A 110,977-nucleotide genomic window follows, 5' to 3' on the forward strand; every position below is an offset into this window, starting at 1 on the left:
TGGAGATAAGTTCAGTGGGGCAGGAGCAGGCGGAGACAATGGGTCGACCAGGGCAGTCAGGTTTGTGGATTTTGGGAAGGAGGTAGAAGCGGGCGGTGCGGTGTTGGGGAACGATGAGGTTGGAGGCTGTGGGTGGAAGGTCACCTGAGGTGATGAGATTGTGGATGGTTTGGGAGATGATGGTTTGGTGGTCGGGGCTGGGGTCATGACCAAGGGGACGGTAGGAGGAAGTGTCGGAGATCTTCTATCCACCTCCCCCTCTCTCCCTATTTATTTCAGAACCCCCTTCCCCTCCCCCATTTCTGAAGAAGGGTCTAGGCCCGAAACGTCAGCCTTCCTGCTCCCCTGATGCTGCTTGGCCTGCTGTGTTCATCCAGCTCTGCACCTTGTTATCTCAGATTCTCCAGCATCTGCAGTAAATGCCATCTCTGAAACAATTGTTCCATCATGTCGCAGACAAAAGATCTGTGGAGAAATAAAGATTCTGCAAAGCTTTTAAACATCTGTGCTTAACTCTATAAGAGTAATTGCACAATACTTCATGTCTTAGAAACCCTCATGATTTTCTCTCAGTGCAAATGAGCTGGAAATTATTGTAAATCAAAATAGCCAGTACTAGATCATTGGCACTGCATTTAAATGTTTCTGTCTGTTTTCGACTGGCATTTTCTATACCAGCCAGGAACAATAGTGAGGAGGAAGATAAGAATCTGACATAAAGAAACACCACCCTATTTCCAAGCCTGCCACCTCAATGATGCCCAAAAATATTTAAAAGAGGAAAATCCAAATTATTCCTTCTAAAGTATAATTTTAAAATTATTTACAATTTCTTTCTACAATATAATTAATTGCTAGCTTCAAGTGTACATTTCTTATTTTCCATTTTTTGTTTCCCCCTATATTTCAAATCCCTTTCCGCCATGTGAAATGAGTTTCATTGCAAGTCGAGCCATTGATTTGAGAATATTAATGTGACAGTAAGTGCCAGAGTCCTACCACATGGTGGTGCAATGCCTCAGTACACCGAAAAATGTGGACCAAGTGGACCGAGTCAAAAACCATAAATCAGCATTACTGTAACTGTGCTTTTACCATAAAATCAGGATTTTGATTCACTAATGCTTCCAGATTCTTTTACCTAAACAAACAATGCTAGCTGTTTCTGAGACTATGAAGTTAAAATGAGAATAATAGATCGAAAACAATAGATCGAAAACATGTTTCAATTTTGTCACTGTTGATTTTACAACGAATGACAAAAACACAATTAATAATGCAAGATGAATGAAATCAATAAAAATAGTATCATACATTTATATTTCTGTGAAACTGCAAGATTATTTAGATAATTTAGCTAAATGTGGCAATGTCAATGTAACTGATGATGGATTAGAGACCTGAAAGTTTAACTTTTTACTTATTACAAATGCCACCAAATCTGTGGATATTACCAGCATCTTATGTCTTTATCTCAGATATCTAGCATTCACAGTATTTTACTTTTGTATTTGTCCTTTTATGGTCCCAGGCCAGGATTGATTAAAAATTGAAAAGACTGAGAAAAGCATGTATTTCTTTTTATTCATTAATGGGTTAAGGGCATTACTGGCTAGGAAGCATTTATTGCCCAGAGGGCAGTTCAGAGTCAACCACATTGCTGTGGGTCTGGAGTCACATATAGGCCAGACGAGGTAAGGATGGCAGTGTCCTAAGTGAACCAGATGGGTTTTTTCCTGACAATCAATTCATCGTCATCACTAGATTCTTAATTCCAGATATTTTCCCATTGAATTCAAATTCCACCATCTGCTGTGGCAGGATTTGAACCTGGGTACCCCAGAATGTTATCTGGATTATCTGTGTGTCTGTGTGTGTGTGTGTGTGTGTCTATGTATATGTATGTTCCTAGTTAGCATAAGGAAGAGGCCTAGTATCATTTTGGGATGACCAAAAACGAGGCCTGTATTTAACTGAAGCTAAAATAGCATTGGATATGGAGGCTGTTATAATGAAATGGTAGTGTCCCTACCTCTGAGCCAGGAGGCCTGAGGCCAAGTCCCACCTGCTCCAGAGGAATGTAATAACATCTCCGAGCAAGTTGCTTAGGAAATATCTATAGCATTGGATGTGGAGGTTCTTGTGGTGCAGTGATAATGTCCCTAACTGGAGGTCTGGGTTCAAGCTCTATAAGTGTGTCATAATGTGTCTGAACAGATTGTTTAGAAAACCTTGTAGTATTGGATGTATCCAAGATGCCCCTTGTTCCAGAGCCTCACAAAAAGATCTTTTGCTCCATTTTGTACCTGCAAAATGAGCAAGATGAAGTCCAATTTCATGATTCCTAGTCACAGTAATTTATTTTGAATAAGAAATTTAGATATATGCTGATCATATAATCTGATATTTGTGCTAAAATAATGTTAAAGCAAGAATCAACTAAGCACTTGGTGTTGACTTAGAATAAGCTGTTTATTGTTTCAAGTATGATCATCAATGCAGTTTTTTTTAAATAAGAATGAACTAAGTTAAAATCATAATATAAAATATCATCACTTAATTGATAACTTCACATTAAAGTGTTGAAAAGAAAATTGATAGGAAAATTAAAATTGCTGCTTCAGATTTTCTATCTGAGACTGCTTGGCTAAGCTTTCAATGGCCCACTAATGTAAAGGACATCAGAGAGGACTTTGAGATATAGCTAGGGATATAATATTTTATGACTTTTATAGATCAGGAAGCCTGTAAAATAAGTAGAGCTGATTGCTAGTGAATTGGAGGTAGGAGATAGTGGAAGACCAGAATTCGGCCACATTCCCAACTTGGTGCTAATTAACTTCTAGGAGAAAACAGCCAAGCTTGACCTTACTGCCCTGCAACCAATTGAAGTCCTTTAGTGGTCAATTAATGATCAGCTATGGAACACATCCCTCCAGGGCTTCAGATACTTCATCATCAGTTGGGAAGAGAAAAAAAAGCAGGCATACCCAACTAGTGAACAATTGTGGGAAGACTTGGCTTGGGGCTGCTTTGCATAAATCTGTATGTGATTAAGGGTGTGGAAATACAGCAGGGAGGGTGTCTCTAAGAGCCACAATCTTGCACTAGGACCAAACTTTCAGCCTGCCCTCTCTCCCTTCCCTGTGACCACCAACCCCAAAATCCATCCCATCAAGCACACCTGATTGGCCAGCAACTCCAGGTGAATGGAACTTACTAGTTCAGGGTGCTAAATCCAGTAGAAAGCTTGCTGGCAGCCAATCTGCTGCCTGATTTCTATACAATTAACTGAGCTTTGTCATAGAGTCATACAGCATGGAAGCAGACCCTTCAATTCAACTTGTCCATGCCGAACAGGTTTCCTAAACTGAACTGGTCCCATTTGCCTGAACTTGGTCCATATCCCTCTAAACCATTCCTATACATGTACCTGTCTCAATGTCTTTTAAATGCTGTAATTGTGCTCACCTCTAACACTTCCTCTGGCAGTTTGTTCCATATACACACCACACTCTGTATGAAAATGTTGTCCCTCCGATCCCTTTTAACTCTTTCCCCTCTCATCCTAAACCCATGCCTTCTAGTTTTGGACTTCCCCTACCGCTTGGAAAAGTCCCTGGCAGTTCACCTTATCTATGCCTCTAGTAATTTTATAAACCTCTATTAGATCACCCCTCAGCCTTCTGTGCTCCAGGGGAAAAAGTCCCAGCCTCTTCTTATTAACCCAAATCCTCCCGTTTCGGTAACATCCTTATAAATCTTCTCTGTACCCTTTCCAGTTTAATAACATCCTATAAAGATGTTATTAAACTGGAAAGGGTACAGAGAAGAAGGGCAACCCAAATTGCACTCCAAAAGTGGCCTCACCAGTGACTTGTACAGCCACAACATGATGTCCTATAGTCAACTCCTATAGTCAATGCTCTGACCAATGAAGGCAAGTATGCCAAATGCCTTCTTCACCATCTGTCTACTTGTGACACCACTTTTAAGGAACTATGTACCTATACTCCTTGGTCTCTCAGCTCAGTATTACTTCCCAGTGACTTATTGTTAGCTGTGTAAGTCCTGCCCTGGTTTGTCTTACCAAAATGCAACACCTCACATTTATTTAATTTAAACTCCATCTGTCACTCCTCAGCCCATTGCCTCAGCCAATCATGATCTCTTTGAATCTAAGATGACCTTCCTTATTGTCCACTAAGCCCACATGTTGGAACCTATTGAAACAGGAGAGGGGAAATCACAGAGAGATCTGGTTGGGCAACATGGAGACTAAATCCAAATTCAATCTTCTCCATCTCTGACATTGCTCATAACTACAAGAGGGAATAGGACATTGGATCAATGGCCATTATTGCCAATTTAGCAATTGAGTTCTTGTCTTTGAGGTTTAACAGCATTCATTTTGTGTACCAGTCTATGAAAATAATGGGTTTGTTTTTATGGATTAAGGCTGCTGGCACAGGGCACGTTTGAGAGCATATTTTCATAAAATCTACCATTATTGTCTCAGGTGAGCAATACCTTTTAACTTTTACAGTAATGTAATGTCAACCATTTATGATCATGTACAACATTGGGCATACACCTTTAAGCATCCAAGACAAGCATTGTAACCCAAAGCAGATGGCCAGCACATTGCCTGCTCAAAGCCTGGGTATTAAATATGCAATGGTTCATTAAGGCCCTAAATCTCAAGGAAATTTGAAAAGCTCCAAAGTATATATTATTTTGTGGCTCCAGCTCAAGCAGTTTTATTGCCCTTTCAGTGGATTTTAGTTTCAAATGTTTGCAAGTTGTTGAATACTAGCCCCCTACACTCATTAGTCTGCCAACACATCCTTAAAAATGCACTGGCAGAAAAATTGAACTGCTGCAATGAGCTGAGCTCACATTACATAAAAGATTAGTTCTTTCTTGGCAAGAAAAGGTTGCACAATATATACAAATTGTACCTTCTTGGGGTAAAAAGCAAATCGAATTTAAAATCTAAATGAATCAAGTATCAGGCTGTCAACAATTAATTTCAGAAATCACAAATCCTATTTTGGATGTTCAAAATGGCAAGATAAATTGCTTGCAATCAGTTCCTCTTTGGAATTAGAAACAAATTAAAATGTTGGCTGAGTTGGCCTTTTGCCTGATTTTAAGTTTTTGGAGTGTTCAAACATGCTTTATTATCCTTTGGGCTCCAGTTTCTATTTTATGTGGGTGTAGAAGCTGGCTAGATTTCTGTTAACATTTTTTTTTCTACTTAGCTGGGAATGATTTTCACCTATAAATTAATGTAAATTAAGTGGACAGAAACAAGTGTATGCTGAGTCTGCCAGAGCATGTAACATGGTTCTTACTCCGTCTGGTATCTGTTAGGAAAATTGAGCTGCCCTCAGGACCCCAACAGTCAAATGTTTACAGCACAGTGAGCAATGCAGAACAAAATGGGAATTGTTACTCCCTCAGAAACAGATTTAGATGTGAAAGGTGTTATGTGAGCATCTGCACATTTTAAACTGAAGGCCATCTGGTTGAATAGCATTTCAGGGGTCTCATTGGGTGTTCTAAAGGCACATGCACACCATAATAATGATGTGCTGTCCTGTCATGTACTGTGGTACCAACCTTTGATGACCCATGTTTGGGATAGAGTACTGCCACCAATCTTCTTTTCTTAAAAGAAAAGTACTTTTAAGCAACCTGTTCAGATCAATCTCCATGCAGGCGTGAAACTTGAACCCAGATCTTCTGATCATTGTAGAACAAGATCCTCTCTTAACTATAATCAACCTGTTTAACATGTTATGACAAACCTCCGGGATGGGCGGTATGTGAAACCAAACCTTCTGGCCCAAAGGTAAGGACACTAAGACTGCATCAGAAAACCTAATGATTTTTTTTATTACTTCAATCAAAACAGTTGACCAAATTAAAACAAATTAAACCAAATTAGAAGTGACAACCCTTAAGGGGCACTAACAAAAATCAAATCACAAAGGAAATTTATAGAATTATAAACCAAAGTATCATTTTGAGGCGTGATGATTTACCTCAGCCCCAAGGTGCCTACCGGTTGTGGAAGGCAGGAAGCACAGCAGCAGACATCACAGGCTCCCTCTCAAGGACACCTGGTGTGGATATAGCCACAGAAAAAGGTACAGCAATTTTAATCAATCTTTTCAGGCACACTTTCGTGGCAGGTAGAATTTGAACTCATGCCTCTGGTCTAGAGGTAGGTACATTACCACTGTACCTCAAGACTCTTCTTTTCTAGGCTAAGTCTAAAGGTCTATTTAATTAGCAGTGGTACGAGACACTATTGTGTCTTCACAAAAAGGGGCACTAACCCCAACAACAAGATTTAGTTTATTACATAGTAGCAATACAAACACAAGATATATGAACTAAGATGTTCTGCAAACACACACACATGCGCACACTGGTTCTGAGGAAGGGTCACCAGACCTGAAACGTTAACTGTTTTTTCTTTCACAAATGCTGCCAGACCTGCTGAGCTTTTCCAGCGACTTTGTTTTTGTTCCTGATTTACAACATCTGCAGTTCTTTTGTTTTTTTTAAGTTGTTCTGCATCTTGACAAATCGGAGACTCAGACTCTGGATAATGATTGTTTTATTCAGGCACATGCAGGGAGAGCCAGCCTTATCTATTTACTCTGGACATTGTCATACATCTTCAGGCTTTGTACACAACAAGTCATGTACTGAATTTCTTATCCAGTCAACTCTTACAGTACATTGACAACATTTATTCTTTTCCCACAGTATAGAATGGGCATGGTCACCCAAGGTCTGTTTTAACTTTCCTGATTATGTGACCTGTACTCCCTATATGTCACTCCTTGCATCGCTACCCTTGTCTCTCTGCACGTCTCTTGTTCTCATTTGCACTTACTGTTAACAACAACATTTCTGACAGAAAATTTAAGCCTTAACTGACTAGAATTGACTCAACCCCTTCAGCTAATTAGGCATAATTACAAAGACCATCAGGAGCCAGAAATGACTGTCTCACTCAGGATCTTGTGGTAGACTGTTTTCTTCACTCATTGACCATACAACATCAACAGAATGGTTGGACCTTCAAGATTAATTCTTTCAGCATCTTACCTCATACAACAAGTTACCCCAAGCATTTCTCCCCATAGTTAACAATTGCAAAATCAGTTATATGCAACATAGAGAACTAACCCATCTTGTGCCAAGTATCTGACTTCACAAATTCAGGTGGTTTGGAGGTTTTGCAATTCTTCCAGAATGCATTCATAGAGTCATACAGCACAGAAACAAACCCTTCAGACCAACTCGTACACACTGACCACGTTTCGTAAACTGAACTTGTCACATTTGCCTGCATTTGGTCCATATCTTTCTAAACCTTTCTATTCACGTACCTATCCAAATGTCTTTTAAATGTTGTAATTGTACCTGCCTCTACCACTTTCACTAGCAGTTCATTACATATACGCAACACTTCCTGTGTGCAAAAATTGTCCCTTAGGTCCCTGTTAAATCTTGCCCCTCTCACATTAAACCCGTGTCCTCTAGTTTTGGACTCCCCTACCCTATGGAAAATACCTGGCTATTCACCTTATCTATGCATCTCATGATTTTATAAACCTCCATTAGGTCACCACTTAACCTCCTACACTCCAGGAAAAGAGTCCCAAGCCTATCCAACCTCTCCTTATAACTCAAGTCTCCAGTCTCGGTAACATCCTTGTAAATGTTTTCTGCACCTTTTCCAGTATAATAGCATCCTTCATATAGCAGGGCAACCAGAACTGTACATGTACTCCAAAAGCAGCCTCAACAATGCCTTATATAGCCACAACATGACATCCTAACTCCTATAGTCAACGCTGTGAGCAATGAAGGCAAGTGTGCCAAACGCTTTCTTCACCACTCTGCCTACCTGTGACACCAGTTTCAACAAACGATGTACCTGAACCCCTAGGTCTCTCTGTCCGACAACAGTCCCCAGTGCCCTACAATTTACTGTGTTAGTCCTGCCTGGTTTATCTTACCAAAATGCAACACCTCTCATTTATCTAAATTAAACGCCATGCACCACTCCTCAGCCCATTGGCTCAGTTGATCAAGATTCTGTTGTACTTTTAGATAACCTTCTTCACTGTCCACTGTATCACCAATTTTGGTGTCATCCGCAAACACATTAACCATGCCTCCTATATTCTCATCCAAATGGTTTACATAAATGACAAACAGCAGTGGACCCAGCACCAATCCAAGTCATGAAACTCTGTTGGAATTCTCAAAATTGTAAATAGTTTCTGTAGTGAGTAACAAGGTCAGCCAGGTGGGCCTTATAGAATAAGAGTTCTCTGATTACAGGCTGTTAATCAGGTTCAATCAGGGAGCCCTGGCCGACAGATAAAAACGGAAGTGTCAGACATCCTGTTACTCTGAAAGCTGACCCTGAGCGAGCCGGATCAATGTCAAGGACTTTCCACATGTAAATAAAGAGTGACTTGGTGACAGGGTTCCGGCCTCAGTGGAGTTATTTCGGTTTCCATTCTCTCATTTGCTTGTTGCAACATTGCAGGCCTCCAAGCAAATGTGACTTGCAGTATTCTTGCTTCTGCTGCAAAAAGAACAAAAAAGCAGGTTGGCAAAAATGCTCAGATAGGAAACCACCATAACAATGCTGCAAAGTGAAACTGTGGCAAGACATGCTCAAGAGAAACCAAGCCCCTTTTATAAAGATACACCCATTTTACACAGACTAGCAGCTCACTTGTGTGGAACATCTAGTGTGGGACCTGAGCTTTGTAATTTTAGAACAACTGAAGCCTCTTTGCAGGCTGTAAATTCCCATCCGGAAATCAATACGGGATGGCAGCAGTGCGTGATTTCACAATTTTCAACTTTTGCTGTGAGGCTTCATGTCCAATGCAGAGCCCAATAAATTTCTACTGAATGTTCAGAAAACAGATACTTTCTGTGTCAGCATAGGCTATATTATGAATTAATCATCTATTGGATAAATAGAGTTTTGAGGAAATTGTATACGGTAACTATTTGATCATAGACTGAGCAATCAAGTTCATTGTTAACGAGCAGTAAACGTTTTCTCATTAAGTTTCATCTGCAGAATTATTGTTTTGAAGCATTGTTGATTGGTTCGCCTTCAGGCTGATGCACCAGACTATAGCTTATTTAGAAGCAGTTAGAAGGGGTGGCTCAGTGGTTAGCACTGCTGCCTCACAGCACCAGGGCCAAGGTTCAATTCCATCCTCAGGTGACTGTGTGGAGTTTGCACATTCTCCCCATGTCTACATGGGTTTCCTCTGTGTGCTCTGGTTTCCTCCCACAGTCCAAAGATGTGCAGGCTAAGTGGATTGGCCATGCTAAATTGCCCATAATGTTCAGGGGTGTGCAGATTATGTGGGGATGGGTCTGGGTGAGATGCTCTATGGGTCAGTGTGGACTTGTTGGGCCAAAAGGCCTGTTTCCACACTGTAGGGATTCTACCTATAGAAGTCTAAATGAACCTGGTCTTTAAACTCAGTCACTTCAACATGCTGGCTTCTGTGATTGCCTTACTGAGGCAAGTGTTCAACAAAATTCTCCAGCCTTGAAATTGCTTTTGTTAATACTTGTGAACTAGGGCTTAATTTGCACAGCAGTAGTTTATGTCCTGCAGCATTTTAATGACACAATTATATGAGATGACAGAAATTAATAAATCATACATGCGAGAGCAACGATTTATGACAATGGGACAATGTACATGAAATCATATAATATTTCCATAATGTGGAGCAGGTACACCATAACATGGCAGTACGGTAAGCAACTTGATTGCATATGATAAGCAAAAAACATAATTCTATTCAGTACTCTCTGTCAGTTATTTAATTGAAAGAAATCGTCAATTTCAAGTAAACAGCATGCAGCACAAATGAAAGTAGCAAAGAGAGGAAGATCGTTTTAATGTGCTAAGTATTTATTCAGTAATTTCAACAACACTATTCCACAGCCTTGCATTATGGAACTTCTTCAAAGTATCTTTCATGGGATCATGTTCTGATCGCAAGAGTATTCAGTACAAGAAAACTGCAATTAGTCTCATAATCCCAGCAGACTTTCCTGTCATGATTCAAGGGAGCTCTGGCTGCATCCTGCACCTGCAAGAACTGTTATTTCTCTGGAGAGTATTGAATGGAAAACCTCGCCTATCTACTGTGCCAAAGCAAACTCCACAATGTAACAAAGTACTGTTATGACATTGTGCATCTGCTCACTGTTATGGAAATGTTATATGGTTTAATGTACCCACAGTGTGAGAAGGCCCAGCTGCAGTCTATAACAGTTTGAATTTCAACACAGAAATTTGTGTGGTTGAACATTTTGGCCAAAAGAATGAAGAGAGACAATACATGCTAGATGTTGCAATGCTAAAGGAGGTGCAAGAGGAAAGGAACCTGAACTTATTTGCACACAAATCTTTAAAGGTGGCAGGTCAGGCTAACAAAGCAGTTAGGAAGGATATAGAATTCTGAGTTTTTTAAATTGATCCTTGGAGGGCAAGCTACAATATGACAGTTTGACCCCAGCTGGAGTATTGCGTTAAATTTTGGAAATTGAGTAAAGGATGTGAAGGCTTTGATGATGTTACAGAAGAGAGAAATGGAATGGCTGCAGGGATGAAGGATTACCATTAAATGGATAAACTGACAAAGGTTTGTTTGTTCTTTTTAGAACAGTAAAGCTGAAGATACATTTGATACAGATGTTTGAAAGTCTAAATGGTTTTATAGATTAAATAATGAGAAATCTTTTCTGATGTGTAAGGGCTTTAGGAATCTAGAGCAACCTTACAATGATGTTTCAGAGCTACCTGCCATATGAAATAAATAGAACAGTGTAGGCACAGTTAGTTAGATAGAGAGTAGTAGATAGATGGGAGAACAGTTTGTTTACAATGTACCAATTACCTCTGAACATGGCATATCTCAAATTACCATGTATATTTGTATGTAGAGATAACATGCAGTAGATAGAGTTCTACAGAATCCAAAGCTTAAAGATGATTCTTAACCTAGCATTCTTCTTAATGAGTCTGTGTTGAATCCAAACTCTAATGTGGCTCTAAAACTACACAGTACTACACTGGTGGTAGTGATGGGATACACTGCCTGGAAAATCATGGTGTCTTGAAAATTAAGAAACAGAGCTGAAATGTTCCGGAGAAGGGAGAAACTCAAAATATAATTTTTCCAAAAAAAATTATCAGTACAGCTTAAAAGCTGGCTAGCAGCCAGAAGAACCATGGACCTGAACAGCCATTGTGAAGGAAAGATCACTGAGAAGAAAATACCTGCACAGAAATCACCAAGAAAATGATCATTGATAAGAGTTCTTTTACAGTCAGTAAAAGTGAAACAAAGTTTTAAAAGAAAAGAAAAGCACTGAAAGCACTTCAAGCCAAAGGGATATGTCTAGAATGCGACTCGCACAAAGAGTCTGACTACTGACCAGCCAGAAAAGATTCAATGACTTAGAGGAAAAAAAACCCAAAAAAACACTAGACTTGGAACATCAATAAAACTCAAAAACTCAAAGTAAGAATTATTTGGATTCAATGTCTCAGCATCCTAACAATGGAGTTTGAGAGCTCAGTATTATTTGTATCACATTGGACAAGAAATGCAAGTTTAATTCATTAACAATGAAGTTTTATTTAATTTATTTATCAAAAATATAGCATCAAAGACAAAGGAAATAGTACATGCCTGACCACGTGGTGTTAAATTTGGCATAATAAAACCTCAGATAAAGAAAAAAATCAGCACAAATGATGCGATGGGAGCCATCTTTGATATTGCCAAATAACTAACTACTCTTTGTGAATGCAGCCATTTTGAGAAAGTTCCCATGAACATATCTTTGAAAATCATTCATCCATATTGGAAGAAAAATACTTCATGAATCTCTATGAGGAAACCATATGGTAGAGGAAGATTTTCGTTGAAAAGAGCATTTAAACCAGCAGAAAAGCTTTCACTTTTCGTACTACAACACTCTTCGCAACAACAAAGATTCAACAACAACCTTAGTCAACAAAGAATACAACAAGGCAAAAAATGAATGTAGTGCATGAAGAACAAAGCCCTAATAAGCATCAAACCAAATCATTTCCACATCACTATATATGTTCATGCCTTGGAACAGGACCTTGAATGACATGTAAACATGGCAATGAGACTTGTTTCTCTATAGAGGCAACATCTACCTATAGACATCCAATAAAACTCTCTTCATGGAGAAAAAACATCATCACCCAATCCAGATGCTATTGACAGGGAAGAAGAAACAATCAAACTTACCCATACATTGCTGCAGTTGCATTAATACAAGACAACTCAGTAGCTCCCACCCTTACCAGGTGTGCGATCAAGCTGCCAGATCGATTAAATCTCTGGCCTAACAAAAACCATGAGGCAAAAGGAAAGTTCATCAACTGGCTCTCAAGTGTTACCATACGTTGTCATAGATTTTCCTAATCCACAATTGACGCAGATAAGTCAAGTCATAGACTTGGGGAGATATGGACAAAATGTACAGTAAATATTATAAAAAGGAGTAAACTAAGTAACTTATTTGAGATGTATGATGATGTTAATCAATGTTTATGATGGAGGAAGAAAGCTTGGGAAGGGGTGTTATGTAAGGGCTTTAGGACCCTGGAGGAATTTATGATGATCCAGCATAAATAGCAAGGCATAAATAGCACAGGGTGTGTAGAGTTAGTTAGATAGAAATTAAATAGATGGATGAAAGAAAATTAGAATTTAAATAAGTCTCTTAACAATATAAAAACAAGATAGTATATAACAAATTACAATATATTGTTGTATATCATGTTAACATGCAATAATAGAGATCTACAGAAACTGAAGCTTAAAGACAGTTCTTGACTTTAAATTCTCCTCAACCAGTCTGTCTTTAACCTAAGTTCTCAGGTGTGGCCTTAAAACCACATGACAAAAATTTCCAGTGTCAGAAGGCAGACCAACTAGCTATTTAAGAATGTCAGATGCAATTCAGAAAGTGACTTGGGCTCAGTCGGGAGGTAGTATCTGATTGCAAAGCAAGTCAGCTATCAAAACTACAAATACTGTCTCATGCAAATGATCCAGAGACCTACAGGAGTAAAATCCTAAACTTCTGGCACCTATTTTCTGCACAATAAATGGCTGTACCAATTGCAAAATGTTTTAGCTACTCATTAATTTTAATTATATTTCCCAATAACAGTGGTATTTATGTTTAGCGAACTAACCCAGCCACCAACTCTACACCCAGTCCCAGTCCCACGCTCTGTCGGGTCTTCACCATCCTCCCAGACCTCTCCCTCACTGAGGACGAATGCTCTGTCCTCAGCAAAGGACTCACCTTCATCCCCCTCTGCCCACACATCAATGAATTCCGTTCACGCTTGGACACCAAACACTTTTTCCGCTGCCTCCTCCTCGGTGCCTATTTCTTTAAACAGGAGTCTAACCCACCCTCTACGAACCCCTTCTCCCACCTCCAAGACACCTCATCCTCCTGGACACCACCCCATGGCCTCCTACCCTCCCTCGACGTCTTCATCTCCAACTGCCGTTGCATCATCAATCACCTCAACCTCTCCACCTCTCCCACTCACTCCAACCTCTCCCCCTCGGAACACGCAGCCCTCCGCTCCCTCTGCTCCAACCTAACCTCACCATCAAACCCGCAGATAAAGGGGGTGCAGTAGTGGTCTGGCACATGGACCTTTACATAGCTGAGGCCAGGCACCAACTCTCTGACACCTCCTCCTACCTCCCCCTCGATCATGACCCCACCCCTGACCACCAAAATATCATCTCTCAAACCATTCACAACCTCATCATCTCAAGTGACCTCCCACCCACAACCTCCAACCTCATCGTTCCCAACCCACACCGGCCGTTTCTATCTCCTTCCCAAAATCCACAAACCTGACTGCCCCGGCCGACCCATTGTCTCTGCCTGCTCCTGCCCCACTGAACTTATCTCCATTTACCTGGACTATGTTTTCTCCCCCCCCCCCGTCCAGGAACTCCCCACCTACCTCCAGGACACCACCCACACCCTCCACCTCTTCCAAGACTTCCAATTCCCTAGCCCCCAACACCTCATCTTCACTATGGACATCCAATCCCTGTATACTTGAATCCTCTATGCAGATGGCCTAAAAGCCCTCCACTGCTTCCTCTCCCGCAGGCCCAACCAGTCCCCTCCATCAACACCCTCATCCGCTTAACAGACCTTGTCCTTACTCTGAACAACTCCTTCTTTAACTCCTCCCACTTCCTACAGACTAAGGGGGTGGCCATGGGAACCCGCATGGGTCCAAGCTATGCCTGCCTCTTCATAGGATATGTGGAACAGTCCCTCTTCTGCAGCTACACTGGTACTATCCCCCACCTCTTCCTCCGCTACATCGATGACTGTATCGGCGCTGCCTCATGCTCCCATGAGGAGCTTGAATAGTTCGTCAACTTCACTAACACGTTTCACCCAACCTCAAGTTCACCTGGACCATTACTGATACCTCCCTCTCCTTCCTGAGCCTGTCTGTCTCCATCCCTGGTGACTGCCTCGAAACCAACATCTATTTCAAACCCACCAACTCCTACAGCTACCTGGACTACACCTCCCCTCACACACCTTGCTGCAAGAATGCAATCCCCTACTCCCAATTCCTCTGACTCCGCCATGTCTGCTCCCAAGATGGGGCATTCCACTCCCAAACATCCCAGATGTCCTCATATTTCAAGGACCACAACTTCCCCCCTTCGGTGGTTGAAAATGCTCTCGACCGCATCTCTTGTGTTTCCCGCACCTCTGCCCACACATCCCCTCTCCCCAACAAAAATAAAGACAGAATCCCCCTTGTCCTCACATATCACCCCACTAACCTCCAGATTCAACGTATCATTCTCCGCCACTTCCATCACCTACAGTCTGACCCCACAACCAAAGATATATTTCCCTCCCCACCCCTAACTGCCTTTCATAGGGACCGCTCGCTCCACGACTCCCTCGTCCGCTCCACACTCCCCACTAACCCAACCACCCCCGGCACCTTCCCTGCAACAGCAGGAAGTACTGCACCTGCCCCTATACCTCCCCCCTCACCTTCATTCAAGGCACAAAACAAAGCTTTCACATCGGACAGAGGTTCACCTGCACATCCAATGTGGTCTACTGCATCCACTGCTCCCGATGTGGCCTCCTCTACATCGGTGAGACCAAGCGGAGGCTCGGAGACTGGTTTGTAGAGCACCTGCACTCTGTTTGCGACAAACAACACCTTCTGGTTGCGAACCATTTCAACTTCCCCTCCCACTCCCTGGGTGACATGTCCATCCTGGGCCTCCTCTCGTGTCACAATGACACCACGCAGAAACTTGAGGAGCAGCACCTCATATTCCGTCTTGGGAGCCAACAGCCCAATGGCCTAAATGTGGATTTTAGCAGTTTCAAAATCTCCCCTCCCCCGGCCTCATCCCATGACCAACCTTCCCAATCATCCCCGCCTCCTTGCCCTGACACAACTATCCATCTTCGCTGCCATCTATCCGCTTGTCCTAACTCACTGACCAATCCCCACCACTCTCTACCTGCACTCACTTATCACCATCCCACCTACCTTCCCCAGCCCCACCCCTCCTCTCTCTATTTATTTTCCAGCTCCCTTCCCCCTCCCCCATTTCTGAAGAAGGGTCCCGATCCAAAACATCAACTTTCCTGCTCCTCTGATGCTGCCTGGCCTGCTGTGTTCCTCCAGCTCCACACTGTTATCTCATTTGCTTTTATGTTGTGATTTACTTTTGTTGGATGATTGTTTGAAATGAAAGTGGGCACTTCTACTCTTCTCATGAAGAGCTGAATATTTCTCAAAAATGTCAGGTTAGCTGATAGAATAATATTTGGAAATTTTATGAATTGAGCAAGATTCTTCAGATTGACATGCTCAAGTTATAGAATTTTGGGAATTACAAGTATTACTTAAAGTGATTGTTCTGGGATGAACATCAACTCAAATCCCATCAGTCCAGTTTTTGAATAGGAAATTGATAGAAACAGCCTACATTCCTATTCCATTGCCTCAGTGAAGAGTGGTACACCAGTGACGTCAGCCAGACCAGTTTCCACCTGAGCAGAAAAGGACCCCTCTGTTAAACTTCAGACCTATGAACTGGCCTGAGTCACTGAAAATAGTGGTTACTCTTGTAATTTTTAAATAGAATGATCTGTCTTACTCAGGGTGACGAGGGGAATATGACTGGTACTGTGGAAGCATTGGGACACCTCCCCATGGAATTTCCAACAAAATGAGGTCAGCAAAGTGCTGGGCATATGGGCCCCTGTACCAGGAAAGCTTTCACACCAAATCTACACACATTGGCAGGGGAAAAGCATCAAAGGGCATGATTGCTAAGTAATTACTGGGATCATATTACAAGTAGTCTCAACACTATTGTCTTTTAGAAATACCATGTATGAGCCAATGAATTTAATATTACAGAACTGCAACATGAAGTCTGAGATATGCCCTTTTCCAGGCACCTCCATTATTACTAGCTTACCTTCAGTAATTTGGAGTTGATCTTGAGAATGTTGAATTAAAATCAAGTTTCCAAACTGCGTCTGAATTTGGACATTTCACGATTGATGATCAAGAACTATCCACATTTTCTGACTATTCCTATTGGTTACAACAAGAAATTTGGATTTAATTAATCATGTGCATATATGATCACTTTCTCATCCCAATCAGCCATACTTTTACCTCTTCAGTTTTTTCATAAATCTGCACAAAAAATAGTCCCTTCCATGTTTAATAATATTCAAAAATATACAGAATTTGAAACTACATTTAATGGCTATACTTAAATCAAAAGAGACATTGTCAGAAAAGATTTTTGTAATAGCATGAAGAGCTGATAACAAGATGGAGCATGAATTAATCATTTCTTTGCCAAATTAATTTTAAGTTGTTTTTTCATTCTACAGAAGAACATAGAATCTGAAGACAGATATAGCAAAGATCTGTTGTTTCATTTATTGTCATCCATGCTGCAGAGGCAGAATTAACTGGGATTTATTTCTCTAGACACAGCAATTATGCTGGTTAAGTGTTCTCAGGAAGTAAAGGCTTTCAGTTCATTTCAATTTTCTGAATAGAATTTAAATCTAAGACATAGCTGTCTTCTATTAGGTATACTCTATTCTGATCCATTTGATTTATTATTTTAATTTTCCTTTCTGAGCCTCAACTCATATTAAGAAACAATCACTTGCTCTCCATATTTTTGTCAAGCATCTTCCAGTGATATCCTTTAACAAATGTGGTCATTTATGCAATGTATTTTTTTCACTACACCAGAAGCCTTCCTTTTATATAGTCATTCATTATGCTTGAGCACAGGCTGTGTCAGAATACAATTAATGGTAAGAGTTAACGCTGATTGTATCATCAATGTCAACAGAAATAAGTTAAGTATTGTATCCTGGCCCCAGAATTCTCCCAGACATCTGTCTGTCTTGTATCTTGTAAGAGCTTTGTATCTGTGGCAGAACTGGTTTTCACGTTTTTTATATTTGGATTGTAAAGGCAGCACCTCTGTTCTCCTCAGAAAAGGCAAATAAAAGCAAGGAAGTGGAACTGGGAACTTGAATTTCTTGCCTTGGGATTTTCTGTTATTTGGGCTCTGTCTGGGCCAGGGCTGAAGGAATTATAACTAAGGATGAAACAACAACACCAAGAAAATACTCACCTTCACGCACAGGGAGATGGGTGCTGAAGGTTCTAAACACTCTGGTTAGATCGATGTTGATGATGCATCTGGAGTGATGCCAAAACTTGTCAGTTCCATGATGATAAGCTGCCAGCTTCACCGTTCACTTTGTAAACAATCTAGGGTCTAACAAAAGGTAGAAAATTCTCAAACTATATATAAGGATATAGTGTTCTCTAATGCCATTGTCCTCAATGATATATGAGGACTCCACATACTCCTTATATATTGCAGCAGGATTCTCCATGGATCCACCTTTGGATTAGCACTATAGCTGGGAGGGTCATCTCAGACATATCAGCGATAATAACAGACTAATGTTAGCTTCATCACATACTCAAAGAATGTTGGAGGAAAACATTGAACCTATTCCTTAAACCATTCAAGGCGTATGTGACTGAGCCCAGTTTGGAAACACTCACATTCACGGTGGTATTCCAACATGATGCAAATCATTTTCAACATAATCAGGCATGGCCAAGGTACATGTTGCTACTGTTGGAAGCAGTTGGCATGTGGCTCATGCTGTTGCCTGGTTGTGATTTATGTGGGTGAAATCAGGGACCTGTAACATGAAATACCCTCCCTATCTGGGGTTATTATTTGGGGTTTGGAAATCCAATAAGGTAACAATACCTTAAAGGAAGGAAACCAAAAATCTTGATGAATATGTAAGGCGTCTACAGCAGTAAGGGATTTAGTTACAGAAAGTTTAAGTATTAAAACCCACACCTTGAAATGAACACCTTTGAGTTGTTAAATCAATCCATCTAAAATTGTTGCCTATTATTTAATGGTGAAACAGTTTGGGTGTTTAATAGGCTGTTTAAATATTGTGTAAGGATCTGACCAGGGAACAAAAGTCAAGTTTTTAAGCATTAAAACAATTTTAATTTTGCTTTCTAAGCCATGCTCAATCTCTGAAATGACAATTTATCCTTGGTGCTTTGGGACACCCTGAGGGTAGGAAAAGTGATCTGTTAATGCAGATTTTTTCATGATTAAATGCACATGGATTCAGTTTACTACATATCTTCAAGCTAGTACACTTGCAGTAGAGATTGTTTAGGTGCTTTTAATGAAGGTAGCATTAACTTCAGCCAAGCTCTTAAACCATTACCAATGCATTAAAGTACACAAATTTAATATCAATATCTTTTTGCTAGTTAACGGCTTATTTAAACAAAAATTGTAATAGAGCATATTTGTTATCACCTGTTCAAACTGCAGTATATTGCATTATCTCTACAGCTTCCTCACTTATGACCTCCATAATGACCTGCTCAAAATGGATAACGAGTTGTATCTGTTTCACTCTACTAACAGAATTAGTAGTCTGGGGAGTTGGCTAGCTCAGTTGGTGGACAACTGGTTTGGAATACAGTAATGCTCAAAGCATGGGTTCAATTCCCATCATCAGCTGAGGTTACTACAAAGGATTCTCCTTGTCAACACTCCCCTCACCTGGCATTCAGGTTAGACTAACAGCAGCCTCACTCTCTGATGAAAGAGCAGGACTATGGTGACTTATTCCTTTTATCAGCAGCCTGTAGCAAATGTTGAGGCCATCTATATTCATAAAAATCAGAAAGTGTTATTTGATCTGGAATTTTAAGGAAAAGGTAGGCTGGTCAACTACAAGTGCCCACTGCTGGTGTAAGTGTTGTTCTTGTTGCTTTCGGAGCAGGCAACACCTGTGGTTTCTTCTGAGAAGCCACATGACCAGAGTAATGACCAGGTTGATCTGTGCCATCTTGATGTTTCTATAGGTCACCAATGGAGATAATATCATGCTGATAGCCAGGTTTCTCTGAGAGTTGTATGGTGCTAGCCAGCTTCATCATGCCTAGCAGAGCCTGTTACCTCCCATTGTTTCCCATCTAGCCTCCTTCCCAACATCATGCATTCCACGGGAAGTTGCATCCTTTAACCAGTACAGTGTCATTCATTTGACTTATTGGCCATGAAACATCCACTCTACCTCACCATACTCACTGTTCACCATCTCTTTTGCACATGTGACCCTCCATCCTCCCCTCCTTGGTGCGCCGGGAATGAATGTCACCATTAGGGTCCCCTACCTTCCCCCATATTTCCTGGATTTTGAGATTTCACTATCTCCGCTGAGCTTTAACTCCTCCACTGAGAGAAACCAGCTGCATCGTGACATTCTTGATTCCCCAACTACCAACCTAACCCTCTCAGGATGGGATCCATCGTGCAGCTTCCAAATATCACCCCCACTCACATCCCTTTGACCATTGCCCTCTTCTTCCCCAGCTCCCCAAACTGATCCGCAGACATATTTTGGCCTTAACATGGATGATGTCTCTGAGAGGTGCTTCACCACCCAAGACTGACTGTAACCCAGCAAGACCCAGGCACCCAGGAGCTCAGCCCCTGACTGACTGAAAGACACCTTATTCCACTTATCCTTACTCTTCCCCACTTCTTTTGGCAGGTACAGACCTGTTTTTAGCTGCTGAGTTCCTGAAGTGTACAAAGTGTCAGGTTTCTCAGTTGGGTAGAAGTTAATTGGGAAATCAAAGTTAATTCCAGTGAGTTGTGGTAATAATGAGATGCAAATGAATGCAGATAAGCTTCTTGCCACTTGCTGCTAACATACTCAACCCACACCCTGACAGCGAAAATTCAGTCGCTAAGGTTTATCTCAATGGAGAAAATCTGAATTTTGGCCTTAAGTCACAGTGGGGAGAGGAAAATTCCATGCCTTGTGACTTATTTTCCATTTTAAAGATACATAGTCCACAATGAATAGAGTTTGCATCTTATATGTTACTGCTCCACCCTTCCTCTTCCCTTTTTTGTTTTCCTTTCTTCCTGCAATTTGCTCAGCCTGTATTACAGCTGTTTCACATGCAAGTATTATGACTGTCTAGGTTTCTAACAATAAGAAAAGGATATCAGTTGACATTTCCTATAGTATTGAAAATGACCACATTTGAAATCAGCATGTTACATTGATTAAAGATGTGTGTTCATATACTGAGATTGAAGAAGCATTAGTGTGGCGTAACTGTGATCTGTGTAGGACAATATAATGTGGCATCTATATGCATACATACTTTCTTAATGTTATCTTGTGAGATGGAGTATGCGTAAAAATGGCTGAGAAAAATTCCAGATCTTATTTTAATGCAAGTCAATTCATATGTAGTTAGAACCACAACAACAGACAGCTAAAATGATCCACCATCATACTAATTTGTTGCACGATTTAATGTGCCAAAATAGTTAATTAAAATTGTAATACACGCTATGCATAAATTATACCTGGTTATGTCTATTCTTGCATAATTAGGTTTCTCAAGGGATAAAATAGCAAAAAAAAACATGCCCAAGCTACGCCTGCCTCTTTGTAGGTTACGTGGAACAATCCCTCTTCCGTACCTACACCGGCCCTAAACCCCACCTCTTCCTCCGTTACATTGATGACTGTATCGGTGCCGCCTCGTGCTCCCACGAGGAGCTCGAACAGTTCATACACTTCACTAACACCTTCCACCCCAACCTTAAATTTACCTGGACCATCTCTAACACCTCTCTCCCCTTCCTGGACCTCTCTGTCTCCATATCGGACAACCACCTCGAAACCGATATTCATTTCAAGCCCACCGACTCCCACAGCTACCTAGAATACTCCTCCTCCCACCCACCTTCCTGCAAAAATGCTATCCCCTATTCCCAATTCCTTCGCCTCCGCCGCATCTGCTCCCAGGATGAGGCATTCCACTCCCGTACATCTCAGTTGTCCTCGTTTTTCAAGGACCGTAACTTCCCCTCCTCGGTGGTCGAGAACGCCCTCAACCGTGTCTCCCACATCTCCCGCACCTCATCCCTCACACCCCGTCCACGCAATAAAAACCAAAAAAGAATCCCCCTCGTCCTCACGTACCACCCCACCAACCTCCGGATCCAACGCATCATCCTCCGACACTTCCGCCATCTGCAATCCGACCCCACCACCAAAGACATCTTTCCCTCCCCACCTTTATCTGCTTTCCGGAGGGACAACTCTCTCCGTGACTCCCTTGTCCGCTCCACACTCCCCTCCAGCTCCACCACACCCGGCACTTTTCCCTGCAACCGCAGGAAGTGCTACACCTGCCCTCATACCTCCTCCCTCACCCCCATCCCAGGCCCCAAGAAGACTTTCCACATCAAGCAGATGTTCACCTGCACATCTGCCAATGTGGTATACTGCATCCGCTGTACCCGGTGTGGCTTCCTCTACATCGGGGAAACCAAGCGGAGACTCGGGGACCGCTTTGCAGAACACTTACGCTCGGTTCGCAACAAACAACTGCACCTCCCGGTCGCGAACCATTTCAACTCCCCCTCCCATTCCTCAGACGACATGTCCATCCTGGGCCTCCTGCAGTGCCACAACGATGCCACCCGAAGGTTGCAGGAACAGCAACTCATATTCCGCTTGGGAACCCTGCAGCCCAATGGTATCAATGTGGATTTCACAAGTTTCAAAATCTCCCCTCCCCCCACCGCATCCCAAAACCAGTCCAACTCGTCCCTGCCTCCCTAACCTGTTCTTCCTCCCACCTATCCCCTCCTCCCACCTCAAGCCGCACCTCCATCTCCTACCGACCAACCTCATCCCGCCCCCTTGACCTGTCCGTCCTCCCTGGACTGACCTATCCCCTTCCTAACTCCCTACCTACACTCACCTTTCCTGGCCCCATCCCCGCCTCTTTGACCTGTCTGTTTCCTCTCCTCTATCCATCTTCTATCCGCCTCCCACTGTCTCCCTATTTATTTCAAAACCCCCTTCCCCTCCCCCTTTTCTGATGAAGGGTCTAGGCCCGAAACGTCAGCCTTTCTGCTCCTGTGATGCTGCTTGGCCTGCTGTGTTCATCCAGCCCTGCACCTTGTTGTCTACAATGTTAGCTGTCTACATTATCTCAGTCTAAGTACCATGATTCAAGCAGCTCAGGTATAAATGTGTCATGAATAGTGCCAATCGTTCAAATAATTGGTGTGTTTCTGATTAAAGAGCAATTAAACTTGACAATGTCGAAGAAAGACAGCCAACAGAGAAACAGAAATACAGAAAATGAGACAATGGTTATACAACACAACACATTTGAATTTTGATGGAAAATGCAATGTTCATCCTGATTAACGGTGGAGCAAAATCATGTTACACTGAGAATGAGAAGTATTCACCATTTAATAACATACTGGAGAAATCTCATCTGATCTCGTAAAATCACAGCTAAATCTTCTTTCAATTTTCTGCAAATAATGGATCAAAAATTATGGATATTAAAAACTCAAGCTACAGCAGAAAATTGTGTTTGAAACGTATTACATGCAAACCAAAAATACCTAGTAAGGATTAAATAGTAAATCCACCAGATGATTCACAATATTGTTTTGAATATAAACTAAAAATTAAATGTGTCAAAACCTCCATTAAAATAACAAAGAAAGAAATTTCAAACAAGCCCTCAAAGAACTGCTCACAGTGACGTCCAGTCTGTCCTTGCTTTTCATTCAAAGTAAACCTCTTCTAAGTTAAAAGTAATATTGTTAAGAACACTGAATTAAATTGAACACATTTAAAAAATGTGTATACTATTGTCACAACGTCACTTCATATTTAATATTCGTTGGAGAATTTACATTTTGAAGAATTGTGGGAAAATTGATTTATTTTAATTTTTTTTGAAAGTCACTGAAGTGGTTTCTTTAAAAAGGTCATTGTAGGGTCATTATGGAAATTTAAAATTTTTTAACAAGGCTTCTGAGAAATCATGCATCTTCTGCATTGCTCAGACCTTTGAGTATAGGAGTTGGGACTTCATGTTGAGGTTGTACGGGACATTAGTGAGTTCTCTTTTGGAGTACTGTGTGCAGTTCTGGTTGACCTGTTATGGGAGGGATATTATTAAACTGGAGAGGGTTCAGAAAAGATTTGCCAGGAGGTTGCCAGGAATGGCGAGTCTGAGATATAAAAGTAGACTGGAAAAACTGAAATCTTTTTCACTGGAGAGTAGGAGATTGAGGTGTGACCTTGTTGAAGCTTATCAAATGATGGAGGGCATAAATAAGGTGAATGACAAGAGTCTTTTCTTTAGGGTGGGGGAATTCAAAACCAGGGGACTTTTTAAGGAGAGAGGAGAAAGATTTAAAAAGAACATGATGGGAAACTCTTTTTACACAAAGAGTAGTTTTTTGTGTGGAATGAACTGCCAGAGAAAGTGATGGATGCAGGTATAGTTACAATGTTTAAAAGACATTTGGATAAGTTCATAAATAGGAAGGGTTTGAAGGGATATGGGCCAAAAGCAGGCAGGTATGAATAATTTAGTTTGGGAACTTGGTCAGTATGGACTGGTTGGACTGAAGGGAAGGTTTCCATGCTGTATGACTACCTGTTGATAACTGTTTATTATGCTGCAGACCCCTACTACGAATACTGAATGGATGAGAGTACTTTGCTAGCCAGTATGTAAGGAAAGGCTACGAGCTTATTTCTGCTGTTTGTTGAGTTCAGGATGAAACCTATTTGTTCTTCTGAAAGAGTGATTGCAGAAATTTCTCCATGTGGCACTACTGAGAAAGATGTGACTGTCAAGCCTCCAGAGGCAACCACATGTAATTAGTGACCTAACCAGACCTAACAGAAATTCAGAGCAACAGATTTTGGAATATTCCACACTTTATCCCCTGTGCCTTTGAGAATAATGTTAATATCAAGAAAAAGGTTTTTTTTAATGAATTATTTTTTTCCCCTGAAGCATGGGTGTCTGTGCTTTGAATTATTTAGTTGGATAAACATATTATTCCATATTACCAATTGTGGATATTAACCAGACATTACATTTTCATTGCATAATTGTTTTAATAATAGTTCCATTTATTAAAGAATCCTGACTGAAATATCTTTTTTTATTTAAAGTCTGACATAGAGAAGTTATTTAATTGGCCATCTTGCTAACTAGGAAACATTTTTATTTACTTTTGCGTCCTGTGGAGCTGGACTTGGAAAGCAACAGTACATTTCTCTAGCTTCAAACTATTCAAATCTACCACTAGCATCTGCATTTTAGCTTTCAGTGACTTATCAACAAGAACACCTAGGACCCTTTGTACATCTGTATTTTCCAACCTTTTACCATTTAACAAGTATTGTGCACATCTGTTCCCTCTACCAAAAAGGATAACCTTACAGTAAATTCCATCTGCTATGTTCTTGCCCATTCATTAAGTCTGTCCAAATTCTCTCTGAATTCACTTTATACCTACCTCACAACACACATTGCCACTTAGTTGTGTACTATCCACAAATTTTGAAATATTTTCATTTGGTCCTCAATTCCAAAACATTGATATATATCAAAACAGTAGGCATCCTCCAAGTTGAGATCCATATTAACATATTTTTACGTATTGTCATAATATTCTAGAAACCTTTGCTGGTATCTAGGTATTTGTACTTGTATTTCTAACTCACACTCTCTGCTTAGAGCACAGTTGTGATAGTTCTGTAACTGCTTACTTAGCTGTTTCATTATGCACTGTTTTTGAAGAAGAATACCCTGTGTCTTAGAAAGGTTAGACAATTGTTTGCTGGGCAAGGTCATTTGTACTTACCTTCTGGACGTAAGTTGTGCTGGGCAAGGTAATCCCTTCTCCATTAATTTTGCACAACACTTAATATCATTGATTTGATAGTATTTACAATATGTTCTGCTCAACCAACTGTGAACAGTAAGGTGATAATGTGATAATGGATCACTCCCACTAGTACACATGTCTTAAATGGTTTGCTAGTAGACGGCAGTCCATTGTCAGACATGGTGCATTCCGAGACACGGAACTAAATACATCACTCATCATGTAAGTAGCAGTCACGATCTTGTGTTGTTAAGTCATTGAACAATCAGAAATTTAGACAAGTAATCCATACAAAGATGTAATCTTCCCTGTGCCCTCTGAAAAGGTTGTTACTTTCATCCAAGGAGTGGATGGAAAATCAATTTTTTTCTTCCTTTGTGGGATGTAAGTGTCACTAGCTGGCCAGCATTTATTGCCTGTCCCTAGTCACCCTTGAGAACGTGGTGGTAAGCTGCCTTCTTGAACCACTGCAGTCCACCTGCTGTGGGTTGACCCACAATGCCATTAGAGAGGGAATTTCAGCATTTTGACCCAGCGACAGTGAAGGAACGATGATATATTTCCAAGTCAGGATGTTGAAAGGCTTGGAGGGGAACTTGAAGGTGGTGGTGTTCCCATGTATCTGCTGTCCTTGTCCTTCTAGATGGAAGTGGTTGTGAGTTTAAAAGGTGCTGCCTGAGGATCTTTGGTGAATTTCTGCAGTGCATCTTACAGATAGGACACATTGCTGTCACTGAGCATCGGTGGTGGAAGGAGTGGATGCTTGTGAATGTAGTGCCAATGCTTTGTCCTGGATGGTGTCAAGCTTCTTGAGTGTTGTTGGGGCTGCACTCATTCAGGCAAGTGGGGAGTATTCCATCACACTCCTGACTGTGTCTTGTAGATGCTGGACAGACTTTGAGGAGTCAGGAGGTGTTACTTGCCGCAGTATTCCTCGTTTCTGACCTGCTCTTGCAACCACTATATTTATGTGGTGAGTCCAGTTGAGTTTCTGGTCAATGGTAATCCCCGGTGTGTTCATAGTGCGGGATTCAGTGATGGTAATACTGTTGAATACCAAGGGGTGTTTGTTAGATTGTCTCTTATTTGTGATGGTCATAGCCTGGCATTTGTGTGGCACGTATGTTACTTGCCACTTGTCAGCCCAAGACTGGATATTGTCCAGACCTTGTTGCATTTGAACATGGACTGCTTCAGTATCTGAGGAGTTGCAAATGGTGCTGAACATTGTGCAATCATCAGCAAACATCCCCAATTCTGACCTTATGATGGAGGGAAGGTCATTGATGAAGCAGCTGAAGATAGTTGGGCCAAGAACACTGCCCTGAGGAACTCCTGCAGAGTTGTCTGGAGCTGAGCTGATTGACTTCCAACAACCATGATCATCTTCCTACGTGTCAGGTATGACTCCAACCACCAGAGAGTTTACCCCTTGATACCCATTGATTCCAGTTTTACTAGGGTTCTTTGATGTCACACCCGGTCAAATGCAAACTTGATGTCAAGGGCTGTCATTCTCACCTCACCTCTGGAATTCAGCTCTTTTGTTCATATTTGAACCAAGGCTGTAATGAGGTCAGGAACTGAGTGGCCCTGGTGGAACCCAAACTGGGCTTTCCTGAGCAGGTGCTGCTTGATAGCACTGTTGATGACACCTTCCATCACTTTACTGATGATCGAGAGTACACTGATGCAGCTGTAATTGGTCGGGTTGGATTTGTCCTGCTTTTAATGTATAGGACATACTTGAGCAATTGTCCACATTGTCAGGTAGATACCAGTGTTGTAACTGTACTGGAACAGCTTGGCTAGGGGAGCGGCAAGTTCTGGAGTACTTCAGTACTATTGCCGGAATGTTGTCAGGGCCTGTAACCTTTGCAGTATACAGTGCCTCCAACCATTTCTTGATATCATGTGGAGTGAATCGAATTGGCTGAAAACTAGTATCTGTAACGTGGAGGAGGCCAAGAAGGATTATCCACTTGGCACTTCTGGCTGAAGATTGCTGCAAATTCTTCAGCCTTATCATGTGGATGTAGAGACTCTCGCAGTTGCTTCTGACCTTCAGTTCTTTTAATCATGCTGCTGTCATCAGTAAGTAAAGTTTGCAGACACTTTGCCTTTTGTCTTACCCATGGCCGCAATATCATCAGCTACACAAATACAAACAGGTAATTATCAATAATCCCATCCATTTGCTGCTGAATAAGTGTTTGCTAAATGACAGTCCAAATATCAAAAACCGTATCGTTCAATGATTCACTGAATGATTACATTCTGGGATTCTTCAGCTTAATGGACAGACTGATATCTATGCTTCACATTCAGCTTAGAAAATAATCTTGCTCTTAAAATGTCTTATTTCTCCCAATATAGGTATTTGGTGTGGACAATCTTTAAGTGAAGGGTTGCGGTGTCTTTCATCTAGGTATACTTTCATGGTGTTATCTTTCTTTAAAACTCACGTGATGGAGCTATAACAATCTGTAGGTGTTGATCTTCTGAATTATATTATTTCATTCCAACTCAATCAGTTCTGTTTAAACTTCTCCTAAATGTGCTCACTGAATTTCCTTGGAGGGTCAATAATTAGGTTGCATCATCATTAAGATCCAAAGCTGTATCACCCTTACAATTGGCAATCATGTCAAATCTGACTGGATCCAGTTCTTTGAAATCATTAACTAATTCAACTGCATCACATGTAGTCTGTTCTGCCACAGTTGGTGTGGTTTGAATCTCATGAATTGTGATTATACCAAGATCTGTACTTTCTGGCTGTCCAGCTACTGTTTAACTGTTGATATCCACCAGGTAAAAGGTTTTAGGAAGCCAGGATGAGTTTGCATATTAGCACTGCCATGTGATTCTATCAATGCACAGAATTGGCGATCCGTTATCTGCTGTGAGGTGACTTCTCGTAAGCTGTACCATGCAGTGCTACTAACTGAGATATGTATCTTTCAGGTGGTTTGTTGGCATTAGCTTCCATGTAAATGTGAACATTTGGCACATGATTTCCTGCCTTTTCAGGACATATGATTTTGATAGTTATAAAAGCTTCTGCTTGTATTATACCATGTGTGAGGTTTTCAATATGGAAAGCTTGATCATCTTCTGAAATCTGCCTTTTACTTGGTTTACCCTGAACCTCATTGATATGTTTGCATTAGCACACTTTCATAACATTTTCCTTGCTGCCAGCATTGTGGCATTGTGCCATCTTGTTTGTTACCTGTGTTTTGTTCTGGGGTCTGGCTTGGTGTTTGGGCCTAGGCTGAAAGCATTGCTGAAACAAAAGCAGAAATTTCTGGGATAATACAGCAGCTCTGGCAGCATCTGTGTGGAGAAAAGAGAGTTAACATTTTGAGTCTGGTGACACTTCTTTGGAATGCCTTTTAAACTCGTCCTTACAAACAGACAAACATAGACAGGCAAAATAAAAGCACAGTGGCAGAGGGAAAACAGGTAAAATATTTTCATAACTATTATTCGCAATCATCTGTTGGGTTTCTACTCAGCTTTCCTTTTACCAATGTGGTTTACAAGAGGTACAGTGTGGCTGTTTCACTTATGAAACGTCTCGAACTTATTTAATTCAAAGCCACAACTTGCAGCATATGCTGACGGAAAGATTAGGTGATCTCACAAATAATTGTCATAATAGGTTCACAATAGGATCAAATTCGTTACTTTCTAAAGATGCAGCCTTCCTTACGAATCCCTTGTTTAAGACAGTTCTTTCTTATTTCTGTCCTCAGATTTTAAAAAGTACAAAACAAAAATATGTGTTCTTTATACATAGCAGTGAGCAGATGGTGTCACTTAACCTGACAAGAGGGTCATTGACCTTTGTCCTACACTGCTGGGTGTTCTTCCAGACAGCTGAGACTGTACTGACCTGGGTGGCTACCTTGGACCAGGTTGGCAGGGTCTAGTGTCACAGTCCTCTTTGACAGTACTGAAGGAGGAGGATGGCCTTCCTGTGCACCACTCCTCCAGGTGCTTGTCCACAGATTAGGGCACCCTGTTCCCTTCTCTGTCATGCCTGGGACAAATATCATGGGCTGTACATGACAGCTTCAGACTGACAGTGCTTGCCTGGGTGCACAATGGCCTTTTAAACAATGTATCATTGACAGGGATGCCGATCCATTCCAGAAATAGCAACTTATTCCAGCTGTGACACCTGTAAAATCAGCATAGAAATAAGTACCATAGAGACAAGGTAGGAAGTTAAAAAGGTGAGTTTGAGATTACATCATTAAAACTTGCTAGACCGCATATAGAGAAATTCTCCTTGAAATTAAACAAAATTGACACTGACAAAAAGTCTAGGATTGATGCCATAGAGATTTACCTTGTTAACTGCTGTTGGTCCAGCAGCTTATCCCCCATTCTATTTCATCCCTTTCTCTCCACTACTTCCACACCTGTCTTTTAAACACACCTTCACTGGTAAGCTCCCTTTGCAGAGTAAACAATTTGGCTAGTAGTTATTATGCGATAAATTATATATAATTTGCACAGACTTAATGGGTTGATTGTCTTTTCTTTCCTTGTATATTTTGCCAACTTTTTCTGAACTAATAGACAGCAAACAGTGACTGATAGCTGAAAAGCATAGCTATAACATTCTTAAGCATCAGTAGTGCAATACTAACGCTGGTTCAACAGTGAAAAACCTTGAATGAAGTATGGTCACAATGTAAGGTTATGGGTTCTTTTCAGACCCCTGCAAGTTCATTCTAAAGAGAATGGTTATCACATGCAAAAACACAGTTGGATTATTTTCCTAAACTGTAGCTGTACTGGACCAAAATTTATGAAGGTGAAATTGTTGTATTCCTGAATTCCTTTCACTTTCACAGAATTGTAGCTGAAACTGTTTTAAGACTTAAATTTCCTGGTCTCGCTATCACCTTTACCTTGTTTGAAAGAGATTTGTTAGGTAACTGCCTAATAGTTTTGAAATGTTCAAATACACTCCAATTATATATTGAAGAAAGGTTTTGGAAAACATTAGGATGGATTTATTTTTGTATATGTTATTTGTAATGATATTGTAGATGGAAAAAATGTAAAGATCATGTTACAGATCAGCCAAATGGAAACACAAAGAAATTTCATTTGTGTTGAATAAATATAAGAATTCCTTGATTATTCATACATTAGTTGCCTTAATGAATTGAGAGAATTTGAAGTATGATTATATGTTTTAACAACCTGGTACATTTCCCCATCAGAGGAAGTTGTTTCTAGGAATCTATTATATCAGGATTGTTTATTATTACAAAAACCTTGATTGCATTACCCATAACTTTTGAAACTTAGCAAATGCAATGCATAATTATATAAGTTGTCCTCAAAATTTCACACTTTAATCCCCAAGTTTAATTTTGTTGAATCTTTTCTGTACCCCCTAGAAGCCAAATATATTATTCTTAAGATTCAGTGCCTAAAACTGAATGCAGTAAACAAGATAGTATCTGACCAAGGATCAGTGCAACTGCTATGCTAATTGCTTGCTTTTGTATTCCGAACTGTTGAAACAAAAGTAAGCATTCATTTTTAAAATTTCATTGTGTACCTCTGCACTATTTCTTTTCGTATCCACATAATTTTCTGCTATCATTTCAAATGGCTGACGTAAAATTATGTGACCATGAGACATATGAGTAGAATTAGGCCATTCGGCCCATTGAATCTGCTCCACTGTTCAATCATGGCTGATATGTTTCTCAACCCCATTGTCCTGCTTTCTCTCCATAGCCACTGATCCCCTTACCAATCAAGAAACTATCTAGCTCTGCCTTAAATACACTTAATGACATAGCCTACACAGCCTTCTGCAGCAATGAGTTCCACAGATTAACCACCCTCTGGCTGAAGAAATTCCTCCCATCTCAGTTCTAAACAGTTGTCTGAGCCTGTGCAGTCTGGTCCTAGTCTCCCCTAATAGTGGAAGCATTTTATCCACATCCACTCTATCCAAGCCTCTCAGTATTCTGTAAATTTCAATCAGATCCCCCTTCCCCACTCATCATTCTAAACTTCACCAATTATAGACCCACTCTGTATACGACAAGACATTCATCCCTGGGATCATTCTTGTTAATGTCGTCTGGACCCCCTCCAATGCCAGCACATCTTTCCTCAGATAAGGGGCCCACAACTGGTCACTACATTCCAAATGCAGTTTGACCAGAGCCCTTTGCAGCCTTACCTGTACATTTCTGTTCTTTTATTCTAGCCCTCTTGAAGTGTTTGCTAACATTGTATTGCCTCTCTAACTGTCAAATGAACCAGCATGTTAACCTTAAGAGAATCCTGAATGAGGATTCCCAAGTCCCTTTTGTGCTTCAGATTTCTGAAGCCTTTCCCCATTTAGAAAATAGTCTATACCTGTACTTTTCCTGCCAAAGCACATAACATAATTTTAGTGTGATGGTTGTGTAATTTTCTTTCATCATTGGCATTCTTCTAAACCAGCACAGGAGAGTGAGAGGCCAGCAGCTTCATAAACACCAGCAGAAAGCACTGAGTTAGCAGCTTCTCGAAGAGACAGCAGGCCTGCATGAGAAAGGCAGTGGTGGCAGAAGATTAAAAACTGGCAGCAGAGAGCTCCTTAAAGTTGCTTCTTCCTGTAAGAGCTGAAATGTGATATCACAGGAAAACAGGTACGTAACTGGTCACTATTTCTTCAATGCCTTTCATTTGGTCAATTGTGTTCAATTAGGAAGCTTTATTATAACTGAGCATGGAGGTCAGTTAGCTCAGTTAGTTGGATGGCTGGTTTGCTATGCAGAGTAATGCCAACAGTATGGGTTCAATTCCCATACTGGTTGAGGTTACCACAAAGGATTCTTGTTCTTAACCTCTCCCCTTGCCTGAGGCATGGTACCCTCAAGTTAAACCACCACTTATCTTTTCTCAATAATGAGTACAACTCTATGGTATGTCAACCTTTTATTACAGCTGAAGGGTTCAGTTAAAAACATCCTTTAAAATAGTTAAGATCCAAATTAATTAATTAAATAGAAAAGCAATGGTCAGCCTTAATGTGACAAAAGAGCACTGCTCTGAAAGCTTGTGATTTCAAATAAACCTGTTGGGCTGAAACCTTGTGTCATGTGACTTCTGACTTTGTCCACCCCAGTCCAACCCCGGCACCTCCACATCATAACTTAGAATCAAAATGAGTAAAATGATACAAAGTCAAAGCTTAAAGCTCTTTATCTAAATGCTTGCAGAATTTGTAATTAGACAGATGAGTTGTTGGCAGAAATAGAATTAAATGAATATGACTTGATAGTTGTGACAGGAATGTGGCTTCAGGGTGACTAAAACTTTATATTCAAGGATATTCAATGTGCCCAAAGTGAAAGGTGCTGGGATATCTCTATTATATAAAACAAGGTAAGATTGTGGTGGTCAGGAGTGCTAGATGTGGAATAAATCATCATATGGAATCAGTTTAGGTCAAAATAAGGAGTGGCAATGGAAAGAAGTCATGAGTGGAGCCATTGGTAGGTCCTCAAAGAGTTGTCACACTGTAGGATAAAGTATATTGGGGAATAATGGCAGCACATAAGAAGGACACTATTGTTCTAATGGGTGATTTTAGTCTGCATATTGACTGGACAATCAAATACACAAGGATTACATAGAAGATGAATTTCTACAATGCATCGGGGACTGTTTCTTAGTACAGTATGCTGCAGAACTATAAGAGCAGGCTATTTTATATCTGATTATCCATTTTGAAGCAAAAATGATTGAAACATAGGAACAGAAGTAGGCCATTCAGCTCATTGAGTCCATTCCACTGTTCAGTTATACATGGCTGATCATTACTTCAAAGCCACTTTCTCACACTATTTCCATATTCCTTAATATTATTATTCTCTAGAAATCTCTCAATTTCTGCCTTGAGGAGAATTTTTTACTCAGATGGTTGCACATCACCCAATGAAGGAGCAGCACTCAGAAAACTCAAATAAACTGTTGGACTATAACCTGGTGTTGCGTGTTTTCTGACATTATCTGATTAAAAGGCAGAGCAGGTTGGAGGGTAAAATGACCCACCTCTGCTCCACCTGTCATGTTTGTATGTGTGTACACCCATAAATCATTTCAACCCAGCCTCTGTTCTGGCTGCTCCAATGATTGCTTGCACCACATAGAGTTGAGTTCAGGCATCCATTCTATACCTCACTGGTTAGCTGCCATCTCTTGGTGTTATGGGTCACCTTGTCCTGCAACAGTGAGAGGAAGGAGTTGAGTGTGGTGCGATTGGCGAATGAATCTGAGATGTTTGTGCACAGACTGAGAGTGTCTGGCTTGAAGTAGTATGGGTAAAGTTGGGCCTGTGAGGTCTGAGTTTTGCTTCATACAGGCTGTTAGCAGGTGAGTGGAGGAGCGGCAGCAAATGCAGGGTTATGTGAGCCTTATGATTCATTTATGCATTCAATCACCTTGACCATCCATATGATGGCTCTGTGTGTACAATATCTAGGCTCTCAGGCTTAGGCTGCTGGCATTGGCCACTTCAGCTACCTGCTGCTACATCCTTCGTAATATCTGAGTGCCTGAACAGCCACCGAGCAATCACCGATCCCAACACACCTTAACCCATCCTCCACACCCACCCGCAAAGGGAAAGGGAACTCGCCCTTTTTCTGTCTCTCCTGCATCAATGCCTCCAGTACTCGATGGGCGAACCTTGGGGCATTCTCCTATCCCCTTTCCAATCCCCTTGCTGCTCGGAGTGGCTCCTGTTAACCAGCTCCCTAAACCTACTGCAGTCAGAATGTAAGAGAATCAGGCTGGCTTCATGTGATGTTTACCTTGCGCTGAGTCTGGGGCTCGGTGCAGCCACTCAGTGGGCGGATAGAGCGGGACTCCTGTTTGTATCAGTTCAATGAACATAAAGTTAACACGCTGCCTGCGTCAGAACGAGGGGTATTCATGCATCACGGTCCTTTTTTCTAATCTAATCCAATCGTGCTGCAACTTTTTTTTTGGAAAAATAGAAATGTGACGTTAGTGAGGTGTTGTTGCTTTGAGAGTTGTGTCCGTGAGCACTGTGATACGAATGAACGAAAGGGTACGGACTGTTTATGCTGAGAACAATCTTTTATCAAGCTGCAAGTTTGATGTGAATATCACACACTTGGACATCAATAATGCTAATTAATGTGTTTATTTTAAGAAAGAACAATAGACTACAGTTTCAATGTGAGCAATGTGTTTCCTAATACAATAACAGGCAAGCGAACAGACACGTCATGAGTCAGGCATGCTGTTTCCTGGAGACCAAACCTGGAAATGCGTTTTCCACAAACGTGCTGCAGGTTAAAAAAAAAACTAAGGACTCCAGCAAGCAGCCGGATCGCAGCTTGAATCGTGGGAGTGGATCCAAGCGATTTGTTGTTGAGTGTGCAGCACACGGTGAGCCTTAAGAGGCAACTGATTGACTGTGTGATGTGAAGCCGGAATTGGACGGAGTTCTCTTGGACAGCTGCCCATCCAGCTGTGGAATGGCATCTTCGCTGCAGTTTCACGTGTTTACCTCGCCAGCCACAGGAATGAATGGAGCACAGCCGCAGCGATAGGAGCTGGCTATGGTGCTGAAAACCAGTTCTGTTTTGCAGCAGGCTTGCCTCAGCTGTTGCTGCCGCTCTTCCTGGACATCGGGCGCCGTTTGGAAGTATTCTCCCTGCTCTTTCCGATCGGCTCGCTGGTCGTCAGATAAAACAGAGGGGATTACACCGCGGGAGACAACAAAAAAAACCTACATCGTGCATTTCTGAATGATGAGGGCAAATGGTAAACTCCAATTGTCGCCTTCTCAATGAGAAATCGAGCCGCAACAGTGAAGGCTCGATCATTACGGCTCATCAAAGAATGAAGATTTGAGAAACAGCTGATTTTAACACTTCTGATCTTACTGTCTCGGTGAGCCCATTTTTAAAAAAGTTGAATGTATGATACGTAGAACAGTTTCGCTTTATTTTGGATAATATGTTGCTGTGAGAAGATAGTGGATTTTCTATTTTTTAACACACTTTAATATGTTGGTGTAGTCAGTAAACTAATGCTTCAGGATGGTTTTAGTCAATGAAGAGGGAGGGAATTAAAGATAGTGTTCTACTATAACTGAGCGACCTGGGATGTGTCTTGGTGCAATGATGTAGTGTTTTCTACTAACTGGCTGATGATCGAAGTGCTTTTTTTACCCTGATATTTGGCGTGTGTCACGATCCGCATATCTGAACATGATGCTTCTTTTTTTGTTGTTGTTGTTAATATGTTAACAGAAAGCGATCTTTACGGGAAATCAGTCGCTTTCCAGCAAAGGAAGATCCAGCGCAAGCCGGTTCTAGGAATCAGATCTGCACTCAGTGACGAATGCACAACATCATAGATCACCAACCAGACATGGCTACTGCGCTGTTAGCTGGAGAAAAGCTCAAGGAGCTGATCCTTCCGGGCCAACAAGATGAGAAAGGTTCGCCCTTTGCAGCCTTCATGGTTCAACTAAAGCTAGAACTCCCCTTCGACAGAGTAGTGTCCATCGGGACTGTCATTATCCCCATCCTCTTAGTCACATTGGTATTTACTAAAAATTTTGCAGGTAAGAAGATCGAGAAGTATACAACCCAACACCATTGGCAATCATGTTAAAACTGTTGTTCCAGGGCAGCATTCTCAGCCATTTCTAGTGTATATTTCCCTTATTTTGCCTGACGGAAGATCCAGTGAGCCAACCGCAGTCACATTCACGCTTCACTCTCATCTTGTGCCCTTCTGTGGCGCTTAGCTCCATCTCCCTGTTAATTAGAACTTTCATTGGGACTCTTTATTGTTGACATCTGACCTTCAAAATGAACAGACTGAGGCAGTGGTGCCACTTTAAGGAGTAGCATTATACGTAAACTGCTGCATTCTGCATGATAAGCCCGCCCTCCCAAACTGTAACTGCTTCACAGGATATAGGATATGATTCAAGTGTGTTTATGTCAAGCTACTGAAAGGCACAGCCCATCAAAGCACCTCGTAAACAGTGCCTTAGCTCTCCTTTGTGTGATTTTAAACCTACATGGTGAGACCTCTGCTTCATGAGAGGCATTTGTCAAATTTATTTACATCTGCGAAAGTCTGGGTGAAAGACCCTGATTTATCTTCCTTCTGAAAAGATTTGTGCAAGTGACGCATTTCCATGCAATTGGCATCATTTCTTTTTCTGTTTATAATGAAAATCGACCATTTAAAGCAACACAAACAAATTTCCATTTTGGTGAGTGGAGAATAAACAATCATGTATGTCTCCCTTAAAGGACGGTTGCGTTAAAAACTTGTAAGACATTTTTGTTGAGATTTGTAAACCAAGGCTTTTTAATTAAAATCTATAGATCACACATGAACTACAAATAGTCTGCACCATTCAGTTGTTACTGAAAGTTAACCAGTCTGAAGTACCCTTTGAAACCTTTTCTGCATATAAGCATATTATGTCATTAATTAATTAAAACTTATCCCTCAGTACAAATATTTACATTTCTCTGCTCAGCCCATTCTTTCCAAAAGACAGGAAAATCCAAAAATAATGCATTTTTTTTTGTTTCACTTATTCCATTCTTGCTTTTTGGTCCTTGACATTATGAAGTCAATTGTTGAATCTTCAAAAAGGTAAAGCAGTCTACCATTTAACTATTAGTAGTCAAGCAATAAACTTTTAAAAGTGAAGCGAATGATTACACACTTCTTTTAAATACTTGTGTTATGTGTATTTTTTTAGCCCGTAGTTTACATGATAGTCCATTCTAATGTGTGTATTTGTGCAGGCATTTTAGATATTTCTGGGACATGGGTAATCTGGGTGAGACTATTTGTGGCCCTGAGAGCATTAAGCATTAAACACATAATGTGGAACTGTAACAACTAGACAAGTGTGGCAGAGTTCGTCTCAGAAGTGCATTACTGAAACAAATAATTTTTTTGGAAAAATCCAGCAGCTTCTTTTGGTTAATCAACAGAAAGCAGAGTTGGGATAAATCGGTCATTTTCAGGTTGGTAAAACATGACTAGTGGGGTTTTGATACTTGGCCCCCAATTATTTACATTCTAAATTAATGACTTGGATTGGGGATATAAAGTACTATTTTACTGATGTTTTTGCAGATGAGACTAAAATTGGTGGGAAAGTAAGTTGCAATTAAGAAATAAGAAATTTTAAAATGAATATGGGTAGGTTGGGGAATGGGACAAAATTTGGCTAATGATGTTGAATGCGGTTAAGGGTGAGGTATCCGTTTTTGTCAGAGGAATAGAAAGGCAACTTATCTAAATGGAGAGAAACTTCAGAGTGCTTCAGTGCAGAGGGATCTGAATGTCCTCATGTATGAATTGCAGAAAACTAGTATGCGAATGTAGCAGGTAATAAGGAAGGCAAATGGAATTTTGGTATTTACTGCTGATGGAATAGAGTATAAAAGTAGGGAAGTGTTGCTGCAACTGTACAAGGAATTAGTCAGACCGCACCTGGAGTATTGCATACAGTTTTGATACCATTACTTTAGGAGGAATGTAGTTGCATTGGAGACAGTTCAGATGAGGTTCATTAGATTGGTTCTAGAGATGAAGGGCTTGGCTAATAAAGAGAGATTGAACAGGTTAGGCCTATACTCTCTGGAGTTCAGAAGAGTAAGAGGTGATCTAATTGAGGTATAGAAGATGCTAAAGGGGATTAACAAATGTTTCCCCATGTGGGTCAATCTGGAACGAGGAAGCATAGGGGTAGCAGATTTAAAACAGAGATGGGGAGAAATTACTCCTCTCTAAAGGTCATGAATCTGTGGAATTTATTATGCAAGAGTGCAATGGATGCTGGGATCTTGAGTAAATTTAAGAAGGAGATAGACATGTTTTTAATCATTAATGGGTTGAAGGGCTATGGACACTGGGAAGGAAACTGGAGTTGAAGCCAAGATGAGATCAGCCATGATCGTATCAAATGTTGGAGCAGGTGTGAGGGGCTGAATTGCCTACTCCTGCTCCTAGTTGTTATATTCTTATGTCCTTGTGTCCTTTCATGGTCATTTTTGGTGATAGCTCACATCTTAGCAAATGAATGGAATTCAGTTTAATAACTTGTTATGCTGATTGAACTCATAATGAAGCAGCAATGGATTACACACAAACAAAGAACAAAGAACAGTATAGCACAGGAACAGGACCTTCAACCCACAAAGACTGCGCTGACACAAGATGCATTTCTAAACTATAAAACATTTTGCCTCCCCACAGTCTGTATCCCTCCATTCCCTGTCTATTCATGTATCTGTCAAGAGGTCTCTTAAACATGCTATTGTATCTGCTTCTATCATCTCCTCTGGCAGTGCATTCTAGGCACTTACCACACTTTGTGCAAAAAAACTTGCCTCTCACATCTCCTTTAAATTTACCCCCTTTTACCTTAAACCTATGTCCCCTCGTAATTGCCATTTCTACCCCAGGAAAAAGACTCCGACTATCCATTCTATCCATGCCTCTCATAATTTTGTAAACTTCTATCAAGTCACCCCTCATCCTTTGACATTCAAGTGAAAACAAACTAAGTTTGTCCAATCTCTCCTCGTAGTTAATACCCTCCAAACCAGGCAACATCCTGGTAAACATTTTCTGGACCGTCTTCAAAACCTCCACATCCTTCTGGAACTGCCTTACCATTCCTGATGCATTGTTAGTTTTATTCATTTAATTTGTGCAGGGATGTTCTTGGGTTCCTATTTTTTCAGTCATGAGCAGTGATGTTTCTTGAGTTACTGGTGGATCTTTATCTGAGTCTTGAGGAAGAGAACCAGCTTGCCTGTATTTTTCCAGTTCTTTTTGTTAGAGGTATATTAGGGTCACCAACTGTGCACTGATCCCACAAGCAGTTAATTTGCATACTTGTGATAGAATCAATGATCTTGCAAAATTAAGCACTGTTACATGTTGTCAAGTTAGTGATTCTGATTAGTGTAGGATCAATCAGATTAGAGACAAAACTGTTAAGTTTGAAATTAAATGAAAATAACTCAAAGCAAATGATTATCTTATGTACATGTTTGAAACATAAGAGGATTGGTAAAATGGTGGAGAAGCAATGACTGCATTGGTGCCAAAATTTAAATTCTAACACAGTTAAGTGATGTACTGAATCAGTTATTTTGTATCATATATAAAAGTGGTGTTCATTACTTGACCTTATTATATCTTCAGAATTTTATTAGTTGGTTTGCATGCAAAAATAATATTTTGATCAAGAATTGATTCTATTCAGTAACACGAGGCAATAGCTGCATTTTTAAGCCTAATGCATCCTAATGTCAGTAGTGAATTGTTATTGCTATCCTAGAATGTGAACAACTATTGTTATATGCCTGAATTCTTTGAAAACTAAGTTATTGACCCCAAAGTAGTCTTTGGTGTGCAGATAACATAACTTCTTAGAGATTAAGAACTGTATCTAATCAAAGCATTGTAGAGATAAATGGAAGATTCATTGTCAAAGACCCTATGCTATGGGCCTTGATGGTTAATTACTCTGGAACAATACTGAATCTAACAATATAGTCAGAAGTCTCAAAAAGAAGTCACTAAGTAGCTGAATACGGTTGCTGATAGCAAAAGGGAAATAGTATGTCATCTGGAGTGATTAATGATTTGAGCAAACAAAGGCAGAAGAAAATATTCATTCAGCAACCAATCAGAAGAGATCCTGAACCAAAGGAAAAACTCGTACCGGCTGAGGGGAGGGTGAGTTACTCAGCTTGGTAACCTTGAAATGGAATGGAGAGTTTGAGGCGAGAACACATTAGCTGAGTTGGTAAGTGTCTTCCCAAAGTATATGTCTCCGTAGATGCAAATATTAAGTGGTCTGTTGTGATGTTTAAATAAATGGATTTATTAGCTTTTGTTTGATGCAATAGTATTCTACTGCTAACCATAGATTTTATGCCTAATTGTGAGATACTTGTGCTACCTTTATTGCCTCCACAGATCAGATGGATCCATTGGAACGATACAGCATCTGCCTTTCCACCAGGCATTAGAATGCAAAAAAAAGAACACCTTCAGAAGCACCTGTACTACAAGCACCAATACAGAAACTGTGATACCAGCTGCAGTACTTTTACATGAGCATGTAATTGGCACAGAGGATCTAACAATATCTATGGAGCAAGATCACATTAATTTCAGGCCAGGAGTACTGAATTGTAGATTTGCAATTAAACATATACAGAATTATAGATGAAGGCTGTATCACTGAGATTTGTGGTTATGTTGGATTCCGTACAGCTGAAATCTAATTGATTCTTGTTCATTAACATAATGGCTGGTATTAAATCCTTAGTGACACCTGGATTGACTATGTTAAATGTATTCAAACTGCTGAAACTGATTTTAGAGCAGGTGTTGTGGAAGAGGTATTGCAGTCCATTATGGAGCAAAGCTTGGGACATCAATCATAAAGTGATGTCACATATTGGTAGATTATTTTGAAGCCTCGGTGAAACATGTTATTTTTGCAAGTTCTGGTACAAATCTTTGAGTTCTCCATGTAGATGCTTGAAACCATTCCAGACCAGAAGTAAAGATATCAAGTGCAGTTTATTCCTCCACCATCCAAGAAAGGCAATTTTCTCAGCTAACTGCTATTCACAAGGATCAGAAACACTTTGAGAGATAGTAAGAACTGCCAATGCTGGAGTCAGAGATAACACAGTGTGAAGCTGGAGGAACACAGCAGGTCAGGCAGCATCTGAGGACTAGGAAAGTTGACGTTTCGAGTCAGGACCCTTCTTCAGAAAATGTCTGAAAATTTCTGAAGAAGGGTCCCGACCCAAAATGTCAACGTTCTTGCTCCTCTGATGCTGCCTGACCTGTTGGGTTCCTCCAGCTTCATGCTGTGTTATCAGAAACACTTTGAGAGTACGCTTTTGTTGTCATTAACATTTGAGTGGCACAGTGGCTCAATGGTTAGCACTATAGCCTCACACTGCCAGGAAACATGGTTCAATTCTACCCTCAGGTGACTGTCTGCAGGGAGTTTGCACATTCTCCCTGTGTCTGTGTGGGTTTCCTCCAGGAGTCTGATTTCCTCCAACAGGTCAAAGATGTGCAGGTTAGGTGGATTATCAGGGGCAATTACAGTGTTATGGGTTTGGATAGGGGAGGTAGGTCTGGGTGGGATGCTCTTTGGAGGATTAGCATAGGCTGAATGGTGTGTTTCCACACTGTTGGAATTCTATAAACATCAATAAAGATATTTTAATCATTTTGTCATTGCCTAATTTGTTGAATGGAGAGTGATATATAAATGATTTGAAAAGAACCATGTTATGTCTCTTCATTTTGTTTAGTTTCAGATTGCATCCATGATATGATGATGAACATACACAGCTCTTTTTTAATAAGTGCATAAATACAATGTAAATAGAGATTTTGCATATTACACATCAAAGTTGTCAAGACAACTTGTTGGTTGTACGTTTATATGGGCCTTTGGGTTGCAAAAGGTAAAGGATTAGGTTTCTCTCTATACAGGGTAACTGGGGCAGATAGCACGGAGGTGAATATTGATTTGCAATTTTGCACATACAGCAGAAGGTCCGTGGACTGCAATAGTTTAATTATCCTGAGTAGTTTTCTGTAAATAATGCTAAGCTTATTTAATATTCAAGCAAGGACCATGTGATCAGTGAAGAACTCTTTCCCCAGATTGTGTTGTGGAAGTGCCAGATTCACCTTTGTGCTGTGCCAACCCTCAAATGCCCATTGTTTTTCAACTTTTTCATTGAGTGTTAGGTTGGCTACTTGATGTAAAGGAATATCCTTTGATAGTTTGCGTCATGGCAGAAATGCTAAATATGCAACAATCAAAGCTGCACCTCAGCCAGTGTTCTAATTGAAGACAAACCATTGGCATTCTCTGGAAATATCTGTTCAGTCGGTAGAGTTCCAAGCAGTTATCCAGAATTGCCATGCCTTGCTAATTTCTTTCACAACTTTGCTTGACTAAGGAAAGAAGCCAAGGAGCTGACTCAGAAAACAAAAAAATCAACAAGAAGGATAAGGACCAGAAATGATGACAGCTTCCATAGCCTTACAGATGCAAGTCATCAATGAACATTTTCATTTAATTAACATCCCTTCTCCATACACCCTGAAGCACTTGCAAGTATCAAACCTTTCCCAGCTGATGCATGCCCTCACCTGGAACACCAACACCAATGCAAATTAATTGCTGGACAACATCAGCTGTTTTGCAATGGTTTATTTCATCATTCATTGCAGTAAAGCTTGGAAGCTAAACTGTTCCATTTGCAAACACCTACTTACAGTCTTACATGCTTATTAACCTTTTCAGGTATTTCCTTGAGGTACTTGCCCATTGGCCACAAAGAATCAAGCACTAGGGGTGAGGGGAGGAATTGTGGAGACAGTAGCAGCTACAGAGTTTTTAGCAACTGCAGAAGATTCAGTGGTTTGCTGCTATGAGGAGAGTGATGAGAAGTGGGAGGCGAAAGCTTGTCAGTTTTGGAAGTCCCAGTGATGAACAGTTAAAGGAAACTAAGTTATGAGTAGTAATCTTACTATGGCAGCTCAGGTCTTGTGGCACTGCAGCCAGCTGCATCTTGCAAGCTGTGTGCTCTGCTACTTTTGCCGAGTAGTAGTAGACCTGTGCACACTGACTTGGCCACCCATTTCTGAATGTCTTTCTTTTATGATTCTCATCCTCATGTTCAAATTGCTTCTTGGCCTTGCCCCATCCTTTCTCGGTGACTTCTTGTGGCCCAATAACCCTCTGAACGTGTATATTTCTCTGGTGACTTATCCTTTATCCCTTCTTCCTTACACCTTTGACAATTGTGCCTTCAGGCACCTAGGCCATAAACTCTGAATTCCCTCCTTAAACTTTTCTGTCTCACTACCTTTATTTTTTAAGACCATCCTTAAAAGCTGTGGCTTTGGCAAAGTTATTTATCACCTCTCCTAATATCTGTTTCTTCGTTTAGGTTGGTATGTGCTTTACGTTGTAAGTGCTTTATAAATGCAAGCTGTTGTATTGTGTTGCATAAAGTGATGGATTTGAAGGGGTGAATGTTTATGTTACATTCACTTCATGCATTCTTCTGATGTCTCACAGTCTGTGGCTAGAGACAAGCTTTCACAGCTTATCAAGCTTTAGTCACAAGTCAAAATTTTTGAGACAAACTTTAGCTTATGGAGGGAACAGATGTATCTGTACCAGCTCCCTCAGATCCTAGTGATTATCACTACCTCAAACAAACCCCACCCAGCACCACATATTGGTAGGGGTGGGAAAAACCACAAGGTACCAGCAGTCATCATCTAGGAAAATGCCACATACATTAGATGTATTTTTTCTGCTATTAGTGAAAGTTGCATAAGCCTGTATACAAAGGCTTCATTACTAATGGAGCAGTCTTGCAAAGTCTGGGTGATTAAGGCCAGTCAAAATCTTTAATATCCTGGATGATTGTTTGGGCAATAACATTTGGGACCCTGTGAAATAGTACACACATCTTTCACTTTCTGACTGTCTGGAATGTATGGTCAGTATGGTATATTGTTCTGCAGTTTTTAGAAAAATATTTGCAGACAGCTCATGAAATTATTGACTCTTCATTTAAAGTAATAATTTTGCATTGGAAGTCTAAAAAAAAGCTGAATGATATACGAGTGTATACAAAGTTCAACTGTGCTATTTCTACATTACAACTGCTCAGATGAATTGAGTGAATCATTTTAAAGGGCAATATGATAGAAAGAGTCTGAATTTTAATCCACTCACACAGATTCTATACTTTATAATAACCATGTCTAACAAAAATTTATTAGTCTCAGGTTTGAAACTTTCATTCAAGCTAAGATTTTTGAAGAGAAATTCTGATTTCAACAACCCTTTGTGTGAAGAAGTGCCAGATATTTTCTCTGGTTGTCCTATCACTAATTTTAAGATGATGCCCTTTGTTTTTGGTTCAACCATTAGTTGAGACAGTGCATGACTTTGCACATCTCCCACAGTTGTGCCCATTTATGTAACTTATCAGTCACTTTGCAACCTTCTGCCTCCACCTATCCTATTTACTGTACCAGGTAACTTGGTGTCACAAGCAGACTTACGTAAACGACTTTGTAATCCCTCATCTAAATCATTTATAAATACAGTGAATAGCTTAAGAGGCAGCACTGATTTCTTGGAGACATTCCATGTCACATTTTGTTAACTTGGATGATATGCAATATCCATACTCATTGTTTCTTATCTTCTAACCAATTTCTTAACCCATTCCAGTGGGCTGCCTCCAAATTCATATACCTTTTCGTTAGTATCTCTTATGCAGAACTCTGAGGAACAGAGATCTGGAATTCCTTCCGTAGAAGATGTTTGGACATACCCTTACCTAATGTGTTATGTACTTCCTCAAAGATTCCTTTGTACACATTAGACATGATAGTCCGTCACAGGTCTATTTTGATTTCTATGATCAATTCACATTTTCTTAAATGCTGACTTACACTGTTCTTAATAACAAATTCTAGTATCTTCCCTACATTGAGCTAATAGATCTATTATTTCTCTGTTTATCTTTCCAACATTTAAATAATGCAGTGACTGACAATTTTACACTCAAAGAGGACAGTTCCTGAATTGAGGGAATTTAGTACATGTGTAATTTTTCTCAGTTCCCTCTTTTAGCACCCTCAAATGGAAGCTAATAGATCTTGGAAATTTATCTAGTTTTTTGTTTATTATTTTCCTTCCTAACAATTTTAACCATTCAAATCTAGTACATTTCTATTCCTTGATTTGTTTTTACTCTTCATAGCCTTTGTACATTATTTCCCATTCTGTATGCTGAAGGCCAATATAAAGCAAATAATTGGCATGTCTACTATCTCCTGACCTTTTTGTTACATTGTCACCTCTGTCTCTTCTTAAAGCATGCACATTACTCTAACCAACCCACTTTACTTGCTTAAAACATTTAGTTTTGTCCATTTATATCCTTCATAAATTATTACTCATATTCCCCTCTTACTGCTTTCCTTGTGTTGCTTCACTGTTCCTTTTATCTCTCACAGTCTGCAGGAAGTGTAGTATTCTTTGCATTTGTATTAGACATTTTGTATGTTCCTCTCTCCTGTCAGAGGTTCAAATACCAACAATAACTGAGAACCAAGGAAAATAAACTTCTTCAAATCAAGGATACTAATGCAAATAAAAGGCTGAAAGCTAACTAATGATCTGTTGGGAGTTAAATGCGATAGACAATAACAATATATTGCCAGTGAAGTGGCAGTTATTGACATAATAAATTCTTCATGGAGAAGAAATGGAGCTGAGAAAGCTCAGAATACTTAGTGATATGACTCATAAAATGTAAGTTAGTGTTATTAATGGTAAGGAATATTTCATGATCAGGTGGGACAACAATGGACAGAATGGTTCCATGAACATTATGAATCTTCTAAGGTGTAATATTCTCTGATTCATTTCAAAAATCTAATAAAATTCTTTGGGAATCTATCACTGTAAAAATACATATCCAGAACTTAAAGAAGTAAGAACCATATTATCTGTGTTTACTCATTTTTTTACAAAAAATAATAGAACTCTAGATATTTAAAAGAGAAGAGGAATCCAGTGGTCATCATTTTGCGAGTTTAATTTGAACTAAACTCAGTGTCTTGCTCTTTTGTGATAGCTCATCCTTTCCTTTAACTATTCCCTGAGAGTGGAAAAAAATCACCATTCCAACTCTCTCCACAAAGGAAATCTGTAAATCCCGCTACTCAGTTTGACAGTTTTTAAAAGCTGTTAAACCTCCTTTTGGAATTAGTCAAATAGCCTGAGTTCACAGGATGCTCCACAGCATCTGACTGAATTAGTATCCAGGCAAGTGTCAGTGGAGGCAGTGGGAGGTGGTAACCACCATTCCTCCTGCCCACAGCCACCCACCAGCCTGGATAGTAGAGGCTTGGCACTGGGTCTCAACAGCTGGTGAGCTGCTCATCTGAAATATCAGCAATGTTACATTCATGTCAAGGCAGCACAATTTCTACAGCCTAATGAAAGGCCCTTCGGCCCATCACGTCTGTTCATCATCTGTTCGGCTCATCACGCCAGTCAAAAACAGCCATCTAACTATTCTAATCCCATTTTCCAACACTTGGACCACAGCAAGAAGCTCTATTATATCGGGTGCAGGGTTTTCACAGGAGCTTAGAAGAAGTCTGGGGAAGGTCAGGCCTAATCTTTCCTTGTGATCCCCCCAGCACTTCAGCTCCTCCTGGCTCCAGTTGGGGAAAAACATAAAAATTAGATTAAATGACTAATTCTGGTCCCAAGTCCTTTTCCTTGTGTCTTCATCTGCTAGAAAGTTCACAATGATCTCACTTCACAAGCCAGAGTGAAAACTATAATCTGGACCTGTTGATGTCAATGAATTGTATCTTTAAAGAAGGCTCCACGAGCTGCAGTATATTCACAGAAAAACAGATCAAAATGAAAGGTGGAATCCACATGCAATGCAGGTAGGAAATTACCAAACTCATTTTACTTGCCTCAACTTCTGTCAGGCAGGCAGGATATATGATTTATCTTAGTGTCTCAACCGTGGATATGGGAAGGTGAAATAACATGTAGAAAGTGTGAACTAGCCTATATCTACCACTGTCTTTTACTCCAGTTCAAAAACAGGTTCAGGAAACTTCACATTAAGTGGGAGAAACACTGTTTGGGCATTGTTTATAGCTAAACATGCACAATAATGTCAAATGTGGGAAGGTGATGTGTGGGTGGGAGAATGTGACAGGTGAAAAATCCAAAACCTATGTATTAAGCTACAGACCACATCAGATGACTGAGGCTGACATGCTAGTTGAGGTGCTTTCTATGGATGCTGTTTATATGCACATCTAGAAGTTACTTAGGATAATTCCATGCAAGTCGGAACTGTTAGCAAAAATTAAAGCTCATGGATATAAAGACAACCTATTGGCACAGCTAGCGATTTGCTTAGTAGGTAGGCCATAGAGAGAGACGGATAAGTAAGCACTATAATTGTCAGGATGTGACCATTGGTGTCCCTAGAAATCTGCACTGGCACTTCAATATTTCACAATATTTGTAAGTAGCTTGGATAAAGGATTTGCAAATTGTATTTCTAGGTTTGTTAATGGCATCTTGTTAAGAAGCAGAATAAACAGTGTAGATAGGAGTAGAAGCTTGCAAAGGGCTGTTTAGTGGGTGGGTGAATCTGTGGCAATTGAAGCACAGTGTAGGGAAGAGCGAGGAATGGTAGAAAGCTATGAACTGTGGTGGAGTAGAAAGATTTAGGGATGTATAGGAGTCACTTAAGTGTGTGAACAGGCACAAAAAATAACAAGGTACCTTACTGGCTAATTTGTATTAACTCTTTCTCAACGTGTCTGAAATACAAAGAGATTGAAATTACACAGCACTTTTATGAAGGTCTGGTTAGTCCACTTTCTTTTTTATATTCTTCCATGGGATATGAGCATTACCGGCAATTCCAATATTTATTACCCACCCCTAATTGCCTTGAGGAGGTGATAATCAACTGCCTTCAGGAATTACTGCGATCGGTTTGGTGTACTTGCACACATGGTGCTGTCAGTGATGGATTTCCAGGATTTTGACCCAACAACTCTAAAGGAACAGCTATACATTTCCAAGTCAGGATTATTTGTCACTTAGAATGCACCTTCTGAAGGACTATATTCAGTTCTGTGCACTGTACGCGGGGAAAAATATATTGGTTTTGGAGGGAATGGAGCACAGATACACCAGATTGGTACTCAGGCTAAATGAATTAGATTATGAGTCCAGATTGTGTTAGCATGTTTTCCTGGAATAGATGATAATGGATGATATAATTGAGGTTTTCTTTGCTGACAAAAGACACATTATGTCAAAGCCTTTGATCTTGGATTTATATGGGATGATTCAGTATCACCTTGCCAACTGAACAACACTTTCTCTTTAGAGAAAATTGTCTTTTTCCCCTTTTTCAATACTCTTTTGAACTGTCCCAATAAGTGCAAGTTGAAAAGCTTTGACAAAATGTGCTTTTCTTCAGCAATACTCAAGTCCTGTACCACCAAACTATTTTAAATATTTAAATAGGTTAGGTGGAGAAGATCGTCTGGTGATGAATTCTTAATAGAGAATATGCTTAAGATAGGAGCCACTCTGATCAGAGAAGATGTGAGGAATCATTTTTTTCATTAAAGGATAGTAGAAACCTGGAGCTCACATCCACAAACTGGTGTTCACTCAAAGCCAATTGAAAAATCCATAACAGAGATAGATTTTTGTCAGGTGAAGATATCAAAAGTAAAATGGAATTTAGGTACAAATTGGCCATGAACTAATTGAATGACAATATAAGCTGCTCCTATGTTTCTTTATTAAGATATCAGTAAAAAAATCTTTATGAGTGTGAATGCAATATAGAGAACCTTCTGGTGTGTATCTCAAATGCATTGATCATTGTAAAGTCTCCAAATGGAGAAAAAAATTGGGTTCAGGAGCACTGAGGACATGCATTAACTTCAAGATGAATTCCGCAAGATTCAAATTTACTGTCATATAGGTAGATAACTGGACAAATCAGAAAAATAAGAAGTGAGGCGTGATATCATCGGGGAGAATCAGGAAGAAATGTTGTGAGATCCACAAAAACCATCTGCTGTACACTGCCAGTAATTCTGAGGATCACTACTCCATTCAGCCAATTGTCACAGGATTCTCAAGAGACCCACGTTCGTCATTTCAAAGTCAAATACTTTTCTGTGCTCAGCTCCATTAAGGAGGCCACTGAAGCTAATACCCCTAAGATGTAAAATGATAATATAAAGGGAAAATGAAGTAGAATGTAACTGCCTCAATTTTCAGTATCTCTATGTGTATGTGGTAGATGATTATTATATTGAGACAGCTAATATTCTCTTCCCTCCACCTTGTCCACTATCCTTTCTGTCCAATTCCTCCCAACTCCCTCTCCTCTGCTTAGAACCCCTGCTTCTCTCCCTGTATACCAACATGAAAGAATGTGAAAATGTAGTTATTTGTTGAATCAAGAGCAATCCTAAACAGGTGCATTGCTATTCCCTTACTGTGTGAATTGTGCAGAATTCCTTTCAGAAAGTAACGTACATCATGAATGATTCCTAGGTAGTGTTATTCTGGAGAAATCAAATAAGACACAGCTGCTAAAAGAAGAGGAGGAATGAGTAGTTAGCATCTTACAGTTGTGACAATAGAATGCATCATGGCTGGTGTCCCTGTCCAACCAGCAAAGAATCAACCTGTCAAGACACAGGACTAAGCCACTCAGCAGAGTGTTAAAACGATTCTTGCCTGTTTAGATTGATTAGCGTGCATTGATTACAAATTGTCCAGAAGATCCATAAAGTTAAGCAAAATGCTGCATTGTGATCACCACGGACAGGAAACTCTTCACAGATATTAATGTGGAACACCTGCAAGCTATGCAAAAGCAGGAAACCATAATCTGCAGCAGGAGGCTAGCCATGAGAGAATGGATCTAAATATAATATGTCAAGGTTCCATCAGTAACTTGGAGGTGTAGTTGAAGACACAGAGTTGAAGGAAGCATTTGGAAGTGGAGGTAAATAAGCAACAATGCAAGTGAGAGAATGTTTCACTGTGTCCAAAGGCATAGCAATTGAAAACTTTGCTTAAAGGGTAGAGTAAAGTGAAGAACTTGGGCAAGGACTTTCATGTGAAATATGGTATAGTCAAGGATATGGAGCTGCAAGTTTCTATAGGATAGATTTTATGATAGACTGTGAGAAAATCATAAGAGAAACCAAATTGTGAAGTGATCACTATCTAGATGAAGTTTTCAGTTGTGATAATGGAGGGATGCAGGTAAGTTATGAAATAGTGTTGGCCTAGTTTGTTCAATACGTTCCATGAATCAAGCACATTTGACTATACATTTTAACAGATCTAGAACTGTTATAACTCTGCATATTTTGTTTTTGCTAAGATCTGCATTATTTTGTATTACTGTACTATCCTGTTAGGCTAATAAACACCATCTTCTCTACTTGAAATTATCAGTTTTCCAAAGAGATGAATATGTAATACATAAAACCAAATGATTGAAATTCTCCTAATTCTGTTTTACCTCTCCTTTATCCTTCTCAGAGATAATGGCATTTTGGTATTATCTCATGACTAGTAAAGCAGAGGCCCACACTAATGCACTGGTGACATAGGTTTAAAGCCCACCAGAGCAGCTGGCTGAATTTAAAGTAAATTAATAAATCTGGAAATTATAGCTTGCCTCAGTGATAGTGACCACGGAACTATAATCAATTGTAAAAACCCAACTGTTTCTCTAATGTCTTTAGGGAAGAAAATTGGCTTTCCTTACTTGGACTGGTATATGTGTGACTTGAAGCACAGCAATGTGGTTATCTCTTAATTGCCCTCTGACTTAGCCTTGCTGGGCACATATTTCAGTGGCAATTAGAGATGGTAAACCAATCCTAGCCTTGACAGTGACACACACGAATAAGCAAAATTGGTTAAAGTTCAGATCTGAACTAAACATAGCAGTAGGCAACTTATGGCAATGGAAACATACTTCATTGATAGCTCCATCTGAACTAGTTGACTGATGGTGCAGGGATCATCACTATCACCAAGATCAGGGGCTCACACATGAAAGCAGGTGAGTTCCACCTGGAGAACTCCACTGGTGTATCATTTTTTGAAGCATTTTTCTAATGGAAGTATATACTGTATATGGCATATTTCAACAAACTGTAAAGAAAGTTTCATAAACCAAAATGATCCATTAGCAATTTGCATCTTTTTTGGTTGATATAGTGGAAATGAATGGGTGCATATATATAATTTGTCATCTGTGCTTTATAAACTTAATATGTAGTTAATAAGCATTACACATGGAAAACGTTTGCAATGGTTACCTTTCTGTTTAAGGATATCAGTTTGCTTGTTCTAGGCTGATTTAGTAAAAGAGATATCAATTTCCAAGAGAAGGGTGCTGCTTTGGGAATCTGAATTAATAAAATTTGGCTGAGTAAGCTTCCTATGAGTAATGCTTCCTGTAAGAGGAACACATGCCCAAGACAGGCATTTGTCTGGCTATGTAATACAATATCTAGGCAGTAAGAAAAATCTTCCAAGTAGAATATACTAGCAATATTACCCACATTTTCCTCACAGATAAAGGATGTTCATTGTATTTATTGAGATTTACAGGAGGAAAATAGAAGCATGGGGAATTTTCCTACACACAAATCCATGTCAAGGAGGATTAACAAAGAAGGGTTTACTTGGTGATATTACGGCATTTTTGCTGAGGGAGGGTGACTGAAGTATCTTTAAAGAGAATCAAAAGCTACTGTATCAACTGGAAATTGGATAATGAAAGTAAACTGATCATGAAAATGTGGATTTGCCTGCAGGGTTGATCAGTGATGCTAATCCAAGAAGTGATGAAACTTGAACGTTATAAGATAATGTCCATGGAATTGTATCAGGGCTAACCATTATGCAACACCTTGTCCTGGAGTTAACTCTGTATTTATGCTCTGATACATCTATAATCTGGATTCATGCACATTAATGTAGCTTTAAGACTGGGGGATTTTCAGCATTAACTAGAATACATTTACCCAAATCTCCTCAATTTTTTATGTCAAAGGAACCTTTCATCTGAGTACCTCTCCACCCACAATACTAATTAATAACTCCAAGTCTCCCCCCCACAAGTGTTTTGAAACATGTGCATCATCCTATTATACTTATTTAAGAGTTATTATTAAAATCCTTATTTAGTAACATTTCAAAAATCTAAGAACCAAGTAGTTAATTCTTTAAATAGTCCTAAAATTTAAAAAAAAATCTCATTTATAACTGCATAATAGATTAAGTATAGCAACATATTCTTTGTATAATAAATATTGTTCCTAATTGGGGCTACTCTATAAAAATCCTTGTGATAAGGGGTGGCACAGTGATTAGTACTGCTGCCTCACAGCACCAGGGACCCAGGTTCAATCCCAGCCTCAGGTGACTGTCTGTGTGGAGTTTGCACATTCTCCCTGTGTCTGCATGGGTTTCCTCCCACAGTCCAAAGATGTGCAGGTTAGGTGGATTGGCCGTGCTAAATTGCCCGTAGTGTTCAGGGAGGTGTGGGTTATAGGGGGATGGGTCTGGGTGTGATGCTCTGAGGTTCAGTGTGGACTTGTTGGGCTAAAGGGCCTGTTTCCACACTGTAGGGATTCTATGAATCCCCTTTTGTATATGCAGTGAATTAATCTGCATGTAAACACAAACAATAATCCTATTCACAGGATAACCGAGAGTAGCAGCTCACTAGTCAGTTGTTTTTATTGTTTTGTGATGGCAGGGAGGCCTGTTTCAAAGGAGTCAGATGTAGTATTCTCATTCTCTGCTCAGGGAATACTGGTCAACTTCATTTTGTAATGTATTCCTAAGAGGTTAACATCATTAGCAATGCTAGCTTTTGTTGTCCATTTTAATTTCCCCTGATAAGTGGAGGTGAGCTGCCTTTTTAAACAGTTTCAGACAATGTGGCGAACAAATACTCACAGTGCTGTTATCAAGCAGTTTGACCCAGCAAAGTTGAAGGAATGATGATATATTTCGAAGTCAGGATAGTGAGTGGCTTGAAGGGGAACTTGCAGGTGGTGATGTTCCCATGCATCTGCTGCCTTGAACCTTCTAAGTGGTAGTGGTCATGGGCTTGCTGTCAGAGAACCCTGGTGAATTGCTGCAGTGCACCTGGTTGATTGTACACCCTGCAGCCATGTTGTGCTGGTGATGGAGAGAATGAAGCTTAAGGGTGATGGGATGAGTTCCATTCCAACCAGCAGCTTTGTCCTGGATGCTATCAAACCTCTTGAGTGTTATTAGAGCTACACTCATCCAGGCAACCAAGGAGTATTCCATTGCAAGTAAGACATATTTTACAATATTAAAAAGGCCTTGGAAGTCAGGAGATGTATTACTTGAAAACTCAACTTCTAAATTTGTCTTGTATCCACAGTTAAACGTAGTGGATCCTTTTAAGTTTTTGATCAGTCCAATTGCCAAGATGTTGTTGGTGGAGGATTCAGTCATGTCCCAGGTATTTCTTTATATTCTGTCTTGTTGGAGATGGTCATTGCCTGACACCCGTGTGGTGCGAATGTTACTTGTCACTGATTAGCCTGAATGTTGTCATGTTGCATATGAACATGGACTGCTTCAGTATGTAGTTGTGTACCATGCAATCATCAGCAAACATGCCTACTTCTGAACTTATGATGGAGAGCAGGTTAGTAATGAAGCAGCCGAAGAACTGTGGTCTTGAGAAACTGTCATGACAAAAGAAAGCATCAATGCTTTTGGGCTGAGGTGATTGGTCTGAGACAACCACCATCATCACCTCTTGAGTCAAGGCTTTAGTCTGATATTATACCTCATCATATTCTGACTCCTGTGCTAAAAGGATAATGCAAAGGTGCCACAAGCCATGCTGCAAACCATAGGTCATGCTGCAGTATTCTGCCTCTATCATTTGGAACAGTTAGGCAATGTTAGGTTGTTCCAGGCTTAGTGCACTAATGGTATTTTGGGGAAGCAACCAAAAATATAAACAAAATGAGTTCATTATCGTTATATATCACATATTATCTGCAAATTCAGGAAATAAAAAATTACTTCTATTTCTTTAATTCTTGGCTATCTTATCCAAATGATCAGTTAATTCTTGAATCTTCCCTGTAAGAGTTTTCTCCCACTGGGACTGTAAGTGCTAATTGGTACCAAAAGTTGATAGATTGTTATAAAGAAATACAGTACCTCTGAGATAAGGTTGCAAACATAAATAGCTGTTAATCCCTCAGGTAATCTCTGTTTGTCTCTAAAATCCACCAGTGACAGAAAAACTGATGATTGATTAGGTAACTCCTTATTAAACAGGTAGGCCAGTTCAGTTGCCACCTTCCAGGTAGTTCACCACTCCTAAATAGCCACAGAAAGCTGGACTTGGGCTTGAAGAAGCATTCTTCGGAGTAATTATTGCAGGCTTTCCTTGTGTAATCTGTGCAATCTTAAATAACTCTATGTTGCACCAATGTCGTAAATATTGTTGATCTACAGCCATTAGCTATATATTTTTCACTTTGTTGGAGAAGGTAACATTCTGCCTGGGTTGGAAAATGGATCACATGGAAGGGTTAATTCTCCCAGCAAAATAAGAAGCCAATCAAAATTATTGGTGCCTAACAAACTAGCGGGGACTAACTGTTGTTGCACAGGATAGAAAAGTGCAAATGGCGTTTACATAACTACCATATGTTAACTACCCTCACATGGTGGATACTGATCTGACAGAAGGAGAGCAAATGACATGAAGAGGTTTCAATTATCACCACCCTGCCTGCCCCGGCAATCTCATTTCCTTCCCACCATGTCCCTATATTAACCCATTCATTTGAACAGGTGAGCAGAACAAGTCATGGAAGGTAGTAGAGTCCCATTTGAAATTGCAACTCAGGTCTGATCTTGTAAGGAACCGATCTGCAAAATCAACCTGATGCCAAAGGCAGTGTGGGCTTCTGTGTCTGCTAGGAACTGGATCCAGGGTCAGTACTTGCCCAGGAAGAAGTATTACATTTATTCTGAGGTGCAGTAAAGCTGACTCTGAGCTGAAATTGAAACTTTTTGGTTCAACTTTTTGGGCACAGTGAAAATTAGAACTTTTGATTATCTCTATTTCCTTCATTTCCCATGTGACACTGATGGCTATTTTATCTGTTGGGTTTTTAGTCATAGAGTTGTACAGCACAGAAACAGACCCTTCAGTCCAACTTGTCCATGTTGACCAATATCCTAAATTAATCAGATCCCATTTGCCAGCATTTGGTCCATATCCCTCCAAACCTCTCCATCCAGGTGCCTTTTAAATGTTGTAATTGTACCAGCCTCCACAACTTCCTCTCACAGCTCATTCCATACATGCACCACCCTTTGCATGAAGAAGTTATCCCTTAGGTCCCTTTTATATCTTTCCCATCTCACCTTAAACCTAAACCCTCCAGCCCTCGACTCCCCCACCCTGGGAAAAAGACCCTGGCTATTCATCCTATCCAGCTGTAGCTCTCTCCCAGGTAACCACCTCACTCTCTATATCATTCCCACAGCCCACCTACTCAGGTTGTTGGTGCTTACTTTGAGTTGATCTGATCAGAGACAGATTATTTTGGAAGATTTATCAGACTCCAACTTAGTTTTGCTCTCAACAACCATTCCAGGAAATTTGGATTCAAACCTGCAAAGTGACGTCTGAAAATAAAAATCTGCCTGAAGAACAGATTTGAGTTAGGATTACAAGAATGGTGTTTAGGACAGCCTAGATCAATGAGGGGTAACATTGAGATAAAACTCTAAACTCTGCTTCTTACATACATTGGGAGGTTGCACATTCCAAAACCATGACTGTCATCCATTCAAATTAAAGAATGCAAAATTGGTACCTGAGAATGGACGATATTTTGATATCCACTCCTGGATTGTGTCAGGAGAGAGTGGTACTATTACCTGTTACATCAATGATTATCACTACATAAATCATACAGGATATGCTTATGGGATCTTGTGGTGCAGTGATAGTGTCCATAGCTCTGGACTGGGGATGGGGGTCCTAATTCAAATACCCCCTGCTCTAGAGGTAGGTAATAAGATCTCTGAATAGGTTGATTAGAAAATATCTACAGGCTGTGGTATCATAGTTCTTATGCTACTGGACTAGTAATTCGGAAACAGGAATTCAAATCCTGCCATGGCAGCTGGGAAATTTAAATTCAGTATATTAAATAAACTGGAATAAAGAGCAAACACTAGTGTTCGGTGACCATGAAGTTGCTGGATTGGTGTAAAAGCCCATCTGGTTCATTAAGATCCTTTAGAGAAGGAAATCTGCCATCCTTACCTGATCTGGGCCTAAATGGAGTCTGGACTTACAGCAATGAGGTTGACTTTCAACTGCCCCCTGAAATGGCCTAGTAAGCCACTCAGTTGTATCAAAACTGCTATAATAGCAATTAGAGATGGAGAATAAATACCAACGTTGCTAGGGGTATACACATCCCTTTAATTAATTTTTTAAAAATCCTCCATTTGTAAGCCTGGAAAAGTATCTTCCAAAACATTGCCACCAATTGTCAATGTAACACTTCTCAATTTCTAGTGCAGTCTCCAACACTAAAACTACCTAAATACAGTCCTTATCTCTTCAAGAGAATCTAAGAAGATTTGCGCCAACTCTGGACATTGCAAAAAATTTTCTTTGAAGTCATTTTACTTCTTCTATATTCCCTGTCGGTGGTGGGCATGCTCTGGCATGCATCCGCCCCAAATGTTGCCTAATGTTATGTTGGAGTGGTGCGGTAGCTGGTTGGGGATTGGGGGGGTGGTGTTGTGGAGGGGGGAGGGAGTGATTTTTCTTGCAGCAAAAACCAACAATCAATTTTCCAATATGTTTTCCTCTGAAAAGGCTTTATTCACAGTCATCTTTCAAAACCATTGTGCTTCTTCTCAGATGAATTTATCAACAAGTCCTCATTTATAACAATTAGGTAGCTTGCTAGCTGTTTCAGAATTGTAAAAAGGATTCTCATTATATGCGCAACATTATATATGCAAATACTCTTTCATCAATAACTTAAAGAGCCAGTTAAGCTTTTCATTGAGCAAAGAGTGAAAAAACTGTTCTAGGTGCCTGTAATAAAGATCATGTTAGATTAAATGCATCCTGAAACAATCGAGGAAAGGGCAAAGGGTTCAGTTTAATAGCCTCTGTGCCTCTACTAATACCACACTGATGGACTGTAGACCAGTAAATGTGATCCCAGTCTTCAATGAAAGGCATGGTGTTACTGAAGTACTTCAAATCAGTTAACATGACGATTTGTAAGAGCTACCTATCATGTGTCAAGAGGATTTGTAAAAATCTTCTGTCAAATGGTGCTGTTAAGCTAAACATGCTTAAAATTCTTGCCCTTTAAATCATTTAATAAAAATGTCTGGAGGTTCAAAATAATCCTCCCTCCTTTCTTGAATAGTGATGTTTTATTTGTTACCATCCAAACCATAGGCAACATTTCAGAAATTGCCATTTTTACAACAAGATCAAGATGAATGCATTAACAGTTTCTGTAGTCACCTATTATAAACCTCTCGAGTGTAGACAATGAGGTCTAGCAAGTATTTGTTGACTTTTCAGTATCATTAATTCTGGAGCACTCCATTTTTATTAACACTAGTTTTGCTAAATTCCACATTCTCACTAATTGCTTGGTTCCCCACTGCTTCCATACAGTAATATTTTTTGTCTCTTCTATCATGAGGACAGATAGAAAGCTCTGATTTAATGCCTCTGACATTGTCTTCCTATCTCTGCTTCTAAGGGACACATATTTACTGTCACTAATCTCTTCCCTTTATAAACTTCTAGAACTTTTCAGTCTGTTTTTATGTCTCTTGCCTGATTAAGTTCCTATCCTTTTCTTATCAACTTCTTGGCTAACCTTTGCTGAATTCTAAAATCCTCCCAATCCTCACACTTGTTAGTTTTTTCTTTTACAATATTATGAGCTTCTTGTTTCAATTTAATCCTGTCTTTAACTTTTCTTCTTAACCCACACTTTGACCACTTATTCTACGTGATTTTAATTCCATAAGAAAATGTTTCTTCTTTGTTAATTAGGAATTAATGTTTTCAATGGTTAACTCATCTTAATCAATTTGTCTCTCTTAACTATGTAGTTTGTTTTGTTCGGATTTAACATAATTGCCTCGGTCTGAACTAAATCACCATCAAAATAATGTAAAATAATATTATGATCTCTCTTCCTTAGAGACTTATTTACAAATAAGTTAGCAATGAATCTCTTTCATTGCACAAAACTAGATTCAAACTACTTGCTACTTGCTTCTATGGTGTAATGATTTAGAAAATTATAAAGTAGTGTGAACAAACAGAATAATCCCAGGGTTGGTCCCTGCCAGGGACCTGGGTTTGATTCCAGGGTGACTGTCTGTGTGGAATTTGTACGTTTTCCCCGTGTCTGCGTGGGTTTCCACCAGGTACTCCAGTTTCCTCCCATAATCCAAAGATGTGCAGGTTAGGTGGATTAGTCATGCTGAATTGCCCCATAGTGTCTACGAATGTGCAGGCTAGGTGGATTATCCATGGTAAATGCAAGGTTACGGGATAGGGGCTGGCTCTGAGAAAGATGCACTTTGAAGGGTTGGTGCAGACTCAATGGGCCAAATGGCCTCCTTCTGTACTGTAGCAATTCTTTGATTCTATGATTAAGATCTTTTGGGAGTTTGGGAGCATAATTACAATATCAGAGGAGGGATTCAAGAGCTGCAGGGGCATCCAATGATTTTCTGTCATTTACATGATGAAAATGTAAGCCATTACTTTATACTGTTACAGGGTGAAATAGATCCTGCTTTAGGCCAGCAATAACCAATCTTCTGATTTCCAATTCACTCTCCTTCTTTATCTCTCAGTCTCTTTGAAAAAGTATTGTTATTACTAGGCACTGTTCTCAAATGTTTTATAATGTGTAACATTTTAACTTTTTTATTCTGTTTGGAAGGTTGCTGTATGGAAAATTGATGCTGAGCAGGCAACATAATATAGATCCAGTTCAAAAGGTTAACTCCTGCACATCATCAGTCTTCTAATTTGCGTCAGTCAGAGAAATAAAACATTATAATCAGATTTTATTTCTGACAGTGCTGCTATAGTACACATTGACGTTGCACAGGAACTGTTCTTTCAGATTTCAGAACTGATATATGCCTGCAGTAAGTATGAATCTTTCATATTCATGAGGGATTTTGTTGTTATATGCTATTGGTGCAGTGTCCTATATATAGAGTTTCTGGTTGTTACACCACACAAGTGAACAGTAAATAGTTTGTAAATTCAGTAGTGCTTTAGTGACCATCGTACTATTGGCAACAGAAGATGTTAGCTAAGAACCCTACATAATTGTTAAATGACTATTCATTTAGTGTGTTACTATATAGAAATGAATAAATACCTTAACATTATCTGCTTATTTTACATTTTTAATGTTAAGAAGTTTTAATATCTGAATTTTAGGACTGCGACACAACCTTCTTTAGTGACTAGAAACAAATCTCTTAAATAGGGTGACAAGATTACTGATTTTAAAATACGTATTAAAGAAGATATTCATACTACTTTTAAAAAGTTACAATTCTCTAAAGTTCTCCAACCCAATAAAGACTTTCTGTAGTAGTCTTACCATCTAAGTGTACTAACTGGTTTTCCATTGTCTTCCACCTCTGGGAAGATGTATGCTTCTTAAATGAAGACAACTGTTTAAAACTTTGGGCTAAACATGAATTGGACACAAACACAGGCATTCCTAGACATTCGCAAGTTACAGTAGATAATTCCATCAAAAAATATATACATCATTGTTCCTTGAACACTTAATAACATTCATTCAATTTTAGTAGGCTTCACTGTGCAGTTATTTGAAAGCAAAAATAAATAGAAGATATACTGTCCTTTGCAAAGTGAAACAACTTTGTAGTGCAGTTAGAGAAAGTGTGGAAAGACGCAATAGTTCAGGCAACATGTGGTGTGGAAGTAACAGGGTTAGTGTTTCCAATCGAAAGAATCTTTGATCTGAGACATTTGTTTCTCTTTCCACAGATGCTGCTTGACCCACTGAGTATTTTCAAATTGAGCTATTTTAATTGCAGATTCGAGCAACTATAATAGTTTGCTTTAGTTTCTGAAGTAAAGTTCCTTTGTTACACATACTCCAGTAGAAAACAATCATGCATGACCCTAGAATTCGCCTGAAGAACGAGATAATGAGACCCTCACATAGTGGTTTCATTGCCCTTGATTTTAACTTAACTACTTGGCAATTTTGGGTCAAAAAATCATTTTATGTCCAAATAAATTTTATACAACTCCTTTCCGAACATCACTGTGGGTGTACTGGCACCCCATGTACTATGGTGATTCAAGAACATGGTTCACTATCACTTCTCAAGGACAAGTAGGGATTCACAACATATTCTGGCCTAACCAGTGATGCCCACATTCCATAAATGAATTTTAAAAATCCAGTGAACTTAGTGATTATGTTGCCATGGTGCACACCTGAAGATTCTTTAATACTTTGAACTTCTCTTATCACTGTGGTTAATACATTTGAAATCTTATTCTTAGTTCATCTGGTAAAGTACAGATCTGAGGAAGAGCCCAATGCTTAATTTGTATTTGTGTCCTCTGCCTCTCATAAATTTCTCATGATTTATCATGACCAAAAGAAAAGCTGTGTTTTACTTTTCTATTTTAGAGTCAGGAACAATCTTCATAAACTAACTTAGAGTCCATTAGAATTTTTCCTAGCAGTGTTTCACTGCCTTTTGGCCAGGCTCACTTACGTGCTAATACTAGTCCATAGAAGAGATTATTGATTGAGATTGCTTATCCATAAACTATCATACATGGCCAGAATGTAATTCATCTTGGATGGTTGTATAAATTCAGTTTAAGGACATTGAAGCTTCCTTTACAGTCCTCCCAGGGAAATGGAGTAGCTGATTCTATACCACCTGTTTGGCACGATCACCCAAAATTAATTCCACCCTCATTCTGTTAAAAACTATGATTTTGTTTTGGTTAGATCGAATTCATATGTGGATGGCTGTGAATTTTGTTTACTAAATTTTTGGAATCAGATAATATCGTTGTGGCTTCACCAGCTGACTAGGAATGTATTTATGTTAACCATTTGCAATTTACCATTGAGAGGACCACAGAAAAATCTTTGGTGTACACTTCTATAGGGCATAGATGGAGTGTCCTTCAGTAATAACTTATTAATAAATAACCAACATGAATTAAAAAGATAAGATCCTATCAGAACAACAAACTGCACATTGTAGTTGTCAATAATAATGTAAATTGTAAGTACATATGGTTTTCAACAGTTATTTAAACAAGTCCTATATGAGTGTTTCTGATTTAGCTGCCAGCCTATGTATTACTCGGTGCTGGATATGAAGTGTCAGCAGTTGGAAACAGAGAAATATAAAGCTCAACGGGAGTTGAACTCCAAGCCAGATACTTTTTTCTTGTTTCCCAACCATAAAATTTTTAACACTGCTTTTTCTTGAGAATGTGAAAGTCTGCATCATAAATATATATATAAATCAGGGTCCCACCAGCCATGCAGGCTCAGTCGCACTTTAGTTGTCTAATTATATACTTGACAGATATTGTTATTGATCCAACTACCAACAAAGATGATAGGTAACACTGAATTGATTAAGCTTTGCTGTTAATTCTTCCACACGTCGATCCTAATTGGAATGATTTCTTTCCACCCTAATCATATAACTGCATGATTGTGTGAAAATGTTATTGTTATGTAGAGCTTTTGATATTAAATAGGTGATGCATATCGAGAGTGCTGTCTTTTGGACGAAACATCAAACTGAGGCCCCATCCGGTCTTTCAGTGGAATTTAAATATTCTTCTGCACTATTCAAAGATGAACATTAGAGTTCTCCCAGCAACCTGAAAGGCCACTAGATTTATTTAGCATAAGACTGTAGAGCACCATCCTGCATGATGTTTCCAAAATCCAATCAGATGGGTGTGTGTGGATAATATTGAAGAGTGATAAATGACTTGAGGTCACCCTCACCCAGCCTTCTGAAAGTATATCTGAAAACTCACTGTCCTTACAAGTCATAGAATCGAGTCCTACAGCATGAAAACAGATCCTTCCGTCCAACTTGTCCATGCCGACTAAGTTTCCCAAACTAAACTAGTCCCACTTGACTGCCCTTGGCCCATATCCCTTTAAACATTTCCTATTCATGTACATGTGAACATGTCTTTTAAATGTTGTAACTGTATCTGCATCTACCACTTCTCCTGGCAGTTTATCCCACCTATAAACCACCCTCTGTGTAAAAACATTGCCTCTCAGGTCCCTTTTAAATCTTTTTTTTCCTCACCTTAAAAATTACCCCCCTAGTTTTGAACTCACCTCCTGGGGAAGAGACCTTTGCTATTCACCTTATCTATGCCTCTCATGATTTTATAAACCTCTATCAGGTCAGCCTCCTATGCTCCAGGGAAAGAAGTCCCAGCCCGTCCTTAAAACATAAATCCTCTAGACCCAGCAATATCCTGATAAATCTTTTCTGAACACTCTCCAATTTAATAATAGCCTTCCTACAGCAGGGCAACCAGAACTGTACACAATACTCCAAATGTGGCCTCACCAATGTCCTGTACAATCTCACTACGATGTCATAATTCCTATACTCAATGATCTAAGCAATGAAAGCAAGTGTGCTAAATGCTTTCTTAACCACTCCGTCTACCTGCAACGTAACTTTCGTAGAACTATGTACCTGAATCCTTAAGTCTCTCTGTTCGACAACCCTAGCAAAGGCCCTATCATTAACTGTATAAGTCCTGCCCTTATTCATTTTACCAAAATGCAATACCTTGCATTTATCCAAAATAAATTCAACCTGCCACTTCTCAGCCCATTGACCCTTAACTTGAAGAATGTAGAAAGAGAAAGGTACCGTATTAGGCTGTCAACCTCCAACACATCAAAAAATTTCAATGTCATTAAAATTAAACACAAATATTTTTATTGCGAATATAAAACACTCTGGATACTGGAAATTTGAAAGCAACACAGAAATTGCTAGAAACACTTAGCAGGATGGGCAACATTTGTGGAGACAGAAACTAAGTTAACATTACAAGCCTGAAAATCTCAGATGAAATAGGGTGTCGAATCTTTTACATCTACTCAGACATGGATTTGGGTCCTTGGTTTAATGTCTCATCTGAAAGACAACACACATGATAATGCAATGCTCCCTTGGAACTGCACTGCAATGATAGCCTTGATTTTTATGGTCAAGCCCTGACCTGGAACCTTAACTTAAAACTTTGTGATTGATTCAGAGACAAATGCGCTACCAATTAAGCTGCAACTGTAACACAAAATAACTCACTGTATGAACTTGACCAATTCTTTGCACTTTTAAAGTGTTATCATGATCACACTCTAGGGCAGAAATCATTAGGCTTCACTACTAGAATGGCACATGCTACAGAATCAAAGTTGCAGTGTTGAAATCTTATTCAACCTATGCACACAGCTAAAGATGTCACACATCAACAGTCCTTCACAGTTTCTGGCCTATATATGTATGTACCAATGCTTGATGATAAGAATAGATGATTGGTGCACTTATGCTGCAGCATTGAATGAACATGGACACCTGCCTTGATACTTGTGAATGCATCGAATTACATTGCCCATTCTGCACCATAATATGTCCACTGCTCGACTTCCTGCTGTTTGAATTGCGTTCAGAATATTAGTAAAAAAAATCGGCTAAAGCCTTTCTTAATACAAGAGACAAAAGACCATTTTGCATGGGAATTTTCAAAACTTTCATTTAAGCTTAAAAGCTTTGAAACAGTTATGACTTGAAATCAAACTCCTAAAACGTGTAAATTAAAGACACTATGTAATTGGTCCCTTTAATACCCTCAACATTAGTTTTCTGACTGTTATCAAGTTTAACACTAATCAAAGTATAACTTTCAAAATCATAATTTAATCAATTAACCTCAATCATTTGAAATAACATTGTTGCTTTCAAGATCATTTAAGAAGATTTCACAGCAAGAAGTAGTAAACCTTTTAATTACATTCTAAATGCTATGTTTAAGTACAATCATTGAATTCACTGCTCCACTGGAAGGTACACCGAATGAGAAATGTTTCTTATTTTCATTCTATTGGAATTTAAAACAATCTACCAAACACTAAAAGGAAGAATATGTAGTAGCTCATTTAGGACTGAGATGAGCAGAAATATGTTCAACCAGTAATGGTGAGCCTGTGGAATTCTCCGCCACAGAAAGCAGTTACAGCCAAAGTAATGAATATTCTCAAGAAGGCGTTTGATCTAATTTTTAGGGTTAAGGGGATTAAAGGGTATAGAGAGAAGGCAGGAACAGGATATTGACTGGATGATCAGCCATGATCATATTGAATGGTGGGGCAGGCTCGAAGGGCCAAATGGCCGACTTCTCCTATTTTCTATGTTTCTGTATTTCATGGAAATAGGTTTGCAATATTACAGTATGGTTTGCTGAGTTTAGTTTTATCTTCTGTTTCACAGATCTCGGGTGGAGGGAGGGGAAATTCTGCCAAGGATGGTCAGAAGATGGTGGCGCATGTGTGAAATGAGCTGCCAGAGAAGGTGGTGGAGGCTGGTACAACATTTAATAGGCATCTGGATGGGCACATGAATAGGAAGGGTTTAGAGGGATATGGGTCAAATGCTGGCAAATGGGACTAGATTAATTTAGGATATCTGGTCGGCATGGGCATGTTGGACCAAAAGATCTGCTTCCGTGCTGTACAATTCTATGACTCTATGACAGAACAGGCTGACCATCAGCACTCAAAGCTCCATCTTAGTCTTGCTTTCTCTTTCTGCTTCTGACGTTGCTAAATGGGGAAGTTCCAGCATTATGTACTTCTATTTGTCATTCCCAACATACAATTTTCATTTTGTCTGTATGCTTGTTATGCACTGACACAAGAATTCGGGGAAAATATCTTAGGCAGAAACTTACAGGGGCTGAGCAACATGGGCAGTGGCAAGATTTGTGTCAGATTCAGACGAGAAGTCTGACATCAGGAGCATCTTGCTCCATCTTCATGCTTTTCACAAGTGGCAGAGCACGTTTCTCACTGGGCAGTGCTGAGTCACCAATTAAGGGGGATTACTGCTTGCTAAATACCGTGTTTTTGCCTTGACCTGCCTCAGTTTTCCATCTTCACAAATTCATCAAACAGGCTCAGTGTTGAGAAAATTCAACTTGGAAATCAGAGTGGCTACCTGGCAGATTCAACGAATCACTTACTCCGAAAGACCCTTTTGTTACACAGGAACAAAGCACAGTTCAGAGTATGATCCACTGGCATAAACCACAAGCACCCACAGTCCAGCCTTTGCCAATGCCTCACAACTATCATGCCACGTCTCTGATACTCAGCAGGATGCTCTAACAGCACAGACTTGCATTGCAGGGTGCACTGGCAACTGGCATTAAAAGGCTGCAGCAGGAACACTTTGCATGCAGGAACAGACACCCAGCTGATGAATTAGACCAGCATACATCTCAGGCCTGCTCACTTGCTTTCTCAGCTACTACTCATTTAGTGCCAACTGCATGCTCACAGCATCCCTGCCTTATCTTGTCTTGTCATGCCAATTAGTGCAGTCACAAAATCAGGCAGCTTGCCTTGCGGGTCAGCAGTCCTCGATTAAGTGGATGTACTTTTTGCTGTATCTCACACCTTCATCATGTCCCCGAAGCTTATATGGCAATCATACTGCATGCGCAGCTAGCAATCAGTAATGTCTCTAAGTCTTCAGTGAAGTCCATTGAGGGATCCTCGCACAGTACATCAAGGGCAGCCTCCAATATCACTCCAAGTCGGTCTCTAAAGAGGGCCAATGGCTGGGGCAATAGAGTGCAGATGCGCCTCTTCAGCTGGTGCTAGGGTACTGGACCTAGCTCTCAATGGCAACCGCCAACCTGTCCAGTAGGCAGCCAGATGGTCACATAATATGCTATATTGTTATAGCTTCTGGGCAATGAGGAGCATTATGTCCCACTTCCCTGTCTGCTGCTCCTGTTCCTCGCTGTGCATGTGGACGAAGTTCCTGATTGCTGGAACCACGGGCCTCAAGGGCCAATTGGCCACTTTCTGTCCTGTATTCATTTTATTATTCTAAATAGTTTGAATAATAACCACCAAAGAGGAGAAAGGCTAATGTCTAAGACCTTTCAGCCATCATACACTGAGGGTCTGAAAACTGTGGAAAGTCTTACAAAGAATGCACATTTAAATGTAGAGAGTACTAAAATTGTATTGAATCTCCTCAAAGTGGAATGTGATGCAAGGAGAAACATTTATTGTTAATACTCTTTCTGTAATTTTCAATGTGAAATGTTTTGCCCTCAGCCTGTATACCTGATATCGAATGTATAATTATAAAAACATATCAAGACACCTATGAGTGGAACATGCTGTAAGTTGAATTTATTGCAAATTATGTAATATTAAAGTCAATTTACTGTAATTTTTTTTACAAGTTTTATGAATAAAGCATGTTTTTGGAAAGAAATGGAGGAGGAAACACTTCAGTATACATAGTACTCTTGTCTAAAAGTGCTATGTATCTGCAGCTTTGCTGGATTTCACTGTTATTTTCACAGTATATCTTATAGAATGCCAGGAAGCTATTATTCTTGTACTTTTTTCTCAATGATACTGTCACGTTTTCAGGTAGTATTGAACAATGAAAGGCTTTCACTTTTCAAAGGGAGAAGCTTTCTTATTTTGCTGGCTGTCTTGTGATTACAGATTTGCTTCAGTTGTAAAAGGGGCTACTGCAACCTTCCAAAATGTAAATACAGTATGTGGTATTTTTCCAATCTCATACACTGGAAATGCTAGCAGTGACTAACTGTTATGCAGTCTTAACAGTCAGTTATAGATAATCATTCTGAACATTGGCATGCTTTTTGAAACTGGTGGGAAGCTTACCTTTATGTTAAGGTGATTTGAATGTGAATTCAGATCAAGAGAAGGCAGAGCCCAGACAGCTCCCAAGTGTGTACATGAGCCTCACGAAATTTCCGAAGTTCAATCTGCTTGCTGTATTGACTGAAAGAACTGCAGACGCTGTAAATCAGGAACAAAAACAAAAGTTGCAGGTAAAGCTCAGCAGGTCTGGCAGCATCTGTGAAGCAAAAATCAGAGTTAACATTTCGGGTTCAGTCCTGAAGAAGGGTCACCAGACCCGAAACGTCAACTCTGATTTTTTCTTCTCAGATGCTGCCAGACCTACTGAGCTTCCAGCAACTTCTGTTTTTGTTCCTGCTTACTGTATTAGGTTAGTTGATCTTACCTCAGGCTGATCTGACCCCTGTAATTGCAAAGGGATGCCAGGTAAGTACTTGGTTCTTATTATAATTCGGTAATACTTGCTGGAAGTGCGCATATCTTGTGGCCATTGGATGACAACAAGATCAGAGTCTGCTGTAGTGTTCCCCATAGTAGCCCACTCACACTTACTGCCAATCCTCATACATGAAGAATGGCAAATTAAGGGTGAACACTGCTGCAGGATTGTATCCAAACATACAGTCATGCATCTGTATGGAAGGAAGTGAATGGGATACAACCAAAAGAATGAAAAGCTATGTGACTCAAAGGACAGAAATAAAGAAACAAAAATATATAAATAATGTTCAGAGAAAGAGATAGGATAAGGAATACAGTAGTTTGTATTTGGCACATATTGCTTGTGAAAAGTTTAAACAATGAAAATAAACAAAGGAGGGATTGACCTTTACAGATGAGACAATGGATTCATTGTTCTGTTTCTTTTGATATATATTTTGACCAACCTCTTCAAACATAAATAGAAATAAGGATGTAGTTTGATTTGGTGCTCCCAGCAGAGACAAGTGAAAGTATTAGTTATATGTATTATTTTGCAGCTTTTGTTTCCATTTAGTAGTTAAATTAATATTTGGATGTGCTAGCCCTGATTGCTACACAGATTTTGAAAATATGTAGCACTTAATGCATGCAGCCGTAATAAATTTTTTGTAACTATAAGTATTAAATCTCCAATCCATCTTTAAAAATTCAATCAGCGTCTTCCTCCTTTTTTCTTATTTATAACTGATTTATATGAGCTATTAGTTGCTTGTTGCTTTGCCAAATATATGTTTCTGCTCTAGATGTTTCATTATACTATCTGGTTTGGTACATTGATTTGTTTGCATTGTACATTTTCTCCATTTGCTTCTTTGTAAGCTTCGTGAAGTCAATATATGTTTTTCTGTAGGAATTCTGCCGATATTTTGATTGAAATCAAAGAAATAATAATTGGGAGCAATACAACATTGGGGTGCCCAGTCAGCATCACCAATTTTGCAATATCAGAAATGCCATATCAGAGGGAAGGTATTGCATATGTTCTGATTGGAGTTTGAACTTAACGTTAAGTTTTTTTTTGTTTTTACTTCTTCTCTGCACATTTTATCCACTTCCTTTCTCTCCCGTATATGTGTTGACTCATTGGCAAGGTCTAAGTTCATTACACACCAATCACTTCTGGTAAATTACCAACTGATCAATCTTAATGTGTTAACCCTCACAGCGAATGATGGCAGCTTATTGATTTACTAAGGTGCTGACAGCCAGGACTGATCCCATTCTCATTTTTATACATGGGAGTTTACAGCAAGGAAAAATACATTGCATTCAGGAGCAGAAACCTTATCTGATATTCCCCTCAAGTACCTATGGTCCTGTAGCCAATTATCATATTCCAACCAATGAACTAGTTGAGATTACCTAATTCAACAGTCTTTGCACCTTTCTAACCCTTTACTCACTGGCCAACTCTACTATCCATCAAAGAAAACCTTTGATTATATCTTTTAACACTTGTCTTTTTCTCATTTCTTAACATTCAATGTCAATGATTTCTTTTGTGAAAATGCATCCTGTAAATACAAAGAATTATACAAACATTTTATTCCTTATAAGTTAAACATAACAACATTTTTGTCAGTGAAATTAAAAATAATTTAATAGGCTAGTGTAACTTTATCAATTTTTTTTTAAAATGCCACATCAAATTTAAAATGATGTCAGTAAGGAAGTATTCAAAATACATTAAAGTCCCTCCATATACTCAGAAGAAAGTACTACTTTCTCCTTTAGAATTTAGATTATGTAATGCACAATAGAATTGCAAGGATGAAAGGGAAAATGTGCATCAACTGGTAAATAATATGCATCAGAAAACATTTTGGCACTTTGATCTGTCATGCATTTAAGTGTACATCAGTGGTGACTTCATTACTGTTTTCAACAGAAGCTCTAAACAACTAATGGAAACTATTAAAATGGTAGGTAGACATTTATTTTGAATTAATTATGTTGCTTGTCTAAAGCAAAATGGAAAGGCAGGTAGGAATTCTCAGAAGACGTGTACCTTCCAGTAATATCACCATGGCTAAATATTCTTTTGCAACAAATTCACCTGCTTCTATTCACTACTGCATAATTAATAAATACAGCAGTGCAAGCTGTTTAATATCCCCATAACTCTGCAAGAATTCCTGTAACAACAAAGTGCAAACCAAATAATTACATTAACTGTTACCATGACCTCCATTGCTATTCATCAAAGGTTGCTTGAAACAAGATGCAAAAATGTTGTTAACATGGAGGTAAACACAATAGATCAGATCATTTCTGTATTTTAATACCATGCCTGTCATTAAATTGCAAAAATATGGACTATGAATTTTCACCATGTAAAATGTAAGGATATTTATAAGTGCTAATTGATTGGGCTACTTTAGGAAATAACTAACATGCTTATATTTTTTGGTGGTGCATTGGAACTTTTTAAAATTCTCTTCTGATGCATCATAAGCCTTCCCCAACGAGGTATGTGGCTTACCTTCTCTATTATCATGCCAATGGTGTTCTGGAATGAAACCATAAAGCAGAATTGCATAACAGTAGTTATCAACACTTCATCATTTGTGGGATGCGGACATTGCTGGCTGATCAGCATTTATTGCCTGTCTCTAGTTGCCTTTGAGAAGGTGGTGGTGAGCTGCTTTCTTGAACCATTGCAGTCCATGTGCTGTGGGTTGATGCACAATGCCGCTAGGGAGGGAATTCCAGGATTTTAACCCAGTGTCAGTGAAGGAACAGCGATATATTTCCAAGTGAGAATGACTTGGAGTGGAACTTGCAGTTGGTAACTGCTACTCTTGGCCTCATAGATGGAAGTGGTTGTGGGTTTGGAAGGTGTTGTCTGCAGATCTCAAGTGAATTTCTTCATTGCATCTTGTAAATCATACACACTGCTGCTACTGAGTGTCAGTGGTGGAGGGAGTGGATATTTGTGGATGTGGTGCCAATCCAGTGGGCTGCTTTGTCCTGGATGATGTCAAGCTTCTTGAGCGTTGCTGAAGCTGCACCCATCCAGGCAAGTGGGGAGTATTCCATCACAAGGTTGATTTCTCCTTGTAGGTGGTGCTCAGGATTTGGGGAGTTAGGAGGTAAGTTATTTACCCCAGTATTCCTGGCATCTGACCTGCTCTTATAGCCACTGTGTTTATGTGGTGAGTCCAACTGAGTTTCTGGTTGATAGTAATCCCAAGGATGTTGATGGTGGGGGATTCACTGAAAGTAACAACATTAAATGTCAAGGGGCAGTGATTAGAGTATCTCTCATCGGAAATGGTCATAGCCTGGTATTTGTGTGGCGCAAATGATTCTTGCTACTTGTCAACCCAAGGCTGGATATTGTCCAGATCTTGTTGCATGTGAACATGGACTGCTTCAGTATCTGAGGGGTCACAAGTGGTGAACATTGTGCAATCATCGGTGAACATTCCCACTTCTGACCTTATGATGGAAGGAAGGCCATTGATAAAGCAGCTGAAGATGATTGGGCCAAGGACACTACCCTGAGGAACTCCTGCGGAGATGTCCTGGAGCTGAGATGACTCCAACAACAACCACAACCATCTTCTTAAGTGCCAGGTCTGACTTCAATCAGCAGAGAATTAGCCCCTGATTCCCATTGAGTCGAGTGTTGCTAGGGCTCCTTGATGCCACACTCAGTCGAATGCGGCCTTGATGTCAAAGGCTGTCACTCTCACCTGACCTCTGGAATTCAGTTCTTTTGTCCATGTTTGAATCAAGTCTGTAGGTCAGGAGTTGAATGAAACTGGCTGAACCCAAACTGCATGTTGCTGAGTAGTGTATTTGATAGCACTATCGCTGACACCTTCCATCACCTTATTGATGCTTGAGAGTAGACTGATGGGCAGTAATTAGCTGGGTTGGATTTGTCCTGCTTTTTTTCTACAGACTTGGGCAATTTTCCATGTTATTGGGTAGATGCCAGTGTTGAAGCAGTACTGGAAGCGTCTGACTGGGAGACTGACACATTCAGGAGCACAAGTGTTCAGTACTATTGCCAGAAAGTTGACAGGTCCTGTAGCTTTTTCTATAGCCAGTGCCTCCAACTGTTTCATCATATCATGTGAGGTGCTGCACTTTGGTAAGGCAAATCAGGGCAGGACTTATACACTTAATGATAAGATCCTGGGGAGTGTTGCCAAACAAAGAAACTTTGGAGTGCAGGTTCATAGTTCCTTGAAAGTGGAGTCACAGGTGGACAGGATAGTGAAGAAGGCATTTGCTACGCTTGCCTTTATTGGTCAGTGCGTTGAGTGTAGGAGTTGGGAGGTCATGTTGCAGCTGAACAGGACATTGGTTAGGCTAATTTTGGAATATTGCATTCAGTTCTGGTCTCCCTGTAATAGGAAACATGTTGGTAAACTTGAAAGGATTCAGAAAAGATTTACAAGGATGTTTCCAGGGATGGAGGGTTTGTGCTATAGGGAGAGGCTGAATTAGGGTGGGGCTATTTTCCCCTGGAGCATCAGAGGCTGAGGGGTGACCTTACGGAAGTTTATAAAATCATGAGGGGCATGGATAGGGTGAGCAGCCAAGGTCTTTTTCCCAGGGTAGGGTAGTCCAAATCTAGAGGGCACAGATTTAAGGTGAGAGAGGAAAGCTTTAAAAGGGACCAAAGCTTTTTCATGCAGCAGGTGGTGTGTGTATGGAATGAACTGCCAGAGGAAGTAGTGGAGGCTGGTACAATTACAACACTTAAAAGTCATCTGCATGGGTATATGAACAGGAAAGCAATAGAGGTTTACGAGCCAAATGAGACTATGTTAATTTAGGATATCTGGTCAGCATGGACAAGTTAGACCAAAGGGTCTGTTTCCATACAGTTCACCTCTTATGACTCTATGTGGATTGAATCAAATTGGCTGAAGACTGGTACCCGTGATGCTGGGGATCACAGGAGGAGACTGAGGTAGTTCATCCACTTGGCTCTTCCAGCTGAAGACTGCCACAAACTTCTCAGCCTTATCTTTTGCACTGATACATTGAACTCTTCCATCATGGAAGATGGGGATATTTGCAGAAGTGCCTCCTTCAATGGATTGTTTAAATGTCCACCACCATTTGTGACTGGATGTGGCAGGACTGCAGAACCCAGATCTGATCTGTTGGTTATGGGTTTGTTTAGTTCTGTTTATCACTTGCTGCTTATGCTGTTTAGCATGCAAGTATTCCTATTTGGTAGCTTCACCAGGTTGACACCTCATTTGTAGGTATGCCTGGTGCTGCTCCTGGCATGCCCTCCTGAACTCTCTGTTGAGGCAGGATTGATGCCCTGGCTTGATGCTAATGGTTGAATGGGGGATATGCTGGCTGTGAGGTTACAGATTGTGCTGGAGTACAATTTTGCCGCTGTTGATGGTCCACAGCGCCACATGGATGCCCACCCTTGAAGTGCTAGATCGGTTCAAAGCCTGTTCCATTTACCACGGTGATAGTGCCACACTACACGATGGAAGGTATTCACAACGTGAAGGCAGACTTCATCTTCACAAGAACTGTATGGTGATCACTCTTCCACATCCTGTCATGGACAGATACATCTGTTGCCGACAGATTGATAAATATGTGGTCAAGTACGTTTTCCTCTCTTGTTGGATCCCTCACCACCTGCCACAGACCCAGCCTATCCAGCTACATCCATTAGGACTTGACCAGCTCGATCATTAGTGCTGCTGCCAAGCCACTCTTGGAGGTGACCGTTGAAATCACCCACCCAGAGTACATTTTATGACGTTGCCACCCTCATTGCTTCCTCCAAGTATTATTCCACATTAAGGGGTACTGATTCATGGTATGTGGTAACTAGAGGGAGGTTTCCTTGCCATGCTTAACCTGAAGCCATGAGACTTCATGGGGTCCGGAATAAGTGTTGAGGACTCCCAAGGCAAGTCCTTCCCAACTGTATATCATTGTACGGCCACCCCTGCTGGTCTGTCCTACTGGTGGAACAGGATATATTCAGAGATGGTGATGGTGATATCTCGGACATTGTCTTTCAGGTACAATTCTGCGAGTATGACTACATCAGACTGTTGCTTGACAAGTATTTGAGACAGCTCCCTCAATTTTGGCACTAGCCTACAGATGTTAGTAAGGAGGACTTTGCAGCATTGGCAGGACTGTGTTTGCCATTGTCTTTTCCGATGCTTATGACAATGCTGGGTGGTGCATTTCTTTGTTGAGATGTCATAGCAATTGATACAACTGAGTGGAGCTCACTAGGCCATTTCAGAAGGCAGTTGAGAGTCAATCACATTGCTGTGGGTCTGGAGACACATGTAGACCAGAGAAGATGAGGGTGGCAGATTTCCTTCCCTGAAGGACATCAATGAGCCAGATGGGTTTTTCTAAAAACTGACGATGGCTCATATTCATCAGTAGGTTCTTAATTCCAGATCATTTTTATTGACCTAAACACTAACTGCCGTGGTGGCATTCAAACCCAGCTCCCCAGAATATTAGCTGAGTTTCCGGATTAATGGTCTAGCAAAAATACCACTAGGCCATTGCCTCATCTACTCCTCAAGTGAAAATGACTGGTCTCTCAGAATGTTAATGCTGAGATCAATAATTTACACAAATAAATAACGAATGTTCATCCTAACATTGTGCGACACATTATAATGGAACTGTGCAACTTTGCTTCATAGTGCTCGGTTGTCCTTCTTAATTGTGAATGAACCACATTAGCACAAATCCTATGTCCACTAATTTGTTTATACAATGTCAGTTATCCTCTGATAAAACCTGGAATAAATAGACTTAGGATAAGTTAGCCTAAACCAAGACTTTATTAATGAGAGAATAAAAACTGATTCAATTTGTGCCAAATGGTTCTTTCTTAATGGCTCATTTTACTACATGTCTTTTGGTAGCTCAGGCAGGGAGGTGGTGCTGCAGCGTTAAATGGACTACAATGTCAAAATGGACTAGTGATCCAGATGTGTTGAAATCCCACTATGATAGCCAGTGGAATTTGAATTAAATAAATAAATCTGGAATATACTAGTCTCCACTTTTGGGGTCTTGAATGATGCGAACACCCAACTGGTTCATTGAAATTTGGAAAAGAAATCAGCTGACCTTGCCTGGTGGGGCCCAATATAACTCCAGATCCACAGCAATTAGGTAATAAATGTTGCCTGGCCAGTGAAGCTGAAACCCTCTGAAAGAAGCAAAAAAAGTCATCTGAATGCACTGCTCACCACAAGTAACTGAAACTACATGTTAAAAATCATTAGACAATTCCATTATGTAGCTTTCATTTCCAACACATAGGATTGGATTTTATAAAATTCATTCAAATATTAAATTGCATGAAAACATGGTTCACAATATTAACTTTATTTGGTGGCACGTAAACCATGTATTCCTACTTTTCTTTTCGTTAGTAATAGTACTTGCATCATCCCGATGGAATGAAAATAACCATTGACTTGAACACTCACAAAATTTGCAGCCAGGTATTACTGGTGGCTTATCATTATTTATTTTTATTTAAAAAGTTGAATTCAATATGCACTGTACAAACATTGGCTCTTGCAACATAAGGAAATAATGAGGCATGAAGTTCATCAAATCTCAAATGGCCCAGGTTAAAAAATAATTTCAAGATTAAATGACACTACAATGCCAAAAGCAAAGCATCCTGCCATTCAAGTCAGTTTATTACACTTCTTACGGTACAGTCAAATACTGAACTAACACTCAAGCTAGGTACTATTGACAATTGAATATCATACAGTTCTAGTAAATTTGTAATCTGAATGTTGAAGTTTCTAACTGATATAGTTGTGATTATTTTCTTGCTTCAAACCAATCTCTGAAGAGGATTCAAAACTATGCAGATCGGCTAATTTAAAATAATTTTGTTTAAGCATAACCATGATGTTAAATTCTATGACTGATGCATGCAGAGAGATCTCCTGCGGTCTTTATAAGGTTGGTTTGGAGCTTAGGCGCGAAAGTTAGGTGACCATTTTTCATTACATCTGTTTCTTTTTCCCCAGAAGAAGTCTAAGTCTTGCTGCCTCCAGAGTAGGAGCCTCTTTGCGCCTGAACTCTAATTTAAATATCCTGCTGACAATCAACTGGAGGCTTTCCAGGTTGTCGCTAGCTTAATTTAAATTTAGCCTCATTAAAAAGTATCTTAACTCTGGAAAATGTACTAGCTATAACTATGGGTCACTTTGTACTACAGCAGTCTGCCTCCTGTAAGCTACAGTGAAAATCAGTTGAAGCATTGCATAGTTGTTGAATAAGAATATTTCATAACCACTTGTGAAATTTTGTACGAGTGAAATGTAGAGACTAAGATTAAATATTGAAATTTGCATAGCTGTAGTGTTAAAAGACCATCACATTTCCCCAACAATTGAAGAAGTTATTCATAAATAATTTTTTAACATTAGTTATTCTTCAGAGGAGAGGTTACAATCAGAAACTTGACCACTGTGCTACATTCTCTCTGTTCTAGGGCTCTGGAAACTGCTGTCATGGTCAAATAGGGGTCAGGAGCTTACATGGTGATTTTCTTGGTCAATTTGTGCCTAGAGGCTGGACTTACCATCCAGATGGTTCATAGGCTCTTGAAGTTGGGAGATCAACAGGAATCCCCCCAGTATTTACAAAGCCAATACTTGCCTTTCCAGGTAAGCGAGAGAGAATGTACTCCAAGATGGTGCTGCACTCTCTCTCCAACACTTTAAATTTAACAAATGTCCTCAGGAGTCAGGCTACCATTGTTTGGGAAAGGGAGACAGCAATGCCCTGCAAAGGGTGGTTGATGGCTGCCACTCAGCCCTGGCAGTGTCTATAGCCTGTCTGGAGGGCTAGTTCCCACACTGGCATCAGGATGTCACCTCCTCCTGGCATCTGAACTCTTCCCCAGACACGTCCAGGGACCTGGAGGCTAACTGGAATATTTGAGTCAGTCTCTGAGACAAGGCCTTTAATGAGATCAATGGTGCTGCACTCTCTCTCCAACACTTTCAGGAGGGTAACCCTGCATCACCCTCACTCCCAGCCACAATGCTAGGGTGGTGTCAGAAAACCAGTGGCACCTACATATGCACTGCCTGCCCATCCATGAAGCTACCCTAATGTGGCCCAAAAACTCAGCAGGATCAGTAGATGTTGTAAATATCACCTACACTGTCAGAACTATCAGCACCTTCCCCACAATCAAAGCCAACTAGGATTCACGAGTTGCCCCAAGACATAATTTGGTATTTATGCAGTTTCGAATAGAGAGGAAAAAAGTTCTTTTTCAGAAGATTAGGTTTACGTGCTTCCTTAAGACAATTCAAAACAGTAAAACCTGGCAGGAATGCAACAGAAGGGAAACGAGATGTGTGTGATTGACGGAATTGAGTAGAACAAATTAAGGATTGGGACTTCAAGGCAGATGTCAACATTTGGAAAATGAAATGTAATACAATTGATGGAGTTATTTAAAATGTTTAATTTACAGAGCACCATTGACAGGATTTAAAAAAAAAACAACCGTGACTTTTCTCTCTGTTATACAGAAGAGTCGATATACTGTTATACGCCCAACAATTTCACCCGTGACCAGGCGTTATACGCCAGAGGATACTGCTGGACCGAGCTGAGAGATGCTGTGCCGGGTGTGGAGCCGAGTCAGCGGCCATCCCTGTTTGAGCACAAGTTCCTCCCATACGCGCTGCTCGCCTTCGCCGGTATCATGTATATCCCAGCCCTGGGCTGGGAGTTCCTGGCCTCCACCAGACTGACCTCGGAGCTCAACTTCCTGCTTCAGGAGATAGACAACTGCTACCACCGCGCCGCGGAGGGGAGGGCTCCCAAAATCGAGAAGCAGATCCAATCGAAAGGGGCGGGCATCACGGAGAAGGAGAAAAGGGAGATCATTGAGAACGCGGAGAAGGAGAAAAGCCCGGAGCAGAACCTGTTCGAGAAATACCTGGAGCGGCGAGGCCAGAGTAACTTCTTGGCCAGGCTCTACCTGTCGCGGCAGCTGTCGGTGGTGTTCCTCAGTATCATCCCAATCAGTTACCTGTGCACGTACTACGCCAACCAGAAACAGAACGAATTCACTTGCCCTTTGGGAGAGCCCCCTGACCTGTCCAGCAGTGAGGCACTCCATGTCCATGTCAATTGCAAGCTGCCTTCGGTGCAAATGCAGCGCATCATCGCCATCGTGGACATTGTGCTGCTGTGCTTCATCAACCTGATCATTCTGATCAACCTCATCCACCTTTTCATCGTCAGGAAGTCCAACTTCATCTTCGACAAGCTTCACAAGGTCGGCATCAAGACAAAGAAGCAGTGGCAGAAGTCGCAATTCTGCGACATCAACATCCTCGCCCTGTTCTGCAACGAAAACCGCGACCACATCAAGTCGCTGAACCGTTTGGACTTCATCACCAACGAGAGTGACCTGATGTACGACAACGTGGTGCGCCAGCTGCTGGCCGCTCTGGCCCAATCCAACCACGATGTCACTCCCACCATGCGCGATGCCGGCATCCAAACCATTGACCCCAGTGTGGACCCCGCAGACATCGACAGCAACGAGCAGCTCATCATAAAGAGGCCCCGGAAGAAAATGAAATGGATCCCAACCACCAACCCACTGCACCAGCCTTTCAGAGAGCCCTCCAGTGCCTTCAAGTTGGAAAACAACAAGGGGGAGAAACCCAAACCCGCAAGGCGAAAAACAGCGACGGACGGTCTCGCCGCTCCTCTCCTGGACTCGACTTCGAAATATTTTCAAGATTCATCTTCCAGTAAAAGCGAAGGGAACACAACTATTAATAGTGAGAAAAAGCACAGTCGGCACTTGTCTTTGGATGTTCATCCGTGCATTGTGACCAGCAAAAAGACCAGGCCACATCAGGAAACTTGCACTTCGAAGAGTCAGGATGGGAACTTCTTACACTCAGAGGAGAACATGTTGACACATGTACCATCTCCTATCAAAGGTGAAGTGTGAATTTACTGAAAATTCATTAATCAAATCGTCTTAAAGGAATGGATAAGCGGAGATAATGTTTATTTTAAATGCAGTTGCAGTTTCTGCAGACTGACATTATGCATATTTGAACTATATTATTTTATACGCCATAAGTCGCTAGGTCCGTTTTGAGTAAGGTTTTAATTAAGAGGTTTGCAGTCAGAGAACAGGCCACAAAATATACTCTGCAGGTAGTTGTGGCAAAAGATATTTTTGGCGGCGGAATTTAAAGGGAATAATGAGATCAAACTGACCCACTTGGATGAACAATGTCTGCATTAGCAATTGCAGAGATAAAAAAATGACATAGATTCCAAACTTGCACTAATAGAGATTCCCATTCATTCTTGAAGTAATACAATTATTTGAAAAATATTTTTTCTTGTTGCACATTGAACCCAATGGCATTCTACATTTAAGGGTTAGTTTGGAGTCGATAGTTAACAAATATAAAACTGTTAGTTGTACAGAATTGAATTTTATCAAAAAAAACGTGCTATCAAAGCTCTGTGTCTTGCATCATCAAGATTAATTTAACATTATCTGTCAGGCTCACATTGTGGCTCATTTGTGCTGTTTGGAAGCTATATAAATTCATATGCAAACAGAAAGAACATGTCCAGCCATTGCACCATTATCTATTCCCTCATGGGTTCCCCATGGCTGTGCTTCAATGAACCAGGGCTGATTAGCCCTTCTTGAATTTAAACAAAAGCTTGGGGGATAATTGTTCCTGGTGCATTCTCCTTGTCAGCACTTTGACCAACCAGACTCCACTTCCCAATGATTCAGCATCCTTTTGTGCTTGCAGTACATGTTTACTCTTTCCGTTAAAACTTGATAGCTTTGCATTTCTCCTGATGAGTGCAAGACACCAAGCTTCAGCAGTATGTCTCTTTTTCAGCAAAACTCAAACATAATCTTCAATATGTGTGCAATACAAGGGAAGTTGCAACATGACAAAATCTGGTTGTGGGTAAATTTTACATGTTTGCCATCCAAACAGAAAAACCTGTATGCTTCATTTGCTGAAATGTGTATTTTCTCATTAAAATGTCATTTTTGTCAGACAGTTTTTCATATTAAAATTGCTTCTTTTTGTTGATTAGTATCAGTGCTCTGAGCACTATTTCATAATCTGTATCATCTGTAAGTTTTCCTTTTTTCCATTATGTATTTTGCTTCCCTTCATTTTCAACATTCCATTTGAATTATCTTCGATTTATGTTAATTGCTGATTACATTATGTAAAACGCCTTAGCACTTACAATTTTTTTACAGTCACATTCCAGCCAAAGATTACTACCCAACCAGATTCTATCAAAAATAAGAAGCCTCTGAGTGGGTCTTCACCTATTCCATTATAAATGTCTTAAAATAAAGTGTTTGAGATAGCAGACATCTATAAAACATGCAGAAGAATCAGAAATGTACCTAGAAACTTGACTCCAAACTCCTCTTATCCTTTCTATATGAAACACAACACACCCTACATCTTCTTAATTTCTGAAGAAGGGTCTAGGCCCGAAACGTCAGCTTTCCTGCTCCTCTGATGCTGCTTGGCCTGCTGTGTTCCTGCAGCTCCACACTGTGTTATCTTACACCGTTTAGGCTACTGACTGTTCAGACTTCTGCTGTATTACAAAGTCTCCACCTAATTAAGTGAGTATCACACCCAGCGACCTGGGGCTGGTCCCTCAGGGGTCAGAAAACAGAAATGGAGATTGTTCCTTTGTCCTGAACTCACCATTAGGGAAAAACACTCTCTTTTTGCGATTTCCACAGAAGCATTCCCTTAATTTGGATGGACACTTAAGGTTAGGTCAGGGAACAGGGCAGGCTGTCAAAGTTTGAGGGAGATTCAGTGGCTTTCCAACTTGAGAGAAATAGCAGGCTGTGGTGGCATGTAAGTAACACTTTCCTTCTTATTAACAATTTCAAAACATTAAAATTCAAACCTCAAACACACCTTCTAAAACATAGACAGAACTGCATCAGAAAACCATTTAGTCAGCCAGAACTTCAAACCCCATCTATGTCCATTCCTAACCTCAGACAGACTTTAGAACCCTGCCACTCTTATAAGAAACATTGTAAACAAGTAAAGGTACGTGCATGGATATCACCTTCTGATCAATAGGGTTAGAGTTCTCAGGAACTGCAGTGTGACCTTGGCCCCAGTCAGTGTGCAAAAGACAAAAGTTGTCTGTCCATAGAGTAGTGTGCTCCTGAGCACTGTCAGCACTCCTTCACAGCCATGTGCTTCTCTATGTAAGAACAGAAGCTTTTCTCTCTCTTGTTATTTTTATTACTTCAGTGATTCCCACTTACTTCCCTTCAATACTTCTCGTTCCTTCCCTGTTCCTCTGACTCTTTGGATTCTTTCAGCCACCTAGAATGCTCCCTTCCAATTTGTGGCCTGTTTAAAGGGAAAGTAAAACTGCTACGGACAATCAGTGGGAGAAAGAGATTAAACCAGAGGTAAATAAAGTGGAAAAGAAAGGAAAAATGAAAATAATGTAAAGGTGCAGGGTGAAGGCAAGAAATGTGAAGGAGAAATGAAAGAAGGAGAGCAAGAGAATCATATGATGGATTTTCATTTTTGGATCAAGTCCCCAGCCTCAGAATAATTTCCAGTTCTTGACCCCACTGCTATGGAATGTTGTCAGAAGCCTGTTTGATTTTTGAGTGAAAGGCCAATTAAGGTTGGTGGGTGATAAAATAATTGCCAACTGTCATTGTTATTGATATTGTACTCCTAAAAATCACAATGCATCTTTTCCTTCAAACAATGTGAGCGCTGTGGAATGCTGCATTGTGAATGCTGTTCCTTGGAGTATGATCGCAAAGTTTTTCAGATAAAGCTAGTTATGAAGTGCCTTATGCTATTTCAATTTCTATCTTAATTTAATGTGAATGTCCCAATCTAGATTTTGTATCTGCATTGTTTTTAATCCCTGGTGTGATGCCCATGTGAATTCTTAATTCTGATGGGCTGCTCACCCTTCTTGATGGCTGCAATATTCCTGGTGGCCACAGGTTATTTGTAGGCAGCAGTAGTTTGAAAGCCATGTCAGTAGGGAAAATTACTGTTCTGGAGTCCATTAAATCCTTCAACTTTGGCTCTTAACACTGTTAACCGTAAACTCCAAGTGATGTAAGTAAAAGAAGTGTATGTTATTCCTCTATAATTTGAAATAAGAGTCGAAATAGTCATTTACAATATTAACAGTATGAACTTACAGTTTTTGGTTATTTAACTGCAGATTGCAATAGTTTAAAGCAATATTAATGTTGACATTTTATGTTTGCTTTTCATGACTATCTGAACTCTAACAAGTTATTTCTCATAGATAGTAATCTGTCTGAAGGAGGTGCTACAAGCAATATTAAATATTCATCAGAGAGCTGCCTAACTCTCCCCATCAGTAAAGCCTATACTACCAACTACACAAACAACTTGCCAACTGTAACAGTTCCATCCAATCTAGAAAAGGATGTCTGTGAAACAAAGGCCCAGTTCAACCGCAACCCTACTCACCCCTTAATCAACATCCAGAACATCCCAGCACTTTATGAAGATCGCGAGGATGAAGCATTTTCCTCCAGCTTTCTAAATGCAAGAGTCACTTCCTCTGCAGATGCAACAGATTTACCTACGCGTTCACCAGAGAAGATATTACTCGCTACATTTGAAGACCCTATTGTAATGGTTGGCACGATAGAATATTAACAAATTAGATATGCAGTAGAATTAGTTCTATGATATGGCTGATATTGCATCATTGGGAGATGACATTGGCAGAAGTACTAACCTCTCTATCTGTTCAGTAACTAACATATAAAGCAAATGGTGTTCTGAATGTGTCCCCATGAGTTTCCTTAGATGCAAAATAGCCAATGGGCGTGTTTCCCAAGCAGAAAAATTGTTTTTAAATGAAAAACTCTCATGACTCAACATATTTGACGGTGCTTAGCTTTATTAATTGTAACTTAGGTTTAAATATCTATTCTAAAACTGCCAGCAGCGCAATGCAACAAAAAGTTGATGGAGTAACCAACTGGAGTTTACAGTCAGACAGTTCAAGGACTATAATTAGTAAGTCTTGCTGTCAGAAAGCAAAAGCATGCAGTGCTATTGAATAGATGCTGACACAGAGAATAGAAAGAAGTACTCTTCACTGGTTCTTTGTTCGAGATGATATCAATAAAGAACCAATAAATGTTTACACAGTTTATTTCTACACATCTTTTATTCACTACATTAGCAAGAAAGCTACTTCATAGCACAAAAATGCAATAAACAGTAACAAGAATCACAAAACTCCAAAGCAGCTGTAACCTGTTTAATTTTTACTTCAACTTATAAGGATTTTTATGCTTTGGGTTTTATTTCCTGAAAATGTTACCTTAAATAGTAGAATAACAAGAGATTTCTGTATTCCATTTCTTACGAAACATAAATACACCGATTGTATAAGTAAAGGGTAGCAATAATTTTTATCAATATATATTTGTTGTAAATATTATAGTTCTAATTATTACCATTAGTATAACATATGTGGTCATTGCCTCCACCTGGTGTTTCAAAGCCTTCTGACAAAGTTTGAAAATGCATGACTTTGAAATATAGGATAAGAAATTTTTATTGTGCTAGGAATCAGTGTGAGTGGGAGGTCCACCATAATAGATGCTTGAAGATGCTTTAAAAACTCAAGGCTCACTGGAAATTGAGCTAGATGTCTATTCTGCGTAATAACAGCAAGAGGCTTCAGTCTCATTGTGGAGCCCTCCCTGTTCCTCCTGGTGCCATATTCCAGTAAGTGGAGAAATGAAGGCTTCACTGTTCTTAGGTGGCGGCAACAATCATCTTAAGTACCATCAATTAGATCAACATAGTGCCAAAAATATTGCACAGAACAGACATGGCACAGATGACACTTTTTTTTTACTGAATTTGACATGGGATCCCTGATGGTTAATTTCTGCTTTAGGTGGGGCCTGACAGTTTGACCTTGTTGTCTCCAGGTTATCCAATATGTCCCGTTTCAGTATGTATCTTAAAACAATTGCATTCACGAGGGAAACAGTTCTGAGAAAATTATTAGAATTGAAAACTGTCAAGGCACTAGATGCTGACAGACTTAATCCTTAAAATAATTGGCTGCTGAGGTTGTAGATGCATCAATTTTAATTTTGCAGAATTCTGTAGATTCTGGAAAGGTCCATCAGTTTGGAAAATGGGAAACATAACTCCTCCCACCAAGAGGAAGAAACAGCGAGCAAGAACAGCAACTCCAGGCCAGACAACATTGTAACTGTCATAAGGAGAATGCTGGAATTTTTATTAAGGAGGATAGAGTCGGGCACTTAGAAAATGTCAGTTTAATCAGGCAGATTCAACATGGTTTTGTGAAAGAGAAATTATGCTTGACCAACTCCCTGTAATTTTTTAAGGAAATAGTAAATGATTTGGGTAAAGAGGAATCTGTACATGTGCTGTACTCAGATTTCCAGAATTGCCACATCAAAGATTATTCATGGCATGAGATAACATAATAGTGTGAATAAAAATAAGCTCGCTAACAGCAACAGCGAGCAGAAGAGGTGGATCCTTTTTAGGTTTGCGTAATGTGACGAGTGGAGCTTCCCATGAAGCAGATCGGTGTTGGGGCCTCAAATATTTACAAATTATATTAATTAATTGGATAAAGGAACTAAATGTATGATTGTTAAATTTGCTGATGACACAGAGTTAGGTAAGAAATTCAGCTGTTACAAGGACAAATGTAGCCTTCAAAGGGTGATAGTTTAGGTTGGGGTAAACATTTGCTATATGGTGTACAATGTAAGAAAATTTGAACTTGTCCGCTTTGGTAGGAAGGATAGAAACATAGCATATTATTTGAATGTAGAGATATTGCAGAACTGTATGGTGCACAGGGATCTGGGTGTGCTAGTGCGTGAATCACATAATGGTGGGCAAGTCAGAAACAGCATCAGGCATACCTAAAAAAAAATGCTGCTAAGCAAGCAATGTAAACAGTATGTAATAGGCACAGCTAAGCAAGCAATCTCGCAACTGATGGATCAAATCTAAACTCAGCAATCCGTTCACGTCCAGTTCAGATCGGTGGAGGACAATTGGACAACTCACTCGTGGAAGAGGCTCCACAAATATCCCCATTTTCAGTGCAGGTGGAACCAGGTTTCAGTACAATTAGCAAGGCTGAAGTATTTGCAAGCAAATTTAGCCAATGGAGTGAAGTGCTAATTCATCTTGGCGTCTCCTGAGATGCCAAGCATCAGGGATGCCTGCCTTCAACCAATTTGCTTCACTCCATGTGATATCAAGAACTGGCTGAAGGCATTGGATATTGCAACATTCTAGCAATACTCCTGAAGGCTTTCCTCCAAACTAGCCTTTCCCCTAGGCAAGCTGTTCCAGTGCAGTTACAACATTGGCATCTATCCAGCAACGTGGAAAACTTCCCAAGTATGTCCTATCCACAATAAACAAATCCAATCTGGCCAATTACCATTCCAACATAATCATCAGTAGAGTGATTGAAGGTGATGTCAACAAGTCTATCAAGTGGCACTTACTTAACAATAAGTTTCTTAATGAGCCCAATTTGGGTTGCTTGCTCCAGGCCCACTCAGCTGTTGAGCTCATGAAAGCTTTGATCCAAACGTGGACAAAATATCTGAGCTCAAGTAAGAAAGTGAAGGTGATGCATTGACATTAAGGTAGTAATTGACTGAGTTTGGTGTCAAGGAGTCCTAGCAAAATATGAGTCAATGGGAATCAGGGAAAACGTTCTGCTGGTTGGAGTCATACCTAGCACAAAGGACAATGGTTGTGGTCATTGGACGTTAAACATCTCAGCTCCAGGACATTCCTGCCAGAATTCCTCAGGGTTGTGTCTTAGGCCCAACCATCTTCAGCTGCTTCATCAATGACCTTCCTACCATCATAAGGTCAGAAGTGGGGATGTTCGCCGATGATTGCAAAATGCTCAACACCATTCGCAGCTCTGCAGATACTGAAACAGTTTGTATCTGTAAGCAGCAAGATCTGGGTAACATTCAGACTTGTGCTGAATAGTGGCAAATAACATTTGCATCTCACAACAGCCAGGCAATGACTATCTCTAACAAGAAAAATGACAACCATTGGCCTTACATACAATAACATTATCATCACTGCATCTCCCGCCACATCAATTCCTTGGAGTTACCATTGACCAGAAACTGAATATTGCCAGCCATGTAAACACTGTTTCTACAAGAGCAAGTCAGAGGCTAGGAATTCTGCAGCAAGTATCTCACTTCTTGTCTCTCCAAAGACTGTCCACCAATTACAAACTGCACTGCAACAATTCATCAAAGTTCCTTAGATAGCACCTTCTAATCCCATGACTCTACCACTTAGAAAAACAAGGTCAGCTGATGCATGGGAAAGCTACTGTTTCCTTATTACTCTCCAAGCCACACATCATCCTGACTTAGAACTGTTCCATTGTTCCTTCACTGTTGCAAGGTCAAATTCCTGGAATTTGCTCCAAAGCAGCACTGTGGGTATGCCCACACCACATGGATTACAATGGCTCAAGAAGGAAGATCACCACCATACTCTTAAGGGCAGTTAGTGATGGTCAATAATCGTTGGCCTAACCAACAATGTCCACAAATGTTTTTATGCAGGTATAGCAAGTGATTAGTAAGGCAGGTGGAAAGTTGTTGCTTATTGCAAGGAAATTAAATATGTTAGGATATTTTACAACAGTTGTACACAGGTCTTTAAAAGAGACCACATCTGAAGTACTGTGTACAGTTTTGATCTCCTTATTTAATGAAGGATATAAATACATTAGAAGCTTTTCAAAGAATGTTCTCTCACTGATACCGAAGATAGGAGATATGATTTATCTCATGAGAAAGGTTTGGATAGTCTGGGCTTCTTCTCATTTGGAGGTTAGAAGACTAAGAGATGATTTTGTTTAGAAATTTAAGATCTTGAGATGAAAGGATTTCTCCTTCTGGGAGAGACTAGAACCATGGGGCATGATTTAACAATAACGGGTTTTCCATTTAAGATGAAGGTGAGGAGAAATCTTTTCTCCCTCAAGTGCCATGAGTCTTTAGAACTCTCTTCCCCAGTGAGCACAGTCATGGAATTTATTTTTAGGAAGAGGTCACTAGATCCCTTACCAATAAGGGAGTCAAAGGGCAAGGGATTAATGTGAAGCTCAGGCCAAAATCAGGCAGCCATGATCTCATTGAATGGCAGAGCAGGCCTAAAGGACTGAACAGCTACACTTGCTCCTTGTATGTTTGTAGTATTGGATCAGCAATACACCAGGAAACCTAGTTTGTTTTTCCCATTTCATAGCTCAGGGACATTGGATCTAATAACAGTGCCAGCATACTGGTGGCTCAGAGCACTGCTCCCTGACAGCACCAGAGGCTTGGGTTCAGTTCCACCCTTGGGTGACTGTCTGTGTGGAGTTTGCACATTCTCCCACATCTGTGTGGGTTTCCTCTGGGTGCTCTGGTTTCCTCCCAGAGTACAGATATGTGCAGGTTAGATAGGTTGGTCATGCTAAAATCCGAAATTGCCTATCGCGTCCAGGGATGTGTAGGTTAGGTGGATTGGCCATGGGAAACGTAGGGTTACAGGATGGAGTGACTCTGGATGGGATCTCTTTGGAAGGGTCAGTGTGGACTCAGTGGGCTGAATGACCTGCTTCCACACCATTGAGATTCTACACTGTGTGATTAACTGAACATCATCCAAAAATACCCCTGAAGCATTCATAGCTGTATAACAAACTACAAGTGCATTTGCCCAGAAAAAGGACTGAGTAAAGATTGTTTTACTTTGCTGCTTCCACAATGATCAATGGGCCTGTATTGCCATAAGACCATAAGAAATGGGAACAGAAAGAGACTGTTTAGCCACTCAAGCCTGCTGTGCTAGTCAATAGAACAATGGCTAATCTGACATTCTTCATATCCACATTCATGCATTTTCCCCATAATCCTTGATTGCTCTACCGATCAAGAATCTATCTCAGCCTTGGTCTACACAAGGACTCTACCCCAACAACTCTCCATCACTAGGAGTTTCAAAGACTCACAACTCTCTGAGAGAAGAAATTTCTCCTCAGTTCAGACTTAAATTGGCACCCCTTTGCTATGGAGTGGGAAAAATAAACTGGGTTTTCCTAGCTCATTGCTGATCCAGTGCTACACTGGAGCAAGTGTAAGCCATTCAGTAAGATCACAGTTGTCTGATTTTCACCTGAGCTCCACATTATTGCCCACCCTGACTCTTGCTAGTCAGGGATCTATCAGTCTCTTCCTCCATACAGCGTTATTAAAATCTTTTCTCTTGTATTAAAAAAGAATGTAATATCCACCCTGCACAGTGAGGATGGTTCTCCAGAGTTTAATTTTAAGTAGAAAATTGGGGGTGGGAGGAGGAGAGCGAGGGAGTAGTTCAAACCTGTTTATCTAGGATGAAAATGATCAATTTTGTGTGCCTAATGACTTCAAAGTCTTGAAATGTATGACAGCATAATTGTTTTGGTGATAACCTGCCGAATAGCTTAAACCAGAATTAAGCTCCTTGAATGTGCTGATGAGAGGCTTCAGGCCTTGTTGTAGATCCTACTTTGAAATTGGACAGAGCGTAATCACAGTGTTTGCACAGTATAAACACTAACTTTTCAGTCTTTCCAATAGCCTGACCAGAGGTCTTGATAGGCACCACTGCTGGCTATCAAAAGCAAGGTAAGTAAATCTATGTTTCACATGGGTTCTTAGAAATATGACATTTACTGTCTCTCTGCTGCCCAAACTTCCTCCCATTTTTCAGGACTTTCAGTTCAGGGAGTCATACAGCACTGAAGCAGACAACCAGGTTTCCCATTTGCCAGTATTTGGCCCATATCCCTCTAAACCCTTCCTATTCATGTACCCATCCAGATGCCTTTTAAATGTTGTAATTGTACCTGCCTCCACCACATTCTCTGGCGGCTCGTTCCATACACACAACACCTTCTGTGTGAAAAAGTGGCCCCTTGGGTCTGTTTCAACTCTTTCTCCTTTCACCTTAAACCTATGCTCTCTAGTTTTGGACTCCCCTACCCTGGAAAAAAGACCTAGACTAATCACCTTATCAATGCCCCTCATGATTTTTTAAATCTCTATAAGGGGACCCCTCAGCCTCCAACGCTCCAGCGAAAAAACCCCACAGCCCATTCAGCCTCTCCCTACAGCTCAAACCCTCCAATACTGGCAACATCCTTGTAAATCTTTTCTGAACCCTCTCAAGTTTAACATCTTCCCCATAGCATGGAGACCAGAACTGAATGCAGTATTCTAAAAGTGGCCTAACCAATGCCCTGTGCAGCCTCAATCTGAAATGTGAACTCCTATACTTATGCACTGACCAATGAAGGAACACGTGCCAAATGCCTTCTTCACCACTCTGTCTACCTGTGGCTCTACTTTCAACAAACTATGCACCTGTACCCCTAGGTCTCTTTGTGTGAAACAGCCTCCAGGGCCCTACCATTAACTAGAAAAGTCCCACCCTGATATGCCTTACCAAAATGCAACACTTCTCACATTTTTCTAAATTAAACTCCATCTGCCACTCCTTGGGCCATTGGCCCACCTGATCAAAGTCCTGCTGTACTCTGACATAATCTTTGTTACTGTCCGTAACACTACCAATTTTGGTGCACACTTAGTAACCATACTTCCCACATTCACATTCAAATCATTTATGTAAATTATGAAGAGCTTTCAAGATCCATGCTGGCATTTGAACCAGGTGAGCATGCAGTCAGTCCAACTGATGCCCACAGCTCACTGATTTCATGAAGCCTGAGAGCCAATTTTGAGAGATTGCCCTAAGGTCAATTTTTCTGGGCGCATGTTCAAGTCACACGACCCCTTGTCCATCAGTCAATCTCTTTGCCAACATATTAATGAGAAACATTTGTAAGTGTACCCTTTAAAGCCTGTTTTCATTATTTGTTTAATGAAAAGCTAAACACCCTTTATTTCATGAGCAACACGTTATGTTTTCTTTGTAATCTCATTTATAAAGTAGGTAAAACTCCAGTTTTGCAAAGAGCCTTATTCAAATGATTAACACATATTAAATGAAGAGTCACAATCCTCCCAACAATATATTTAACATTTTATTTTTTGCAAAGGCACAACATAATGCTGTAAATGATATTGAAATAAATGATTGTACAATTTGAAGGAGTTGTCATCTTTCTCATAGAACGAAGGAAAAGTTTGCCAAACTCCTCACAAAAGAGTCTATAAATATTAGGCTGTTATAGCTATCATAGAAATGGTAGTCTAGAAATTACTGCCTCCAAGAGTGTGAACACTTAAACAGTTCTTGTAAATTTCCCATACTTACTACTTTAATGGGGGTTTTAACCCATTTAACATGAAGTGAAAACGTCTGTTATGATAAAGATCAATTTGATACAAATGCATTATCATTTTGAACAATAATTTGCTGACTGATGTGTCTAATTTATTCTTTCAGTCACAAGAGTTACTGAGTGAAATAATTCTATGCCTGAGAACTCAAATGACTGAAAGATTCAATTCACTGTTAGATTTGTTACACACAGTGGGACTCAATCAGCGTTGATTTCTTAAAGTATCAAGAAATCAAATTTGCCAAAAACTCTTCATTCCCATTCTAATGAATGGTAAACATCAACCCAAAACATTGGTAGGAATCTTCCCAGCCTCTGAGTAACGTGGGCCGTTGTGAGAAAGTTGGGAAAACTCATACGAGATAGCCAGCAAGGAGCTTTTCTATGTTGAGAGCAAAATGTCCTATTTTCCAACCAAGTGTTGAATGGCAAGACAAGATTCTCACTAGAGAGCAGCGAGAAGCCTATTTGCATGCACAGTGTACATTAACATATCATTGTAATTAATCTGTCCTCATTAATAAGCAGTTTCACATCCCACATCTGTGGGATAGAAACTAAATGGCAACAAATCCCAACATGAAAGGCCAAGTGGTAACTTGGCAACACCAGCTCACCGCTTGGTCTTACAGACCTCTGGCTTGTACATCAATCAGGACCATCCCAGGGTACACTCCATGGGTAGTGACAACATGCACCCTACACCCACGAATCCTGGCACCTGATATGGGCCAACCTAACTGCATCGTCATGACACATATCCAATCTATTTATAATATGATCCTGCACTTTGGAATGCATTGGTATTTGTCATTGCATTACTGCTGCAAGGACAATTTGCACGCAAGAAAAGGCACCTATTCCATGAATTGGACCATGCTGCTTCTCAGGAATCCTCACTTGCTCATTCACTTTGTGCCTTCATTGATGTTCACAGCATCCCTGTCTTGCCGTGTCTTTTAGCACTTTGCCCCCTCAGATGCAGCTTAAAGGCTCACTGTACCTCTGCCTTGCTCTGCTGCTCAGCACAGACACAATGCAAGCAGCTTGTCATGTTTATCAGCGGTCATTAGCCATGGTGGGGGGCATGATGCTGTATGGCACCTTGTCATGTCAATATCATAACTATAGCATGCACCAGAGGCCTGCACAGCAAGCACACTGCATATGCGTCTACCAAATGACCATGTCCTCAGTCAGGATGGGAGGGAGGGGGGGATGGTAGGACTGCAGTCCTTTAGTAATTCACAGTACAGCAAGTCAAGGTATCAAACAATCACAGTCCAGGTGCTTGGGATGTGGTCTTTCATTCACTTGGGGCAGTCACTGTCAGGGGTTCAACATTAGTAGAGGGGGTCAAGGATGGTGAAGGGGGAAGATTTGACATATATTGGAGACAGTAGTGCATGAGAGGACAATGGATACTGTGGGATGGGGTTTTTAATCAGTGGTCGTCACCACCGTGGCCCTGACAAGACAGTGGAACGTGATGGTCAACTGAAGGGATGCGCTGAGGGATAAGGATGAGATTTACAAGCGTACTTGCAGGTTGTGGGTGAGAATATGTTGGGGATCAGTACTGACGGGCTGTCCAGGGATGAGAGGGTCATGGAAGCATGATGTGGGTTTGCTGATTACCAGGCTGAGCCTACAACTCACAGTGCCAATCTCGACCTGGATTGCCTTCAATATTCTCTTGATTCCTAAATCCAACCTATGAATGGAAGATGGTTGCAACCATACCTGGTGTAGGCAGAGTCCGTGCTTTTGTCCATCCCAATACATTGGTTCCATTTCTGAGTGACAGGAAGCCCTTCAAGGGACAATTGCATCAAACATATAATTGCAGAGAACAGATTAAAGTTATTTATGCATATGCTAGTTGAGAGTTTCCATTGAAAGGCCCTCTTGTGGCACAGTGATAATGGCCCTACCCCTGGATTTGGCGGGCTATGTTCAAGTCCCACCTGCTACAGAAATGTGTTTTAACATCTCTGAACAGGTTGATTAGAAAAAATAAGTTAATTATTTTAAAAAGAAAGGTTCTGGTGGTGCAGTGGCCGTGTCCCTCTCACTGGGGCAGGAAGCCTGGATTCAATTCCCAACTGCTCCAGGGGTGTGTAATAACATTTCTTAACAGGTGAATAGAAAAATTTTTGTCCATGCCAAATGCATTCAGTGTCCAAAGTATGGAGTTCAGATGCTGGTCACAAGCAATCTTGACTATCTCATTCGTCATTTCAGATTGAAGATAGTCACCTCTGTGAAGCAGAGGTAATCACATGTGATATTAAAAGTGGCAACTTCAGGCCACAGGGCACAAGGATTCTGCAAGGTCTCAAAGGTTCATTTTATCTCCCAGTGATGAGGTCAGTGTGAGGAAATGAGGTGAAGCCCAGACAGTAATCTTTAGCAATATAGCTAGCTTCAGCCAGTTGCAGGGTGTGATAGACTGTGCACACAGCGTGTTGAGAGGGTAGTATGATAATGCAACTGAGTTCCTCAATAGAAAAAGCTTCCATCAATGTGCAAGTCATTTTTGATCATTGGTACCACATCTTAGACGTCAGCGCAAGGTATACTGGAAGCTGCCATGATACCTATACCCTTGTGAACTCTCATGTTCATGCTGTGTTTGAGGCATCAGATGTCTTACAAAGCTGGTAACTGGGAGACGAGGGGTGTCCTCAGTGAACATAGCTGATGACTCCATTACACAGCCCCCGACTGAGGCAAAGACCATTCTGTAACCAGAACCATAGTGGAGAAGACAGTAGGTCTACTGAAGGTAAGGTTCCAATGCTTGAATCAGTCTGGGAGCAAGATGGTGCTTACAGTAGAGTATGCAGCATAATCCTTACTAGCTGTGTTCTGCACAACTGGGGCAGGCAAAGAGTGATGTGATGGATGCTGACAGACTGGGAAAATAGGAGCGGTCTTCCGAGGATGAAGGTGAGGACATTGAGCAGGAGGAACATCACGTTGTGCATAATAGAACTTAGTAGTGTCAAGTGCAACAAGCCAGACAAGACTCAATTTATTTGGAGACAGTAAGGACTACAGATACGGGAAGCCAGAGTCAATAGACATGAAGCTGGAAAAGCACAACAGGCCAGACAGCATCCGAGGAGCAGGAAAGTCAATGATTAGGGCCGAAACCCTTCTACAGGACTGCGGAGGGGAAGGGGAGCCTAGAAGTAAATAGAGTGAGGGGGTGGGGCTGGGGGAAGGGTAGGTGGGATGGTAATAGATGGATGCAGGTAGGTGGTTATTGTGATTGGTCATTGGGAAGGATGGAACAGATAGGTGAGTAGGAAGATGGACAGGTTAGGTCAGGTCAGGGAGTTAAGGAGGATCGGGAGGGCTGGACATGGGATAAGGTTGGGGGTGGAAGGATTTTGAAAATGGTGAAGTCAATATTGGGGCCATCGGACTGTAAGCTCCCAAGGCAAAATATCGGGTGTTGTTCCTCCAGTTTATGTTTTGCCTCACTCTGACAGTGGAGGAGGCCAAGAATGGACATATTGCCAGGGGAGTGGGATGGGGAATTAAAATAGATGGCAACCAGATGGTTGATATGGTTGGTGCGTGCAGAGCACAGATGCTCCGTGAACCGGTCCATGAATCTGGGTTTGGTCCCCCCGATATAGAGGAGACCATATCGGGAGCAATGGATACAGTAGATCAGGTTGGACAAACAGCAGGTGAAACTCTGCTGGATCTGGAAGGATTGTTTGGGGCCTGGGACGGAGGTGAGAAGGGAGGTGTAGGGGCAGGTGTTGCACTTCTTGTGGTTGCAGGGTGTGGTGGAGAAGTTAGTGGGAAGTGTAGATGAGGAAGTCACAGAAAGAATGGTCCCTGTGGAAAGTGGACAGGGGTGGGGAAGGAAGTGTCTTTTTGGTGGTGGGGTCTGATTGTAGGTGGTGGAAATATTGGAGGATGATGCATTGGATTCGAAGGTTGGTGGGGTGGTACGGGATATTGTTCCCCTAGTCCTCACATACTACCCCACCAACCTCCACCATACCCTGCAACCACAAGAGGTGCAACACCTGCCCCTACACCTCCCCTCTCACCTCCGTCCCAGGCCCCTAACAATCCTTCCAGATCCAGCAGAGTTTCACCTGCTCTTCGTCCAACCCGATTTATTGTATCCTTTGCTCCCAATGTGGCCTTCTCTATATCGGGAGGACCAAACCCAGATTCGGGGACCGGTTCGCGGAATGTCACACACCAACCAACTCAACGTCTGGTTGCTATCCATTTTAATTCCCCATCCCACTCCCCTGGCGATATATCCATCCTTGGCCTCCTCCACTGTCAGTGTGAGGCCAAACATAAACTGGAGAAACAACACCTGATATTTCGCCTTGGGAGCGTACAGCCCAATGCCCTCAATATTGACTTCACCATTTTCAAAATCCCTCCACCTCCAGCTTTATCCCATGTCCAGCCCTCTTCCTCCTCCTCACCTCTCTGACCTGACCTAACCTGTCCATCTTACTGTACACCTAATCGCTCCACCCTTCCCACTGAACAATCACAATAACCTCCTCATTGCATCCACCTATCACCATCTCACCTGCCCTTCCCTCAGTCCCAACAACTAACCCCCTACTCGATTTACTTCTGGGCTCCCCTACCCCTCCGCAATCCTGATGAAAGGTTTTGGCCTGAAGTGTTGACTTTCCTGCTCCTCAGATGCTGGGTGACCCGCAAGACTTAATTGATACCCAGTTCCAGTGAATGTGAGCCTGGACACAATTTTCATTCATTGTCAGTAAAATTGTTGTTGATCAAAAAGCAAACAGTCCGTTTCCATTCCAAGGTGTAAGTGCAGATTTTGTAATGTTTGCTTTTTGTTCGCTTTTGCTGTTGGAGAATAAAAGTGACTACTTTGGAGTGTTTGAAGACTTTCCTGTTTATGATGATCCCACACTGAACAGTGATAAAATGTTGGACTGCACTAAGCATTAGAGGAAGAGTAACACTAACTTAGACAGAGTTGTAAGATGGCATGTGGCTAAGAACAGGTAAGCTGCGTGGCTTGCTGCTTAAGCTGTAATAGATGTATGAATATGCAGTTGTATTTGGAAGGAAGTGTTAGTTGTGCCTCCTAGGTGATCTGAAAGTTTTGGCTTGTGGTTACTATTCCACTTTGTTCACAGTGAAGGGCAACCTCAGGCTGCCAACGCTTGACTGGATGCATGGCTGGACTTCAAAGATGATGCCAGCAGTAGAGAGCCTGGTATAGCCTAGTAGTGGCAAAGGACTTCCACCTACAGTGTGTGGGAGAATCAGACAGGCAGAACACCATAACGGCATGGTGCATGGTGAATGAGATGGGCCTGGGACAAAAGCATAAGAAATCTTGCTAGGCCTATCAAAGAAAAACCCTCCATGAAACTTGATTAATACATAGACAATTTCTGGTAAGATTCAGCCCATTACCTCTGTTTCTGTCTACAGGTATCACCTGACCAATTGTGAACATCCAGCATTTTCTGGTTTGATTTCAGACTATCAGTGTCTGCAGTATTTTGCTTTGGCAAAAGTTCTTATTTGATTAGACATCAAGGTTTTTTTTAATGCAAGAAAATATTCATTGATGTGTTCATGAGAAAAGATTTGGAATTTCCTTCTTTGATGTAACTCAGAAGTTAGACTGCAAAATATGCCCAATATAGCCCTTACTTTTCAAATGTTAAGTTATATCCAAGTATCTTCCTAAACATAGTAGAACAGACCTGTAGCTAAAATAGGGAGATATAGGCTTAAATAAACACAAATGATCAGGGCCGAAGAAAATGCCAAACTCAAAAGAATGCGTTGTCATTGAGTTCAATTATTACTCATGAAGAGAAGGCAGAGCAAGTTAAGAACCTGCAACAAAGGGAAGCTTTTCAACTTATAATGTTGAAACAAATATGGCACAGAAATGCATTCATTGAAACAGAACAGGGCTCAGTACAGATCTATCTTTTAAAGCACTCAAAAGTCAAAAGTCTTCAATTTAAAAACAAAGAAGATTAATTTGTTTCCCACTCTGCCTGGAAACCTGGTTGCAATGCTGCGAGCTCATCCTGAACAAGTGCAATCAGATGTTGCTTACATTTGTAAATCAAAGAAAATGTTTGTTTTATGGCTGAGATTTGGACTGACACAGGAGTGGATGGATGGACATAAAAATATTGACATTTGTGTGTGTCCTAGTTGCCCGAGTAATTTCTTACATCCAAAATTCCCAGATCTTTTAGACACCTAATTGATTTGCACACAGTTTATAGGAATATTTATAAAATATCTATGTGTAAACTGACTAATGTTCATTTAAAGACAATCTATGATATTGGAGTAAGTTATAATAGATCATTCATAACTAGTATTAGAATTAAAGTATTAAACTTGTCTGTTCATTTTGATAAGATATCAAATTGAACGGACAGAAGGAAACTAATCGAATGTTGACCCAATGATGTATTGGCAAATAACTTGTCGCAAATCTCAATTCTTACAGAGACTGATTTGATAAATGGAGTGAATCATTTTTCAAGTGACTCTTAGACCAGCTGTAGATTTTCTTTCACACGCTACAGATTACTTCCATAAATTTTATTCAGGTAGCATTGGAATGGTAAGAGTCAGAAACTGATTCTGTGGGCAGTGATTGGCAATAAGCAGCATGTAGAAGAAGAATCCAAAATGTGTGTGCTATTTATGATACAAATATAAAAGATTTTTTATCCAGTAATATTTTAGAAGTACTGAAATCATTCTTCTCAGCACAGGAAATAAAACTACATGCTGCAGCAGCTCCTGTATATACTTTACATCTAAGTGTGAATTTGGGAGGCACAATTTGTTCGACCTGTATTCCTTTCCTTCATTAGGTATATATTTTTCCCAAGTGGATTAGCATTCCTTAGAACTGTCAATTATTTTTAGTTACCAAATACATAATCTGTCCTTTGATTGCTTGTCTTTCATGAATCTCTTTACTACATCTCTTGAGCAAATCATGGAAAACAATTCATCATAAAATGGAAGTCATGAAAGAGATTTGTGGCTGATAAAGATTTGGTCACCAAAGGAGACAAGTTTTTTAGATCTTCCTCTAAAATACAGGAGTACATTAGGTATCAGCAACAGAAGATAGCAACTGGTGATCTTTTGCTAGCATTGCAATCACCTAGCAAAGTGAAGACAGAATTGAGACAGCAGTATGGAAAGAAAACAAGTTTAGGACGCTTACGTTCAGCTCACTAAAAAATACCAATGCCTCAGTTATGACAGAAATAGCAGTCACAATATTTTTCCAAATAAAATTTAGTTAATGGTCCATTCAAATTGTACATTTAGCATGTTTTATGAAATAGGCCACAGAGGACAATGTTGCAATATTGAATTTGGTCATCTCAAGTAAAAGAGAGTTGTATGTTTGATTTTAACCTATATTGCTCTGAAGTCAATTAAATTTTCTGTAGTCCTGAAAGAATTTATTTCAAACACACTACGCTAAGGTTTGAGGCTAGGGACATCCTCAGCAAGTTTAAAGAAAATGTCTCTAAAAAGTCAACAATGAATATTGTGACATAAGATTCATTAAATAAGTTGTAAATCATCAAAAGAAAAATACAAACACGACTAGAGAAATGAACACAATGACTGAACTGCTGGCCAAACTTTTAAAATACTGAACATAAATTTAAAACTCCCAAATTCTTTTTAGATGGCACTTGAGAATATTGAAACAATGATGCTTAAAGAAAGCTTTCTAAGTTCATGATAAATAATTAATTAAACAAAAACATTGTGAACTAGAGGCAAACAATATGCAACAAATATAACACTGCATACAAAAGATGGAAATTCTTCAAGAAATGTAATACTGTAACTTAATAAAAGATTAATACTAAACCATATAATGAACATTTACTAACAAAACAAGACTTTTGCAACAGAGATGCTAATTGATATTGGCAATAACGTTGATATTGAAACGAGAAACAAACTGCACAAATAAATTAAAGCTAATACATTAAACAAATAAATAGACTGAGCTCTTCATTATAAAACAGCACCATTATTAATAGGACTATCATCAATAACTACTGCAATTAGTCTGATTTAAGCTATGTGTAAGTGAATTTGGTTTTGAATGAGTTAAACTCACTTCTATCAAAATCTCAGGAGTGCAATTAAATAATGGAATTCCTCCCAAAACTGTCACTCAAATGTACAAATACGTTAAACCTGAGCAACCTTGTTTCAACTATATCGAAGATAACTTGAACATGACAGATGCAGAATATATATAAAAATTTGGGCCTAATTTGATAGTGGTAAAAATAAATGATTGTCCAGTAGACTACAGAAGTGTCCTTAGCAACGTAAGACTGAGAGCAACAATTCCTCGATATTTTTGTAGATCACAAGTATTAGGTCATCATTATAATTTGTTTAAAGAAGTGAAACTTGCTTTACTACACTTTATGGAGACTTTGGTCTGTATCTTGTGACAATAGTTGAATAATGGTTACCATTTCATTATCTGTAGTTGAACTTGACTGAACAGACAAATAACAGGCAGTAGCGGAAGTGACTCTAGAACAAGCAATAATCTTTCAGTTATTCATTGTTAATATTTTATGATAGAATGATAATGACAGAATGGTGTGTTTAATGATCTATTGAGATGATCACCATTGAAACTATTCAATGGGTTGTGCACTTAAATTTGCACTGATATGAAAATGAGGTGGAACATAATATAAGTTTATCTATTGCATAAACTATCTGTCTTAAACTAGGTACCATTATTAATTCTCAATGTTTATTACTAGCTAAATCTAATTACAAAAAACATAATGTTTCTTTACATACATAGACTGTAATTTATTGTTATCTGTATTGGTAGAAGTGTCATATCCTATGCTTGGGCCCTTTTACATGTCGACACTGAAACTGTAATATCTGTGTGTCAGATTAGATTATTTTGCAGCAATGACAGGATCCGATTTTTACTAAGGGAAACTACATGTAGAGTTCAGGTATATCAATACAACAGAGCTAATCCAGGTCATTCTCGACACATGTTTGAGAGTAACTATTTAAGAAAACATTCTGTGGTTTTCTTTGTTTTTAATTTCCAGCTAATGTGATTAGAAATTTTACCCAACTTGAAGTAACCAATCAATAAACAATTTGTATTGGTAGATAACAGTTTGGTTATCATCACAATTATAGCTTCAGTGACATGTGAATTGATATTTACAAATTGCTGATCAGGAGTATCAAATGTAGGTCATGTAAATTTGCTTTGCATCCAAATTTTGACACATGGCCAGATTGAAACTCTAGAATAGGTGAATCCTGATTATTTTTCTCACATTCCAAAACAAAAATCTCAGCCTCAGTACTTTCTTTGACCCTAAACCTTGTATGCTGCAGTTCAAATTACTCTGGGATTGCCAAGAAGTACATTAATTGGAATCTCCTCTTCCCTATCATATAATTATATCAATTTTACATTCTTTGATACTTGATTTCCCCAATAAACATTGGACCAGGGTGCAAATGTTTAGCCAATGAGATGAAAGTTTTTTTCAGCTATTCTCGTCTTTAAAATAGATCATTAGTGAGAAAAGCAATTGCAGCAAATGGTTTAAAATAGAAACATACTATGGAGGAGGAAATTAAAATAGGTGAGAGATATTATGATTGGAAAATTAAACTTGAAGTTCAAAGTTTTAGCAATGAACCAGGGAACAAAAAAAAGATTATGGGATAAAAAGGGAAAATCGCCATAGTCCTTCCAGACTGAATGGCTACTCTCCCGCAGAAAGACACATACAGGTAGTGAGTTTAACCTGAGGATCACCATGCCTTGAGCGAGGAGACAGGTTAAGAAGGAGGGTCCTTCATGATAACCTCAGCTGGTGAAGATATTGAACTCATGCTGTTGGTGTTAAATCTGCATTGCATACCAGCTCTCCAGCCAACTGAGCTTACCAACCCCACTGAGGACAACACGCATGCAAGAATGTGCAGGGAGCAGGGGGATACAGATCCTTGGAAAATAGGCAACAGGTTTAGATAGATGATCTGGATCGGCGCAGGCTTGGAGGCCGAAGGGCCTGTTCCTGTGCTGTAATTTTCTTTGTTCTTTGTTCATGCAGTTAAACTTCAATTTAATAGACGTGCCTCAGTGTGACAATAATAAAACTATTCCTGATCATTGAATGACTTTGTTGCTATAATATTAGTGTTAGTAGCCTCACATTAGTAAGAGTTGAAAATTTATTATACCTTATGGCTAGACTATAGGGTTAAAAACTAACCAGTTACATGGTATTATAATAAACTGTTTTGAATCACATTCCTCTTTGTTACTGGAATACTTCCTCTTAAGTGGTATTAATAAGGATTCCAATGGTGATTGATTCCTTAAAATGAAACTCAAGGGACTTTTCCTTCTTAATCAGGATGCTTTTTTGTAACTTCCCTAAATAAACCCTCCACAACTGGATTGACTTTAAATATATTTCAACTTCAGTTTTATCAAAACTGATTTATAGAGATTAAAGCAAGCTGAAACAAATCATAGGTGTACAAATATAAATAAAACACAAAGATAAAGCTTTTCTGGACTTCAAAGGCCTGAGTTGAGGGTATGGAAAATGCTATAGAATTTAGTTCACTGCAGGTTACTGTGAAACTTACTCTGTGCTTACATTATGGACCAGTGCCTAGAATATATTTGCTATCTGAGAATGTTTAATTATGTAGCAGGGTTTTATGAATCCCAACAATCAAAGCATTAATTCAAAGTAGATTGAAAAGTAGTTGGATTAGGCAAAATGTACCAAATTGCATGAGCAAAAAGCAAAAATGCGGAATGACATTAAGAGAGTAAAAAAAAACACCTAATTGGACATCTTACAAACCCATTCTGCACTTTTAACAGTGTGCATGGTTAACAGAAAAGGGAAGCTGCTGACTGGCATATCTGCATGATTTGCATAATCTTTTCTCTGTACTCGATCATACTGTAATCTGTAGGATTATTATGCCAAACATCATCACAGCTAGTAGAGTTAAAATTAGAGAAGCCGGAAAACAATTGCAAATAGCTTGAGCATCTAATACTATGAAAAAGCTGTATAGTTTATATCTTCATATTTTATGCTACCTCTGCTGACCTGTTCAGACTGGAAATGTCTTATAAAGCTTGCAGATTAATTAAAGGTGCATGTCTACATGTACTTACACTGAGCTATAGATATATGTGTCATCAATGAATGTTGGAATACAAAAGTAATAGTATGAAATTTTAAATAAATATATCAATGTATTAGCACTTTTCAAACTATGTAGAATCACCTTGTCTCTAAGGAAAATAATGTACACTCTTAATATATAGTATATTATTTTAGTAAAATAATGACCTGCTATGATGACTTTTAACTGAATAAACAAAAGATTAAAAAGAAATTGTTTGTCTTTACTTTAGAGTAATTGATTTAAATAGGTTGCATGGCATTTAATTGATGTGAAACTGCTGACTTCGTCATCTGACTTAAGATTTCAGGCTTCTGATCCAGCAAGAATATTATCAAATCACAAGTCGACCAATTGTCATACAAACCAAACCTGCTTCCCTATATCAACAACGAGTGGAATACTGATCTCCAAAGCAGCATAGTCCATCACCAAAGGTAATTTTTAATCCCAAGACATTCTATTTCATTCATGGAATACTTAGTGCATAGCTTTACCTCTATTAAAACCTGAATCTGCTTCTAAAAACTGTCAATGTGCCTGAGACTAAACTAAGAATGAGCAGAGGAAAACCAGAAATTAGCAACAGCTCTCACTCTGTGCACAATGCAACCTTCCACTTGTTTTAGTACCCCTTATCATAGAGGATAGATAGCACACATATGTTGCTGCTCAAAGTGATAACCAGGAGGAGGTAACTGGTATGTAAAAGACATCTTCCTGTGCAATTTAGATTATGTTTGTGGCAAATAACAACCTGAATCTTTTGGTGCCAGTAATAATCTAAGGTTGAAAATTCAAAGAAGGTCTCTGGCATCAAAACATTATTTCTGCTTTCTTTCCACAGATGCTGCCAGACCTGCTGAATTTCTCCAACAACTTGAGTTTTTGTTTCAATGTTCCCAGCATCAAGGCAAGCATTAACAGCTCAAACAAAAAAATTAACTGGTCATTAGTCACATTGTTGTTTGTGGTTTGGACCACAATAACTGAGATCTCTCACCTCTGGCCATAAGATTATCCTAACTAACAATGATAATTCCTGATACAGTTCCTGTACCAACTACCATCTGTTTAAATCCCTCTTGATACCCAATGTAGCTCAACTCTTAGGATGTAGTTAGCTTAGTTGACTGGATAGCTGGTTTATAATTCAGAGTGATAGTCACATGATGGGCTCAATTCCCACACTGGGTAAGGTTACCATCACTTTCTCAACCTCTCTTCACATCATGGTGACCTTCAGGTTAAACTCATCCCTCTCAATTTTACCTTAGTTCTAATCTTACATTTGAATGTATATCTATCCAATCTAGTTCTCTTATCATTTTAAATGTTTTAATTGTTTCCCTGAAATAATAAGAAACAGTATCATTTAATCTGATACCGTAAACAAGCTGGTCAGATATTGATTCCATGTAATCTTTAAAGGCAACCTGTAGTCTGGCCTTGGGAAAAGAATAGCACTATTGTCTAAACCCTAGATGATAAGGTCATATGCAAGTTCTGCTGCAGAAGACTTCTTTAGACCAAAGGACAGAAAAAGGCCAGTAAATACGGTAAGATATGTTTTGTACATGGAAAGTCTTCAGAAATTTTGAAGTCATAGCTTGGAAACATGGAGGAGTCCAACTCTAATTTAGCATAGGAATTTCTGAAGAGCTGGGAGCCCATCCTTCCAGGAATGGAGTAGTGGAGAGCTCCGTGAGAACTCTTGCAAACCCAAAAATAGTGAATTCCCTTACGGCTTTTTTAAAGATTATTTTGATAATTGCCAACATATTTCAATATAAAGGGGAAAGGCTAAGAATTGAGGCTGAGTGAATTGTTCTTATTGAGAAGTGATATGGACATGATGAATCAAATGCATTCCTTTTTTACAGCCATTTTATTGCTTGGTATGGTGGCTCAGTGGTTAGCACTGTTATCTCACAGTGCCAGAGACCCAGGTTCAATTCAGGTAACTGTCTGTGTGGAGTTTGCACATTTTCCTTGTATCTGTGTGTGTTTTGTCCTTGTGCTCTGGTTTCCTGTCGCAATCCAAAGATGCGTAGGTTAGGTGGATTGACCATGCTAAATTGTGGTATCCAGGTATGTGCAGGCCAGGTGGATTAGCTATGGGGAAATGCAGGGTTACAGAGATAGGGTGGACCAGGGTAAGATTCTCTTTGAAGGGTGTGATGGGCCAAATGGCTTGCTTCCACACTGCAGGGATTCTATTCTAAGTCTTTGCTTTTCTAAAGTAAAGCTCTGAAGAGCCGTTATTGAAAATGTTGTTTAATTTGAAATGATTTTAAGGAGGTTTTATGAGTTACTAATCAAGGTGGACAATGGATATAAGTAATGTAAAGTTGCCATAGTCCCTGAGGAGCACTCTCTCATGAGACTGAGACAGCTGGTGGTGTGTTTGACATGAAGGTCTGCACACCTAAGGCAAGGGATGAGGTTGAGAAGACAGGAATTGAACCCATGCTGCTAACAGTACTCTGCATCACAAACCAACCATCTATCCAAATGAAAGTCATGGTATCTGCCACTCCAGTTACATTTTTTTTTCTTTATTCATTCATGGGATGTGGGTGTCCCTGATTAGGCCCATTGCTAGTTGCCCTGGAGAAGGTGGTGGTGAGATGTGATTCTGTACTCCTTTGATGTTGGGACACCAAGAATGGATTAAGGAGGTGTTTCCATGATTAATCCAGCAATAGTGAAGAAACAGCAAATCAGGATGGGGCCTGTTCTACTCTCTAGCAGCCAGCCACACCATATCCTTTCCCCACCCTAATGCTATGGCTAGAGTTGTACGGTCCCTGTGAGCATAGCCAGCAAAGCAAAAGAGGTGTCCCAATGACCTCTATCCAGACTGGAGCAGCCAACACCTTTGCTCCTCCATCCACTTTGAGTCTGGAAAAGTCCCAGCAGCTCCATCACGCTGCCCCACCAGCTTTAACGCAAGCCTAGCCATAAATCCACAATCTGCTGGCCAGCAGGAGGGGAGGAAATCCAAGGCACTACAACCAGTCAAGAGCAGTAGCCCCACCATGTGATGTCCAAGTGGACACCAGAGATGGAGACGTCACCAAGAAGATATCACCAGAGAGCAGCCACGACACAAACATGGACAACTCAACAGGTGATCTAGAGCCTGATGTACAAAAAACCCCCAAACCTCCCAGTGCAGACCTTGGGCAACAACCCCCATTTACCATACTTGGAAGCTTCACTATATGAGGTCCTGAGAGTAGAACATTGTACTTTTCTTTTATATTTTGAAGTAAAATGAATGATAGAAGTTTGAACATACATACGAACAGATTCGAGAACAGTTTCTTCCCCCATTATCAGACTTTTGAACATTAATGTTAATGACAATGTGTCTCACTGCATCTTCTCTGTGGCTGTAACACTGTATTCTGCAATCAGTTCTGCTACCCTGAAGCACTTTATATGGTACGATCTGCCTGTATAGCATGAAAAATAACATGTTTCATTGTACCTCAGAATGTGTAACAACAATAAATCAAACTCAAACTCAAACAAACTTAAACATGTATTTCACTTACCAATGTAGAAATGTAGCTATTTAAAATACTGTGTCATTACACCAGTCATCTAAACCTGTTGAAACATGAGATGTCTTTTTGAATTTAAACTCATACCAAGATATACCACAAAGAAAAGAAAATATACAACAAGCAGTTTAATTTTAATGCTACGTAAATTTAGAACTAAGTATATATACTTATTTATTTGTCCTTTACTCACCAATTCTCAGTGACTGCACATTATCTGCCAGTGCCTTGGAAGCCAGGGTTGTAGTTTGAGTGTGCTAGTTGTATACTGTGCATCAGATGGATATCTGAGAGGTGGATGTGATACTTGGACTTGATTATCATCATTTGGGAGAATGCTATTGCAAAGAGATGTGTGGAGCAAAAACAAGTTTTTGCTTGATGACAAAAGCAGGTATTTCTCTCTGTTTATGAATCCTTATAAATCAATGTCCCTTGATCTGGCTTTCAGCTCAAAATAATTTTGCATAGTAATTATCTCCATATTAACTCCACTGCTTTGTAAATGAAACTCCTGATGGAATTGCCAACCCACCAATGTCAACTTGAAGGAATAAATTTGAGACAAACATGATGATTTGTCCATCACATCTAATTCCTGAAATTGTCTGTTGGATTCCTCTGCTAACTCAGGCGTGCACAGAGATTTTTTGGTGGAACCACTTCTCTTTGTCTTTGATTCTTTTTCTCCAGACTCAGGAAGTGTTGCAGCATTTTATCTTTTGATCGAAAGGATAACGAAACCAGTTTCAATTTGAATGCATTCATGGCACTGACCAACGTACCAAGTCATAATCATTTCCTTGCAGTTTACAGTTCAGCTCATACAATTTTGACATTATGTCTATAAGGAACCTGAAATCAAGCAATCACATATTGTCTGACAGTTCACTGCATACTTTATTCAATGATTTAAGCAAAGTGGGGATTTCGGGCATCAGAATCTTTTGCAGGAAGATTCCCTTGAGTTAGCCACCTCAGATTAGAATGGAGTTAGTACACTGTAGGCAGCACTGATTTCATTGAGTAAGGATTTAAACAAGTGATGCTAGGGGGCTCTTGCTTGAATTGAGATTATGGTCTTACCAACAACTTTCATTACAAGAGGAAGGTCCATCACTAATACTTGCTGGTTGATTATACAGTAATAATTGACTAAAGAGGGGAGGTCGGGATCATTTCTGCAGAATCTAACAAAGCCCATATTTGCTCGAAGCATGGCTGGTGCACCACCAGTTCTGATGGAAACCATTTTCTGTATAGAGTTTTATTTCTAACAAATGGCATTTTAATTTGTTGAATATATGTTCACTCTTTATTCTCTCTTTAAAGAGCAAAGGAATGAGAAAATCCTCTTTATTTGTTATGTCTTTAAAACCCACATGCACAAGAACAATCAACTGGGTTGTATTGGTCATGTCAATGGATTCATCAAACCACAGTTGGAAGCATTTACAGTCCTTCAGGACCTGCTATAGTTGTTGAAAGACAACTTTGGACAAAGGTTCCATCAGTCTTGCTACTTTACAAAGCACCAAGTGACATACCCCGGTTCCCATTATTATTTCTTCTTTATTCTTAAAGTCTTTGAATACAGTCATCATGTCATTAATTACTTTGCCATCTGTGAACGATTTCTTCTGTTTTAGCAAATGCAAAATGATGCTTCAGTGTCGGCCTGACCTTTTGCTGCTGGTTTAGAAAAAAAAGTTACTTGATCTTTCAGCTTGCCAACTTACTTTGTCTGAAGCATGCTGTTCAAGGGAAACTATCCCTGAATTTACTGTATATTATGTTTCTGATGTAATTCCAAATTCTCCTTTTACTTATCTATATACTTTGGTGACATATAAGACAAAAACTTTTATCTCTTACAGTTGTTGACAGAAATTAGTTTTCCTGTTCCATGTAGAAGTTGTACATTTTTGATTTCTTTTTAGATAGTCCAGGTTCATCATTATTGCTTCACCTTGCCGTTACTTTGCTGCGGCTCACAATGCAGGTCAGCCTCTGGATCTATGCCTCTGGAACATCTGGAATGGTTCCTGGCTGCCTTTAAGTGTGGAAGCACGGGAGGTCACTAATTTGGTTGCCCTTTGTTTCCAGGACTCATCGCTCAGATGTTCGATGTGAGGGGAGCAGCTGCATTCCCCATAACTTTTCCTTGTCATGCACAGACCTTTTAGATAAGCAGCCAAAGAAAAGAAACTGCAGGCACACAGAGAACAAACAGAGGTATGGGTCTAGCTCAGCTGCTTTTGCGTAGTGTTCACATGGATGGTATGGTGGTTTGGTGGTTAACACTGCTACCTCCCAGCTCTAGGGACCAGGGTTCAATTCCAGTCTCAGGTGACCGTCTGTGTGGAGTTTGCACATTCTCCCTGTGTCTGTGAAGGTTTCTGCCAGGTGCTCCAGTTTCCTCCCACAGTCTAAAGATCGTGCAGGTTAGGTGGATTGGCCATGCTGTAATTGCCCATAAGTGTCTGGGGATGTGTAGTTTTTTTTTTATTCATTCATTCACAGGTTGAGAGCATCAGTGACCAGGCAGTATTTATTGCCCATCCCTAATTGCCCCAGAGGGCATTTAAGAGTCAACCACATTGCTGTGGGTCTGGAGTCACATGTAGCCCAGACCAGGTAAGGGTGGCAGTTTCCTTCACTACAGGGCATTACTGAACCAGATGGGCTTTTCCGACAATCGACAATCGGACAATGGATTCATAATCATCATTAGTCTCTTAATTCCAGATTTTTTTATTGAATTCAAATTCCACCATCTGCCATGGCAGGATTCAAACCCAGGTTTCCAGGACATTATTTGGGTCTCTGTATTAACAGTCTAGCGATAATACCACTAAGCCATCACCGCCCCTAAATTTATGTTGATTAGCCATGGTAAGTGGGGAATCTGGGTGAGATAGTCCTTGGAGGGTCAGTGTAGGCTAAATAGTCTCTAAATAGTAGGGATTCTATGATATGAATCTATGCTGAATAGCTTTCTATGTTTCCAAAACTGGCTTCTCACAATAGTTCTTCCTTTATATTTATCGGCACCACAAAACTTACTTTATCCTGCAATGATTATCTATTTGGACCTAACTGCTAAACAATTTAATAAGCTGACAAAGCCCGTTAACAGCATGCACTTTCTCATGTAACAAAGCTTCAGGAACGTCATGCAGCAATATAACAATTGACACGTACATGCAAGGAATCATGGGTGGACAGTGAGATTAACTGTCAGAGACTCTGCCATCGAACAGTCAACATGATCTATGTGTTGGAGGACCATGGCCTTCAGGGTCCAGGCATAGCGTTTTAATTTTTATTTTCTGGGAAGGAAAGCCCTAAAGAACCTAACTTCATTTGTAACTTTAATTCCTATTGTGATGTAAGGTGTATGATTTATGTATATTTTAATATTATTTATTTTAGAGTTTGGGTTTTGAACTAGTGGTATGTACGACCTGATCAGTATCTGTGTGAAGAGGTTTAATATAGAAACTTAGAACCATAGAAAATAGGAGCAGGAGGAGGCCATTCAGCCCTTCAAGCCTGGTCTGCCATTCTTCATGATCATGGCAGATCGTCCAACTCAATAGCCTAATCTTGCTTTCTCCCCATAACCTTTGATCCCATTCCCCCCATGTGCTATATCTAGTCGCTTCTTGAATACATTATGTTTTGGCATCAACTGCTTCCTATCGTAATGAATTCCACAAGCTCACCACTCTTTAAGTGAAAAAATATTTCTTTAGGTCTGTCCTAAATTGTTTACCCCAAATCCTCACACTGTGACCCCTGGTTCTAGACACACCCACCATCAGGAACATCCTGCCTGCATCAATCCGGTATTTCTAAAGTCATGCTAATTGTTTTAAAATACAGTAGGGGAGAACTGTTGGAAAGTAATGGGTCTTGCTTTCAGGGGGTGAATTTTCATGTGAGCAGAGGACGTAACTGTGCATCAGACTTCAGTTAGAATGAACTGCAATTGTCGTGTGTGTTTTTTTGTCTTGGAGAAACACCCATAGTTTGAAGAATCTTTTTGGTTTCAGTTTACAGATATTTTAGTGGATGCTGGATGTGTAAAACAGTAGTTCCCCAAGAGGGCAGATAGTTTAGAATTGTTAAGAAATAGGTTACCTCAGAGTAGTAAGTTTAGTTTAAAGTTTGAAATGTCAGAAGTGTTTGGTTAAAATACTGAAGTGCTTATTTGCACCTGAGAATGTCTAAGCTCAGTCGAATGAAGACTGAAGGAAAAAGTTGTCAAATTCTCAGGACCAGGAATTGGACCATCTATTAAGTCAAACTCCAGAGATATAATAGAGAAACATAGAAACATAGAACATAGGAGCAAGAGTAAGCCAGTCAACTGTTCAAGCTTGCTCCACCATTCAATATCACCATGGTTAGTCATGGAGCTCAGTACCTAATCCTACCCTCCCCCCACCATGTCCCTTCATCTCTTTAGCCACAAGAGCTATAACTATATCCTTGCTGAAATCAATGTTTTGGCTTCAACCACTTTCCATGGTAGTCCACAGATGCACCACTCATGTCACCTCAGCTCAGTCCTTAAAGGTTTACCCCCTTACCCTTAAAATATGGCCCCTAGTTCTAGACTCGCTCACCACTGGGAACATCCTTCCTGCATCTAATCTGTCTAGTCCTATTAGAATTTTATAAGTTTCTATGAGACTCCACCCTCATTCTTCCAAACTCCAGTGAATACAATGACTCAATCTCGCCTCATAACGTTAGTCCTACCATCCCAGGAATCAATTTGGTAAACCTTTGATGCACTCCCTCTATAGCCAGAACACCCTTCCATAGATAGGGAGACTAAATGTGGCCTCACCAATACCCTGTCCAAAGACAGCAAGACATCCTTGTTCCCTAACTTGAATCTTCTTGCTGTGAAGGCCGACATATAGTTTGAAGAGAGTTCCCTCTGATGTTTGAAGTACAGAGATGTGCTGCTGGGATTAGTGAGACTGTATTTTACCGTGTATTTCCAATTCTATAAATGTGCGATATATGTACATAGTTTGTGTTATACTACTTGATCTTCATTTCTAACGCATCTATCGCACTTTTGTTTTATCGTCAAAACAAAACCTGTGACAATGCATGCATGTATTTCAATGAAAGACCATCTCCAGTAATAACATCAGCTGGGATCATAACACAATGGGATCAATGCTTTATATACAGTTGGTTCACTCATATTTTAACTTTCAGGAACTCCATGAGCTCTCAGCTCATGTGCACAATGATTCAAATTCAGGTCCTGTTCTTGTGGATTGGAAGGCAGAACATTCAAAATTGGTGTTCTTAAAATATTGATGTTTGTAAAATGATCGTGGGGAAGGCAGTGGGTGGTCCCTTCAAAAGATGACGTGCTTTACCTAGGCTTGGAGAAAAGGAAATGTCTGTGGGCAGCTCATAGGTTTGCAGATGCACAGAGCATCTGTATTGTAATGTTTGTCCCAAAGGCTGTATAGTTAGCAGTCTGAGCCACTGTTTTGTTTTGTTGTCAAGACACAAAGTTTTGACTTAGCCAATTAATTTAAACCAGGCACTTAGATACTAAAAATCAATTAAATTTAAATCTGTTTCAGAGATAGTAGGAACTGCAGATGCTGGAGAATATGAGAAAACAAGGTATGGAGCTGGATGAACACAGCAGGCCAAGCAGCATTTAGAGGAGCAGGAAGGCTGACGTTTCAGGCCTTGACCTAGGCCCGAAACATCAGCCTTCCTGCTCCTCTGATGCTGCTTGGC

At 40.0% G+C, this 110,977-nt stretch overlaps 1 protein-coding gene across 1 annotated transcript; it reads left to right on the top strand.

Moving 5' to 3' along the window:
* The first annotated feature begins 34,906 nt into the window (after positions 1-34,906).
* On the top strand, positions 34,907-82,591 carry panx2 (pannexin 2). Its single transcript, XM_048610475.1, has 4 exons — positions 34,907-35,480; positions 35,843-36,159; positions 77,393-78,833; positions 82,216-82,591. Exons 2-4 carry the CDS (start codon positions 35,934-35,936, stop codon positions 82,589-82,591), a joined length of 2,043 nt encoding a protein of 680 aa, XP_048466432.1. The 5' UTR covers positions 34,907-35,480; positions 35,843-35,933.
* The last annotated feature ends 28,386 nt before the right edge of the window (positions 82,592-110,977 follow it).

This window comes from Rhincodon typus, chromosome 22, assembly GCF_021869965.1.
Source record: "Rhincodon typus isolate 14 chromosome 22, sRhiTyp1.1, whole genome shotgun sequence".
NCBI lineage: Eukaryota > Metazoa > Chordata > Chondrichthyes > Orectolobiformes > Rhincodontidae > Rhincodon > Rhincodon typus.

Coding starts and splice junctions, on each gene's coding strand:
- panx2 (XM_048610475.1), top strand. CDS start 35,934: ATGCACAACATCATAGATCACCAACCAGACATGGCTACTGCGCTGTTA. Junction 36,160..77,392: donor ATTTACTAAAAATTTTGCAG/GTAAGAAGATCG, acceptor TCTGTTATACAG/AAGAGTCGATATACTGTTAT. Junction 78,834..82,215: donor TCTCCTATCAAAGGTGAAGT/GTGAATTTACTG, acceptor TCTCATAGATAG/TAATCTGTCTGAAGGAGGTG.